The 122144-nt window shown below is 39.2% G+C and overlaps 2 protein-coding genes across 3 annotated transcripts; one reads left to right on the forward strand and one right to left on the reverse strand.

Moving 5' to 3' along the window:
* Nucleotides 1–34540: 34540 nt before the first annotated feature.
* Nucleotides 34541–64854, reverse strand: LOC124117549 (ornithine aminotransferase, mitochondrial-like). Of its 2 annotated transcripts, none has more exons than XM_046479498.2 (9): nt 64739–64854; nt 48925–49171; nt 47681–47905; nt 46755–46978; nt 44580–44752; nt 40743–40821; nt 40003–40116; nt 39261–39399; nt 34541–38290 (listed from the first exon to the last, which is right to left on the reverse strand). In XM_046479498.2, exons 2-9 carry the CDS (start codon nt 49121–49123, stop codon nt 38127–38129), a joined length of 1317 nt encoding a protein of 438 aa, XP_046335454.1. In that variant the 5' UTR covers nt 49124–49171; nt 64739–64854; the 3' UTR covers nt 34541–38126. The 2 variants fall into 2 exon arrangements, with proteins under 2 accessions (XP_046335454.1, XP_046335446.1); XM_046479490.2 differs by lacking the exon at nt 64739–64854 and adding an exon at nt 60598–60748.
* Nucleotides 64855–68988: 4134 nt separating this feature from the next.
* LOC124117567 lies at nt 68989–119086 on the forward strand. Its single transcript, XM_046479518.2, has 9 exons — nt 68989–69318; nt 90385–90488; nt 107337–107423; nt 108098–108318; nt 110947–111010; nt 112682–114348; nt 115031–115274; nt 116708–116854; nt 118636–119086. The coding sequence occupies exons 3-9, from the start codon at nt 107349–107351 to the stop codon at nt 118759–118761; spliced, it is 2544 nt and encodes an 847-aa protein (XP_046335474.1). The 5' UTR covers nt 68989–69318; nt 90385–90488; nt 107337–107348; the 3' UTR covers nt 118762–119086.
* Nucleotides 119087–122144: the final 3058 nt, after the last annotated feature.

The raw sequence follows: 122144 nt of genomic DNA on the forward strand, positions 1-122144 counted from the left end.
AAGCAGATGACAATAAAACCGAACGCACCACGGCAACGGCCATGGTAACCCGATGCACATGCAAATTGAAATGCACATGCGTTCCCACATTTCTTGCCCTATAAAAATCCACCCAGATCGGATGACATTCATTCGTTATTGAATTGCTACCACATGCCAAGATTGACAAGAAATCAGCGACACCAAGCCCTTGGATGATTGCAAGCTAGACAAACCGCCCGGCAAGTAGCCAATGCATTTCAAGTCCACGTAAGGACCATATACAGGCTCCAGCAACGATACCAAACCACCAACACCACAGATGACCGACCACGTAGTGGAAGGACAAGGGTACCCACCCGACGTCAGATCTTCAAGATCGCTTTGTTACTGCTGCGGACTCATTAGTGCGGACACCGTGCGTCGACGATTGATGAGCAGACACCTCCACTGTCACAGGCAACACCGAGGACCCATTCTGACACCACGTCATCGCCGGGACCGTCTTCAGTGGGCAACACAGCACCAGCATTGTCGCCACCAGCAGTGGAGAAAAGTCCTCTTCTCAGACGAGTGCCGTTACTGTATCTCAACAGCAGATGGCAGAGCGAGAGTCTGGCGACGCCGTGGGGAACGTTATTTGGATGCTTGTGTTGCTGAGAGAGACTCGTGGGGTGGTCCGAGCATCATGGTGTGGGGTGGAATTGATCAATGTACCGAGCTGCTGTGACACCATTGCCTCTCCCTGGACCAATGTTCTGGAAGGCCACAGGGCCGACCCTCTGTGCAAGACCAAGTCTTGAGACCACTCGCCATACCTCATTTGGCACGTCGCCGTAACCACGAGTTTCAGCATGATAACGCCCGTGCCCACACTGCGAGGGCAATAAGAGACTACCTCCAGCAGAATGGCATCAGACCCATGCAGTGGTCTGCACCCAGTCCCGATTTAAATCCCATTGAGCACCTGTCGGACGACATTCAAAAACGGCTGAATGACGTCCGACCAAGGCCAACACTTGCAGCTGAACTGCGTCAGGCATTCCTCAGAGTGTGGGCTCAAGCGCCTATGGCCTTCATCAACCGCCTCATCCATTCCATGTATCGATGTTGCACGGCAGTCATCATTGAACATGGCGGACACACGAGATACGGACTTGTGATGCCACTTTCTCAGAGACTAATGTTGTGTTTCACTTTAAGAACATTTGACACTTTAATTTCGCCCTTGATGATCAGTGTTGCCAAGTTTCATCTTTTTAATATGTCTCAAAGTATGTTTGCAGTGTTTGGACAAATAAGGTTTCTCATATATCTATCCATGGTGGCGTTTCTTTTGCGGTTCAGTATATTTGAGCTTCAAGCGATGGAGGTCAGTCCCTCATTCCCAGATCGTTGGAGTGGACTTCCCTCTCACTTAAGATCTCCAATTATATTATTCAGTGGAATAGCAGAGGACTTAACAATAATTTTAAGAATTTACAGTTACTTGTACAAGATTTTAAGCCGTCAGCATTTTGTGTACAAGAAACTTATTTTAAAGATATATAATTCATATACATATTCATATAGCCTTGGGCTACTAGAGGATCTTCAGTATTGGTGAGACAGGGTGCTATACATAATCCTGTTCCACTTATTACAGCACTTCGAGCTGTTGCTGTCCGTTTAACTCTAAACATAGTTTTAACATTAAGCGCACTTTATGTACCTCCATCTTCTACTCTTAACTAACTGATTTATATGCGCTTTGTGACCAGCTCCCCAAGCCCTGTCTCTTTATTGGCGATTTAAAAGGGCATAATCCACTTTGGGGTCGTGCTGATACAAACAGTAAAAGGAAGATATTAGAAGATTTCATTTCTAACAACGATTTATGTCCTTTAAATGATAACTCTAAAGCATATTTACATCCTGGTACATGCACATATTTATCACTTACAAACTAAGATCTGCTAAATAAATTTGAACGGTCAGTCCACGACGACCTCTGTGGAAGTGACCATATTTCGACTATTCTTCAAACAATAACTCAAACTGATGTTCCTCCATCATCAAGATGAAACTTCACTAAAGCTAACTGGCCTTTGTTCAAACTACTCTGAACGAGCAAATTAAATTTTGATCGTTTTATTAATGTTCCTGATTCAATAAAAGGCGTCTTTGATTAACTGTACAAAATAGCTGAAGAATGTATTCCAAAGTACTCAGCAAATCCACACATCCATAAAGCATGGTTTAACAATGACTGAAAACAAGCTGAAAACCATTTCTGTCGCCCTCCAATAAATGCTCGAGCCAGGCGTTCATTTAAACAAAATAAACGCCAATCTTGGCTAAATTATGTTTCAAAAATAACTTCACGTACACTCGTGTCTAAAGTATGGAACATGATTCAGAATATTAAAGGTAAGGCCTCTAAGTCCAGTACCCTTCATCTCAAAAATAGGGATGAATTATCAACAGATACCACAGAAATTTTCACTAATCTTGGTGAGACTCTTGCTTAACATTCTTCCTCGTCGAGCTACGTACCTAAATTCCAAAAATATCAAAAGCTGCAAGAAAAGAACCTGTTAATTATAATCCTGGTAATGGAGAAGATTATAATGAAATATTTTCCATCCATGAGCTGCATACTGCTCTTGGACAAGACCATGATACTGCTACTGATAATATACATCGTCAACTCCTGAAGCATTTACCAGACCCATGTATAGGAACCAGTTTGCTAATTTTTTATGAAATGTGGATATCGTGTAAGTTTCCTTCCTCATGGCATGATGCTATATTTGTTCCATTACCTAAACCAGGACGTGATTATACTGATCCTTCAACCAGATCGTGTGGGCTCTACCCTGTCCGATCGTTATAACCAGGATAAGGCAGTATTTTGTCTGTTAAATTGTTTAGTATGAATATAAATAGCCTCTCTAAGGTTTTTAACGATTCCATTTGATTTGATGAGGTCATTATAGGACGATGTCGTATTGACCACAGCAGGTATACACATGAATATTTATTGAAAGGTGAAGATCCTCTATTTTTTATCCCTTGTGATGAGGGATAAATCACAAGTGATAAATATTTCGTTTTATGGCTCCATACTAGTTTTAAATATGCCTGTGATATTCTAGTTATTTGACTGTCCTTTGCTGAGAGGTTTTCTAGAAAGATTAAACATTTTTTTCGTTTTAATGTCTAAATTGTTGTAGTCACGGTATGGCTGAAATACTGCCGATGTAACTATAAATCGTAACTCGCTCACTCACTCACTCACTCCTACCAGCAGACTGTTTCAATAGTCTGGTCTGGATAAGACTAGTGATAGCACTAGTAGTGCTGTGGCATCCTCTGTCAGAAGATGACGTATGATTCTGATGTTCCTCAAATGGTAGTAGCAACTACGACATAAGTAGTTAACATATGTCATAGACAGGCTGGAATCAAGTTGAACTCCCAAGTTTCTGACTACAGGTAAAAATGGAATGTCTGGTTTGCTGACGGAAAGATATTTGGTGTTAAGCTTGTGAAGTCTGGATGATGGTCCGATGACATTTATCTGCAACTTGTTACAAGGCATCCAAAGCTTAACATCAGATATAGAAGTTTCCATGTTCCTAACAGCAGCTTGCAGTGGTGACTCGTCGAGGGAAAAACTGTTTATCAACTGTAAATCATCAGTAAAAATGATGGAGGATACTGTGCTGATTGATAACGTCTCCTAGTGGACATGTATACAGAGTAAAACAAGACCGGCTCAAAACATACCCCTAAGGGACTCCACAAGTTAACTCGTTAAATTTAGACTGGGCGTTCCCTATCATCACACACTCATTCCTGCTTGTCAGACATGAGAAGAAACTTAACAGAGCTGTACCATGAAGTCTGAAGGCAGACTGTAAACGTCCCAGGAGCGTCTGGTGATCATCACTGTCGAATGCCGAAGAAAGGTTGAGCAATACCAACAGAGAAACATTGTCATTGTCAACAGCTATGATGATATCATTCAGAACAGTTCAATGGTTTTTCTGTTCAATGAGCAGTTCTCTGGACTGACTAGTATTTATACATGAAGTTGGTTACAACTAATTTTTTTTTAATTATTTTATTTCTGTATGGAGTACACAAACAATATGTTTACAGAATATAGTTCACATGCAATCTTAAATACATACAAGTTACAAAGTACATCTATAGATGATAACAAACAAAAACTATTCCAGTGTCATATTGCTGGATTGTGCAAGTTCGTGGTTTTAAACGAATAGGTGGTGACAGAGAGACCAAAATGTCATGAACTGTGTGTATTTACATTGTGAATACGATATTGCTGTCGATGTAATATGAATCGGTTATTTCTTGTTTGATGTGTGGGAAATTTGGTATGAAGTCGGAAATTTTTTATTTGAATATGTTTTGCTTTGTTACTGTTAGAATATGATTGAAAACATCATTTCGTTTTTGTTGATATCCTAATAAAATTGTCAATTTTGAAAATTCGAGTTCTATTCCAGTTTTGTCTTTGATCCATTTTGTAAGGTTGTTCCAGATATGTTTTACAATTTTGCACTCAAAGAACATGTGCACTACATTTTGTTTTTCTCGTTTACAAAATTTGCAAAGAAATGAATCTTTATATCCCATTTTGTACAGTAACTCGTTTGTTGGTATAATTCTATGAATAATACTGTATTGGAACCATTTTTGTTTTGAGAACACATTATATCTGTTATTAATCGTTTGCCAATCTTTTTCGTCATGTAAAGGCCACCTGCTAACCAAGAGTTCATGATGATTTTTAAACTTTTTAGTTTGTCTTTGTAATTTCCTTTCTACCGTTTCTGCCAAATTGTGAGTAAAATTAATACCGAGAAGAGTAAAAAAATGTCTTGACTAATCTAAGTTTCAAATTTTGCACATAGTTTTATCAGAGAAGCTTTGTGAGCCAATCCACAACACTTGCGTGTTGAGTTGTCATGGTGTTTTGGAGACAATTTTCAGGACCATCTAATACGAGAGATGTGTCGTCTGCGAATTGGGAAATTAGATAATCTGTCTCATCGATCTTAATTCCATTTATATTTTTATTAGTGCGTAGCATTATTGCCAAAAGTTCTGCGCATAACAAGAATATATAAGGAGATAACTGGTCACCCTGTCTACATCCTCTTGTTACATTAAAACTCAAACACTAGATTTTATATCGTGATAGAATGTTGTTATCCAGTGCTTAACTGAAGGTCCAAAATTTAAAAAAAGTCAAAGCTTCTTGGATGAAAACCCAGCCTACTGAATCGAACGCCTTTTTAAAGTCTATAAGTAACAACAACCCTGGGATTGCCATGCATTCAGTAAAGTCCATAATATCATAAATTAATCTAGTGCATTCTCCAATGTATCGTTTTGACATAAAAGCTCTTTGATCTTCGTTAATTATTGTTGGCAGAACTTTTTTATTCTATTTGCTATTGTTGCTGATGCTATCTTATAGGAAACATTTAATAGCGAAATTGGTCTCCAATTTTTTTAAGTGCTGCTTTGGTTTATCTTTTTTTGGTATGCATGTAATTAAACCCTGCTTTTGACTAACTGATAATTCTCCTGTTTTGAAACCTAGATTCAATGATCGTATCAGATATTTATGCAGATCTAGCCAGAAAAAATTGTAGAATTCTACGGTTAATCCATCAGGACCCGGACTTTTTTCATTTTTCATATTTTTCAAAGATGTTAAAACTTCCTCATATTGTAACTGACCTTGGAGGCCTAATTGTTGTGGTGTGCTTCGTTTTGGAATATTAAGATCTTTAAACATATCATCTAGGTCTACGTTTCTACATGTCTGTTTCGTGTACAACTGTTCATAATATCTGTTGGTTTCGTTGATGATATCTTTTGTTTCAGTTATGGTATGTCCATTCTTTGTTTCTTGTTTAGCTATTGCCTTATTCAGATAGGTTTTTTTCTAAGGATAAGAAGTATTCTGTTGGCTTTTCCCCCATTTCTCTCCATTCTGCCCGAGATCGCAGGATTATTCCTTCTGTTTTTATGTTATTTCTTTCTTCCAGTTCAGTGTTTGCCTCATTAAGTTTCTTTAGAATTTCGTTTTTAATTTCTATATCCTTTGAGGTGTCTAGATTGATTTGCAATGCTTCGATATGTTTTTGGAATTCGTTTTCTTTCTGTTCTCGCTTTCGTTTCCTTTCTGAGGAGTATTTTATAGTTTGACCTCTTATCATCAACATTAGTGTTTCGAAAAAAAGTTGGTTCGTCTATATTAAATATGTCATTGCCTTGTTCGTCGACACCTGTTTTATATTGTTCTATTGTATTTTTAATTGCTTCTTTAGTTTTTTCAACAAAAGTTTTGTCGTTTAGTAGGGAATTATTAAACTTCCAATAGCCTCTTCCTCTCTCGATACTATTAAGTTTTAACGAGATCAAATGTATAGAGTGATCTGATCTGATCTGATCTGTAAGCAGGGTCTATACCAACTTTTTCTACGGATTTTTCAAGGTCTCTTGACAACAATAAGTTATCTAATCTGGCTTGTTTTATGGGTTTGGTTTGTCTCCACGTATATCGTCTCTCGTCTTGGTTCATATCTCTCCAAGGGTAAAAAAGGATGGTTCATCTATGAAATCTAATATTTTTTGGGTTAATTTTGGGTTGTTTACGTTTATATAGTTATACAAATCAATATCTTGGTTTTGGATAAAATTCCAATCTCCACAGATGGAACAGTGATCCGACTCAAAGAATGCTGGTGTGTCGGTATTTGGACCGTACAGGTTGATTAAAGTAAATGTTTTTTTCTCTTAATTGCATTTTAAGAGCAAGAAAGTTACCAAATTCATTATCATGGACTTCTTTTAATATTCTAAATTCAAAGTTTTCTTCAAACATGATAGCTGCCCCTCGGGCGTTACTTTTATAACAACTAAATATACAATGTTTTGATCCCCATTCTTGTTTAATTATATTTTCTATGTTCTTAGTGAAATGGGTGTCCTGCAGGCAATATATATTTGCTTTTTGCTTTTTCAAATTTTGAAAAACATCTATACGTTTTTTGTTGATGTTCAGGCCTTGGCAGTTTGTGCTGATTATTTTTATATTGTCAACCATTATCTGATCTTGCAATTTCATAATTTTGCATGTGAACTCGATAGATAAGAGTATGTTATGTACACGGTATATTCTGTAGAAAGGAATAACAGAACAGGAAAGTAAGAAACAGATAGGACACAAAAAATACATTTACTCACAAGTGCGGAGTTGGTGTTTTTCAAGAGTCTTTGACATTTCTATTGGACACTGGGAAACAGGCGGCATAGTTGTTATAGTTAAGTGCAGGATCAGTGAGAGTGGAGTGATCAGATCCGCACGAATGCAGATCGAGAGGAAAAGGTACGGCACGTGCGTCTCGCCCAGGTAGTCCGCCGCACGGGGCGGTCTCAGATCTAGGTCAGCTTACCTTTGTCAGGGCAGTTTTGTCAAGAACTAATTTGTTGTGACAGTGTTTACAGTGAGTGAGGATTACTGTATTATTCAATACCAGTTTGACTTGACATTATTCAATAAATTATTTTTGATTATATGTTTATTTTTTAACTGTAAATATTATTTAAGAGCTTATTTTTGGGCGAAAATTTGTCGAAAGTAAATTTTTATTTTTATTATTTCAAGGGAGTTATAGTTAGAATTATTAATTTGGGATGACAGGAAAAAACAACTTTTTGCACTACGATAACCTATTATCGGATAGTAAAATAGTTATTTTTGCCTGTATTGTTTCGTTTTTGTGTGTATCTATACATCATATATATATATCGCCAATATACATATTAAAAAATGCCTTCACATATATATGTACATATTATATACATAAACATACATATATATGCATACCTCCATACACTGGTCTTGCCAATTGTAAGGGACAATAATTATGAATAACAATGTGATTAAAGTGAATTTGATATCTTACATTTTTTATGTTGTTAATGCATTATGTTTAGCTTATGTTGTTTTAATGTAAGCAGGGCTGCTATTCATCTTAATATATGTGTAAGTCATGGTGTTTTGCATGCATGTTACAATAAAAGGATTTTTACAGTAGAAATGTAAACAACATTTCATACAATATTATCCCGAAGTACCATGATTTGGTATTAAATTACATGTAATTATTCATATTATTTGTGTATATTGTTAATGAATATGTTTCATTTATTTTTGCATGCATATATTTTGGTTCTGTATGAGTATGTATGTTTAGGATATTTTGTGTGGTGTCACAACTAAATGCTCCATTAGTCTGTTTGACTGCATTTTCCAGAATTGGTTAGATGAATGTTAAATTTGATACGAAACTGGAATCCAGGTTAGACATTTTCAACAAAGGCTTGATAATACTAGTTTTTGATAAACTTTGTGATATTCTAGTTATTGTACTGTCCATCGTCGACAGGTTTTTATATTGTAGCTCTTTTGAAATGTTCTACTCACGATATGGCTGAAGTACTGACAATGTGCCTTTCAATTTCAACTCACTCACTGACCACTCCATTCTGATCAACAAAGTGTAAACATTCATGATGATTAACCAATCGACAACTGCTTCCGAGATCGTCCCGAGGTTCGTATCATCCTGTCCACATCCATACACATGATGAGTGCAGTGACGACCATAATGATGACAATCCCTGAACTCCCGATAGCCTTAGCTGAAACACGATCATCCTTGGCCGATGTCTTGGACCTTTTGTAGGAGGAGAGGTTCTTCCGGTCCAGGTGATTATCGACAGAGTTGAAAACCATCGACATCAGATGATACGGGGTCATCCACAAACACTCACACTTGCTTGAGATACTTTCACCTGAAAAAATAAGAGACAAAAGACATGTTTCTAACAACTTCAGAAAAGCACGATTCTTACTTCCTCCATTATGACCAAAATGGAATTGGAATTATATGTAAGTTTTATATACATTCAACACACAAATATCATATGCTCTGAGGGGCAGAGTGGGGGAAAAACGTTCACTCATCACACCGAAAACACGTCTATTCCACATGGGTATATAATGTGAAGCCCCTTTCTCGTGTCCTCTCCTGTGATATTGCTGGAATATAACTTAAAGTGTCGCAAAATCATAAAAATACACTTATAGCTGTAAATTGGTTGACAGTCTGAGTTGCTTCTCATCTGGAAAGGACACGGTGGGATAAGAGCCCTATTTGTTCCCCTGGAAATGTCAAAACACTGAAATATTGATATAGCTGACAACTAGCCTTTGTTCTTTCATACACTTGCAAGTTGTGGACTTCAGACATGACCCAATACATTAGTATGACTAGAACAAAACTGTCCTATTACATCGAAAAAGCTATGGTCTACGCTCAACTTGACTCTTCTTGAAAACAGTATAAAATCAGTTTAGCATTGCCTATGCATTTGCTGCTAGTCCCAAACAAGCAGCAGTTGAAATCAGTTCTCATTCAACGGAATATACATGTGAATCTTTATGATGATTTGAAAAGGTTTCCTCATTTGCTAAATATTGCAGATAGGGTGGACTAAATAAGCCCTTTAGCGTTCATCTGTACGTCCAAAATCAGACATTACCTCCTCCTGAAGCTGTGCTTGAAACACCATTGCTGTATTGGCAAGTAACACGTGTATTTGACTGTTCCAGAACATGGCTGCTGACGGGTGTGGCTGTGACAATTGTGCCTTCAAATGACGACAGAGTAGGATGGGTAGTCAAAACTGTTGCAGTGTAAGGCACGACGTTGTACATGTCACCTGCTTTAGAAGATGGACTAATTGAAGACGATTCTACGACCAATGGATTGGAGTTGATACTGTCTTGGTAATCAGTAATCAATGGTGTGGGTGTTTCCAAAGAAGTCAAAGCATATACCACTGAAGGATTGGCCCCTGCTGTGACAGTTGAACCCACTGAAGTAGTCTTCACAACAACGGAATTAGAGTTGTTATTGTCTGGGTACTGAGTATTTAATGGTGTTCCTGAAGAAGTCAAGGCATATACCACTGAAGGATTGGCCCCTGCTGTGACAGTTGAACCCACTGAAGTAGACTTCACAACAACGGAATTAGAGTTGTTATTGTCTGGGTACTGAGTATTTAATGGTGTTCCTGAAGAAGTCAAGGCATATACCACTGAAGGATTGGCCCGTGCTGTGACAGTTGAACCTACTGAAGTAGACTTCACAACAACGGAATTAGAGTTGTTATTGTCTGGGTACTGAGTATTTAATGGTGTTTCTGAAGAAGTCAAGGCATATGTCGCCGAAGGCCCAAGTAAATTGGATGTGAATTGCGGAAAACGTTCAAATGATTTCTTTGACGAAAATATAATTGATCTTGAAAGGCCTGGGAAAGCCATCAGAGTTTGTACATGTGAGCTTGAAATCGGCATCCAAAGAGGCGAGGAAACTGGCATCGCAGATCTAGAGGTTGAAGGGCAGACTGTTATCGGGTCAGTGTCTGAATTGCCTGATACCGATGGACCAGATGATTTGTAGTCACCTGAAAAACAGTTGACTTTAATCCAAAGTAACTGCTACTACAAACGGAAAATGAACTAAATTAGATCATACTAAGTAAGAAAATTGTATGTGAATATATACTGAGTCAAATTAAAATCTTCACATTTTAAAAAGTAATCCCATATATGATATACAACGGACAAATGTATCAGAGAAGGTAATTTTGAATCATTAATGTCCAAAGAAGGATTTTAATTAACGGTGGTAACCATAATTTGTTCCAAGCACCTACAGTATTCGGTAATAACGTCAACAGTTTAAATCATAAGTCCCAAGCACGAGAATCTGATGGCACACAAGTTCAGTAGCGTGTATGGCCACCATGTGCGGTGACAACTGCCACACAACGCCTCCGCATGGACCTTGTGATGCTTTGGAACACAAGATTGGGAAGACGACGCCATTGTTGCTGCAAAATGGTCCATCGTAAGTGTCGCTGTGCCCACAATTACGTTGACGTCTGTGTAATTGAGTCAGAATCGGCCCGCAGTATGGCCGTCGTGCTTGAAGGTGAGCAGTTACGAACAGTTTCCGCACTCAGTCTACCCCTAAACAGTTCATTTCTGGTTGATGTAGCCGTCAAAAATCGGTCACGGAGGTGACGTAAGACAATCTGACGATCCTCTGCATGTGACGTCACACGTGGTCGACCTGGCCGAGGACGATCAGCGGTGGTACCCGTTTGCTGTAGACGCGTCTGTAAATCCTAAACAGTCCGTCGACTACAACCAGTCGTCCTTGCGACTACAACCCATCGTCCTTGCGACTTCAGCTACGGACGTTCCCGTATGCAACATGCCAATGGCACGTTCACGTTGCACATTTGAAAGGCGTGGCATGACAAATGGCCGTAAAGACTTTTATTTTCTTGTGTTTTTCTTTTTTTGTTAATGACTGCTAACAAGTATGGCTGAAAACACGTGCGTTATTATGGCCACGTGACCAGTTGCACGTGAAAAACCACTTTTGCCACTATAGTGCTGTGCACATGATTTTGATAGATTCACCTGCACAAAAACGTGTGTTATCTGAAGACTATACGTGGCCATTACTGTTTAAATACACAATAAGGGCCAACAATGATAACTGGTCAAAATGTTAAAATTTTAGGATTGTGAAGTTTTTAATTTGGTTCAGTATATTTTAACTGATAATGCGTAATCTACCATAATGACTTCTAAAACATATGAAACTATTAAAAAATCTTCTCAATTTGAAATGAAAATTAAGTAAGAAAAGAAAAATAAATGCGTTCACACTTGCATCTTATGTAAAACAACCAATAACCTATTTATTCTACTTAATCATTATTTTATTATTTATTTGCAAAGAAGGTCCAGACAGAGAATCGTTGGCTATGCAAAGCAAAGCATTAAACCCTAAAAATAAGTCATTTGAAGTGTCCTTATAGTTGCCGCTAAAGCAAAACATCTGTCCACTTACACAATGACATAACACAATGACACCTCTTTTTCTAGAAAGCCCTGCTATAAGTAACTCGACATTGTCAAGTATCAGTGTATATATCATTCTGTTTTGTACCATATTACACAATACCTTCGATGCACCGCTTTACAAAAACAGACGCTGAAGTTGATGGTTCCATAGGTGGTTCGTTAAGGACGTACACACGTGTTCCAGTCACAAGTTTGCAATTCTCAATGATGTGATTGTCGTGGACTAGGGCGACGCACTGTTGGTCTCCGATGGAGTAATTGTGACATGCATGCTTACATTCATCGAGGTCGCCACTGAAGGGGACAAGGGTGAGTTTTTCCATGGTCATGTTTCTGAATTCCTCTAATGTACATGCATCTAAATGAAGTAAAAACATTCAGAATAGGATACATATATAGTTTACAACAAGACTTATTGGGAGGAAATGAGTTGCGAGTACATCAAGAAACTCATAGTCAATATATCACGGATCTGTATACACTAGATCCCTCTACGGACAATACATATGGCCGTTTTGGGGGTGTAGTCCCTCTTTCTATCGAAAGAATGATGCCATGGCGAGTGCTCTGACCAATGAACCCTCGGAATACATTGGTAATATCCATTGTGCAATGTGTCATAGCCTTACGGACATCTACTCTTTGCATGACTTCTATATCAAACAGGGTTCCCACAAAGGCCATGCAATGAGTGGGATTCATTTGATTTCTGTGACTATACACTCCCTGAGTTCATTCCCTCGTTCACAATTCAGTAGCTGACACCCCTATTTATTCACTGGTGATGGAGGAACGTAATGCATACAAACCCATGAAGTATTGACTTTGCATGAAACGTTTTTGGCAGAGTATCACGTGGAGGGCAATGTGTTCACGGACACCAGCTGTACTCCTCAGTATTCTGTTGATCAAATCGAAACCGGCTTCTCCATCCACACATGCCGCTGAGATACGATTATGCATAGTCTTATGGTGATTAGCAGGGCCGACAAATCAACAAATCAAGATAGTTCAATACAAGCCACGGATAGAGAAATGTGATAACACATCAGTGCACTCATCAACAAGGAATGATTGGTCAGAACTACGTTAATGCTTTTACTTTGCTATTTGTGTAGAAACGATTAAATTTATATTGATTTTACAAACTCGAAATACAAATATGGACAAAAATGAGTTATATTTAACAATTCTTTTAGCAGTATTTCAGTTGTATCTTGGCATGCCAGCTTGATGTGGGAGGAATGCAGATGGAGGTGTCATAGACTTTACAACTTGGGTGAAGCCCAGAATAATGGATATAGTGCTGACAAACCTAAGGCTGGAATATTGCTAAAAGCGGTGCAAAACCATTCTCACTCACTAGATGAACAACTGATCCGTTAAACAGGTAAATCTTTTTTAGCAATTCAAATCACTTAATGAAAAGTATTCTTTAAAAGTATAACACACCACAAGGGTGAGATTTTGTGTGCTGAAATTGATCGTACAGAAAGGATGGTAACGTTTAAGTGGAATGTAGGCGAGTAGCTAATGAAAAACAATTATCCAGGATTTCTTAGATAGGTTGCCCCTTCACCCTCACATCTTACAGGACGTCATTGTGCCCCATACTATAAAAGCTGTAAAAGATTCCCTCACTCACCTGTCAACTCTTCGCAAACAACCTGAAGGCTCATTTCACAGCTACGCGTGCGAAGAAGGTTGTTTTGTACACGAAATCGTACACATTTGTCAACGTTTAAATAGTTTGGTTCCTTGTCGTCCCAGGGAGCCCATTTGCCGATCGGGTCACAGTCATGCCATTGCAAGTTGACTTCTGATGGATGGGCGTCCATTGCTTGCAGGTGCAGCCCAGTCCACACATCAGTTCTGTAATGTAAAGTCACCTCAAACAATTATTACATATAAATTATGATTATGGTGATGAGTGTAAATACATATTATGTGGGGACTTCAATGCGAGAGTAGGACATGGAGAGGATTTTATTCGAGATGACAGTACAAATTACCTCCCTCTTCCTGAAGATTATACTAGCGACTCATTTAACCGTTCAAGGGATGTTTGTGATAAAGATGTAAATGCTTATGGAATCTGTCTACTTGAATTATGCAAGTTATTTGGTATTCATATTGTTAATGGTAGAATGAAGTCTGACATTACAAGCAATTACACGTTTGTCTCGCATCTAGGCACAAGTGTTGTAGACTATTTCCTTGTGTCAACAGACATATTCCCCAAACTAGTAGACCGCCTCCGTGGTCTAGTGGTAGAGCGTCCGCCCGGAGAGCGGAAGGTCCAGGGTTCGATCCCGGGCCGCGTCATACAAAAAGACGTTAAAAGATTGTACTTGTTGTTACCCTGTCTGGCGGTCGGCATTAAGGGGCTAAAACAAGGACTGGTCGGCTCGGAGTCAGTATACTGTGTCTGAGTGGGGTATTCATGTTAAACTGCGGCATGGTATCTCAGTGAGCTAGCACTATAAATCGGCATCAGTCCGGACTAGTACAAGCAGCCACACACACACATACACGTGCATGCACGTCGCTATATAAGTGCAATAATCTTGGACGCGACGTTAAACCCAATTTCACCTCACCCAAACTAGTAGATCTCAAAGTGTGTTCAAGAACAGAATCAGACCACATGCCTCTGATCTGTACTATATCTCACATGTTTGATAATGTGATACTAATACTGACCATATAACAACAGTATCACCCATTCCTAGATATAAATTAACCGATCAACATGCTCTGAAATATAAACAATTACTACAGTCTACTGATGTATTTGAAGAATTTTACACAGCTTTACAAACAGATGTAATATACTGCAGTCAAGACTTTGGGAGATATACTGAGCCACATTGCTTGTTCTTCTGGAGGTTTTTGTACACTATTCAACAATAAATCCAGAAATCAACCAATTTAGTTTGACCATGAATGTACTCAATTGAAAAAGGAAAAATATAGGTATCTTAATTTATTTAAGCAGTTCAAATGTAATGAAAATTTGCAAAAATATGTTGCAGCCAAAAGAAAATTCAAAATATGCTGTGGTCAGAAAAAGAAACAATTTGATGGTAAAATAGTTGAAGATTTGAAAGATGCTGCAAAACATGGTAATTGTAAAACATTTTGGAACACCCTTAAACGGGTTTTATGTAGCAAACACTCTAAATGTGCAATATCTCCTGATGCTCTTCAGTTATATTTTAAAGATTTGTTAAACTCTAACAAAACAGAAGTGAATGAAGATTTTAATGTACTTATAAATGAATTCATTGACAGTCACTCTTGCGATAATTGTGATAGCTTACCCATTACAGATGAGTTGTTATCAGATATTATTACTGATGAAGAAGTAGCTGAAGCGTTAAAAAGATTAAAACTCGGGAAATCTCCTGGTGAAGATGGAATCCCTCCAGAATTTTTTAAACTTTCAGAAACAATTCTTATTTAATACTTGAGACCTTTATTTAATAAAATATTAGATACCGGTATATTCACTGAAGCATGGAACATTGGACTTATAATACCTATACATAAATCTGGTGTTACCTCTGACCCCAACAATTATAGAGGAATATCCCTGCTAAATGCAACTGGGAAATTATTCACGTCAATACTTGAAAAAAGACTACGATCATGGATGGATATAAACGATTTAATACATGAAGCACAAGCTGGATTCAGATCCAACTATTCAGTAACAGACAACATTTTCACACTTCAGGCTCTTTGTACTAAATATTTATCAAAGCGAGGGGGGCGATTTTATTGTGCTTTCATTGATTTCAAGAAAGACTTTGACTTTGTGGAAAGGAAAAAATTAGTATATATGCTCTTACAAAAAGGTTGCCATGGCAAGTTGTATAATATCTTAGCTAGTATGTATTCTGCTGTAAAGGCTTGTGTAAAAACAGACAAAGGCAGAACAGATTTGTTTACAACTAGCTCCGGTGTAAGACAAGGCTGTATCTTAAGCCCGCTTCTGTTTATCTTCTTTATTAATGAGCTTGTAACTGACATTTATAAAACGTGCTGTCATGGTGTGTTTGTTTCAGAAAGTATTGAAGATATTATGCTACTACTTTTTGCCGACGATGTGACTATGTTCTCATATACAGTTATTGGTCTACAAAGACAATTAGATATATTAAGAAAATTTTGCATTACCTGGGGCCTAAGTGTGAATCTTGATAAAACAAAAACAATTGTTTTCCGAAACGGTGGCATTATACGAAAAAATGAAAAATGGTTCTATGGTTCTGTAAATGTAAAACTTGTCACTTACTACAAGTATCTTGGAGTATTTTTCTCCTCAAGGCTAATCTGGTCAATGGCCTGTAAAAGCCTAGCATCACAGGCTTCTAAAGCCACTAGTGCCATTTATCATGTTTTCAAAAGAAATAGCTATATAACATTCGAAACAGCTTGTACAATGTTTGATTGTAAGATTGCTCCTATATTACTTTATGGGGCTGAAATCTGGGGGGCAAAATAAAATATGAATGTATAGAAAAAGTACATACGTCCTATTTTGAAAATTATCTTTGTATCGGAAAATATGCCTCTAATAAAGCTATTCTTGGTGAAACTGGACGATTAAATATGTTCGTGTTTAGCAAAATAAGGGTACTTAAATACTGGTTGAGATTGCTACGTATGAATCAATGTCGATATCCAAAACAATGTTACAATCTACTTAAACAGTTAGATGATAATGATAAACACACCTGGGTGTCTGATGTAAGATATTTTGTTTTCTTCAGGCTTTTCATTTGTATGGATCTCTCAACATATTGGCGATGAAAATCTCTTTTTGCTCAAAATAAAACAAAGGCTGAGTGATATGTATTCTCAAGAGTGGCATGACTCTATTTCTTCATCAAAATATCTGTCACATTATGCAAATTTGAAATCACTTTTACAGCCAGAATTTTACATCAGTAATCTCACGAATAAATCACTCAGGAGAGCATATTGTAAATTCAGAATATCGCTACACGGTTTTAAGATTAACATGCTACGAAAGTCAAAACATACAAATGAAGACTTGAGTTTATATCTATGTACCCACTGTACAGGGAGGCAATTAGAGGATGAATTTCATGTTTTGTTTATATGTTCAAAATATTCTTCTGTCTTCTGTATTTGCCTTGGTTATCCAATGTCCATCATGATAATCACAGTTTATGTAATCTACTCAACTCCAAAAATATCAACATTGTAAAGGCTTTGGCCTCATACTTAAATCATGTATTTAATGTGAAATAAGACTACTTGTATTTATTTTCCTGACATCACGTGACGCTGCAATTATTGTAATTGTAATTGTACACTAGGCCACATGGCCAAAAATACTGAATAAAGAATCTTGAATCTTGAATCTTGAATTCACCTCAAACATCTGCGTGCATGGCGTGCGTTCGCGATGGTATTTGGAAGAGATTATGTCAATTCCTGTTTATCCATGGGGATGGAAAGTGCCTAATGTTTCCCCTAACGTGTCTATTCCAGCAGTATGACGGAGGTCTGTTAAGAATCGAATCGGGACTAGACAATGCATTGTCCTATTGAAGGAATGATAAGGAAACGTTACACTGGTCTGTCTGCTTTTGATACTATTATTTTCCTACATGTACTTACTGTGTAAAATAATTCACAAACTCACTTTGATTCAAGTGGGGCTAGCCTTGGCAAATTTAAACCAAGTCTTTTAAACTCTTCTTTGGCTATCTTCTAAGTGAGATTTAATGCTTTACACACGGCACTAATCACAACGTCTAGACCTAGGTTGAAAATTGTGAGGTGAGGTGAAATAGGGTTTTTATGTACTTTTCAAGATTTATGCACTTATACTCTCGCAAAAAAGATGCTTATAGAAATACAAAGAGATATCGAGTGATGGTAATGATGGATAAGAAAAAGGAGTGAGTGAGTTGGGTTTTAAGCGGCTTTGAATAGTATTTGAGTTATACAATAACATGTGTAATGTAAAGTAATGTGTAAGGAAAACCCAAAGTGATGCAGTCCTCAGACGTTTACTGAAGAAAAGGAAGAACTTGATTGGCAGTGTATTGAAATGGTGTGGTTTTTCAAAAAAATCAATGATGACTTGGTAAATAATGCGTCATGCCCTGATTATTTGGGTAAAACATTCCATACAGCGTGACAGGGTCCGAATCAATTTCGCAATGAAAAAGTTAATAGCATTTTCGTCCTATCAACTCCTCTTTCAGCGCCTGGCCCAGTTCAGCTAACGTAGCAGGAGGCCTTTGACTTCCGATCATATCCCAGACTGGGGGCAAATGTCAGGAATTATGGCTGACCAATGCATTCTGGTGATGTTTTGCTACTGGAGCTAGTCAGTTACGATACGTCGGTAGGCACGAGTGTAAACGTTTTAAAGACAAAACATAGACCCGGATGTCGCGCAAACCACACAACTTCCTTGGAAGTACTGTCCGGTGACCCTTCCATGCAATGGCATTCTAGCAGTCATAGTGATCCCGCCCCATTTTATTACCACCCCCAAATCTGTCATGTTGCCTTACGTCGACTCCACACACATCCACGCCTATTCAGAAAGTCCAAAGTGAATCTGAAAACTTTACATGAGACAAACGACGATTCCCCAAGTTTCTACATCCCAAACATCATTGGCGTCTGGCTAGAATGTGTCGGATTTGTTAACGGTGGTGTAACAGTGGTCGCTAAGCATGCGGATTAGCTTCATGCATGTGATTCTTAATCGTCAGTAACTTGGACTCTGGAGGCCTGGCGCAAGTGAACAGAGATTTGATTGGCCGTTTAGGCTCGATTTCTTAAAGCCTGCATGCTTTCTCATTAATCAATTATGGACTTGGGGAGTGTTATTGATCTGGGGAGGCCTGTGTGGGGCCGATCATTAACATTTTGTGTCTGCAGAAACCTCTTCCAAAGTCTGCAAATCACAGATTGAGACATATTGAACATATTGGCAAACTCTCGCTTAGTAAGGTCAGTTTGAAGCATATCAATAGCCCTTTGGCGCTGATCTCGTTGTTGTTTGATCTGATCACAAACACTGCACTCTACTAAGCAAGAGTAGAAAGCTACGAGTTACTGTGGATAGTGAAAATCAACAAAACTAATAGCTCAGAGCGACTCGACAACCTTTCTCTGAAGTGTTCGAATCATGAATGACCCCCTTCCCACGCCCAACAAAGAGTTGCAAGACCCAAGTGCAATGTTTCGACTGTGTTGTTTTAGGTTTTGACCCCCAAACCCTTGTATTTCTGATCTTCATATTTCAACGCGATTTTCTTTTGACGACCGATCATAACAGTACACTAGACAACGAGACAGTCGGCCGATAATGGGCTAAAGGCAATGGGGCATTGTCCCTTAAATACTTACAACTCCTTTGTCCAGGTGTTTTTCCAGGCAATGAAGTTATCATACTTGTCCTCAGTGTCCAACTTCAGCATCTGCTGGCCATGTGACTCACATACTGAACGAGCTTCGTTCCAAGTTTTAGTTGTGCCATACCTGGTATACTTTACTGCAACTGTCGAATGAGTTGATGCAATATTCCCTGCGGATAGTATTACATTCATGTTAATAAAAGCTAGATGAAAATATACTGAGTCAAATTAAAGACTTCACATTTTTAAAAGTAATCCCATATATAATATACAACGGACATATGTATCAGAGAAGATAATTTTGAATCATTAATGTGCAAAGAAGGATTTTAATTAACGGTGATAACCATAATTTGTTCCAAGCACCTACGGTATTCGGTAATAACATCAACAGCTTAAATCCAAAGCACGAGAATCTGATGGCACACAAGTTCAGTAGCGTGTATGGCCACCATGTGCGTTGACAACTGCCACACAACGCCTCCGCATGGACCTTGTGATGCTTGTAAACACATGATTGGGAAGGAAGACGCCATTGTTGCTGCAAAATGGTGCCAAAATCTTGCAAATTCTGTGGTTGGTTCTGGAGAGTACGCAGACTTCTGCCAAGAGCAGCCCAGACGTGTTCGATGGGATTGAGGTCGGGAGACCTTGACGGCCAGTCCATGACGTTGACTCCCGCATTCGGAAGGACATTCCTTGTCAAAATTGCTGTGTGGGGTCTGGCATTGTCGTGTTGGAAGATCAAACCGGGTCCATGTGCTGCCATAAAAGGCAGAAGTTCTGGTGTCAGCACCTGGTCGCGGATGACTAGAAGCCTGGAGCGTGCATTGCCACAGAAAGCACCCCACACCATGACACTTCCGCCTCGAAATCTGTCAACTTACACAACACTGGGCGTAACGTTCATGACGGCGCCTCCACACCCTCGCCCTACCATCAGCAAATCGAAGATTAAATCGGGATTCATCACTGAAAACGACTTGATTCCAATTCCGTAATTGACGTAAGACAATCTGACGATCCTCTGCAGGTGACGTCACACGTTGTCGACCTGGCCGAGGGCGATCAGCGGTGGTACCCGTTTGCTGTAGACGCGTCTGTAAATCATAAACAGTCCGTGGACTACAACCCATCGTCCTTGCGACTTCAGCTACGGATGTTCCCGTATGCAACATGCCGATGGCACGTTCACGTTGCACATTTGGAAGGCGTGGCATGACAAATGTCCGTAAAGACTTTTGTTTTCTTGTGTTCTTCTTTTTTTATTAATGACTGCTAACAAGTATGGCTGAAAACACGTGCGTTATTATGGCCACGTGACCAGTTGCACGTGAAAAACCACTTTTGCCACTATAATGCTGTGCACATGATTTTGATAAAATTCACCTGCACAAAAACGGGTGTTTTCTGAAGACCATGGCCATTACTGTTTAAATACACAATAAGGGCCGACAATGATAACTGGTCAAAATTTTAGGATTGTGAAGTTTTTAATTTGGTTGAGTATACATTTCCCTCATTATAAGAATTCTGTGTCCACAGTGTGATGCACGCAAAGAGGTGAACTTATCCTACATCCATATGAAACCCTTACTAAGGCCTAGAATACTGTAACACGGACCAAACAACATTTCAGCAAGTGTTGTGTGAGGCTTTTCGAAATCCTTATAGAATGAGCATGCTCAATTGTACCTAAAACGTTGTGAAAATGTGGACACCAAAAGCTGCTCGATTTGCTTGACATAAATGACAATTGGAAAGTCATCACAGTCTTTAGTTTGTTGTCACTCAGCTTTATGCACAGATATAAATATGAAACAGATCTGTTTCACTGGTCTCTCCTTGATTGGGTAAATCAGTGTGAGGGAATTCGCTATATGACAATTATTGAATGATATCAGATCATCCATATTCCTGAAGCTAAAGTTAAATCATGGCCACATTATATAATCTTATAGTACCCCTTGCTTTCAACTATTGCCATATGATTATCCGCTAGTGCTCCTGGTTTTGCTTTCCGCTGATTTGCAACTGTTGATAGCTGAAGCTACAATGCGCTCTTCACTATTGCAAACTTGATATACCACTTCCCATCCACTTAAGACACCACTACTCTAACCTCTGTTGTAATCTGCAATTACCACTTACCTTCAGTTTTTTTGTTTACTTGAGATACCACTTTCCTCCCACTATCGTCATCATGATATATCACTAACCTACCGCTATTATGAGCCCCATACTAATATAACCCTTCAGATACCACCAGCCTTCAACATTTGCTAAAAAATATTTGCGTTCCACTTATGCCAGGAGAAAATATCATTGTTACTTACTTATCCCTCTTCATTGTCAACATAAGGTAAAGCTTTTGCTAGATGTGGAAACTACTTACCATGATCTATTACCAGCTGCAGCCAGACAAGCAGTAGACACTGCATCGATTTCATCCTGGCGAAGACAAATTGACAAAAATGTGGAGAGAAAACTTTTCTGCGCGCCTGTAGGAAAGGTAAACAGAAGCAATATTAATCATAGAATACTTTCTTCCATCCCAAGAAGGGGGGGACCCGTGAAGATTCCAAGGTAAAATAGGTCTTCAGCAACCCATGTTTTGCCGTAAAAGGTGACTATGCTTGTCGTAAAAGGCGACTAACGGGATCGGGTGGTCAGGCTCGCTGACTTGGTTGATGCATGTCATTGTATCCCAATTGCGTTGATCGGTGCTCATGATACTAATCACTGGATTGTCTGGTCAAGACTCGATTATTTACAGACCGCCGTCATATAGCTGGAATATTGCTGAGTGCGGCAATAAACAACAAACCAAAACCAAGGGGGTGGGGGGAGAGAGAGAGAAAGAAAGGGAGGGGGGATTTTGTCTGGATATTAGATACCTTTCCAGTTACTGCTGCAAAACCAGATATTCAATTTAAACTATAAGTTTGAACACTTATTTTAAGAAAACAATGTAATGTATACCCCGAAGGCGGTGGCTCATAGGATAATCTGGCGGATCCTCTGCATCTACTACAGTATAACATTCCTATATTCCTTTGGTGTTGGCACTCCATGGTGGGCAGGGAGCAGGTTTGCAGAACAAAAGCAATACAACCATTGGTAAACAACATCCCAAAACAACAAATCGGCAACTATGAGAATCAGATTGTGAACTTGATACTTCTGATGATAAAACTGTGACAAAGTTATTATATTCTGAAAGGGATTCTTGGCCTCGGTTTCTTTTTCTTGAAGCAAAGGGTGACCACACTCTTTCATCATATTCGCCATTTCTTTTGGAAACAAGATCTACAAGGTAAAGCTGGTGAGTTGAACAAAATTAGTTAAACAAATCAGATAACATTCCAATTACCTGTTCTGTACACAAAACACTTAATTTCTCAAAAAGTCTTTTCCGGGATAGAGATCGCTGTGTCGCTGACGAATAAGTTGAGGAAATTGTGTCTGAACTCAGAAGTCAAGGTGTCATTGGGGCAAAATGATTTAACTATCGTAAAGATGGCCCCCTGTTCCCTTGGAACACATATCTTTTGAGTTTTGTTCATTATACATACCTGCTCCCTCAGCTCTTCACGTCAAGGATCTCGATAATCTTATTGATTCCTAAGCCTTTCTCGCTTTCTCGGAGCCCTAAATACGTATTCTTTCTTCTTTACTGTGATACAGATATTTAGCTATATTCATAATAAGCTTTGTGTTAGTTGTAGATAAAAGAATATTAAACTTATGGACATTTGGGTGTAGATAATATTTTGAAGGAATATAGAGATGGCGCAGGTTAGTATATACAGGGCACACTAGCAGGAAATGAAACTCGTCTTCTGTCAGGCCAAATTGACGTAGTGTGCAAAACCTTTCTTTACCAGGAATGTTAAGTTTTCTACCAGTAGCTTTTTTCCAGCCAGTGTACACTGCATCTGATCCTTGACATGCATGACCAGAATTTAAAACACGGTTACGCAATACAAATATTCTTCACACTTCAACATTAATTGAAAGATGAAAATAGAAGGACATTTTAGAACTATTACGTGAACTTCTATGCCATATTTGTTGAAATCTATCTTTCAAACGTTGAAATAAGATCGAAGTAAATACCTGTATATTACCGGGTGATTGTGATAACCAAACATGACCGAATCCGAGAGAATATAACGTTGTTCTAATATTAGTAACCCAATTCTTCTTTCCTTGACTATCGTACAAATACATCATTTCATAACACTTTTTAGGTAAGCGGGTACCTGGCATACACATTAAACGTAGCCAATATTTAAAAGCTCTCATTATTGCATTGATATGTAGAGGGAATCTGCCACATTCACCCAATGCAGACCTACTTGATGTACATTGTTTAACATTCAATATCCATTTACACACATATAAGTGAACTTTATCAACTTCTTCCATTTTATGAAATGCCCATATTTCTGACACACACAGTAACATAGGTGATATCTTGTGATCAAACAATCTGAAAAGAAATTTTGGAGAAAAAGGGTCTAAACAATTAATGCTTTTTTAATAGGTTGATTAGTACCATTTTAGCTTGAACTGCTATGTTGCTTAAAGCTTGCGTCCATGAAAGCCTGCTGCTAAAAAACAAACCTAAATAGTTATACCCTTGTGTGACTTCAACAAGTTGTCCATTCAGGACCTCTCAATCCCATTTGGTGAAGATATTTTAAAATTCCATGTTTCCAGGTCGTATCGTACGGGTTTTTTCTAAATCGAAAAATATCGATGCAGCATGTCGTTTATTTATTATAGCATTCTTCACAAATGTCTCCAATCTAACCAAATGGTCACCAGTACTTCTATTGTCCCGAAAACCACATTGAATATTAATTTTGTTATAAGATTATTTGTACCATGTTAGACTGTTATTGACCATTCTTTCCATGATCTTGTGAACACAGCTAGTTAGTGATATGGGCCTATAATTAGAAGGATCAGTAGGATCACGGCCAGGTTTTGGTATTGGAAGTATGACAGCATTCCGACATGATGAATATTACTTGTTGTCCAGATATGATCATATATATTTAATAATGTTTCTAAACAGTAATTAGGTAAATGTTTAAGTAAGTGATAGTGGATATTATCAGCACCTGTAGCAGTATCATGAGCTTGCGCTAAGGCAATATGCAGCTCATGAATGGAAAACACTTCATTTCGATCTTCACCATAATGATAATTGGGAAATGGCCACTTTCATAATGGTCATTGTGGACTGACCATGTAAATTCCCAAAGTAGGTTAGAATCAGTAAGAGACAAATCTAGAGAAAAGTAGGTTCCAGGTTTCAAGATACAGATAAGTGATTGAGTCATCATTAAATATACATAGGTCATTATTAAGGGTATAAAATCCTCATATATTTTACCTTCAGTGTAAGTGTTTGTACCACCCCAGAGTGGCTATTTAGATCACTCATGGGGAGAAAGGGTTTGGAGAGTTGATCATAGACAGCTTGAGGATCAGACAGTTGAAGAGTTGATGAAGGCGGAACATAGAGTAAAGAGGCGGAACATTGAGCATAGAGTAAAAGTAACGTTCAAGGTAAGTCGAACTGAAAAGGCTTGGAGATTAGTTTTAAGTGTGACAGGGCTATGGCCTCACAATTATTGAAGACCCTCCAGTGCCCCTATCTCCCAGGGATATGCATTGAACTGACGTAAGATCAAATATCTCTCTGGTTTCCTGGAATGCTGATTGCTTAAAATCCTGAACTGATAGATGTAATTCATTGACATTAGTTTTCACTCCAGTAGCTCTGTACAATACTATCAACAGACACTATCTCTTTGGTGGATTGACTGGAGATCTACCCCGTACTTACTTTGAGGACGACAAGCTTCGAGCACAATGTTGGGTGTTTTCAATGTCCTCGAGGGACTCAAACTTGTTTACAGTTGGATCTGGTTCTTCGATCATTTTGGGATCTGCCACTCTGATATTTGATTGAATGATCCTATTTCAGGTTTGACATTGCTTGTAACAACTTGTTTCACATTTGTTTGAGATTGAGATTTGGGGGCTAACTGAGATAGTGATTGTTCCTGAGATATAGTAGATGACTGTGAGTGAGTATAAGATTGCATCGGTGTAGTAGTAAGTAGCTCTGCAGTCTGGGTGGACTGTTCAGTTGCGAAAGCGTCAGGATGATCAGGGTTAACCCATGTCTGGTTCATTTTGTACTACAAGTATTTTGGCATCAGCTAGACTGATATTTCAGGTGAATTTAATTTTGTGGATCTCCATTTGTTCTTTCATTAGAGAAAGACGAGTGATTGCATGAATCACATTTTAAAGTTTTGTTACAATCTTCTGTTACATGTGTATTCTCACCGCAGTTAGCACATGTAATGTACAATGTGGAAGTATTAACACCATGGCCGTATTTTTGGCATTGAAACATCGCAAGGGGCCTGGGAAGTAAGTTATCTGCCTTCTAGGACTTTGGAGCAGTCGGAGAAGGAAAAATAAAGAGGTAAGTGTTGGTTGGTTGAGTTTCGTTGTTCTTGCGGGTTGTGAACTTTTTGTCATTGATGACTCCTTGATTTCTCATTTCGAAAACAATATCAATCTCAGCCGATCTCTGTCTCCCACACTACCTTTGTTGGTGTTCAGTGTTCTGTGAGCAGAGACGAAACAGGGACTCTAACAAACATATCTGTTGACAAGAGGTCAGCAGATTGCGGTTTCCTGTTACATTCTATTAGGATAGCGTCTGATCGCAATCTTTTGATGTTTTTTACCTTGCCTGCTATGCCTTGAAAACCCTTAGAAATTGCAAACGGGTTCCATTTGAGAGGAGTCCTGTCTCGAGTCTCCATAACCAGGAAACGTGGCCAGTAGTCAATGGATTTGGACGGTCTAATTTCGTTTTCATCATGATCAGTGTCAGGTGGACATGTGTCTTTTGAGGGGCTTCTCATAATCCATGTTAAGTGTTGTAAGTTCCAGCATCCGAGCTCACCACCCACCCCCCCACCCCCCCCCCCCCCCCCCCCCCCTAGAAATTGGTACGGTTTTCAAGATCTGCTCCAGAACTACCGCCCTTTTCAGCCTAAATCAAAGTCGTTGCCATGGAAACTCGAAAAATAATTTCTTTAAAAATCCCAAACTATCAAAAGGCACCTGTTCACCACTAGACCTATCTATGTGCCACGTTTGGTGAAGAAATATGGTACGGTTTTCAAGATATGCTCCGGAAACGATTGTGACGGACGCACGGAAGGATGGACGGACGGACGGACGGACGGACGGCACCCATTCCTATATCCGCCTTCCACTTCGTGACCAGGGATAATAACAAGACTTAGTGGATTTCCGACTTGCAGCACCAAGGATACCCGGATGGTATACTCAAAGTATTTTTTTCACCAGATTGGCCCAGGGAGCCACCGCCTTCTGGGCGAAATTGAAGCAATACATTTGAGATTCAAGCAAAACATCATTTGGCCTAGACAAAACAAATCATTTCAGCATTTTGACAAATGTGTGCAACACAATATTTATGTACAGTGCTTGGAATGAGCAGCCGAATGATAGGACCAGGCCCTTCCTACCACCCGTCGAGGCGAAGTAAGGGTCGAAGCGGTGTACAAATTAGGCAAAGGAACGCTATTCTGTATTCAGTGCCAGAACCACCAGACATCCGTCCTCCGCCGACAAGGGGATATTTATCATAATAGGGAATATCCGGGTGAATCGAAGATTGATCAGAAGCGGCATAAATTATTACCCACTCATCACTCAGGTGTGCAGGAAACTGTTTTACTGACCATGTAAACCACATAGGCATATTATCTCCTGGAATCCGAATTAAAACCACAACTAACGTATGTGTTTTATGCTGTTGTGGCAACTACTTCAACAGCATGATTTTTGTTGATTTAAACCTTAATGGTCTTCTGAATTTCAATTTGAAAATATTTCTGTAACCACCCAGGGCTCCACAACAAAGTTTTTTTATCGAGTCTGGACCAGACAATCCAATGACTGACGCCATGAGAATCGATTGGAATACGAAGACATGCAGAAACAAAGTTGGCCAGTCTGACCACCCGATCCAAATGGTCGCCTCTTGCAACAAGCATGGGTTGCTGAAGACCAATTCTAACTCGGATCTTCATGGGTCAGTTGAAGGAAGCGTTATGTGTTCTTATACTTTTGAAGTGAAAAGCTACCATGCCGGTGATAGGGAGTATTAATTACAGTAATGACAAAACTTGCAAAGTGCGCTTTTTCAAGAAATATCCATTTTGTTTGCGATAAACGGGATCATTGACTTTTGATCACGTGGTTACCATCCGGGGAAGGGGCGGTTGCCACCTGACTATGAGCAGATAGAATTAGCAGTGTGTGAATCTCACACGTGTGCAAACATTTTTTTCTTTCAGTTTGTGCTGGTACACTGAACACGCTGCTACAGATAGATATATCTTGAAAAGCTGCAATTTGTATCAGTAAGCTGCAATTTGTATCATTACTTTAAGGATTATTCCATGTTCGAATGACTTGTTTCATTTGTATAAAATACCAGAACACATGCATATATCTACGTTCATTAATAATCGCAATACTTCGTGATTCTATTTCAAGTGGCGACGATAGTACCTTAATCAACCAAGTTAAAAAAACCTGATCAAGGTACAAACACCTATAGACCCGTGAAGATTCCGGGGTAGAATAGGTTTTCAGCAACCCAATCTTGCCGTAAAAGGTGACTATGCTTGTCGTAAAAGGCGACTAACGGGATCGGGTGGTCAGGCTCGCTGACTTGGTTGATGCATGTCATCGATCTCAATTGCGTGGATCGGTGCTCATGATATCAATCACTGCATTGTCTTGTCCAGACTAGATTATTTAATAACCGCCATCATATAGCTGGAATATTGCTGAGTGCGGCGTTAAACAACAAACCAACCAACAAACAAACAAACACCTATATTGAAACGTCGCATTGAAAGAATACAATCAGGATTGTTCAATTTATGTCAAATCTTACTTGATTCTTCAAAGGCATTTGTCTCAAAAAGGTTAGATACACGTGCATATTACCTGCCCTTGTCTGCTTCCAGTAGCTCCAACTCCGTCAATCTTCTAGATTTAAATTCGGAAATGATATTTTGTTCCTTGGAGTTTCTATGTGTCTGAATCGTTATCTCACACACGTGTGTATTGATCACACGTATTGTAGTTACCTGATACAGTTCTCGAACTCAAACCTTAAAACGCTGAAACAATAGGTTACCACCAGGAAATCCTTATTCAGCATCAACATGTCCATAGAACATATATTCGACCGTGATGATCTCAAACGTTCACATATGACAGGTTCTAATAAAAAACACTTTTTACGAAAAAGTGAACTGTTTGAATGAACCACACTTAAATGGATTTGTAATGGTTACATTCACTCTGTCTACAAACATATTTGCTACACAAATTTCACACAATGAACAACTCGATTATTTCTGCTTACACGGCAACTGAATACGAAGGAAATTCATGTTTCTTTTAAATGGAAAACATGGTTACTCTGTGAAATGTGTAAAGACAGGCGTTCACAAACCCGAAACATTAATAAATCGATTAAAAGTTTTGAATTACTTTTTTATTTTATGGCTTTAAGTAAGCGTTGTTATTGGCTGATTGTTGTTATAACATATACTTTGACAATACACTTCGACTCGCACCTGTGAATTCACACACACGGGCGCTATACAATTTATTGCTATTTTTCACTAACGATCGTGTAAATGCATCATCGAACACTTGCCAAAATCAATATAACAAAGAATGCTAAGGAGTGGCAAACAATTAGGAATGCTTAGGTGTGGCCCACAGTTAGGAATGGACAACAGTAAGAGATGCTTATGAGCGGCCGACAGTTAGGAGTGCTTAGCAGTTGCCTACAGTTAGGAATGCTTAGGTGTGGCCTACAGTAAGGGACCCGTGAAGATCCTGGGTAGAGTAGGTCTTCAGCAACCCATGCTTGCTGTAAAAGGCGACTATGCTTGTCATAAGAGGCGACTAACGGGATCGGGAGGTCAGGATCGCTGACTTGGTTGATGCATGTCATCGATCCCTATTGCGTGGATTGATGCTCAAGGTATTAATCACAGGATTGTCTGGTCCGGACTCGATTATTAACGGACAACCAACCTACAGTTAGGAATGCAGCGGAGTGGCCTACAGTTAGGAATGCTTTGGGGTGGCCTCCCTTCCTCTTATTTGCTCAAAGAGATCATGTAAGTTGTATTTGATACACTGATTGAACATATATTTGAATATCAGAATTTGTGTAGAATCGGTTTTAGCTGGAAACTTCCATGCACGAATCGGGGAAGATTCAGAATTTATAGTTGCAAATAATGTAAAACCCAGAAATAGGTTGGTAGAATGTGCGAATGCAGCTGGATACATGTTACTGAACTTTCTTAACGACTGCAATATGTGTGTGATGAACGGGAGGGTGGGACTACACAACTGTACTCTCACGGAGGCAGAGCAGTTGTGGAGTATCATTATCCCCTCCACTACAGTCCGTTTGACTCCAAATGAGAACGATGAATTCAGAAAATCCAGAAAAGTGTATGAAACATCAATACGGTATTTGACCATGAATACCCTGTACCCAACAAAATCTGAATTTTGTTCAATTTAAGACCCATGACGGATGAAGTTCTTTAAGAAACTATCATGTAATTTTGTATAGAAATGTGTACATGACACGTAGGGGGGACCAACCGTGGAAGAAACAGCGCAAGCACGGTCTGCACCTGTGTACAGTGACCGTGTTCATTCAATGACAAGATGCGCTACTCAGCAGATGTTAAACAGTTGATGTTGAATGTGTATGATTTCTTTAGAAGTGAAGCAGAAAGAGCAAAGCCTTTATATGCAATAAATAAATTCTTGAAACGAACTTCAAAAGCTCTTGGTATGTCCCCTCAGAAACTTAAAAATGTTGTTAGTCGACGAGATACAAATGGTCAGGCCAAGGAGGTAGGGAACATGTCAAAACCACGCAAGGTTGATATATTAGACAGTTTTCAGAGGAATCAAGTCAGACGTGCAATTGTTAAACTGCACTCAGAAAATAAGTACCTGTCCCTAAGAAATTTGAAGAAACACCTTGAAACTGACCATGATTTACGTCTTACAAAGTACAAACTATGGCAGCTGTTGCATACATTTGGTTACAAATACAAAAGGTGAGGTGAGGTGAAATGGGGTTTAACGTCGCGTCCAAGATTATTGCACTTTGGTATGACACGGCCTGGGATCGAACCCCGGACCTTCCGCTCTCCGGGCGGACGCCCTACCACTTGACGACGGAGGCGGTCTACATATATAAAAAGATAACTGGAGAAAATAGGGCTGTGTTGTGTGAACGGTCTGACATTGTTCGTCTCCGAAATCGTTACCTTCGTACCGTCAAGCAGAAACGTGAAGAAGGATATGAGCCCGTCTTCTTAGATGAGACATGGGTAAATGCGTCACACACATCCAGCAGTCAGTGGGTACCCAGTGGTGACTGTAAGGAGTCTGGTAGAAAGTTACTAATAGGAAAGGGTAAAAGACTCATAGTTCTCCATGCTGGTTCTGCTAGTCAGGGTTTTCTCCCAGACTGTGACCTCGTCTTTAGAGCCAAGGCCAAAGACAACAGGGACTACCACACAGAAATGAACGGCAATGTATTTCTGGAGTGGGTGAAAGATAAATTAGTCCCTGCTTTGCCTACCAAGTCTCTCATTGTCATGGACAATGCACCGTATCATAGTGTGCAGGATCAAGAAAGCAAGACTCCAACCACTAATAACCGTAAAGGAGACATGGTTACTTGGCTGCAACGGAGGAACATTACCTTTCCTTCTCGAGCGACGAAACCACAGCTCTATGAAATCATCAAAACTATGAAACCTGACCCCGTGTATAAAGTTGACAGTTACATCAAGGGTCAGGGTCACGCTGTCTTACGACTGCCACCTTATCACTGCGACCTGAATCCAATCGAGCTGGTATGGGGCATCGTCAAGGGTGACGTTGGACGATCGAACACATCGTTCAAATTACGAGACGTTGGACAACTCGTAAAGGAATCCCTTGGTCGGGTAATAGTAGAAACCTGATGGAGGCGTTGTGTGGCCACAGTCGTTGACGAGATAGAGCCAAGTTATTAGTCACGAGATGTACTACGGCCAGCAACAGTCCAACCGACGAGGGGTGTTCATTAAAGATTTCCCCTAAACCACTTAGGGTTATCATATTTGGTTGAAATTCCACATGTGTAATGATACATGTAGCTATGGGTTATGTCTGAATTTGCAGCACCGAACTATTAATCTTACCACTTTTACAGGTGTTATGATCGAGTAGGGTGTGACAATGGAGCCAGTAGAATACCGAGAATTTTGCAATTCATCGTTCTCATTTGGAGTCAAACGGACTGCAGTCCGTTTGATTCCATTTGAGACCGATGAATTGCTCACTAACTCAAAATCTAATAATTGCAACAAAACCAAAATGTGCACAGCGACATGAATTGGACAGACCAACTCTGATGGTTTGTCTCATAATTTTGGGCACCCGAATAAAAAAATTGTTTAACAAACGATCATCATATTGTTGACATTTTCGCCATCCCATACCAGGGAGGACCAGTCGCTCATGGAACAGCCAGGTAATGAACAAGCATGTGCACCGTATATGGGGGTCATCTCAAAAGCCGTTTGGGGTGTTCAATCGGAGTCACTGTTGCAGGTTTCTGAAGCCGTGACAGTGATTTTCCCCCAAAAGCAAAAACAACAGGTTCTCTTTATACATCACCACTAGAGTGCCCGTGTGTTTCTCTGAGGAAGTCAGTTTATCTGAGAGAACACTTTTCCACATTAGATTTAGATTGGGTTTGGGGAGAAAACGATGTAGCCATTTTGTCCGATGATCTAGTCTTCATCTTGGATTTAGACTTGGACAATTTAGGGCTTTATAGAGCTTGTCAAATGTTTCCTTTGCTAAGCATCCTGATCTTGGCGTGCACGTGCACGTACTACATCTCGGGTGAGGGTCTCCGATCGCTTGATCAATTCCACACACAAGCAGACTCCCGATGACGGTAGCAACACACACAGGAAAGAAGTGATGTTTTCCCGCCTTGCGCATGCGCAGATGCAGTTTGACAAGGGATAGTGTTTACCTCAAAACTATTGGGATAATTGGCAGTGAAGAGGACGTCTGTTGAAAAATCTAAAGATTATTTTGGTGTGATTGTTGCCAAAATGGGAAGTTATGGCTATAATGTAATGGAGGTTGGATATTCGTATGTTCTAACATTATTTTTTGGAAATGGTCGCTGGGGTACAGACAATGGTCTCTGACAAATCCAGATGTCAACGCCGACGGGTATGGCGTCGCCATGGTGAACGTTATGATTGTGTTGTGCAGACTGATCGATGTGGTGGCGGGGTTCGATCCCCGCGTCATACCAACAGACATTAAAAGATAGTACTTGTTGTTACCATTTCTGGCGCTCGTCATTATAGGGCTAAAACAAGGAATGGCCGGCTCGGAGTCAGTATACTGTGTCTGATTGGGGTATTCATGTTAAACTGCATCTTCCCGAGGCTAGTGAGTTAACAGACTTTTAAAGCCCAGTTCCCACCCTTGCCGAACTAGGGTGGTATTATGGAGGTAGATTTTGGCTAGCCTAACGAGTCTATGCATAGTCGAGCAACAAAATCAAAATCGAGCAACGAAATCGAAATCCTGTTCGTAAACTATCATGCAGATTTCGTTCGATTGAAAGATTTGCAAAACATGTGTACCACCAACTCGTTGTCAACCGATATTATCTAAATCCTTTCATGTCTTTAATCAAGGTGCTCACGTGATTTGATGCACTTCGTGATGTAAGACTCATTTTATCACAATATATTTTTTTATCATTGATCAGATCGTCTTGACTGGGCGTCGCCATTTTGTTTGAAGAAATGCAAGTGATACGAGAGGTGGAATCTGATTGGTCCATAGGAGAGGCATAGAAAGGATATAGCTCGTAATAGCCAAAGGTGGCGCTGCGATCGAGGCCAGGAATTACAGCCTTGTTCGGCAAGGGTGGAAACTGTACTTTTAAAGTCGGTTAACTCTCTTGCCTTGGGAAGATGGTTAAACTGCGGCATGGTATCTCAGTTTGCTAGCACTATAAATCGGCATCAGTCCGGACTAGTACAAGCAGCCACACACACACACACACACACACGCACATGCACGTCGCTATATAAGTGCAATAATCTTGGACGCGACGTTAAACCCCATTTCACCTCACCACTTTCCAACAGGACTCCATTGAATATACAGCTCCGCGGACTTCCTAGCACAGAATAACCTACCTGTTGTCCCATGGCCAGCATTATCTCCCAATCTATCACCCATGGGGCACTTGTGGGACTTGTACATCAACCTGCAACATGAGTTGCGTAGGATACCACAAACTGTTATCCAGAGACTGATAGTGTCCATGAGAAGGCGTTGTGTGGCATGAATAGCATCCAGGGGCGGTTATACACGGTATTTGACTTGTCTTTGGACCCTGTGTGTGTTCCATTTCCTCTACATTAAAATTGTGTACTTTCCAATGAAACTTGTCATTACTAATGCGGAACTAAGTTATCGGAGTATGATTGGAGTACACATCACTTTCAGTACTGACTGCAAAACTTCAACAACGCGACCTGGAATGATCAGCTGATCTCGCCGATTGATCAGCTGATCTCCCCGATTGATCAGCTGATCAGCTGATCTCGCCGATTTGCTTCAAACGGTTAGCAAGTGGTTAACAACACAACATAAGCAGGGTGATGAAACATTGAACATCTCTTTCCGGACATGACAATAGATAGATGATTGTTTAGACGAAAAGATATACAGTGTGACCATTGAGGATAAAGGTGAATGCTATACTGGTTAACAGTCTTTAGGTGTGATAGTAACATGTACCACAAACCCTCCACTCTCCAGGAAGACGCTCAGAGGCAGTTCCGTCTGGAAGATCATTAAAAAACCAAACGCATGCTGAAAATGATATGTGGAATTTATTCATTTTGAAATGATACATATTGTAAATATGTAAATCATATGATGTTGACCATCCAAATTATCCATTGTGGATTTCTTCTGATATGGTAACCTCAAGTAAGCTAATGAATGTGATAGATCAACATAGTAAAACAAATGGATTCTTCCACTGGATTCTAAATTCTCCTTCAAAGAAATGGGGAGCGTAAATCTAAGTTATTATCGTTGATAATATTTTGAATAGATTTTCAAATATTTGGACAACCATAAAAAACCAAACATTGATAGCCAGCCCCAATTGCAGCACTAAATGCATGAGGCCAAAGTGACTAGTATCAATAAGAAAAGATAATTAACAACTAAAATACAACTATTATTATGTTATGATGTTATTTGTCTATACATAAGGTACATTGGCAAAATGATACTGATGGAAACTGATGATGGTAGACAAAAACACCAATGCTGGATCAATACTCCATATAGGATGGAGATTTTATTCTCAAGTAAAACAACTTGTTCTCAAGAAATGTGTTTCATCAGTTTTCTTCAAACGCTGTCAATAGAGATTACTCAATGTTGTCAAAAAACAAAAAAACTCCCCATTTAAAACCAATTACCAACCCCAAAATAATCCCTGGTATATTAGTATGAAGAAAAAAACATGTCCATGGTAGGCAATGAAAACAATAACAAACTTTGGCTATCCTTTGAAATATAAATATTTCAAAACAACGTGAATAAAACTGTCAATACTGTTTGCAAATGTTGGAGATTCAAAACAGTGATAGATCAAGAGCTATCCCACACAATATATTAAACATGAGGTAAGATCGATTTATTTATTTTTTCTAGTTTTACATATTTTCTTGTCAGCATGCCAAGATGCAAAAAGAAAAATTTAGGATTGTGCCCTAAAAAAATTATGTCTACATATTTGTCAATGTTCTTTAATTTTGCAAAATTTAAGGCAGCTTCATCTGCAAAAACCAGAAAAACAATTGTTCTGATCCCTTGGTCTGAAGGGAAATATACATTAACAAGAGAATACATGGAAAATAGGTCATAATAAATCAACACCAATTACTTAAAAAATGGCACGATACATGCTGAAAAAAACACAACTGAAGAGAGTGGAGACACAAAGTTGGAGTCCACGTTTGAATAAACTAAACTTTGACCTTCCAGTCATTTCACAGAACGAACAATTTAATGTTCAAAAATAGAAAATTCCTTATTGGTTCTAGAACAGTCTTTCAGTCTTGAAACACATTTTTACCCAAATAAAATAATTATTTGTTAACTTGGAAAAGAATCCAAACTTCCAAAGTTTAATCATAAAGTTATGTGAACAATATATATCTGGATGTGATATCAGGAAGGACAACCACATTCCTTCATATTGCTATAGTTTAATAACATGAAAGAATCCGGCGGTCCTTCACGTTTTTAAAAGTACACATTCGACCCTGTCCCACGAGAGCGTGTTTTACCCTTTAGTTGATAAAAGTTAATAATAATACAGGGTTGTAAGTACACTATTCAGAAAGCTGAAGCACTTTGTGATAAACAACAAATAATAATTAAGCAAAAATAAACTCTTCATGGCCTTATATGATATGCATGGATGATATACACATTGTCTTAGGCCAGGCATTTTATATTTTTCGGATTACAGACCCGCCGACTCTAATTTTTGAGAAAATGTAACAAATCCAAAAATCAGATTTCCACTTTTTTTCCCCACCGATAGCCGCTGAATTTACCATTGAAAACTAGTAAAGAGATACATAATCCATCTTTGTTGATCTCAAAGCCGAAAATGAATAGCCTCCCTTGACAATTGTCCGTGTTGTAAGTGGTAGAATTTTTATTGTTACAAGGGGCTTTATTGTCACAAATGGTGGTCTTTTGAGCACAGAATGTGTTCATAAAGTATGCCAGAGGCATTCTGGATTAAAAAAAATGCTTCTGTCTTTTTTTTCTTTTCTTTTTCCCTAATCCCTTATCCATAATCCTAAAAATAAAAAAAGCCTGGCGAAATAGTGAAGATAAAGATTCCTGTAATGGAGTGTCTTTGGTCAAGCCAAAGCAAATTAAGCTTACATAACAACTTTGTCCTACTGATATGAGTGATCTGAAGTCTTCTATTACAAGGAGTCCTGTCAATAAACAGCTGTCTCAACTGGAATGAAAGCATGCTTTATATATAAACTGACAAAAAGATCAAACACTAGTTATTACTAATTTATCAAGTCACTCAAGTATAAAACATAGATTTCACAAATAAACTCAAGCGTCACTCCCCTATTAGAAACACATTTTATCACCTATAAACACTCTTTTAACACTCCCAACACTTTTACACTGTTGCCTTTAACAAACACTCCTCAAATTCACAGTAAACAACCCTGCTTGAGAATCGGGAATGGAACCTGAATCCGATTTTTTCACATGATATTTATCCAATAATGGGTAGGTTTCTCGGCAGGATAAAGCCAACGGATAAAAACTATTTCCCTTGGGATCATACACTGATAGAGATGCAAATATCAAAGGTCAAGTAGGGACTACTTTCAGAGTTTATAAGAAACATGGCGTCGCCCGTGTCATTCGGCGATCGAGTAAGAATTAACCATCGGGAATCGGGGAAACTACTGGGATAATTGCTGTCATTATCAAAAGAATAGTCTGAAATATTGAAAATCAGTGTCCAACTGTGACATAGCTAAGGCATTTTACAACTTTTGGCAGCTTTGGAGATATAAATTGCGAAACAGTTGTGCAAGAACACTAGCTAAGCGGGTTCAGTTTCCATATCTGTGCTTGTAGACCTCTGCCAAGGCTCGCTAAATACATTGTTTATTCCTAATACAGGATATTTACCATCCCCAAACACTCTTGCATGATTACCTCTACTTATATCTTCATCAAAATATTTTCCAAATTAAATTCAACTTGTAATTTATTGTAAACGTGAATGTGTTCATTGCAGAACGGTTGTCAGGATATTTCAATTACAAATCATCTACTTACAATATCTACATTTGAATTTGAGGTTCTTGATATATCTTTCAAGTTAGCAATTCATATTAATGTTCTAATAGTAGTTGGCCATATTCATGCATATTGATATTTTCTGTAAATATAGCAAAAGCTAAAGTGAGTGATTGAGTTGGGTTTAACGCTGCTTTTAATAGCATTCAAGTTATATCACGGCATGTCAGCTTAATGTGGGAGGAAAGCCCGAAGTAATGCAGGTCTCAGACGTTTACCACACTGTAAATAACGATCACAGGTATAGTGCTGACAAACCAAGAAACATAATCGGAGCGAAACGGGATTCGAACCCACAATCATAGGTTTTTGGGGTGCCCAAGAGACGCAACTCTGCACAGCAAATCGCAGAGCCCCAAAAAGCGAAAGAAAACACCATTAAAACTGCATCCAAACATCAAACACTTCCCTACCTGCAATGTCAACACAACAGCTTCCTAAAAGCAGCAGTTGTGTCAGCTGTCTGAAATTTGAATTGAGTTATATCAACAATGTAATATACATGCTGAAACTGACTGATCAGCTGTTTATTTGAATGACAGGACTGTTTTGTTGATGATTTCAATGCACTCATGCAACTGGGATTCTGTGATCGTCAGTGGCGGAGCAAAACGGATGATGTCGCCATGCGTGGGCTTGGCCAGGAGTCCGTTATCACGAAGCTTCACGCATACATTCCAAGCATCCCATTCTGGAAGAAAACATAGAAAAAAAATTAAGAAAAATTCTTTCATTAGTTCTGATTGAGTATGGTTTGACACTTCTCTATTCCTTAAAAAATTACAGTGGGGGAACACCAAGAATGGTTTTCACACATTGTGGTTGTTAACCCCATAGCACCAAAGAGCTCCAAGCACCAAACAGGCAGCTTGGGTTGTATACTTTCCAGGGAGCTGAGAATGATTCTTGAGTGCACACTGATCCAGTGACCAGGGTAATAATAGCGCTCTGAGCATGCCCCTGTGTCGTGTGGAAATATGCGCAACATAAATGCCTGCCTATTATTATTGTTGTTGTTGTTGTACTGATTTAGTCCTTCTGATGTGGCCCCCCATGAGGATTCTGGCTTGTGAGCATGGTCACTGTACCCTGACGATGCTCATATTTTCGATCAGACTCAATTATTTACAGGCCACCATTGTATAGGTGGATTATTGCTGAGTGTGGAGTTAAACAACAAACAAACAAACAAACAAACAAACAAACTCAACCAAAAACATTCTGACAAGAACATGTCAAACATGAAAACATTTAATCTCAGCAGTTTTATATGCTTGTTTGTTTGGTTGGTAGTTTATCCTTAGCAATATTCCAGCTACATGATGGCGGTCTGTAAATAATCAAGTCTGGACCAGACAATCCAGTGATTGGCATCATGAAAATCGATCTACGCAATTTGGATACGATGACATGCATCAACCAAGTCAGCGAGTCTCACCACCCGATCTCGTTAGTCACCTCTTACGACAAGCATAGTGATCTTAAACTGCAAGCAAGGGTTGCTGAAGACCTATTTTCTACCTGAATCCCCATTGCTTTCTATTACTCTGATGATGTGTAATAAAACCCTGCTGAATTTACTAACAAGTTCCAGGAGCAGGCCACAACTCTAGATAACGCAGTGTGCCTGCTGACATGAAACTGATCTGTGGAAGACTTACTCTTGTTGATAACAATTGCATTCAGTAGACCCTTCCCTCTGACGATGCTGACGACATCTTTGGGCAGTTTGCCCAGCTCTGATCTCAGGATCTTCCCCAGCTTCTCAGCATTGTCAGCCAGCTTCTCCTCCTCCAGAACCTGCAGACAGAAATATAGTCATCATCATCATCATCATCGTCGTCATCATCATCATACCATCACCCTAACATTATCATCTTATTACCATCGTCGTCATCATCATACCATCACCCTAACATTATCATCATTATACTATCATCGTCATCATCATATCATCACCCTCATCATTTTATCATCACCCTATCATCATCATCATACTATCATTGTCATCATCATACCATCACCCTAACATCATCATCATCATCATCATCATCATCATCATCATACCATCACTCTATCATTATCACCCAATCATCATCCTACCACCATCTTCATCACCCAACCATCATTAACTACTAGCACATGAAGCATCAATTTTTGAAAGGACAGTATATGGTGTATTTCATGAAAAGGAAGAAGGGGACTCGCATACCAATTTTCTTAATTTACCTGCATTTTGGTGACATTAAATGAATGTGGGACTGGGTGTTTGGTAGTGAGGCAAGGAATTGATTATGGCAAAGAGGGATCGACTGTTCTGCCTCGGAATCACAACACTCTTCTTGTAGCAGGAGTTGAATAACACATCAGGTAACCATGGTAACGATAAAGGTACACAATTACCTGTAATGCTGCAATTGCAACTTTACATGCGAGGGGGTTGCCGCCGAATGTTGAGCCATGCTCCCCTGGTTTGATTGTCAGCATCACCTCATCATCAGCAAGGATAGCCGACACCTGCAGAAAAAACAACATTATACTTATACAAAATACAACAAGAGTAAGGAGATGACATATCCCCCCAATCTGGTGCTATTCAGAAATGAGGAGTTTGGCTACTTATACTCTAATTTTGGTTCATTGACATCCAAACCCTTCAGTTCTGTGAAAAAGATGATAATGCTGTTCAGTATTTTCCAACATCCCAAATCATCACAAGGCACCAGTTCACCACTAGACTGATCTGTATAGCAAGTTTTATCCAGAAATATTCAACGGTTTTAGAGTTATGCTCCAAAAACAAGCACTTCTTACATTTTGAGTACAATCCCACTTGTCGTTATCAGTTATTTGGTTATGAAAACATAACAAAACATAACAAATTTTAAGAAATAGATCCAAAATCATCACAAGGCAACAGTTCACCACTAGACTGATCTGTATAGCAAGTTTCATCCAGAAATATTCAATGGTTTAGTTCTTCTCTGGAAACAGAAAATGGACAGAGGACAGACGGACACATTTTTTCAAACCAGGGGATAAAAACAGAGACAAAAGCTTTGTAGTTCACCTGTATCATGAAGAAATAATATCATCCATGTTTAAAATTATTCCTAATTTTGCCAAAACACATGTTATCTTACCGGTAACACACCTCCTGAGAGGGCCTTTCCCAGGATGACAATGTCAGGGCGGACATTCTCGTGGTCGACAGCGAGACGCCTGAAACACAGAAAAGTTGGCAGTGTCAGAAATTAATTGTCAATGCTCCATAATCATACATATACACTTTGCTGTGTCGTCACTATTTTATACCAAAAATCATGGCCTTGTTTCAGCGAGAGGGAATCCAGCCTGATTGTACTAACGACACTTACCGGGTATTTCTCAATATGTGCTACAGCCTTGCCAGCACCATTTGCTCTAAACAGTGATTCAAATTCAGGCAATGCTAGGTTTGCACAAAATTCTTGCACGGAATTGGCTCATTTGACTTCCGTGAGTAATAAGTAGCCGAGTTGATTTTATTGCTATTTTGTAAATATTTTAGTAAAGTCTTATATTGCCTTGTTTCTGTTACAGCCTGTTTCTGTCTCAAGCTAGATGACTTGATCAGTAGATCCGTGATGATCTGGGGTAGAATAGGTCTTCAGCAGCCCATGCTTGCCTTAACAGGAGACTATGCTTGTCATAAGAGGCAACTAACGGGATTGGGTGGTCAGGCTCACTGCCTTTGTTGATGCATGTCATCATTGTGTAGATAGATGCTCATGATATCAATCACTGGATTGTCCTATCCAGACTTGATTAGTTACACACCCCTGTCTTATAACTTATAAGCTGAGTGTGGTGTTAAACAACCAACAAGCAAACATACTTGAGCAGTATAAAAAACAATTAAATTAACTCCAGTACTTACATAACTACTAACTTAACAAAAGCCACTTTCACTCTGATGACCTATAGTCACCAACAGCACAAGCATCTTGCTTTGTCTGCCTTTTTCAGCATCTTATTATGTAAGTCAACTTTTCTTCCGTTTCAGCTCAGTTTGCCGAATCAGTTTTTCACATACATTTGAAACCTAAGTGTTAAATAATTTAGCTAAATGTAAACTAAACGTATTGTCAAATTTAACTATAAATCATTGCTTAAATATCATCTAATTACATGTGTGAATGCAATATGTATGTAGATTAAGATGGAATGGAGACATATGAAATGGTAATTTACTATGTTCTTAGTTTTAATGGCCATTTACTGTTTCATATGCAGATATATTGTTTCAGACCTTGTATATCAATAGCTGTCTCATTGATTGCAATAAAGAACTTGTATATCCATAGAACATTGCATTGATTATAATAAAGAACTTGTGTATCTATAGAACGTCTCATTGATTGCAATAAAGACCTTGTATTTCGATAGAATGTAGAGGTGTAATGATACGGGAGGGTCGCGATACGATACGTATCTCAATACAGGGGTCGCGATACAATACGTATCACGATACAGTGTTTACTGGTACAAGCTAAGCCAAATTGATGTCTTTCTGCTTTCTAAAAGATGTGACAAGTACAGTTGAAGAAGATATAAGGTGTTTATTTACTGTTATAGCAAATTGTCAGCAATACAGTATGATTTACTGAAACAACAAACTGGCTTTGAAACTGTTAAACCTATTTCATGGGCGCACCCCACCCCCCTTTTTATTTCGAAAAAAATCTTTATTTCTGTATAAATTACCACCAAAGACAATAAATAGATCTTAATTGTGCACCCCCCTTTTAAAAAAAGCTGTATCCGCCCATGTATTTCAAGTATTTTCTTGAGTATGGTGCGCACCAATGTATAATGCGCACGCCCCTCTAGCGGATTCAATATTTTGGAAAGAAAGAAATTTGAACATTATGTGCAGAAAAAAATTACACCGTACACCTTCAGCGAACACAGCAATCAGCTGTACATGTACACACGTTTTCTTGGAATCTACCGATGATTCGGTCAAGACACACCCAATTATATAACTTTACAGTATTTTAATGCAAGGATCGGCAAAAGTTGTATCTGAAACTATTTTTTTATCAGGAATAATATATTCCAATATATTGTTAATTTAGATGCAGCTTTTACTAAACATATTTAAAATAATAATAAGCCTAAGCGAAGCAGCTGACCGCTATTGCCGGGTATTATTTTTTACATGGAACCAGTCTGACCAGTCACTGTCAAGGCTCCCGTGCACGTGATTGCGTGATCGCGAGAATTACGTGTTGACATAGAATCGTCCAACAAAAACAAATCTGACTTTTAACGAATCAAAGCATGGCATTTATGATATATGTATCCATTCTCTGTCAACTAAAATTCCTTTCAAGGCGTCAATAGCGGTAATCTGACCGTGGTTGCTGTTAATAACGGTGAGTTGTGCGATCTTCCGATCGCTTCACACACGATTTCGCCGAAATTAATTAAAACAATATTAAAAGGAATTTTGAATAAAATTAATGAAATAAGTTATCCAGATAAGACGAGTCCAGATATACAAAGAACACTTTTTTTATAGCCAGACAGTGTAATTACATGAATATTTTGCGAACTTCAGTATGGATTTGTTGACATGGTATTTCCGGTGTTACGTGCTCACGGTAATGTCTTTCCATGGGGGAAAAACATCAAAACTCATTAATTCGTGTATAATGCGCAACCCCTTCTACACAGCTGTGTTTTTTTGGAAAAAAAGTGCACACTATACTCAAGAAAATACGGTAGGTAAAACTGTGTTATGAAAATATTGTATGTATCGCGATACATGCTTTCCAAATCGATGCATCGTATCGTGGGCTGTGCATCAGGATACAATACCGTATCGCCGTATCGTTACACCACTAATAGAATGTCTCATTGATTGCAATAAAGAACTTGTATATCCATAGTATGTTGCATTGATTGCAATAAAGAACTTGTATATCAATAGAACGCTGCATTGATTGCAATAAAGACCTTGTATATCAATAGACTGTTGCATTGATTGTAATAAAGAACTTGTATATCCATAGAACATTGCATTGATTGTAATAAAGAACTTGTATATCCATAGAATGTTGCATTGATTATAATAAAGAACTTGTATATCCATAGAATGTTGCATTGATTATAATAAAGAACTTGTATATCCATAGAACATTGCATTGATTGTATTAAAGAACTTGTATATCCATAGAATGTTGCATTGATTGTAATAAAGAACTTGTATATCCATAGAATGTTGCATTGATTGTAATTAAGAACTTGTATATCCATAGAATGTTGCGTTGATTATAATAAAGAACTTGTATATCCATAGAACATTGCATTGATTGTAATAAAGAACTTGTATATCCATAGAACATTGCATTGATTATAATAAAGAACTTGTATATCCATAGAATGTTGCATTGATTGTAATAAAGAACTTGTATATCCATAGAACATTGCATTGATTGTAATAAAGAACTTGTATATCCATAGACTGTTGCATTGATTGTAATAAAGAACTTGTATATCCATAGACCGTTGCATTGATTGAAATAAAGAACTTGTATATCCATAGACCGTTGCATTGATTGAAATAAAGAACTTGTATATCCATAGACCGTCTCATTGATTGTAATAAAGAACTTGTATATCCATAGACCGTCTCATTGATTGTAATAAAGAACTTGTATATCCATAGAACATTGCATTGATTGTAATAAAGAGCTTGTATATCCATAGACCGTCTCATTGATTGCAATAAAGTTGCATATACACAGAACGTCACATTGATCGTAATAAAGAAGTTGAATAACCATAGAATGTGTTGCATTGATTGCAAATTTTACAAAATCCAAAACAAAATATCCACACTATCTCCCTTGATCATACCAACTTGTGAAGAAGTAAAGAAACTGTAAATACAAAGACAGACATAGTATGAGAAATAGGTATGCTGTTCTTACTTTCCAGTCCTGGCCAGTCCCGTCTGCACCTCGTCGGCTATCCACAGCACGTTGTACTTTGTACAGAGTTCCCGCACCTTCCTGAGGTACCCCTCCTGGGGCACGACCACGCCCGCCTCCCCCTGGATGGGCTCCATCATGTAGGCACACACATTGGGGTCCTGCAGCTCTTTCTGGGGGCAAAGTCAAAACTGGTGTGTAGTGTGATTCAACCTCTTTACAGCTTATTTCTTTTGTTAATTGTAGTTTAAGGCTGTCTATATTTTTTTCTGAGCTTCCCATCTCCTGTCCACCCTTAACTTTCATTCCAATGTGAAATATTACAATGTTTTTGTATCTCAATTTTCCCTCATGCTGTGGAAAATTATGCAACGATGTTAAAGAACAAATACTACTACTATTGCACACTCAAAAAAGACCAAGGTCAGCTGCATCTTCCCGAGGCAAGGGGTGAGGTGAAGTGAAATTGGGTTTAACGTCGTGTCCAAGATTATTGCATTTATATAGCGACGTGCATGCACGTTTGTGTGTGTGTGTGTGTGTGTGTGTGTGGCTGCTTTTACTAGTAAGGACTGATGCCGATTTATACCGGTAGTGCTAGCTCACTGAGATACCATGCCGCAGTTTAACATGAATACCCCAGACACAGTATACTGACTCCGAGCCGATCAGTCCTTGTTTTAGCCCCTTAATGCCGAGCGCCAGACAGGGTAACAACTTTTAACCATCTTTTAACGTCTTTTGGTATGACGCGGCCGGGGATCGAACCCCGGACCTTCCGCTCTCCGGGCGGACGCTCTACCACTAGACCACAGCGGCGGTCGCCGAGGCAAGGGAGTTAAATGACTTTTAAAGTCCAGTTTCCACCCTTGCCAAACTAGGCTGGTATTATGCACTTGCATTTTGGCTGGACTAACAAGTCTATTCATAGTCCAATCAAAACCGAGCACCGAAATAGAAATCCGGTTAGTAAACTGTCGTGCAGATTTCAGTCGACTGCATGATTTGCAAAGCATGTGCACCGCCAACTCGTTGTCAACAGATATTTTCCAAGTCTTTTCATGTTTTTAATCACGGTGCTCACGTGATTTGATTCACTTCGCGAGGTAAGACCTTTTTTATCACAATATAGATCTTGATTATGATCAGATCGTCTTGACTGGGCACCACCATTTTGTTTGAAACAAATGCAAGTGATGGAATCTGATTGGTCCATAGGAGAGGCTAAGAAGGGACATAACTTGTAATAACCACTGGTGGGGCTACAATCGAGCTAAGGAATTCCAGCCACCTTCGGCAAGGGTGGAAACTAGATTTTAATAGTCAGTTAACTCCCTTGCCTCAGGAGGATGGGTCAGCTTCATCTTGCTTCAGCTATGTTTATTAAAACTTGTTTCCGAAGCAAAGTGACTCAATCTACAGTAGAACATGGAACTACAAGGGATCAAATAAATCACGTTTTCTTGAAACTGCATAGGTTTAATGTGTATTTTAAAGACAAGATTAATCCAATTACATGTACAGGTAAGAATAATAAAAGCAAGTTTAACAAGGTTGAATCGTCACCACTGATTGTGTACAGCTAATTGTCATTGACTATGAGTGAGTTTTGTCAGTTCACTCTACACGTCACTTATTAGTGTAATTTCGGCTTGTCCTGGATTAGATATCAGTTCGCTATACAACGTAAGTTTGCTGTAGAGAGTTCGTTATGAACGTAAATTTTATGTGATAATATATAGGAGATAAATCAGGGATTTTGTAACAGTTTGTTGTATCCGTTTGTTCGCTCTATCTGTGTTCGTTATATCCGTGTTCTACTGTATGTTATAACTTAAGTTAAAGACTGGTACCAGTGTTTTAAATCTTAAAATGTTATAAAATAAGTTAAACAGTTAGAGAATTTTTTTTTTAATTAGGTTGGAGGCGAGAAACACATAAAAAGTATGTATGGCCTAACTGGATGGAAACTTAAAAAATATATTTTACAAAAATCCCAAACTACCAAAAGGCACCAGTTTACCACAAGACCTATCTACCTGTATGTGCCAAGTTTGGTTACGATATCTCTCCTGGTTTTTGAGTCCTGCCCCGGAAACCAAACATGACACACGGAAAGAAGGAAGGATGGACGGATAGCACCCATTCCAAAAATTACACATATTCCAACCATACCTCAAGAGCTGAAATATCGTCGTAGTTGACGATGGAGAGGCCAGGCATGTAGGGGCCGTAGCCTTTGTAGCAGTCGGGGTCGGTGGAGCTGGAGACAGCAGCAAGGGTCCGTCCCCAGAAGTTGCCTGCCGCGAAGATGATCCTAGCCTGGTTGTTGGGGACCCCCTTGACGAGGTACGCCCACTTCCGGGCCAGCTTGCAGGCTGTCTCCCCGCCTTCCACGCCTGTGAAACAGGGAGAGTAAGTGAGTCTGGCAGGCAGTTTAATGCACTCCCATTAAACTCAAGTCTCTTGCTCAAATACAATACCTCTCCTTTTAATGCGATCTCGTTAAACTCAAGTCTCTTACTGAAATACAATACCTCCCATTTTAAAGTGATCTCATTTGAATGAAGTTGTGTTACTGCGGCTTTGAACAGTATAACAACTATATCATGAAATCATATGCGAGAGAAGTTTGGTTACAGGGAGTCTAATAGAACAGGAGCGCTTAATATGATTTTTGTTTGTTTGTTGTTTAACACCGCACTCAGCAATATTCCAGCTATATGACGGCGGTCTGTTAGTGATCAAGTCTGGACCAGACAATCCAGTGATTGACATCATGAGCATCGATTCACGCATTTGGGATACAATGACATGCATCAACCAAGTCAGTCAGCCTGACTTAACCTGATCCCATTAGTCGCCTTTTACGAAGAATATGGAAAGTCGAACCCATGATCATGGATAAGTCAAATGCAGCATAATGGTTCGGGGCCCATTTCAGAAAGCGATCTCAGCACTGATTACCATAACTGACAACTCCCATACTTTAACACAGACGTTCCACAGTCGACTTACGCTAAGATCGCTTTGTGGAACGATTCAGGGTATTTGTAATACTAGAGATAGAAATAATACCCTGAACCATCAATGATTCGTACCTGTGTTCATGGGGAGGACTTTATCATACTTGAAGAGTTTGGTGATGAACTCTTCATATTCTCCCAGGCAGTCGTTGTAGAAGGCCCTGGATGACAGAGTCAAGATGTCCGCCTGGTCCTTGAGGGCCTTGACGATCCTGGGGTGACAGTGGCCCTGGTTCACGGCGCTGTATGCACTCAGGAAGTCGTAGTACTTGTTGCCCTCCACGTCCCACACAAACACACCTGAATTCATGTACAGGCAGGTAAATACTAATTTCACATTATTATTGATTTACAGAACAGTTTCATGAAATCCTTGCCATCTCAGCCAACCTGGACCAACTCCCTTAGTCATGCCTACCATCACACTTACCTACCTGAAATCCACATCCTCATCCCCATCTTCATCCACACCCATCTTACATCAACTAAGGCCCCCCTCACCTATCCCCCGACAACTCAGCCACCCTCATCATCCCTACCATTCTACCCATCCACCCCAACACTCCCCACCTCCCCCATCCACCCAATCACTCTTTCATATCAGATCCTACCTTCCCCCATCCACCCAATCACTCTTTCATCTCAGATCCTACCTTCCCCCATCCACCCAATCACTCCATCTCAGATCCTGCCTTGCCCCATCCACCCAATCACTCCATCTCAGATCCTACCTTCCTCCATCCACCCAATCACTCCTTCATCTCAGATCCTACCTTCCCCCATCCACCCAATCACTCCTTCATCTCAGATCCTACCTTCCTCCATCCACCCAATCACGCCTTCATCTCAGATCCTACCTTCCTCCATCCACCCAATCACGCCTTCATCTCAGATCCTACCTTCCTCCATCCACCCAATCACTCCTTCATCTCAGATCCTACCTTCCTCCATCCACCCAATCACGCCTTCATCTCAGATCCTACCTTCCTCCATCCACCCAATCACTCCTTCATCTCAGATCCTGCCTTCCCCCATCCACCCAATCACTCCTTCATCTCAGATCCTACCTTCCCCCATCCACCCAATCACTCCTTCATCTCAGATCCTACCTTCCTCCATCCACCCAATCACTCCTTCATCTCAGATCCTACCTTCCTCCATCCACCCAATCACTCCTTCATCTCAGAGACAACCTCCCTCCATCCACCCAATCACTCCTTCAGCTCAGAGACAACCTCCCTCCATCCACCCAATAACTCCTTCATCTCAGATCCTACCTTCCTCCATCCACCCAATCACTCCTTCATCTCAGATCCTACCTTCTCCTCTGCTGAAGGCAACAGGAAGTGGGCCGTAGTTATGGGCACCATATTTCGATTCTTTCTCAAATATAGCTTGTGACTTTGGGCCAATCTTGATCTCCTTGTTAATTGCTGGGGCAGTCTGGCTGAGCGACCTTGACCCCTTGACAAGCATCTGAGACAGCTGTGAAGCTGGGCGTCCAAGCCTGCTCAACATATCGATGTGTGGAGTATATCAGCAGCTGCAGTTGATTTTCGAAGTATTCTGGAAATCACAAGATATACAACATGAAACAAAATAATTATTTAATTCATCTGAAAAATTTAAGGTGGAAGAAAGAATAAGTGATCAAAACCATAATAGCATTTCGCTGTTTAAAGCCAGTCTGTGATTTTATCCACTAGTGAGTGAGTGAGTGAGTGAGCGAGGTTTTACACCGCTTTTAGCGGTATTCCAACAACATCACGGGGACACCAGAAATGGGCTTCACACATTGTACCCATGTCAGGAATCGAACCTGGGTCTTCGGTGTGATGAGTGAACACTTTAACCACCAGGCTACCCAACTGCCCCTTTTATCCACTATCCAAAGGATGAGTCTAATTCTGTTCAGCCTATTAAGCGCAGCTAATAAGGCAATATAATAACATCAAAATCTTCTGCAAAAACGCGGAGAGCAAAGTTTGGGTTGGTTAAGACACAGTTGTGGTTAATTTAACTCAGTTGGATAGCCAATGTATCCCTTTCAATGTTTCCAAAAGATTTGAAAAGATTTGGTTATTGCAAAGTGTTTCAAAAGACCTGCACATTTACTCCAAAAACGAAAATTGGTGCGTTTCTCAAACACACAAGGTAGAACAATGTCTTTTCCATTTGCTGACTTGGAAGTCCTTTTGCTGGAGAGGTGAAAAACACATATTTCTTAAATATTAAGCGATTTTAGTGCATGATGGCTCGTTGGAAAGCTCTCAAAATTCTGAGACGTTTGATACCAAATCCGACACACCTATAATTGGCCGTTAGGGAAATACAACTGTTTGAAGGTGTCCAAATTGACGTCAGAGGCCTCTGTTAGGGTGCTACCGCACACGCATGCGCGATACAATTGTGGTTATTTTAACTCAGTTGGATAGCCAATGTATCCCTTTCAATGTTTCCAAAAGATTTGAAAAGATTTGGTTATTGCAAAGTGTTTCAAAAGACCTGCACATTTACTCCAAATACGAAAATTGGTGCGTTTCTCAAACACACAAGGTAGAACAATGTCTTTTCCATTTGCTGACTTGGAAGTCCTTTTGCTGGAGAAGTGAAAAACACATATTTCTTTAATATCAAGCGATTTTAGTGCATGATGGCTTGTTGGAAAGCTCTCAAAATTCTGAGACGTTTGATACCAAATCCGACTTGTATTTCAGGGATCACAGGACCAATAAAGAGGGGAAATGCTGGTCTGTCTCCTAGACCCTTGAGAATTAATGAAAAAAGGAGTTCAACTCAAGTCTAGAATGATTTGGAAAGTCTAGATTGCCTCAGCTCTAGGCTACTGAAATAAGGAGTCCTGTGGGCTCCACTGGATATTATTATTTTATTTTGTAGATATATATTTGTAACTAAGATAACTTATTTCTGGGTCTAAATGTCAATATGCTTCTGTACTTAGGTTTACATCATTGCATTAAATGCAGTTCTGAATTTCAGAGAATAAAAACCTTATTTGAACGAAACAACCATTTTCCCCCGATTTGCCTGCCAGGGGATACTAGAAAAATCCCTCAAAGAATAATGATAGAAACTACATTATTTAAGACAGGAAGTGGTGGTCACCTGGAGCTACAGTTTGACAAACATGTCAGAATGACTGGCATTTGGTATGAAATGATACTATTAATGACTATACTGATAGGTGAGGTGAGGTGAAATGGGGTTTAACGTCGTGCTCAAGATTATTGCACTTATATAGCGACTTGCATGTGTGTGTCTATGTGTGTGTGGTTGCTTGTACTGGTCTGGACTTAAGCCAATTTATAGTGCCAGCCCACTGAGATACCATGCCGCAGTTTAACATGAATACCCCTCTCAGACACAGTATACTGACTCCGAGACGACCAGTCCTAGCGCCCCTTAATGCCGAGCGCCAGACAGGGTAACAACAAATACCATCTTTTAACGTCTTTTGGTATGACGCGGCCAGGGATCGAACCCCGAACCTTCCGCTCTCAAGGCAGACGCTCTACCACTAGACCACAGAGGCGGTCCCATATATACTGATAGAAATGAATTTGTAAATATACCGTATTCAACACAATCACTCTCCAATACAGCATCCACCACCCCACCAATGCAAACACCCCCCTGCCCCCCTCAGCAATGGTACTTGAATCTAGGTCAAGGTCATGTCAAGGACCCATGTGACCTCTATTGTTAATTTTGAAACTGCACTATCACATACATTTCAAACAAATGACGTAAAGAAACTTCTTTATTGACATGGTTGAGAGAGCACATACATTTCCTCCATCAGTGGTATTAATAAGTTTTGTATCCTAATGAATAATAGCTTGTTGTGAAACTTGATATCTAGTTGCTTGCCGACCTCATTATAGCAGGCACAGAACGTGTACAGTTGTATGCTATACAAGTGCTTCATGTAAGCAAGACAAGGCACACAGTGAAACATCCATTAATCAAGTGTGTCATCAAACTGTCTCCAGTTACCTTGAAACAAATACTCGGACTCCCCTTCGTATCCAGGGTGGGATTTCATTCTGTTTTACCACCTGCACCAGGTGCAACCAAGTCAATTAATCAGGTGGCACCACCAAAATATTGGCTGCACCATTTTATCATGAATTGATACACTGTATTTTCAGTAAGTTTGAATATTTTAAAAAATCAAAGAGAAAATTAACTTGAAAATGTGCTCCAGTATTTTATTTTGGAGACATCTGTATATGGCTTTTGACATCTTGATATCCAACCTTTAAAAGAAGTTTCAAAGTATCTGTCTGTTGTGACTGTCACCTCATGACTGACTGTTCTAGTGGTAGTTGTGAAGAATTAGTTCTACACCAACTGTGTATTTCACTATTTTCAAGAACTTTTGCTTGATTAGCAGCCAGTTCTAAAGGAATTCAGTTTTCCACTTTTATCAAATATAACTCAGCGTTAGAAATTGGCACTCGTCCTGTCATCCTTGCCTAAATGCCCAATAATTAAAGTATCATAATTTAGGACTAGTAGAAATGTACCATTTTTAAGGGTTTTGCTATGTGATATCATTATAAGGACTAGTTGGCTAAATAGTTCCTATCGTTGTAACTGCTGCCGCGCACTTGTGGTGGGAAATGTTACCTGCACTTGGTGTATCCTGGCAATAAAAGTTACCTGCACTTAATTGCAGTGTTTTACCTGCACTGGTGCAGCTTGGATATAGCGAAATCAATCCCTGATATCAGAATTAAACGGATTGATATGTGACCAAACCAGCCAACATTGAGTATTATAATTGAACTGAAAGGAAACACAGATTATATATATTGGAAGATTGGCTTCTATTAGGGGCATAATTTTACAGTTTCTAGGATTGTAGGTACTCTATTGTCACCGTTACATCATAGGCATTATGACGCCACAAATACTACTGTTGTGTGTCCCCTAGGACTACAATGTAAGTTAAAGTTTTCATTAACCTGAAGAGGCGTTGAACGGCAAAAGATCTTGTGTGAATAAAGGAGTTTTTACAAGCATGAATATCTGGACTCTGTTTTTTTGTATATTTAATACTTATACACCTGATGAAATCACTTGTTTATATATATTTTGTTTGTTTGTTGTTTCACGCTGCACTCAGCAATATTCCAGCTATATGACGGCGGTCTGTAAATAATCGAGTCTGGACCAGACAGTCCAGTGATTGATAGCATGAGCATCGGTCCATGCAATTGGGATATGACATGCATCAACCAAGTCAGCGAGCCTGACCACCCGATCCCGTTAGTCGCCTCTTACGACAAGCATGGGTTGCTGAAGACCTATTCTACCCTGGATCCTCATGGGTAGACGATTGATATACCGAGCACCAAGTCTTTGGAGCAGGACATCTGTTCGCTAGGGACAGATAATCTTGTATATATTAATCAATTTGTGATGTCATGAGTCATATCATATGTATTGGTGCAGTCAGTGCTCGATGTAACTATATATGATAGCTACGTGAAAAATCGCAAAGAACATCATTACACTGTGCCCCTCATGGTTTATTCTCTCTGCCGTGTTTTGTTTATGACAAACAACTCCTACTCATTGTTTATTTCTTAAATACGAAGCATGCATGAGCACAACCTGATTTTTGTGTACCCTTCTGACGCATAAAACTGGTCTACTAGCTGTCAGTCTTCCATTTTGCAAAAGCCTCATTGGTTGAGTGGGTTAGACTGCTTAAATTCAGACTTGTGCGCTGGCGATTAGGTGCCTCACTCTGGGAGCGTGGGTTCGAATCCCAGATGACCTCAACCCAAAAAGTACAAGAATTTGTTCTTTACTTAGAAAGACTGTTATCCCAAATATGAAAAATTGTTACATTTGACCTTTTTAGAAAGTGAAAAGGCACTATATATTCGTTAATTGTTTTGCAAGTTTATCTCGTCTCGCATCAAAACATGGGAATATGTACTCACGTGTCACAGTAGTACACTGATCATCGTCAGATTAAAGAGTCTGATTAATGAGTGATTTCAGCAGTCCCTTGCAAAATAGGTGTGTTCATTTAAGTCTCAGTGCAAGACTGTCGGATTAACGATCTAAATCCCACTGATTTAATCTACATGAGTATTTCAATAACAAGAATGTCTTTTGTGGTTTTATTGGGGGTCCATCTGTTACTTTCAAAAGGTGGGAGAGGGGATTGAACACCATAAACCTCCGACTGTGATGAGACCCGTGAAGATCCAGGTTAAATTAGGTATTCAGCAACCTATGCTTGCCGTAAAAGGCGACTTATGATGCTTGTCGCAAAAGGTGACTCACAGGATCGGGTGGTCAGGCTCGCTGACTTGGTTGATGCATGTCATCGATCCCAATTGTGTGGATCAATGTTCATGATGTCAATCACTGGATTGTATGGTCCAGACTCGATTATTTACAGACCGCCGTCATATAGCTGGAATATTGCTGAGTACGGCTTCAAACAACAAACAAAAGCGGTGTTGATACATATGCTTTTGTTCTTGGGCCTCGTCCGTCATGGTGTATTCTCCCTGCAGTGTTTTTATGTATGATTAACAACTCCCACTCATCGTTTATTTCTTAAATAAAAGCAGAATGGATGCTGAAGACCAACTCTGACCTGGATCGTCATGGGAACAATGGCCTGTAAGCTGACATGGACACTCATGAAGTATTCTCGTCTCTCCTACTAAATCAAGTTGAAGGGGAAAGTTTCATGCTTAATACTGTCTGACCTTGACCTTGTTGACTGCCTGGACAAGCAGAATACACCCTTATCTTGTCCAAACAATGCCTAATGGCCATTAACCGCTAGACCGGTGTAGGGTTGAAAATGTGGATGTCTTATTGAAGACGTTTCAGAAATTGCAACAAATGGCTAATTTCTGAAAAACGAGCATTGGATGAGACTCTTTTGTAATTCATTTATAAACTTCAGCCGACCCTAACAAATCAAAACTGGAAAAATAGTAATCTTTGTAGCACTAGTGAGTGAGTATGGTTATACACTGCTTTTAGCAATATTCCAGCAATATCACAGCGGGGGACACCAGAAATGGGCTTCACACATTGTACCATGTCGGGAATCGAACCCGGGTCTTCTGCAAGACAAGCAAACACTTTAACCACTAGGCTACCCTACCGCCCCTTGTAGCTTTAATGTTTTGGAAGGGAGGAATTTATACTTCAGTGTTTCAAACAAATTCTTCAGCATGCAGTATGTATCACAACTACAAGACAAGCATAAGCTACACTTATCTTTTCATTTAGTTGTTTTTGGTTTGGGGATGAGTCATGGATGTTACTGACATTGTCGACAGTAGCCAAGAAAGCAACAATCACAAAATATATTAAAAATATCAAAGTTTGTTTTATTTTCCAGACCATTGCATCATCGACAGATAAGAAGAGTGAGTGAGTGAGTATGGTTTTAGCAATATTCCAGCAATATCACGGCGGGGAACACCAGAAATGGGCTTGACACGTTGTACCCATGTCGGGAACTGAACCAGGGTCTTTGGCGTGACGAGCGAATGCTTTACCACTAGGCTACCCGACCGCCCCCTGATAAGAAGAACTATAAGATACAACTACGAACAAAAATCTCCTTTTTGCAAATCTATTGTTTTGGGTTGGTTTAATATTTGGAAGTAAACATAATTTTTTTTGAAAACATTACAAGTTGCAACTCACATCTGACACGAGACATGTTAAGATTAATACAATTTCACAGAATATGCATCTTCCCGAGGCAAGGGAGTTAAGCAAATCCAGCAAGTTGATTGGACCGAAATTTGCACAGCAATTTACGAACCGGATGTCGATTTCTTTACGTGATTTTGATTGGACTATACATAGGCTTGTTAGTCCATCCAAACTATAACTCCATGATTCCAGCCTAGTTCGGCAAGGGTAGAAGCTGGACTTTTACGGTCAGTTAACTCCCTTGCCGAGGGAGATGCAGACTACGGTAACAATCTTAACATGTATAAAGCTGAACATGTGGTACAACAACAGTGTTGATCCTGCTTTACATTGTGTTTATCAGGGGAAACAATAAGCATGGTCAATAATCAGCGTAACATAGGTGCAATATTTCTGACAACCAAAATATATTTTAAAAAATACCAAGAAACGTTTGTACAATTTCCATCTATATGATGATGGCCTGTAAATAAGCGAGTCTGGAGCAGACAATTTCAGTGACTGATATAAATGAGCAATGATCCATGCCTTCAGGGTATAACGGTCACCACCTATTACGACCAGCATAGGTGAACTATCCTTATCTGGAATTCCCACAAGTGAGATTCATGGAACATTATTGTAATTTCAAGGCATAAATGTCCAGGGCCCACTTGCACAAAATGATCTTAGCACTAAGACTATTGTAAGCCTATGCTAAAGTATGGGAGTTACGATCATCTTAGCGCTAAGATCGCTTTGTGCAAGTGGGCCCAGGTCCTTCCAAGCCAAAATCAAATTCAAGGGTTTTTCAAGCAAGCACTGTGTGAACTCTGCATAAAATTATTATTATGGAAGCATTTCAAAAGTTAAAAGGAAATAAAAAAATATAAACCAATATTACAGTACAGTTATTATGGAGCCTGGAGAAAAATGTGCAAATCAGGGCAAAATTAGCTGATTATTAATAACAAATGTCTCCTATGTACATATTTTACAAGAATTTTATATTCGTTGTAGTTCACAAAATATATGTTACTGTTCAGGAACAAGCTGGCACACATTTGCCATTACATTAAAACAAACTTAATTATGTACTGTCATATACATTATGTCTGTGACTGCCTGAGATCAAAGATCATAGGTGGTCTCTACTGTGTTGGGGATGTCACACATTGTAACAGTAAATTCCCTGAAATTAATGGATGGAACACTTACATGCTCGGTGATGCAGATGATTTTACATCTATTTCATTAAAATCTATATACTGTCGACACATTCACGACCAAATTTTTATTTGAGCCTGATTCGACCAGCACATGGCTAAAAACGCAGACATCCACACAAATTACTCTGAGTGAGTGAGTGAGTATGGTTTTACGCCGCTTTTAGCAATATTCCACCAATATTTCACCGGGGGACACCAGAAATGGGCTTCACACATTGTACCCATGTCGGGAATCAAACCCGGGTCTTTGGCGTGACGAGCCAACGCTTTAACCACTGGGCTACCCGACCGCCCCCAAATTACTCTGATGAGCAAGAGAAATTCTGTGTGAAGTAACAACACGTGCGGTCTGACGTCGATTAAAGAATAATTTGCACACTCGTATATGCAAGGGGCCGACGTATGGTTCTCAGTAGGAAGTGACAACTTGGAGACGATGGCTTGCGGTATATACAGTTTTACTTTGTAGATATATACATACAGAAGACACTATGTGTCAGGTCAGCACATAGTGTTAGTGGTTGTTGTCTAGGTGCCCCGGAGCACCCAGCCTAACCCTAGCTAGGCTAAGGGTAAGACCTTTCTTTCTTCTTTTCTTCTCAATCTCTCTGGACCAAGGCTTATATAGCCAAGGTCACCTGACATTTAGTAAGTAATAAATGTAAACAGTAATTCATCAGCAGGATGGCAGACGGTCGATGTACACAAAAATGTTGGATTAACAATTAGGATTAGCATCTTATAAATAACAGCAATTAAGTGTTTTAAGGCATATAGATGTCATGACTCTAGGGTAATGAGCCTTTGCAAATAAATGTTCTTCAGACAATGGGTGTTGTAAACTGTCACTATGACAGAAGTTTGACACTGGAGAGTTTCAAATGGCGACATCAGCTCCAAAATACTGTGCCAAATAGTTCTAGGGCATTTTAAAACTATTTTAACAAAACTGTACTAGAATCAGGGTTTAGAAAAGTGGTTAAAATCGCACTCTCTAATAGAAGGGCATATATATTAAATTCCATAATCATGGATGCAAACTAAAGGAATTAAGCTTTTTCAAACTTTTGAACTGGTCCCCGCCTCTCCAGAGAGTGGGGGGGTGGTTCCTGCAAGTCCCAGATACACTCGTGACCTGCTAGACTGTCACACATTCACTTCATGTCTGGCCAGCCTAGCACAACGTGACCGCCGTGTGAAACAGATAAGATATAAGATCTATTGCATAACTTGTTTCTGTGGTACAATCTGTCATGGCAGTAAGGCCAGGTAAAACAAATTTGTTTTTCATGACTTTTTCAAAAGCTGACTGGAAAAGGCAGGAATATCATGTTTTATTATTAGATTCTTAAGAGGGTTACAATTTGCAAATCAATTACCATATACTACGTAATAAGCGCCCCGCTCTAATAAGCGCCCACGGCGACATTTGCTAAGATATTGGCGAGTAAAAAATCCCATTTCCCAAGTATAGAGTGACCGGTTTTAGTTTGTTTGTTGTTTAACACCACACTCAGTGATATTCCAGCTATACGACGGCGCTGTGTAAATAATCCAGTGTGGGCAAGACAATCCAGTGATTGACATCATGATCATCGATCTATGCAATTTGGATACGATGACATGCATCCAAGTCAGCGAGCCTGACAACCTGATCTCGTAAGGTAAGTCGCCTCTTTCCGACTAGCATAGTCACCTTTTACGTCATGCTTAGGTTGCTGAAGAACTATTCTAACCCAGATCTTCACCACTATTAAGTGATAGGTCCAAGGTCATGATGACATCACCCCACCCCACCCCTATGACACACTATGCAGAGCGTATGTATTTTGTGAAAAATCCTTTATTTTATGCTCTTTTGACACTATTTTATAGCAACATTTTCATGTGATATGTTCTAATAATACTGAATAACAATCTAGATATTATAATGTTAATCATATTATAATGTTAATCATATTTAATGTTCATAATTATGTTCAATGTTGTGTGTTCCTTGTGCAATGCCACACTCAGGAATATTTCTGCTGCATAATAGCTGTCTGTAAATAATAAATAAATGTTTCTACCAGACAAACCAGTGATTGATATAATGACCAACGTCTCGTGCCTTCTTGGTACGATTTCGGTATATCATGATACACTTGATTACCTAGTCCTGCACCATGACCGTGGAATATATTTATTTTATGAAAAAATAATAATCTAGAAATGCATACAAAAGCAAGTCTAGCCAGCTCAAGCTAGCTCTATTCCACAGCATAGGGATTTTTTTTAATTTTTAGAGTCAAGAAGGATATTGTGTAATATAAGATTTCAGAGACTAAATGTTAGTCTATTGATTACCCAATCAATGCTTTAACTTTTACCAACAAACATAAACATTGATTGGACCTGTTCTAACCAAGAACCCCCACAAAGACATATTTAGCCCTAATTTAGCCCTCTCAAATGATGTAGATGCAAAAGTATATTTTAGATGATGTGTAAAATACTTTAAAAAAGCCACCAGTCTCCCCAACTCATTCCTCAATCTCATGATAAGATAGCAACATGTTCGTAGATGCCTATTACACAAATATTCAAACAAATGCCCTTTAATTTCCCATAAAATAAAATAGGAAACCAAAGTTGCAAATTGCCATGTAGCAGGAATATTGTATAGCACAGCAAATTGATACCTTTACTTTTTAGTGTTATTCTAATTGGAATAGAGTCATAAATATAAAATCATCTCATGCAATGTGTCATGTGTACAAATTGAACTAGTTTGGGAGTACAGGTGGAAATATTTCCGATCTTTGAGTCTGTTTGTGGCATCGCAACACAGTATACACAACAATTGCCTGTTCTCGAATTAACAGATCAGCCGACAATAAACATTTCAGGAATAGTTCACCTGACCGCGATCTTGTTGCACGAGTAGCCAGTATATGTGTAAGAATGTACGTTATGGGTTAATCTAACAACACGATATGTGGCCTTACATGTTTTTTTCACCTTCAGAAAACATATGCGCATATCGCCCAAAACACACACTGGCATGCTATGGAAATGAAACATAAAATGAAACAGGAAACCAAAGATGCAAATTGCCATGTATATTGTATAGCACAGCAAATCTATTCTAATTGGAAAAGAGTCACAAATATAAAATCATCTCATGCAATGTGTCATGTGTTCAGACTGAACAATATTTATAACTACTTGTTCATTTCAATTGTTCAATGTTGATTAACATTCATTGTTTTTACTTGATGATGAACAGTTCCAAGGGTACTGCTTTGCTCACAATCATAATAACACATGTTCAATACCATTTAGGTATGTAATACATCTGGACAATCTTGAATAAAAGGGTCATCTGTATGAACAGTTTGCTTGACTGTATAGTTTGAGATGGTATAGGCAATGATCAAACAAAATAAAAATTTAATCTGAGTGCAAACTGTAAAAAAATAACAGCTATCATACCCGAGGTTCGAGCCTGGCCAATTCCAAAAATATACACAGCTCCCAGTTCAGTATGACCCGAGAACACCCTGGGCACTAGCCATCGCCTACAGCAGGTGAGAACTCTTCCACATGGGCGATCTCTGGGGAAGTCTGCAGCCCGTATCTCCTTCCCCCCCCCTTTACATATACAAAAGGATTGAGCGGCATGGGATGAGGGGGTGGGAGGTTTGGGGGCGCGGGGGGGGGGGGGGGGGGGGGGGGGGGGCTATTTTGGGGTACAGGTGGAAATATTTCCGATCTTTGAGTCTGTTTGTGTCATCGTAACACAGTATACACAACAATTGCCTGTTCTCGAATCAACAGTTCCGACGATAAACATTTCAAGATATATAGTTAACCTGACCGCGATCTTGTTGCACGAGTAGCCAGTAGAATCTATATGTGTAAGAATGTACGTTATGGGTTATGTACACGATATGTGGCCTGCAGTACACGTGTTACATTGTAACGTGTTTTTCACCTTCAGAAAACATATGCGCATATCGCCCAAAACACACATAGGAGGCACTGGCATGCTATGGACACCAAAGTACTTACATCTGCAGTCGATCAACTGCAAGTGACAGAAATCAACGAGCTGTGTCTTTGATAATGAATTTGTTGACCGTCGTTCGAATTATGCCGATGACGAACGGTTGCGAGCCCTTGGAGGTGTGTGGGAGAGGACCAATCAATGTGCGCCTTTTCTATTTCCCAGGGTGAAGGCCGTCTTGTATGTTTTGCATCCGTGCCAAATATTCAGGTCATATAAACGATTGTGTATTGGACTTGTTGCAAAATTAACCCTTGGTTTTATATTCATAGTTATTAATATTCTGAGTACATATATGAATGCACAAGACAACATGTGTCAGCAGGTTTTCGTACTGACAATTAATACGAGTGTTTCTAGAAATAGCTGGGATATTGGTGGACCAGTATCAGAGACCATGTACCGATCGAGGGACGGGCATCGGGGTCAGTCGGTACATGGTTTCTACAAGTTTATATATTCTTGGTTTATCATTAACCAGGCTAGGTCGGGAGGGAGCCTTATCAAATGATGTCATGTTCAGTAAACATGCATATGCTACACAGTTCAAACAAACGATAACTTTTTTTTTAATTGCGCCACACAGTTACATTTGTATCCGGGTTTACGTTGGGTAGGTACACCAGTATTCTCGATTATTCTGTGTAATAAATCGCCATTATAACAAACCGGAAAATCGAGGAATGTGGTGGCATTATGACCGTGGTATAACTTTATATAATGTCCCCAACTAATCAACTATGCATATGTTATAATAAGATGTGAGGTGAGGTGAAATTGGGTTAACGTCGCGTCCAAGATTATTGCACTTATATAACCACGTGCATGTACGTGTGTGTGGCTGTTGTACTAGTTGGGACTGATGCCGATTTATAGTGCTAGCCCACTGCGATACCATGCCGCAGTTTAACATGAATACCCCACTCAGACACAGTATACTGACTCCGAGCCGACCAGTCCTTGTTTTAGCTCCTTAATGCCGAGCGCCAGACAGGGTAATAACAAGTACCATCTTTTAACGTCTTTTGGTATGACGCGGCCGGGGATCGAACCCTGGACCTTCCGCTCTCCGGGCGGACGCTCTACCACTAGACCACGGAGGCGGTTGTTATAATAAGAAGATAAATGGATGTGTTATATATAAGCTCGGAAAATGAGAGCGCCGGTACCTGTAAACGTTTGTTTGTGACGTCATCCTATATTATGTACTATTATGATGATGCGTCTGTTTGTGACGTCATCCTATATTATGTACTATTATGATGATGCTATTGGTAAATCAGTGACCTCCGTTGTGAGCTATTTTTCGATATAATCTTTTTTTATAAAGTGTCGAACGTAGTTTCATAAAAAATTTAATGTCTTTGCACATCACAATTAAAACACAAAACGATTTTCAGTCCCAGAATTTGTATGTGAAATATGATAGGTGGATGTTGCAAATCCAAAATGGCTGTTGCTGAGGGTATTAAAATAATGACAATAATGACCTTTATATGTATTCGTAGATCCTCACCGTGTTAAACTTGTAGCTACGGCTGATGGGAAGTCTGAATCCTAAATGCAACATTACGTTGCAAGACTAACCAAGTGTCACAATGGTCACAGCTGTTCCTGTGAAGTTCCATCATTAACATAATTGTTCATCACGTTTGTCTGTTTTTTTGTTTTTCATTAATTTATTTTGTGTAATCAGTAATTGGATTATTTTCATCGAAAACAAGACTTTTCATTTAACTCCCTTGTTTCGGAAAGATGCGCTATCTGGTCTTCAGCAACCCATGCTTGCCGTAAAAGGCGACTGTGTTTGTCGTAAGAGACGACTAACAGGATAGGGTGGTCAGGCTCGCTGACTTGGTTGAAGCATGTCATCGATCCCAATTCGTGGATTGAGGCTCATTATATCAATCACTGGATTGTCTGGTCCAGACTCGATTATTTACAGACCGCCGTCATATAGCTGGAATATTGCTGAGTGCGGCGTTAAACAACAAACCAACCAAAATAATCCGTAATTTCGAGTTTCGAGTAGGTTATTCTATCTATTACTCCTGTTACACGGGTGACCCAGTCGTCTAAGGCGCCGCGATTCGCTGTGCAGAGTTGCGTCCCTTGGGCACGCCAGAAACCTATGATTGTGGGTTCGAATTCCGGTTCACCCGATTATGTTTCTAGGTTTGTCAGCACCATACCCGTGCTTGTGGGTTTCACCGAAGTGGTAAACGTCTGAGACTTGCATCACTTCGGGCTTTCCTCCCACATTAAGCTGACACGCTGTCATATAACTGGAATACTGTTAAAAGTGGTGTAACCCAACTCACTCATTATCTATTTGACAGTTCAGTTCAGTTTATTCTCAGAGAAAAGTATAATATAAATTCATATATAATAATAAAATCAAGATGACAGGAGTAAATACATGTAGACATTGAACGTTTCAATGAAATATTACAAAATTAAAATGTCAGGAATCTCGCGTTTTTAACAGCTTCAACATTCTAAAGTTTAAGAGAAACTTCACTGAAGGTAGTCTATTGTTCAGATGACGTTATGTAATCGAGTTGTGACGTAATGAACAAAGGATGTCGTCATGTCGTATTTTTATCTCAACATTGTAGCACTGTGACGTATTATTGCTTCACTTAACCAAACCGCATAGATAATCGCTAAAATGTACACGTGCAAATATCGGAAAGTCATTACACGCAATTATTCTACCTCTCTGGGTAATATTTCCAAATATTACAACTGCATAACATGTGTAGCTTATACACTAACCTTGAGTCACGCAGCCACAGCTGTTCCAGTGATTTTTGATTTTTATTATCATAAACACGATTGCATATTATGTTTAAACTGTTTAACGTGGCAATGTAAATGAATTTGTTTTGTAGCTAATAAAACCGGACTTATATCTTTGAAAACTAAATATATGTTAACGCTGATTTTATATGTGGAACATAGACTTTTAAACATTTCTTTTTTTCTTTTTCTTTTTTTTTTTTTGGGGGGGGGGGGGGGGGGGGGCGTATAGACTAGGCTTGGGTAAACTAAATGCAGACACTCCGCAGACATGTTGCATGGTTGCATGCTGTATCGTTCAGCTTCGTGTATATTAAGGGTCGGTGTGGTAGCCTTGTGGTTTAAGCGTTCACTCGTCACACTGAAGACCCTGGATCGAATCTCACACAGGCACAAGTGTGAAGCCCATTTCTAGTGACCTCGCCACGATTGCTGAAATATTGCTAAAAGCGGAGTAAAACCATACTAAAACCCATGTATAGTAAATACTTTAGGCCCTACGGATTTAGGGCCATAGTCGCATAAATAAGTTTATACAAGTTAAAAGCAACACAACATTTCATGAACGTACTTATACATTCACGAATCATTGTAAGGTTCATGACGATTAAGTGTTCATGAAAACAGTGAGTATATGCATGCTTCTCAATGGTAGCAAGATCACAATCCAGTTTACATTAAGTATCACATACAGTATCAGAGATACAAATATATGTGTTTTAATCGGCCACGCCAATATTACCACGTGTCCTGTCATAGCTAACCATGATCTATATAATACATGTATTAGCATTCCTATCGTGTTTAGGTTGGATATGCGCATGCTAAACATTGGTACGGTTGGTGGACGAAGTTGGTTTGTTGTTTAACACTGCACTTAGCAATATTCCAGCTATATGGTGTCTGTAAATTATCCACATGATCGAATCTGGACCAGGCAGTAGGGATATACGACGACATGCATCAACAGAGTCAGACTAACCACCCAATCTCGTCAGTCGCCTCTTGAGACAAGCATGGGTTGATGAAGACAAATTCTAAGCCGGATTTCCACAAAGTGTATACAGCACTATAACCAACTTCTTTGATATATGTTGATAAAAATAACATGACAACCAAACACAAATTCTTTCGCGAACATATCTAACATCAAGCATATTGTTCGATGTGTATTGTATAAATACACCCCTCTTTAAACATTTATCAACACTTGTATCGCCGGTAGAGCAGGCATCAGTTTACCAGGATAGCAAGAGCTAGTATTTGATTTAATATTAGACACACTCTTGCTCGAAGAAAACACGTTAACAAAGCTCTAAGTAGTGCATGTTATTCTACACATACCTGTCTGTGAGCAATCTATCCACCAATCTTCTGACAAACGCACAAGCTGAACTGGGGAGGCTATTTCAACCCGACCTGGTGTGTTTGACTCAAATTATCATATAAAGGGACATAACTCCTACCGGTGTGTATTACATCAAATTTCATCATCATTGCACTATATGTCACTTCTTTGACGTATCACATAACATGCTTACTATGCAGTTTTTAAATACATTTTGCAAAATATGGTACTGACAGTATTAATTAATAACGATAGTCATTATTCAGAATTACTGGTTATAAAATACAGTTTTAATCTTGCAGTTATCTTGAGGGATAAACTCAATTGGGTTAAAGTGAAGTTATGTATACGAAGTTCGTTTTCCTCCTTTGAGTTAAATTCCAACACGTGTTTAAGATTCAATCGGGTCAAATATCGACCCTTCACTGCATTGAAAGGAAAATCGATATCACTTTAGTAATGTAATATCTCACGCCCATCATGTTCAAGAAAGTAATTATGTGCTCCAACGAGACTGATAATGAAACTACATGTAATCTGATACGCGCTTCGCTCTGTCATTATTTTACTGTAGTGAGTGAGTTGGGTTTAACGCCGCTTTTAACAGTATTACAGTTATATCACGGCGTGTCAGCTTAATGTGGGAGGAAAGCCCGAAGTGATGCAGGTCTCATATGTTTACCAGTTCGGTGAATCCCACGAGCACGGGTATGGTGCTGACAAAGCTAGAAACATAATCTGGTCGAACCGGGATTCGAACCCACAATCATAGGTTTCTGGCGTGCCCAAGGGACGCAACTCTGTCAATCGCGGCGCCTAAGACGACTGGGCCACCCGTGCCCCCTCTTTTACTATAGCGTACATGATACAGTCAGTGTGTAAAATGTCCGAAATTTTTGCTGAGGCAATTTACAAGACGCCAAAATATTTCAATCATTTTACACATATTTTTCGTCAGAACTAAAAGTTATAAAAAAGTAATAAATGGCTTAAAAACAGAACAATCGACTTATTATGCTAGGATAAGAACCCAATATATTTTTTTAAACATACACCGACTTTCGTATTCTTTTAATCCTATCATTTTCAGTTACATGTTTGGAATTCGTAATCATATTAATAAAATGAATGGAAATATTTTTATTAAATGACTGAAATATTTGGGTGTTTATAAATTGCCAAAGTGAAAAATTCAGTCATTTTACACGTTGACAGCGTCATATACACAGCTCCAGTATGCGGGTGTGAATACGTGTGAGGTGAATGTGCATTTTTGTTTGAAATATTTGATTTCCTACTTATTCATTGGTTATTTCTTCTCTTTAATATATCCTTTTAAACACATTGACTCATTACTTGCACATGTGGCCTGATCTACTATGAATAAATATTTTGTCATTCTTTTTGTATATTAATTGGGAGCATAGTGATTACGATCCCTCGTTAAGCCGGCGGTCCGGGTTCGAATCCACACGTACACGCGAGAACGTTATGTGAAAGCCTGCTCAATCAAACTTGCCTCATGCATGCAATTCAATATACTAACAATAGTCATAAAACGTAATAAGTAGATGCATGACAACAGCGTCGGGCAGACATAACATAAACATCTGTTCACAACCCCACCACACCCCTCGTTCCTACCCTTGCAACATACTTTCGATTTGTTAAAATAGTCGTGTGTTTGAAGTTTTGAAGTCACCTACCCAAACAACAACAACGCACACCCCCACCCCCACCCCCACCAAATTCAAATTCAAAAAGTGATATACCCCCTCCTTTTTATTCCATCCTCTGTACTGAAAACACACTTGTTGTCTTCGTGTAATGTATATTGATTATAAGGCGCTTTACATGATTATTAAGGAGAATATTTTACACCTCTTCGTAGGACTTGTCTGACATGGTCCCCTTCCTCTGCAAGAGTGAGTGAGTGAGTTGGGTTTAACGCCGCTTTTAACAGTATTCCAGTTATATCGCGGCGTGTCAGCTTAATGTGGGAGGAAAGCCCGAAGTGATGCAGGTCTTCGACGTTTACCACTTCAGTGAAACCCACGAGCACGGGTATGGTGCTGACAAACCTAGAAACATAATCGGGGCGAACCGGGATTCGAACCCACAATCATAGGTTTCTGGCGTGCCCAAGGGACGCAACTCTGCACAGCGAATCGCGGCGCCTTAGACGACTGGGCCACCCGTGCCCCCTCCTCTGCAAGATCAGATCGACAACATGAGTTGACATAACTGTCAATAACGACAACTGGCATACATCGTGAGAGCAGTACACAGATAACATTTCTAGATATGGGTATACATGTACAGTAAACTACGGTTATAACGAACTCAAAGGGACCACCCATTTTAATTCGTAATAACCGTAGTTCGTTATAAGCATATATACAGCATATAATGCAACACGTGGCCGGGGCTAACAAGTTAGTTCGTTATATCGGTCAGTTCGTTATAAGCGTGTTCGTTATAACCGTAGTTTACTGTATATCAATTGCTTGAAGTCAAGAATTAAACGTGGGCGAGGCTTAGGAAATTCGATTCAAGTTGTTTTTTTAAATACTTGCATTCAATATTTATGGGAAATCGGACTGTAGGGTAGAGACCGTCTTTAAGACGTCTGGATTCTTTTCCACCCAAACACTTGTCGATTGTGCACAGTCACGGTATAATACGATTGTGAAATCTGACTTATGAATGTAACTAAATGCAATTTGTCAACTGAACGTCAATATTCAATTGAAAAATCTGTATACGGAAGTACATTTCGACACAAAATGTAAAGCAACGCCCAATTACATAACCCGCCTTGGCTGATATCAATGAAGTGTGTAGATCCATTGATATATGATTACAATATTGTCGTAACGTATGAATGTATTCTCTCTCCTCGTCACGCGTCATCTTTCCATTGATTTTGTTTTGAGTGCTCTAAAGTTTGAGTTCCGTATGTTTATTCCTGCGGAATATACCAGCAAGTAAATTTATAGAGTGCAAATGTCCTCGATTATCCAGTATTTTATGTCTCCATCCTTATCATGATATTATGGAGCACGATAATCGAGTGTGTGGTGTGTGGTAACAAAGGTTATGCGTATGCATAGTTTCTGTATAGGCTAGTGGGTGAGTGAGTGGGTGATATAAGAGTGAGTGGGTGATATGAGAGAGAGAGAGAGAGAGAGAGAGAGAGAGAGAGAGAGAGAGAGAGAGAGAGAGAGAGAGAGAGAGAGAGAGAGAGAATCTGGCGAATGACGAATCCTGGCACGACTAAGGGACACAACTCTGTACAGACAACAAGGGGACGAGTCCCTGTGTTTAAGTGTGTATTGTCCTCTTACGTATACAATTATCTCACTCAACAATTAAAAAAAAGCATGTCACAACAAGTGTGGTGTACAATCGGCGGACAATATTGCAGTTTCCTTGAAATAAGGCAATATGCACAAGGATATCATTTCCGAAAGAAGTAGGACAAGCAATAAATTGTACAGTAGAGGAATCCCCCAATCCCCTCGCCATAGCTAATGATGACATTGGCGAAACCGTCAGGTACCTCGCTTTCACCGACTCGTGTCTCATCCTGTCTCGTGATCTGCCACTTAAACGAGGGCCGACAGTCGGGCGACTGACCATCTTCCGGAGGAGAGGGAGTTAACTGATTTTAAAATTCAGTGGAAACTGGTCTTTTACAGTCAGTTTACTCGATCCCTTGCTTCGGGAAGATGGCGACTAACGGGGTCGGGTGTTCGCTGACTTGCAATTGGTTGATGCATGTCATCGTAACCCCATTGCGTAGGTCGATTTTATCGAAAAAAAATATATTGTCCCCCGAAACGTCTTGACAAAAATAAATGTGCTTTAGAAATTGCCAGCCACAAAAATTACATTGTTGCAATGTGTTTTTGTCATAGTTATAAAAAAATATATCTGTTTTTTGACTAAATAGCGCTATGTTTCACTATTTTACTCAACAGTATAACTTGGCGTGGCGTGAAAAAACGTACTGTGGCGTTTTGACCAAATAATCTTGTCCATTTTGGCGCTGGAACGTTTTGACTGGACATCAGATTCACGATTGCTCATCACATATGCAAATGTCAATAAAAAAAATGCTTTGAAAATCTGTGGACTGAAAGGACGTGGCAGTTGAGATATTTGAAACAGACCATACTATATGAAGTCACCATTTTCCCGGAAATGAAAGAGTTATCGTTCACACAAGGGAGGTAACTCCATGTTTATAATTTTTGTCGTGACAGGAGAAGCATAATATAGAAAGAAACATCAATGCTCACTCAACCAGACGTGACTGTGGTTTGACAAGACCAGGATGTGGTCATATCCTATTTGAAAACGTAGCAACGAAAAAAATATGTGATGCTTTTCAAGGCACAAGGATATTTGTACAAATTTGAAAATGGTTGAAATAGAAATCTGACTCGCGAGCTCAATTTATCTGAGTGGACATCAGACAAGGAAGTATATTACATATCAGATCATGTCACATCAATTCTCGTGTGAAGGGTGACGCATACGACCAATACGTTCTCAAGCAAGACGATGTAAGGTACGTTTTATCGGCGAAGTTAATTCATGAGATCGTGTGTGTAAGACAATAACCTGTTGACTTTCTTTATTTTGATTCTGTGTTATTTGATATGACCAGCATAAATATTATGACCTTCGATCGCACACTCCAAACTGATTTCTTGAAAAGAGAAGAACACCCTCTTCTTTATCCTCTCTTCTCCATGTTCTTCTTCAAATATTGAGTCCTAAGCCCCAAACTCTAATTAACAATGATAAACAGACACCGTTGTGTTAGCTGTCAGCAATTATCAAGTGATTTCTTCTCACAACAAATATAAAAAGATGTACTTTTTAACAAGTTTCTGCATGGCAAAGAGTAGCAGCTGACACATGTTTCCCACATGGATGAGACCATTTCCTTTCTAATGGCCTTGAATGCCATATGCAGTTTTTGACATGATAGGTTGCTCCTCATATATATTGAGGTGAAATGGGGCTAACGTCATGCCCTGTTGAGGTGGTCGGGTAGCCTAGAGGTTAAAGCGTTTGCTCATCACGCCGAAGACCCGGGTTCATTCCCGACATGGGTACAATGTGTGAAGCCCATTTCTGGTGTCCCCCGCCGTGATATTGCTGGAATTTTGCTAAAAGCGGCATAAAACCATACTCACTCACTCACTTATATAGCGATTTGCATGCACATGTGTGTGGCTGCATGTTCTTCAGAGCCCCAGATAAGCTGCGTATCTGCGTAAAATACGCATCAGAAATGCAGAAATACGCAGGAAAATAATATCCAAGCGTATCAAATACGCAACAAACCTTACAGATACGCTACAAAAATAAAACTTGTGCGTATCATCAAAATATTGTGAAGTAACCCTGCGTATTCGATTGGCAAATCAGCAACTTATTTTAAATTATGAACGGGCATTCCGTCAACCTTGCCAAACTCCATGATGACAGTTACGTCATGATCATTTGCCATCACACTTTCTTGTGGAAGTATCGTGGTATATTTGAGTCCTATAAAGCTCTCGAACCCACACAACACCAGTTTGCAGGGACTAGATGAATAGTGTTTTTAAATATTTAACTTAAATACCCACATGTGTAAAAACTAGTGGGTAACAGAAATTTGAATACCCAGATAGAATAGCTGATACGCAGTGATTTTAAAATGCATGGGTAAAATACCCACAACACCAAAAGCTTATCTGGAGCTCTGTTCTTGTCCGGACTAATGCCGATTTTATAGTGCTATCCCTTTGAGATACCATGCCACATTGTGACGTTCTCGGGTACCATGACGTCACTTTAGAATTGGCTTTCACTTTGTGTGAGTTCATTGGAGTATGAACCTTCGGAGAGTGTGGGCCAAATTGTATGAACGTCAGGGCTTGTGTTGCATTAATTCACTGAATGATGTCACTGTTGTCTATAGATTTATGTTTGTAAATCAGTGTTTGAAATAATTTTATAACCCAACAAGACAGAAGGGCTGGTGACCCATAAGTGTTGCCTGCCCATCTTCATAGTTACCTGCCCGCATTCAGACATTATAAACATTGAAAAATTATAAGACAAATTTGCATCTTGATTTGGTTGAAATAATGCAAACCATTAACCATTACTTGAGTGTAACAAGAGTCATCAGAAGATGACAATTACCCCTGACCCCCACAATAGCAAAAGGCACCACTTCAGCCCCTGGTTGATGCATGTACCAAGTTTGGATGAAAAATCTTTAACGGTTTTCAAGTTATGCTCCGGAAGCGGAATACGGATGGACGGACAGACCAGATGATGACTAGGATAAATCTAAATAAAACTGAATACGTAAGTAGTCTTAAAATGATCTGTTCGGCAGGAGGAAAATTTCATGCAGCCCGACAGAAAAGTTACAGGCAGGCAGGCAGTTATTTCGGACACTATTGTTAGTGATCAAATAAGCAGTCTGTGAATTTATTACTGTTCACATAATTATTTATGAGAAAAGACACCGATATGTTTTTGCATTTATAGGGTTACAAATGTAAAAAAACGTTGTGTCGACTTTGCGTAAATACGCATTGTCTATTTACACAGTGTGCAAAGTAATTTTTACGCTTTCATTTCCATAAATGCAAAAAGTATTGAAGTCATTTCTTATGATATAAATAAAGTTAGCAAGACAGACTGCTCGCTTAATCATTAACACACATAAATCGTGGATTTACACAATGTGCACAGGAGTTTTTACGTTTATTCTTCCATAAATGCAAACACTGGTTATTTACGGTTTAAACTAAATATGTTAGATGAATGATTTTTTATGATAAATAGAATCTTGTGTTCCTTTGAAATGATAATATATCATAAATCATGTCGATAAAACTGATTTATTCTTGAAATAACAAACCTCCAGAGAAGTAGACTAAAATCTAGTCTCTGAAATGAACATATCGTACATAAAAAAAACAGTTGTTCAGTTATCTTAATAAAAATATAATAAAAAGGAGCCCAGTGACTCTCTTCAGTGATCTAGACTTGCCAAACATTATAGACTTGCATGGGCTGTATTTGATATATATTTGTATCAGGGTCTGTAAGACAGACTACCAGAGAGCTTCATGTCTAATAATGTCAATTACGCCAATAAATTCACCATGACCTGATTAATTTTGAGCTGCTTATGTACAATTATAAAAACACTGTGTGTGTAATTACCCAACGTGCTCTTTCAGCATGTTCAGCTTGCGTACCTGTATTTCACTGCATGTCTCTACTTACTGATCGATTGCAGTTGCTTAGTGTTACTTAAGGAGATATATCACTGAACACTACAACTTGACAGATCTTGTTCAACATGTATTGGTTTTTTTTGTTGTTGTTTACCACCGCACTCAGCAATAGTCCAGCCTTATGACAGCAGTCTGTAAATAATCAAGTCTGGACGAGACAATCCTGTGATTGACATCACAAGCATCAATCCATGCAATTGGGATATGATGACAGGCATCAACCAAGTCAGCTAGCCTGACCACCCGGTCCCGTTAGTTGCCTCTTATGACAAGCGTGGGTTGCTGAAGACCTATTCTAACCCCGGAATCTTCACGGGTGATAATATGACATGGAAAACACTTGGGGCAGAGAGTGTGACCATGGGACCATCATCCAAAAGTGTTTGTTAGTTTACCCCTAGAAAAAAATCAGAATGAAGAATAGGCTTTTTGTATCCCCTCCAAGTCTGATAATCACACTTACCAAAATAACCCACAAAACTTGAGATGTAGCCGTAACGAGTACTATTAATAATTTCACCAGTACTCCACATGAGTCGAGCAGCGTGTGTCATTGATGGAAATTTTAGTATCGAGAAGGGATTTATCTAGCCCTCCAAACTATGTGCCCTTGGCAGACAAATTGTTAAAAAATCAGGATATTGTTCAAAAGTGGAGTTTTGAAAACGTTCATATTTACATTAATTGGGACTTTTTACTCTCATTCTCTTTAATCTTGGGGCCAAGTATCGGCATCTGACCAGGTCTAGATAAATAACTGATCGATATACCAACTCAGAAGTATCACCAGTGATCACAATATATCAATTAATAATAAGATTAATTATTCTGTATATGTATAGATAACAAATACCCATAGGCCTGCAATCCATGTCACATTTTACCATATTTACAAACATGTCTGTTGAAAAATAAAGATTTTGAAAAAGAAACTTCTTTATCCTACCAACTCTATCTTTTCGCAAGAACAAAACATAAATTGAATGATCTGCCACTGTACAAAGGTTTTCAGAAAACAAGTCTGGACACCAACTAATAAAGACTAAGGGCTTAAGGAGAGTTTATGCTGGGACCAGTTGGCAGAGTTTATGTTTGGGTCAATTGGCGGTCATAGCAGTAAGAAGAAGGTCAGTTACAAGTTCAAAACCAGGGTTTGATAAACATATTTTTACCAAGTTGCCCTTGAGGATCACAGAAAAATCACAGGTCCCACAGAAAATATGCAAGAAAATATGAATTGGCAGTTTGGATGAATCTCACATGTTTTTTAATGCCATAATTGCATATGATTAACCATATTTTCCAGCAGTGCCCAGTGGCCAGACCAGCGGGTTCAGTTGGCTGTTCACAAGGCCATATTAACATGATTCATACCAGGGTCAGTCCTGCGGATCAGCATATTTCTCATATCCTGTATACCCACCCAAATGTTATGGTGGAGATGAGTCTACCAGTTATAGTAACCTAACTACACAAATGTTTCCCTTACAAATGTGACACTAATTACAAAACATACAACCGTATTGGACGTAATAAGTGCCCAGGGCGCTCTCCAGATTAGAAGTAGGGGGCTCTTATCAGAATATTATTTTGGTGAAAAAACAGAGTTGAAAGATCGTAAATTTCATGGTTTATGCTGACACCCTGAAATGTTTATATACGACAGATATGTTTTTCCAGAATTTAATTGCCAATAATTAAGGGTGCATATACACACGAGTGCATATTATACACAAATAAATAAGTCTTGTGTACATTGATCAATTGAAAGGGGTGCTAATTGGGATTGTTCACTAGCCAATGTATTAGCAAATATCACCGTGGGCGCTTATTACTTCCAATACGGTATATCAAGACCCGGACTGGAAATGGCCTCCTGTCAGTCCTGGGAACATTGTGCTTCTTTAATTAGGAAGACTGATGTGGGTTAGATCATTAAATGATACAGTTATACTTATTCAAGTTACTGGCTGTCTGAAAAATGTTCATTTGTCAAGATCCTGAGAATAGCTAACCTAATCATTAAACTTGTCATTCATTTATTATAGGCATGTAAATCAGATGTTTAGATTGTGAAAAGTTCACTTTTCCTGGAGCAAGTAATCTGTTTCATTTAAGCATAGACTTGAGGCACCAGTTGCTTAAAATTTTTTGTATGGAAAAAACAGTCAATTTTAGTGTCTTCAACATGTTCAACCAAGTGCAAGCCTTGAACATCAATGGTAATTTAGGACGAAAACACTTCTATTCATATGAATAGATGTGTCATTGATTGGAAATTTTACTATCAATATATCATCTAAAAGGTTTCATGATATTTCGATATATCAATTAATGATAAAAGTAGTTATTCTGAGTCTGCAGATAGACATTTCCTATCTCGGGCAGCAACTAATCAGCTAAATATGAACAAGGCTGATTTCCATAAAATTATGTTAAAACTGAACTTTCTGCCTTTTTAATGTCAATCTTAACATGGGGATCTTAACAGTGAATCATTGCTTTAGTGTCAATATTCTTAAATTTGTACCGATACAGTGTCAACATTAAAAAATATATCAATACATCAATATCACAATATACACTGACCTCCCGACACAAGAAGAGCAAATTTCTTAAAATCCAGGCTAAAACAGCACTTAAATGAAACAAGGAAATTATGTATGTAACTCTACGGAACATGAAGAACCCTTGTGTAAATATTTCATTTTCAAGAGCTCATAATTTAATCTCTTAATGTTCAACTCATAAAGTTCTACATATCCCCTTTTCTGACAGTCCCACATATCAGATCAGACATGTAGGAATTTAACAACACTGCAAATCTAACCAGTGTAGCCTTGTCCCTATGCATGCTTTTATTTCTTTGGTGTCCCTCTGTTTACAGATTTCTATTTACTGATGGAATGGTGAGGCATCACACATACATGAACTCTACTGTAAGGACTAGTCAGCGTTAGACATTGGCACTATAGTCCTTGCCAAACTGCCCAATAGTTAACATATCATATTAGGACTAAGAAATTTGCCCTTTATTAAGGGTTTCTCTATAATTGTTATCATTATAAGGACTGGTGGACTAAAACTGTTAGTTTCCTTCGATGAAAATACTCAAATTGTCACTCAACAGAGCATTTTAAGAAGGAATAGTTTTAAACATGTTAAAATTGGTTATTGTTGGTTTAATAATCCCAAAACTATTTTGAATACTCAAAGAAAACTATCAATACACAATGAGAATGATTATGTGAGTAAGGCCTTTTTATTTTTAGGATTACGGATTTTTCTGCCCAAAGTCCAGGGTTGGAGGAGGTAAATTTAAAAAAAAAATATGCCAGATGCCTTTTTTTAAAATGCAGAATGCCTCTGGCATACTTTATGAACATATTCTGTGCTCAAAAGACCCCCATTTGTGAGGATAAAGCCCCTTGTAACAATAAAAATGCTACCACTTACAACACGGACAATTGTCAAGAGAGGCTATTCATGTTCGGCTTCAAGATCAACAAAGATCGATTATGTATCTCTTTACTAGTTTACAACGGTAAATTCATATGTTTTTTTATTAAAAGTTGATGATAACAAATAAAATAACTGACTTTGCGGCTATCGGCGGAAAAAAAGAGGTGGAAATCTGATTTTTTTATATTTTACTTTTTCTAAAAAATTAGAGTCGGCGGGTCCGTAATCTGAAAAATATAAAACGCCTGGCCTAACTATGGTCTAACAGTGGTCTAAAAATATCTTTTAAACCTGTCAGACAAAACTTGCTAGACATCATGTACATGAAAGATACTACTAGTTTGAATTTTTGGTTGGAGTGTCTGAGTGAGTGAGTTAAAATTTAAAATTTTATTGATCACATCATCAATAATATAAGCCATAAAGTGACAAGAGCAAATCATAAAACCTTCATTAAAAATGTTAAAAGCATGTACATTAACACAGAAAAGGTCACCAGTAACCTTTCAAGAATGGAAAATAACTATAAAAAACAAACAAGCCCACAGGGCTAGTTATATAGGGATTTTATTACTCAGCCCTTCATAAAACATGAAGACTATCAAAATTTCAATGTTTAATGTACCATAAATACCTTAAGATATTAAGAAGCCCTCACAATATATAGATTGTGTGAAATTGGAATTGCTTACATGATCATGATGTCTTGCGCAGTGATTTGACAGGGGGAATTGAGAGGACGATAGATAATTTACAGCATGTGTAAAAGTACTTACAGCCTACAAGATAGTAGAATTATAATTTTGATAGCCCAAGATAATTTCTACTAGCCTCGGGCCTATGGGCAAGCGTTAATTTCTATCTCTGCCTATTATTCACCATATTAAGCACCTGCTCAATGATAAGCACCCTTTGATCAACTTCTAGACCAGTCTGTAAGTAATCTTTATAGACAGCCCCAACAAAACCGTCCTTATCTTTGTTTATTTTACGGATTTCTTTACAGAAAACAGCAGACAGAGGGGTACTTAATTGCCTTGTAACTATTATATATATCATGGTTTAGTTTCGTCAACATTTGAACTAAGTGTGGTCACTTAGCCATGTTAACTGCTCGATCTCAGAAAACAAACTTAACTTGTTGTGTTTGGTTTTAATAAACACCCCACTTTGTCAATTTTCTAAGTTTCCATGGTTCTTTTTACAGTACAGTATATATATCACATCCAGTAAACTACGGTTAGAACGAACTCAAACGGACCACTAATTATAGTTCATTATAACCGTAGTTCGTTATAAGCATATATACAACAAATGTCCGGGACCAAAATACTATTTGTTATACCCGTCAGTTCGTTATAAGCATTTATCATCCAAAACTTGTCTCACAGGAGATATCCTTGGGTGAGATCAAGCGATAGCTACACTGTAGATACCTCTGCAATGAAATTGCATCACAATGCTTTGCAGTCGCCATTGTGATGTCATTAGTTACCATGACGTCACAATCAAATGACTTCACTAATGGCTCTGCTACTAAAGCTGTTAGCAGTACTTTTTACACTTAAGACAGTGCTTTATTAATTACTGTCTACAAACTGAAAAAGTTAGAAGAATGGTGTTGGATGATAGATAAAATCTCACCCTCATATCTTTTGATATAAAAAATATCAAAACTTGTTGATAAAAGTGGAAAAACTCCTTGGCAAGCCTCGAAGTCTTTCCGCTTTTATCAACTTGTGTTGATATATTTGATATCAAAAGGCAAAAGAAATATATGGATAAAGTTAGAGATATATCGTAAGACAAACACATGGATTACTGTTTTGCTCTAGCACCAGGTCAGTGCATTGTTATTGTCAGTGGGCATGTGATGTCTTTCACTATGACAAGTGTACAAGGGGCGCTAAGCGTGCTTTGGTTCTCATGACCATGATGAGGAGAGTGCAGCATGCAGAAATGTGATCTCATAGGTCATAGGTCAGTTGAGTCATGTTGTTGAAGTATCAGTTTACAGTTCATGTTTGGGGACTTTACTGTTTAACTTTAGGGCAATGACAAGAACCCCAGACTTGCTAAATTTTAAACACTGCTTGACCACACATTTTTTATTTTTCATGTGTAGAAAAGCTGGTAAAAAGTGTGGCTTTATGGGCTCTGTAGTGTAAATGGAGTTGTGTCCCCTTTAAATGTCAGGATTCACTGATTGGAGCTCAAATGCCAAGATAAGTCCTGATAATAATCCTTGGTCTGTCAGCACTGAGGTCATCTCATAGATTTATCTAGCATTCCAAACTAAATGCCCTAGTTAGGCAAACTGGGGTAAAAGAATAATTATTTTGTTCAAAATTGGGATTTATTATAAGATGTTAAAGTTCTTATTTTCTTAAATTCAGAGGTATTTTTAGAATTGAAAGTTAACCTTGCATTCAATGTAATATAGATCAACTTGACATTAACTCCTCTTCCTCCACATTAGTCCTGTTATCAGTGAAATACAAGTCACCGATACAAAGCCATAACATTTTGTTACCGACGTAATAAGCATCCTGCTCTAATAAGCGCCCAGGACGATATTTGCTAATATATTGGCTTGTGAACAATTCCAATTAACACCCCTTCCGATTGACCAAGTACACAAGACTTATTTATTGGTGTATAATACGCACTCGTGTGCTATAAGCACCCTTAATTATGGGCAATTAAATTCTGGAAAGTATATCTGTCATGTATAATATGCACTTATAATATGACTTTTCTTTTGTATCATTTCAGGCTGTCAGCATAAACCACAAAATTTACGATCTTTCAACTCTTTTGTTTTTTTCTCACCAAAGTTGTATTCTAATAAGAGCCCCTTATTTCTAATTTTGAGAATGCCCTTGGCACTTATTACGTCGAATACAGTATATGTATTAACATGAACTGGGAAAATGTGGGAATTTCTACTGACATTTGCTGCAGACTTAGGGCTGCATATCGCCTCTGAGCTGCTGAGGTTTAGATAGATCCCTATGTCCCTAAACCAAAGTTGCCAATACATATGACCTGTCACTTTGATCATTTGCCCTAAAAAATCATCATGATAAAGCTGCCATTTTGTGATAAAACACAGATATTGCTGAAAGCTTCTTTAGGCCTGTACAAAAATATTCCAGTTTCTCAATCATGACTTTGATCACACTGTCTATAACTGGTTAGGGAAGGTGGGTTATATTGTTTTAGTTATTATATTTAGCATGTTTAGTGGGTTACCAATTTCTGCCATGTTCAATTTACTATGTCAATACTTGATTAATAATAATAACATGAGCTATTCTGTGTGTGTTTAGGTAACAAATGTCCTAAAAATTCCTGAAATTCATCAATTTGATGCTAAATATGGTCTAGGCTAATCCATTACCGTATTCCACATAATCAGTGCCTAGGGCGCTCTTAAAATTAGAAATAGGGGGCTCTTATTAGAATATTATTTTGGTGAAAGACAACAGAGTTGAGAGATCGTAAATTTCGTGGCTTATGCTGACACCCTGAAATGTTTACATACGACAGATATATTTTTCCAGAATTTAATTTTCCATAATTAAGGATGCATATAACACACGTATTATACACAAATAAATAAGTCTTGTGTACATTGATCAATTGAAAGGGGTGCTAATTGGGATTGTTCACTAGCCAATATATTAGCAAATATCGCTCTGGGCGCTTATTAGAGCAGCTAGGGCCCTTATTACATCGAATATGGTAAATGTTTAAAATTGAACTTTCTTCCTTCTCGTCAGGCTCATTGTCCATCAAAACCATGGTGATCTTAACCATTTTAACATTTAATCATTTCTGTGGCAGTGAATTTTTAATTTGCTATTGAAATGATTCATAAATTTGTATCATCTACAGCATCAACATTAAGAAGTCATAGATATCCTAGTGTATAAAATATCTATGTGATAAATCGCAAAGAACAATGAAGAACGAACATAGATTATTTCACGATAGAACATTGTTCTATTATGATGTCATTTCTGGAGATTCGAACATGCTCATGCAAGTTAATGACGTCGTAATTGGACGACGCCGTTTTTGAAAGGGAAGTGTCAAGTGAGTTGTTTCCCATGGACGTAGTAGCTTGACAACGCAGATAAATGCAATGGCCGAATGATCGCATCCAAAAGTGGGAGAGATTTGACAATCGGTTTTGGGTGAAAAGGTACAGAAAATCTACGTGAAAATTGTGAGAATATCCGGGAAATACCTAACTTAATCCCCCCTGTTTGTATGATGGACTTTTTATTAAAATACGGGTAAATATTTTTAAAGCTTGTTCATTTTGTAAAGACCCTTAAAGAGGCTGTATATAATGTTGACATATCATGTAAGAAATAAACGACTCGTGGTTATTGTTTATCATACAATAAAACACTGCAGAGGGAATAAACCACTTGGGGCTATACCCCTCATCATTATTGTCCCTGCAGTGTTTTATTGTACTATAAACAATTCCAATCCATTGTATATTTCTAAAATACAATGACATCCCTATCTATGCTAACCTAGTTAGAACATAACAGAGCACCATGCATTTTATACATGTTAGAAATCCAATCCTACTAAAAACCATAACACTTCATAACCATAACCATAACCTTTGTTGTGATGCTTTGCCTTCTAACATGTCTAAGATTGAAACATTACTTAGGAATAATGTACACGTGATATTGACAAAGCCATATTATTACTTGCCCGTGAAGAGATCACCCGTTTAATAAACATACAGCTTTATTACACATTGTGTAATACCAAAACGCGTGCTTATGTACTCTCGGAACACGTTTCACGAACAAATATTGAAAGCTCTCAACATCTCTTGGCTTATTCAACGACATTGCGTGTGGAGTTGATAGATCACTGAGAGGAGCTTATGCACACTCGATGACCCCAGCAACCTTGTTGCTAGGCTGACGTCACATGGCATTGTTTCGCCGATGGATCTTGCATCAAAATTCCACAAATTACGTCATCGGGTATTGTGACGTTATTGAAAACTGCCAGGTGCAAGGCCCGTTCCACAAGGCGATCGTATTGTAGCGCAACGACAGTCGTTGGTCTAAGTTAAAGTATGTGAGATGCGAAAGTCTTAGCCCTACGATAACTTTGTGAATTCTAAAGGTAGACCCGTTGTATGGTATGAAATTCATATGTTTCAACTTTTGACGGGTTTGAAGTATTATTCTGTTAAACTCAATTGGACTATGTCGTGGATCATGTAGGTGTCAGCCTATTCATACTCAACAGTATAATTCAAAAAACGTTATAAATTGCAAGTAATAAACAAAATACTAAACTCGCTCCCGTGTAAAACCAATTTTATGAAACTCGTGAATAGTTGTGGTATCTGACTCGCTTTCCCTCGTCAGATACCACAACTATTCACTCGTTTCATAAAATTGGTATTACACGGGAGCTCGTTTAGTATTCTATATTTCACACATTGAGGTTTTTGTGACTACCGTAATCGATGTAATAAGCGCCCCGCTCTAATAAGCACCCACAGCGATATTTGCTAATATATTGGCTAGTAAACAATCCCAATTAGCATCCGTCAGATTGATCAATGTACACAAGACTTATTTATTTGCACTCGTGTCATGTATAATACGCACAGACTTTTCTTTTGTATCATTTCAGGCTGTAAGCATAAACTACGAAATTAAGGATCTTTCAACACAAATTATATTCTAATAAGAGCCCCCTATTTCTAATTTTGAGAGCATCCTGGGTGCTTATTACGTCGAATACGGTAAGTGTTATTACAGTAGGTACATACAGAACTAATTTATGAAATCAGTAAATGGCAACACAAAATCAGTGAATAATCAAAAGATTATATTTTGAACACAAAATGTTTGGTGTAAAATATAAAAGGTAATACAATGGGTCCAATAAAGTGGGTCAATCACTGGATTGTCTGGTTCAGACTAGATTATTTACAGACTACTATCATTATAGTTGGAAATTGCTGAGTGTGGGTAAACAACAAACAAACAAACATAAACTCTCTTACAGGGATCCGGAAATATTTTTTTGCCAATCGGACATTTGCATTTGGCCACGCCCACCTCATATCTATTGTTGAATGTTCATGCATGAATAAAAAAATAAACTCAAGTGCCTCTTTCATAACATATATACATGATATACATTCAATTTATTAACAATTCAATGACACAGATCTAATATATACAATTTCAACCTATCGTGATGTTGGTTTGACTAAATTAGCTATGGAGCGGTTTCTACTGTAAAGCTGTCGGTTTCGTCCAGCCTTCCAGCGTCGCATTGTCGGTGTTGGGTCAAAATCTGTCAATTTTGGTCCACAAAGCGATATACGCATAAGTCTGTCCAGTGTCCCCGTCGTTAGTCTACATCTCAGTCGCGTCTCAATGAGATTTTGTTTAGAAAACCCCCTCTCAGTAACTTTTTGTATTGTTTAGCCGAAGGAAAAATCCTCATATCTCTAAAATCAAGACATGACTTGTCTGACAATAATTGCTTTTGTTTTGTGGATGTATGAGCCGTTTACATGTCAAGGTATATAAATATCCAAGCATTTCAGTCTTAACAGCTTAATAAAAAAAATTATGTTGCACAGTCATTTAAAAAAAATAGAATTTTTTTTATGAGATTGTACTGTATTCTGACTACATGGCTGAGTACATTGTTGTGGCCTTATGTTATGATTACCATAGATATTCAGGTAATTATTTATGAGGAAGTTTTTTGTTTTCCTTATTTCTAGTGAAACATTTACAACGAGGAAGTTCATATGAAATGGAAATGAGCAAGAGTTACTTTTTCTGAAAAAGAAAAATTGTTTATCTGGGACAGGTATTTCGGGTACCCGGGTCGGGTGGGTACTGAGTAGGACCCAGGTACCCACAGGACGACCTGGGTACCCACAGGACTACCCGGACCCGTGGTTAATTAGTCACGTGATATATTGTTTAATGACAAAAATGATCTGGAACTCTATGGTTACACTACAATGTTTGCATTTCTTTCTGACTATGCACCCATTCCTTCTGATTTTTCATATGGTTCAATAAACATGTAACTTAATTCAACTTCAGTGTATGAATGACCAGATTGTTTAATACATGTATCTTAATACGTTTTGACAGGCCTATGCTAAAAATGTTCACAATCGAACATTTTGAGACATCTCCTGAGACCTACAGTGGGTACCTGGGTAATAGGGGTGGGTACCCGGGTAGTAAATTTGGACTCGTGCCAGCCCAATTATCTGTAATCACAGATTACTGTATGTTCCTGTGGGATTCTAGGTCAGAATTGACTAAGGCCTCCTGCAACTTATGTTTGTTTGTTTGTTGTAAACACGGCACTCAGCAATATTCAAGTTATATGACAGGGGTCTGTAAATAATCAAGTCTGGACCAGACAATCCAGTGATTGATATCATGAGCATCGATCTAAGCATTTGGTTGGTTGGTTTGTTGTTTAACGCCGCACTCAATATCAATATCAAACCAACCAACCAAATGCTCACGATGCTCATGTTATCAATCACTGGATTATCTGGTCCAGACTTGATTATTTACAGACACCCATCATATAAGCATAACCATTTGGGATATGATGACATGCTTCAACCAAATCGGCGAGCTTGACCCCCTGATCCCGTTAGTCGCCACTTACAACAAGCATAGTCGCCTTTCATGGCAGGCATGGGTTGCTGAAGACCTATTCTCCCCGGATCTCTCAGCAACTTATGGTGGTCATTATATAGGAGGCAAGTTAATGGATCTGGTGGTCAGGCTTGGTGAGTTGGTCGATCAGTTCCAGACGAATTCTGCGATTCCGTGATAACGGAAAGACTTGCAGAAAATGTATCTCGCAGCAGAATTGCAGAAAATTGCCCTTATTTTCATTATTATCATTCAAGCATATCCTTTCGTGTTTTGCCCAAATGATGCAAAAACATTTAAGATCATATCACAGTTATTAAAGCATACAAAATATGAATCCTGCAATAAAACAAAATTTGAAAGAAATAATTCTCACATTTAACATTGTTTAAATGCTCTTGTGGTATTATGACTACTTGAACCTTGATGACATCTAACCGAAAATAAATATTGGTGACACTATGTTTATTTGCTTGCATAATTGTGTATCTGATCCAATGATAACTGTAAATAATGACAGTTTCGGAAATTATTTAGTTTTGGATTTGGGTTCAAGTTTTTAAAAAAATTGTTTTTCAGAAATGGTTGCTTAACCGCAGAATTATATATTTTTAACCAAAGGCTTTTGGTAATTTTAACGCAGAATAATCTAGGACCAGTTGATTAGTTGATTGCATGCCATCGTTCCCAACAGTGTGGATCTGTGCAGTTTCAAAAGGTAAAAGCTAGGTGTTGACATGGTTGACATATTTTCGTAGCAGCTAATTTAAGTAGTGAACTTGAAACCCTAATTACAATACATTTCGTGAAATTTGACTGACGAAAATGCTGGGTGTCATGGTTGACATATTTTCGTAGCGTCTATTGTTAGTAGTGAACTTGAAACCCTAATTACAATACATTTCGTGAAATTTGACTGACGAAAATGCTGGGTGTCATTTCTCGAGTAGTAAGTAATTTCTTTTAGTGTATCATCTTGTATCAATACAGAAAATAACCCTACATAATAACATAGTAATAGTATAATCAACGCCCCATCCATTTGGGTTATTAGGGAGCGCAGGTGGCCCAGTCATCTAAGGCACTGCTATTTCCTGTGCATAGTTGCATCTCTTGGGCATGCCAGAAACCTATGGTTGTGGGTTCAGATCCTGATTCTTGGCAGTCATGTTTCTTGGTTTGAGAGCACCATACACATGCTTGTGGATTTCACAATGTAGTAAACATCTGAGACCTGCAGCACATGGCCATGATACAACTGAAATACCGTATTCGACGTAATAAGCGCCCAGGGTGCTCTCAAAATTAGAAATAGGGGGTTCTTATTAGAATATCATTTTGGTGAGAAAAAGTTGAAAAAGTTTAAATTTCATAGTTTATGCTGACAGGCTGAAATGATACAAAGAAAAGTATGTGCATATATCATTCACGACAAGTATATTTTCAAGAATTTAATTGCCCATAATTAAGGGTTCATGTAACTCACAAGTACGTATTATACACAAATAAATAAGTCTTGTGTACATTGATCAATCGGAAGGGGTGCTAACTGGGATTGTTCACTAAGCCAATATATTATATTAGCAAATATCGCCATGGGCGCTTATTACATGGAATACTGTACTCATAAAAGTGGTTGACTTTTCTCTGTCAGTCTGTCAGTGACCCACCCACCCACCCACTTTTACTGGCATATGGTATTTAACATGCTTAAGGCACGGGGCTTTGGAGAATGCTTCTCACCCATATAGGGCTAACCTGCATAGTCCCAATTTGTCTGGAAGAACCTGAATGCTGGTTATGGGGTTGTCTTGTCTTTTCTCTAAAATCCCCCAGTATACACTTGATACATATTGTTTGATCACAACAAGACAACCGAAAAAAAATTAGTGAAGGAAAACTTGCCACGCTAAGGTGACAAACCAGACAAACAGTGACTTTTCTGATTTCTTTTGAAAATGTTACCAGCCATCAGCTGGTGTGCATGATTCTACATTTCCCACCATTTCCATGGAGACGTGGTAGAGCATCAACCCGGAGAGAGGAGATCAGTGGTTCAAACCCTGTCCGTTAATAGATGGTACTTTTTGTTTGGCTTTAAGGGGCTAAAACAAGCTCTGGTTGGCTTGGACTCAGTATGCTGTGTCTGAGTAGGGTATCCATGTAGGGTATAAACTGTGGCATGTTATCTCAGTGGGCTAGGACTGTCAAACTGGCATAAGTGCAGACAGACAGACAGACAGAGACACACAGTCACAGACACACACACACACACACACACACACACACACACACACACACACACACACACACATTTTAGGATGATATTCTGTCAAACTGGCATAAGTCCAGACAGACACACAGACAGACACACACACACACAACACACACACATTTTATGATGATATTCTGTCAAACTGCCATTAGTCCAGACAGACACACAGACAGACACACACACAACACACACAACACACACACATTTTATGATATTCACCCTGCCCAGATTTGCAACCATAGCTTCAATTTGAGTCCTGTTTGAATGAAACAATGTTGGAAGTATCCGCCGGTCAAACAGTCAGTGATGTAACAAGCACTTGAGCATGTTGAGTTGCTTGTGAATGTCTCAAATACAACTGGGAATGCCTGATAACATATGGACTTCCGTCTCCGCATCTTGATACGCAGGAAAATATCTTTTCCGGCTGAAAATTCTGTGTGTAACAGTCTTTTGCTTCTATTAAGATTTTGAGGGCTTGCACATACGAAGCAACAATTTTGAATGTGGATCAATGCTGAACTCTTGTTCGTAAGGATCATATTGATTGGTTGTATACTAAGGGCAACAAAAGGTAATGTGCATGATGCATATTCGATCATATATGTGCAGTTTCTTTTTGTGTGTCCTGTGTATATCACTAAAGGCACCAAAAGAAATGTACGTATTCCATGATATGTGAAGTTTCTTTTTGTGCCTTAGCACATGTAGTATATACATCACGAATTCACCAAACGAAAATGTGCAAATGATAAAATTCTTTTGTTTCCTTATAGATTCTGTGCTCGGCATAACTCCAAATTTAAGCTTTGATGGATCAAAGCGATCTTAGCGCTATGACTATCGTATGCCTATGTGGAGTTATGATCACCTTAGCGCTAAGATCGCTTTGTGGAATGGGTGCCAGGGCTCATTCCACAAAGCGATCTTAGCATGCTTGTCGTAAGTTTATGTTAAAATATGGGAGTTACTATCGTCTTAGGGGGTGGTCGGGTAGCCTAGTGGTAAAAGCGTTCGCTCGTCATGCCGAAGACCCAGGTTCGATTCCCGACATGGGTACAGTGTGTGAAGCCTATTTCTGGTGTCCCCCTGCCATGATATTGCGTGAATATTGCTAAAAGCGGCATAAAACCATACTCAATCACAATACTATCGTCTTAGCACTTAGATTGCTTTGTTGAATAGGGCCCTGCATATTTATGATAATAATAATAATAATAATAATAATAATAAGATACCCTGGATGATTGAGGATGTTTGAGGATGGTTATTTGATACAAACGCACACCATCTTATTGACAAGGCTACAGGATACATCTCAACACATCCTTGTTGTTGCCTTCAGGAGATTGGGGACCTAAGTGCGTGACCTGACATTATTCAGCTTACCATTGAGTCTCCCACACACCAGAGCTAAGTCTACCCATGATATTCAAAGCACACAATAAGGATTTAAATTTGGTAGATGGAGCATACAGAGGTAGGCATGTTACGTGACGCCATGAAAAAGGTATACCAGATTTACCTGTGTCTTATTTCTAGTCCACCTGGGGACAATGGGGGACAATGGGGGACATGTATCTAAATAGTTTTTGCCAGGGCAGCGGTAAAACAATTACCATTCGGACATTTTGTACCCAACTCTTGAGACCTATAGCGCGTATCCGGGTAGGGCCGGGTAATAGGGTGTCAGGTACCCGGGTAGTAAATGTGGACTCGTCCCAGCCCTAACGTACTGATGTCATGTTATCCCACATGCTCGAAAGCCTTAAGCCAATTATAGATGCAGATTTCATTGGTTGAAGAAAACCTAACCATTTACGTTATGAATTTTTCGTCGTGTATTTCTTACAGAATAGAATGTTGGTTTAATAATATATACATGTGACATGTTAGTTTTTTTGCACCCACTCTCAATTTGTACGCTTATAGGATGTAATATTTTGCATCAAGTAAAACCCTGTCTGTATTGTGAAATATCTTCATGGTGAAGGACAAAAGCATTGGGTGTTTGTTGATGAACAAAACAGGTATGGCTGTTTGAATCATAACTAAGGCCACACTTTTTTAATTTTTTGTTTCACGGATTTATTCCAGCTTTTCCACACACGTTCGGTCAAAATAAAAATAAAAAGCTATGTCAATAATTTATTTGTTTGTTTGTTTGTCATTCGGTCAAGTTAAAACTGCAGCTAGCTTCTTGAATAACGCTGATGTAGACATGGAATTTATATACAACATCTTTTATTATATATGAGGGCCTTTTTTCTAGCGGGAAACATAATAAAAATAAATATGTTTTATGTTTAATTTATTTTTTTGCCTGGCTGCTTTTCAGTTGGGGGCGGGCCTGTGAAACAAAAAATAAAAAATGCATGGCCTAAATCAAACTAGGCCCCCCATGGCCATGGGCCCCGAACATGTATTACTGAGTCGCCTGAATTCATGGATAAGATAGACATAGGTAAATCCCTCTATGGAGTGTTGAAATATGATCTTCTTAAATTACACGAAGGTCAATATTTTGAACTTGGTGAAGGACTTTTCAAAATTGTCCTTTTGTGTTGTTTTCTATGCATATATGCCTGTGCTATTCTATAAAAAAAATGAAATGACATGCACTCTACAATGCATTGCAAAATGTGTCACTTGGTCACAATGTCTCTTCGCTAAGCAGACATACTCAAAGGGTATTATTATTATTATTGTTATTATTATTATTATTATTATTATTATTACCATGAGTATTGTCATGATGTTTTTTGTATTGGGGATAGATCAAAGACATCACAAGTATCTTGACAAACCATCACTCTATGATAAACATCACTGATGCAGACACCAGCCTATTGCTTCTAAAGCTTGAGTTCACTGACGCGGAATAGCTTAAGGTGTTCAACATTAGATACTTAACTACCATTACACCATCGTCAATCTCTATCACGTCTGGTAGTTTCTACCCAAATACTTTCTTAAAATATCTCCTCCTCGGAATGGTTTCTCCATCTCTGCAATCTTATATGTTCCCCTGCTGTTACGGAGTGCATGGATGTAGATATGTAACAGCCCCTCTGTCCATCAGTCTCCTGCACGCTGGCTCTCCAGCCTCCGTACCTCCATGTTTTACATGTCTTAGAACTGAAGGGAGCCTCTTACTTCTTGATGCAAGAATTATTGGTTGCCATGGTTATGGTAAATGATTGGAATATTGAGAAGGTAAGTGGTTAGACTTTGAACTGTCTCCTTGATTATGTCATTGTGTGCTGGTGTTGGAATGTGTGAATCTGTGGTCTGTGATCCTCAGTCTCACACATTTCTTTTCACTCACTCAACTGCCTCAAGTCTCTCCAAGTTGCAACCATTAGGTCTGGTAAGCAAACCTTCCTTCGCAGTTTCCTCAGTTTATTTCTTAGAAATAGCCATGATTATGTTTCTAGGGTTGTCAGCACCATACCCGTGCTCGTGGGTTTCACCGAAGTGGTAAAAGTCTAAGACCTGCATCACTTGGGGCTTTCCTCCCACATAAAGCTCAATCACTCACTCACTCTTAGAAATTGAATCAGATGAAGGTCAACAGATACAATTATTGTTTGTTTGTTTGGTGTTTAACACTGCACTCAGCAATATTCCAGCTATATGACGGCGGTCTGTAAATAATCGAGTCTGGGCCAGACAAGCCATTGATTGATATTATGAGCATCGATCCACGCAATTGGGATAGATGACATGCATCAACCAAGTCAGCAAGTCTGACCACCCGATCCCGTTAGTTGCCTCTTACGATAAGCATATTCCCACCTTACAGCAAGCATGGGTTAGGTATAGTTACATACATAAAGTTACATACATAAAGTTAGACACAGGATGTGTCCCCAACATGATAAATATCCTGTTTAATCCTTTAATCTAGTTAATCCCACAATCAACGCCCAACTGTGGAAACCAGTAAAAACCTGTGATATCTCAAATTGTAAAATGTTGTAATTTCCTAATGATAGTTGTGAAAATAGTTTCTTCGGATCTTCACGGGTTACAGATACATTTTAAAACAAAGAAATGTATTTGCCTGCCTTCTTACAGTGACTCGTATCCATTACACACCTTTCCTACAATCTTTGAAGTCTAAATTACATCACAGAACTGTATAGATTAGTATGTATTTTGAATTATATTTTTTATCTTTTCCATCATGTAGTGCTATGAACAACCACTTGGTGTATGGAATTTGACACTTTAAAAATGGACTTATTTTTATTAAGGCACATACAAAAAAATCTTGCTTCTCGCCACAAATAATTATTAAAATATGTTTTATTTTATTATTTTTTCCTCCACTCCAACCTAAGATCTCAGGTGTACAAAATGAATTGCCTTGACATTGTGTGTAGTGGGAATGATATTGCGGATCAGTGCATTGTTTTTGCATGAGACCCAGGGCCTCATTTGTTTTATTATTTGTATCACGGGCCCACCTCTCCTACTGAAAAGTCCAGAAAAAGATTAAACATAAAATATCTAATTTTGTTATGTCTACCACTAGAAATATAGACTCTCTTATACAATAAAACGTGTCATGTATAAATTCCATGTCTACATCACTATTGGTGATTCAAGAGGCCACCTGCAGTTTTAACACCACAGCAGAATGAATTTCATGTCAATAAATAAATAAATGATTGCCAATGCTGTTAAATTTTAGTTTTATTTCCACTGATCTTTTGTGGAAAAGCTGGAATAAATCAGTGAAACAAAATTTTAAAAATGTGGTCTTATGCGTAACCATGGAAACAAAACTACTTTTTGGGGTGGACATTAGTAGCATCAATCACTGACACCTTAACAATAACAGTGCTACTGACACCATGCATCTGTTTCAGCCCCAGTATGACCTAGGGGAAACAAGGGGACTGACAGCTATGGACAACTTGATTGACAGCTTGTCGGCTCATCTAGCACCACTGTCAAGCTAACTCACACCAAGGTAAGGTTCCACCATTGAGTTGCTCAATTGTCCTGGTTACAGGTCATCTTGGTGGTTACAGATCATCTTGGTGGCTACAGGTCAATGTGGTGCTCAGTTTAGTCACATGACCAATTCATCGCCGCTACCCCCCCCCCAGACTGTATCTATATATAGTCTACATGTCGAAGTCAACTGGGTCATTTCATGTGTGTGAGATCGTGATTGTTGTGGACAGATTTAAACTGTGACATTGTTTATGGCTATTTCTCGTGATTGTTGTTGTGGTGAGATATATACTCATTGTTTATGTCCATTTGACATGACTGGTGTGAATAGAGAGAGACATTGTTTAGCTGTGTTTCCTAATCTTCCCTATTTACTGATGGTTGGCTGTCTTAAACACCCTTCTGGACCAATCTGTAAGTAATCTTTAAATACGTCCCTACAAAGACTGAAAATTTACATGACAGTCCATATTTCCTTGTATATATTACAGTCTTTACAGAAGAGAGGAAGAGATAAATATTTGCAAAGTGGCTATTATTGAGAAAGTTTAATCAATGTTGAACTAGTTTTGTCCACTTCCGCTTGATCTCTGAAAACAGATTTAAGTCGTTGAGTATGGTTTTAACACCCCCTTTTCAACCCCAAAACTTGAACCAGAGAATTGGGGGGTGCACATAATACATGTCAATGTTATGCACTATAAAAATATATCAGTTGGTGATAAAATATAAGATTTTGAAAGAAAACTGAAGTTTCTCTACTTTCTGCACATTCTGTAATCAGGTTATTGAGCCATACAAATCAGCAATTTCTTGCTGACAAATTTAATTGTTTTCAGGTGTTTAAATTAAAGCTAAACTATTTTCACAACTATCATCAGGTAAGTACAGCATTTTACAATTTGAGATATTACAGGTTATTAATGGTTTCAACAGTTGGGATTAACTAGATAAAGGATTAAATGGGAGATTTATCATGTTGGGGACACATCCTGTGTCTAACTTAACGTATGTAATTTTACGTAACCCATACTTGCTGTAAGGGGCGACTGTGCTTGTCATAAGAGGCGACTAACAGCATCGGGTGGTCAGACTTGCTGACTTGGTTGATGTATGTCATCTATCCCAATTACGTAGATCGATGCTCATGATGTCGATTATTTACCGACCGCCATCATATAAATCAAATTGTTTGATAGGAATTACTTAGAAGTTGATGGATGGTTTGTGGATAATAACTTCTTTAATTACCGTATAGGCGACGTTTTGGTATAGATCCTTATACCGTTGTCAAGCAAGCCTTGCTTGACAACAGTATAAGGATCTATACCGTAACGTCGGCTTTACAGTAATTACAGAAGTTGATATCCACAAATTATGTCTACTTTGGCGTCATATAGCTGGAATATTGCTGAGTGCGGAGTTATGCAACAAACAAACAAACACTCCCACCATAAGTCAATCCTGTCTTCATTAACATCACACATGGATACGTGTAAATGAAAGGTGTTTAAATGAAAGCAAAACTATTTTCAGAACTAACATCAGCAAAATAAAACATTTTACAATTTGAGATATCACAGATTGTTACTGGTTTCAACAGTTGGGCGTTGATTGTGGGATTAACTAGATTAAAGGATTAAACAGAATATTTATCATGTTGGAGACACATCCTGTGTCTAACTTTAGGTATGCAACTTTACGTAACCCTTACTTGTGGTAAGGGGCGATTATGCTTGTCGAAAGAGGCGACTAACTTGGTTGATGCATGTCATCGTATCCCAATTATGTAGATCGATGCTCAAGATGTCAATCACTGGATTGTGTGGTCCAGACTCGGTTATTTACAAACCGATGTCACATAGATTGAATATAGCTGAGTGCGGCATTAAACAACAAACAAACAAACACTCTCACCATAAGTCAATCCTATCTCCATTAACATCGCACATGGATACGTGACACAGTCCACTTATTTCATTCATGAAGATATAATGTCAACTTGTGGCCGACCAGGTCCTGATTGATCAGGAACAGCAGTACCCTTCACAGTGTGTCATCGTACACTCCGCCACAGCGAACCTTCATACTAATTTATGCATACAATCTGTATGAATCATTATAGTGATCATGTTATTAACGTGTAGGCTTGTTTTGATAATTGTCGTCAAAGGTAGTTTTCGGTAATTTTCTCAATTAGCATGCTTGAGTCATATGGCTTTGATTCACATCATCGTACCAGGAATGCAAATGTCGTTGTGGGAAAGTTAGGAGCTTGAAATATGTTCTCGCAATTTGAGTGATATTGACGCTTGTTCATTGGATAGTTATTGGACTTAATGTCAAGGGTGGTGTGTTTATGTTCCATCTGGTGCTCCTCGACTGCCCTTGTCTCACATACGGTGTGACAGCCTCTTGAAACAGCTGTCTGAAATGTACAACACATGTCATGTGGAAGAGATGAAATTGACAATGGATGATTAATCTTTTTACTTTCCTGAGAATGTTGCTGTTGTTTTCTATCATGAAAACGATAACAAGATGTTGTGTTTTGAGAATTTCACGAGAGTGAGATTAGTAGTGCTTGGTGAAACTGACGAAATAATCTGAAATGAATACGGGCCTATCACTACCGACAAGGGCAGAAATGGCACATGTGTTACGAGGATGTGAGGTGGGGACTCAGTCGAACATTATACAGGCGAGCCATGAACAGATGAGACATGAACAGGTGAGACATGAACAGGTGAGACATGAATAGGTGAGTCATAAACAGGTGAACAGGTGAGATGTGAACAGTTGAGACAGGAAAAGGTGAGTCATGAACAGGTGAGACATGAACGGGTTAACAGATGAGACATGAACAGGTGAGATGTGAATAGGTGAGTAATGAAAAGGTGAACATGTGAGACATGAACAGATGAGACATGTACAGGTGAGATGTGAATAGTTTAGACGTGAATAGGTAAGCCATGAACAAGTGAGACATGAGCAGGTGAACAGATGAGGCATGAATAGGTGAGACGTGAATAGGTGAGTCATGAACAGGTGAACAGGTGAGGCATGAACAGGTGAACAGATGAGACATGAACAGGTGAGATGTGAAGAGGTAAGACATGAATAATTGAGGCATGAACAGGTGACCAGGTGAGACATGAACAGGTGAACAGATGAGACATGAACAGGTGAACAGATGAGACATGAATAGATGAACAGGTGAGACATGAACAGGTGAACAGGTGAGACTTGAATAGATGAACAGGTGAAACATGAACAGGTGGTTTGTAAACAGGCGAGACATGAACAGGTGAGTCATGAACAGGTGAACAGGTGACACTTAAACAGATGAGATATGAACAGATGAGACATGAATAGGTGAACAGGTGACACATGAACAGATGAGACATGAACAGGTGACACATGAACAGATGAGACATGAATAGGTGAACAGGTGAGACATGGACAGGTGACACATGAACAGATGAGACATGAATAGGTGAACAGGTGAGACATAAACAGGTGACACATGAACAGATGAGATATGAATAGGTGAACAGGTGAGACATGGACAGGTGACACATGAACAGATGAGACATAAACAAGTGACACATGAACAGATGAGACATGAATAGGTGACATATGAACAGATGAGACTTGAACAGGTGAACAGGTGAGACATAAACAGGTGACACATGAACAGATGAGACATGAACAGGTGACAAATGAACAGATGAGACATGAATAGGTGAACAGGTGACACATGAACAGATGAGACATGAACAGATGAGACATGAATAGGTGAACAGATGAGACATAAACAGGTGACACATGAACAGACGAGACATGAATAGATGAACAGGTGAGACATGAACAGATGAGACACGAACAAGTGACACATGAACAGATGAGACATGAATAGGAGAACAGGTGAGACATGAATAGGTGAACAGATGACACATGAACAGATGACACATAACCAGATGAGACATTAATAGGTGAACAGATGAGACATAAACAGGTGACACATAAACAGATGAGACATGAACAGATGAGACATAAACAAGTGACACACAAACAGATGAGACATGAATAGAGAACAGGTGAGACATGAACAGGTGACACATGAACAGGTGACACATGAACAGATGAGATATGAACAGGTGACACATGAACAGGTGAGACATGAACAGGTGACACATGAACAGATGAGAGATGAACAGGTGACACATGAACACATGAGAGATGAACAGGTGACACATGATCAGATGAGACATGAACAGGTGACACATGAACACATGAACAGGTGACACATAAACAGATGAGACATGAATAGGTGAACAGGTGAAACATGAACAGATGAGACATGAACAGGTGAAACATGAACAGATGAGACATGAACAGGTGACACATGAACAGATGAGAGATGAACAGTTGACACATGACCAGATGAGACATGAATTGGTGAACAGGTGAGACATGAACAGGTGAGACATGAACAGGTGACACATGAACAGATGAGAGATGAACAGGTGACACATGAACACATGAGAGATGAACAGGTGACACATGATCAGATGAGACATGAACAGGTGACACATGAACACATGAACAGGTGACACATGAACAGATGAGAGATGAACAGGTGACACATGAACAGATGAAACTGAATAGGTGAGTCATGAACAGGTGAGACATGAATAGGTGAGTCATGAACAGGTGACACATGAACAGGTGAACAGTGAGACATGAATAGGTGAGACATGAATAGGTGAGACATGAATAGGTGAACAGTGAGACATGAACAGGTGAGACATGAACAGGTGACACATGAACAGGTGAACAGTGAGACATGAACAGGTGAGACATGAATAGGTGAACAGTGATACATGAACAGGTGAGACATGAATAGGTGAACAGTGAGACATGAACAGGTGAGACATGAATAGGTGAGTCATGAACAGGTGAGACATGAACAGGTGGTTCGTGAGCAGGTGAACCAAGACCAGGTGTTCCATCAACGAGTAAGACTTAAACGGGTGAGACTTGAACGGGTGTCATGAACAGGTAGGTAAGGAAAGTAAGAAGTAACAAGAATACATTACATGACTCAAAATGTAATTAATATTTCACTGCACAGCAAAAACCCAGCCTTTATCCCTTCCCGAGTCCCACCGATATCTCACTCTGTAGTAAGAATACATTACATGACTCAAAATGTAATTTATATTTCACTGCACAGCAAAAACCCAGCCTTTATCCCTTCCCGAGTCCCACCGATATCTCACTGTGTCTAAGTGCGTTCCATTGGGAGCTTGGAAGTTATTCAAAGGGCACGTAACTCTATTTGGCCATCGATCATAGATTTAATGTGTGTCCATCTGTCCATTACACACAATATATTCATCTAAACATCTATCTTACTGTCCATGTACTCAAATTTGCCACTGTAGTTAGCTCAGTTTTTCTCAGCCATATCATCATAGTGTCAATATGGTAATCATCCATTTCTTGTTGTTGGGCAGTGTTAATTCTGAAGTATGTATGTGATAAATATGCTTAAAAATATCAACAGATTTAGCCATTGTATATGTTTGAATACTTTAAATATTGGAAATGAACAAAACTAAAGGATAGAACATTAATTCTTTATTTATTAAGTGTATGAAAGTTAATTTGTTTCAACCAACCCGTGCTTGCCGTAAAAGGCGACTTTGCATGTCATAAGATGCGACTAACGGGATCAGGTGGTCAGGCTTGCTGACTTGGTTGATGCATGTCATTGTATCCCAATTGCATGGATCGATGCTCATGATGTCAATCACTGTATTGTCTGATCCAGACTTGATTATTTACAGACCGTCGTTATATATCTGGAATATTGCTGAGTGTGGCGTTAAACAACAAAAAAACACACAAAAAACCAATTTGTTTCATATAACATTGTGTGGGATGTAACTGGGATCCCACTGATGACAAAAATGACATTTCCTCTAGAGATAGCTAGAGTACCATAAGGCCAACCAAAGACATTTTGCGTTAACAATTATGGATACAAAATAAGCAAAATGTCCAGAAAAAGCACACAACAGATTAGGAAATAAACATACTGTGTTTTCAATGTAAAGCTAGGTTACCTGTAGATTTAACCATGCTAAATGGAATTTGGAGCAGAACATGCAGCTACTCAAGACAAGTTAAGGAACACCCACAGTTGGAAGGCTGTGTCTTGCAATACCAGAGTAACCAGCCCTGACAGTATAAGACCGCCTCCGTGGTCTAAGGGTAGAGTGTCCGCCCGGAGAGCGGAAGGTCCGGGTTTCGATCCCCAGCCGCTTCATACCAAAAGACGTTAAAAGATGGTACTTGTTGTTACCCTGTCTGGCACTTGGCATTAAGGGGCTAAAACAAGGACTGGTCGGCTCTGAGTCAGTATACTGTGTCTGAGTGGGGTATTCATGTTAAACTGCGGCATGGTATCTCAGTGTGCTTGCACTATAAATCGGCATCAGTCCGCACTAGTACAAGCAGCCACACACACACATACACGTGCAAGCACGTCGCTATATAAGTGCAATAATCTTGGGCGCGACGTTCAACACCATTTCACCTCACCTCACCTGACAGTATAGCCAATTAAAAAATCAGTGTTCTTTAACTTCTTTGAGAGGTGTGTATGAAAAAATAAAGTGCCTCTTTAAATTACAGATGTATCATTGCATGTTTTTAATGTTAAATTGAAGAAAACCGACCATTGATATTCAGGACTTTTAGTCTCTTTCTTACTGGAATAGAAATGTCAGTGATATGTAACATTCATCAACCAAGTCAGCGAGCCTGACCACCCGATCCCGTAAGTCGCCTCTTACGACAAGCATAGTCACCTTTTACAGCAAGTTTATTCTATTCTAACCCAGATCTTTACAGGTAAACAAATAATGAATTACAAATGGATAATGCATTGACAAATGACTGTCAGTATTTTCAGCCACACCCACAATTGGAAGGCTGTCTCTGGCAGTACCTAAGTCACCAGTCCTGAAGTATAGCCAATTCAAAAATTGGTGTTCTTTAACTTCTTTGAGTGGTGTCTATGAAAAAATAAGGTGCCTCTTGTTTTGCATTTTTTGAGTTTGAGTTAAAAATCTAATAACTAATTTATTGTTGCCTAAAAATGTTTTCCTAGGAGGAGGTCCGGTCTGACAGAGAAGGTTGAGTTGCCTGGAATATGATACTTGCACTGAGTGGGTTCTGATAATATACACTCAGCTTTCACGAGACTGTCTCTGTTTCGTATTTATTTGAGACAGAATTACACTTCCTGGTCATCTATCTTTTTCCTTTAGGCCCCCTCCAATTGAATGTCGACCACAGATGAAAACTGATATAACATGTGCCTAGGTCAGAAAAGGGTTTGAATAGAAGTTAAATCATTGATAAAATAATGAAAATGTAATATATATAAAGCAAATTTTTACATACACCATTATTATTATTTTTATGTTGAATTTGTGTATGAAGTAAGATCTTGTTTACGCAAAAACAGCCTAGGGTATCGCAGTGTGTATCGATGGATGAGGTAGGCGGATAGTGACAGCACTAATCTTGACATACTCTTGAATGCTCAAATATTTACATTTTCAACCAATCCAGGGAGGAGTGTGTTAACTAACTTAGGAGTGGTCGGGTGGCCTAGTGGTTAAAGCATTTGCTTGTCACGCCGAAGACCCGGGTTCGATTCCCGACATGGGTACAATGTGTGAAGCCTATTTCTGGTGTCCCCCTGCCATGATAATGCTGGAATATTGCTAAAATCGGCGTAAAACCATACTCACTCACTCACTAAAATGACTTCGATGATAGCGGATGAAAGAAAGACCATGTGCAGCATGCAGAAAACTGAAGTCAGTGGCATGTTAGATTGAACACCTACCACGTAAGCTCAGTGGGAAAAGTGTGGGTTACAATACTAAACATGATATGTGGGGTTACCGAGGTTTGATTTACCCAGTCAAAAATCAACATGAGATGCATATTAAAATGATGTCTATACATCTATGATGATGACCAGTCTGGGCATGGATTCTAGCAACCTTTAGAGTGAGTGAGTGAGTGAGTTGGGTTTAACGCCGCTTTTAACAGTATTCCAGCTATATCACGGCGTGTCAGCTTAATGTGGGAGGAAAGCCTGAAGTGATGCAGGTCTCAGACGTTTACCACTTCGGTGAAACCCACGAGCAGGGTTATGGTGCTGACAAACCTAGAAACATAATCGGGGCGAACCGGGATTCGAACCCACAATCATAGGTTTCTGGCGTGCCCAAGGGACACAACTCTGCACAGCGAATCGTGGCGCCTTAGACGACTGGGCCACCCGTGCCCCCAGCAACCTTTAGAACAAAAGGATGACGTCACTAAGATTTATAAGAGGATTTCTTCTGTGGGAACACTCCGTGTCCTGCTGCATTGACATGTGGTAGATGAATGAGTGATAGGAGTCATATTTATGTTTCCTCATCCTTGTTTCACTTTTACATATCCTTGTCACAATTCAACACATCTGTGAGATCTGGATTAGATTTGGACTTCAGCAACCCATGCTTGCTGTAAAAGGTGACCATGCTTGTCGTAAAAGGCGTTTAACAGGATCGGCCGGTCAGGCTCGCTGACTTTGTTGATGCATGTCATTGTATCCCAGTTGCGTGGATGGATGCTCATGATGTCAATCACAAGATTGTCTGGTCTAGACTTGATTATTTACAGACCGCCTTCATATAGCTGGAATATTTACAGACCACTGCTTGAATGTTGCTGAGTGCGGTGTTAAACAACAAACAAACAAACATAGCCTGTGATTTAAAAGACAAATAGTCAAAGAATTAATAAGAACTCTTTACATCGCTCTGGACAGGTTAAATTTACATCTCAAGTAGAATCAGTCATTATGGTGTGGGTCAAAGGTCACATGAGTGTGACAGTACGTATTGGTCTACGGAGGATATCTTCACCAGAAATTGCGAATGTTGGCGCTTTCAACCCTAAACAATTGATATCAAAGGTCACATGACCTGTGGTAGCCCTGGCAATGTATTGGTTTTGGATGATAATGTGTATAGATATATAGATGGAATTTTTATCAAGTAGTTGAAAACAGGTCAAGGTTGATGTGGAAAGTCAGCCAGATTTATCAATTGTAGGGTTAAAGACTGCATCCTTGACTCATGATTTGGGAATGTATTAAGTCCATGCAGACAATAAACTTTAATAAGAGGTGGATTTTGATTTCATTATTCAGTTGATAGATAGTTAGAGATGGATAGAAACACCACACAGTCATTCTATCTGTTTTCTAGCCGGTAGAGCGTCTGCCCAGAGAGCAGAAGCTCGGTGCTTCAAGACCCTGCTCTGTCATACCAAAAGACATTAAGAGATGGTACTTGTTGTTACCCTGTCTAGTGCTTGGCATTAAGGGGAACAAGATGTTAAAATTCACCTCAGTAATACATGTTTAAGTATCAAGGAATGAGGTGCTGAGGCTTGTGATGAGTGGCACATTTCATGTGATTTCCCAAACATTAGAGATGTATCATTGCATGTTTTTAATGTTAAATTGAAGAAAACCGACCATTGATATTCAGGACTTTTAGTCTCTTTCTTACTGGAATAGAAATGTCAGTGAAACGTAACATTCATCAACCAAGTCAGCCAGCCTGACCACCCGATCCCATAAGTCGCCTCTTACAACAACCATAGTTGGCTTGTACAGCAAGCTTATTCTATTCTAACCCAGATCTTTACGGGGAAACAAATATTGAATTTCAAATAGATTATGCATTGACAAATGACTGTCAGTATTTTCAGCAACTGTTTGTATTGTCCAAAGAATGATTTTGTTGGCGATCTTGCAGATTTAGACTTACACGGATTACCACTGTCACCGTGTGCTCGTCCAAATTAGGAATGACAATTATGTTGATTATCATGAATGGACTATATTATAGTAAATATTAAATATTTAATACAGATAAAAGTTATGTGATTAGATAGGTATCTTTAACTTATAGTCATAAATACATGACCTTCGATAGTGTCACCCAAAACCACATTCCAATAATGATCAATAGACATGAGAGGAATGGAATGGTCCAGTATTAACAAAGAAAGAGTGAGTGAGTGAGTATGGTTTTACGCCACTTTAAGCAATATCATGGCGTGGGACACCAGAAAAGGGCTTCACACATTGTACCCATGTCAGGAATCGAACACTGGTCATCGGCATGACGAGCAAACACTTTAACCACTAGGCTACCCAACCGGGGTAGAATAGGTCTTCAGTAACCCATGCTTGCCATACAAAGTGACAATGCTTGTCGTAAGAGGCGACTAACAGGATCGGGTGGTCAGGCTCGCTGACTTAGTTAATGCATGTCATCATATCCCAATTGCGTAGATCGATGCTCATGATGTCAATCACTGGATTGTCTGGTCCAGACTTGATTATTTACAGACCGCTGTCATAAGGCTGGAATATTGCTGAGTGCGGTGTGAAACTACAAAACAAACAAACATATGGACCCAGATATTTGTGATGTCATTGATTAATGTCTTCCATTTGCAATCAGTTGATTGCAGTATGAGTCAAAAGACTGAAAAGAGTTGTAATAGTGTATCCCAGTAGATTAATCAATAATAACAGTCAATCCTTATAAAAGAATTGAGTAATAAGTGCGACTATATTTTCGTTGACATTTGTCAATGTCTGATTTCACTATTCTTTTAATGGAAGAAGCAAGACAGTTTTGACTGTTTTCTTTCCAACTAAAGCTCTACAACTGTGTAATTTCCTGTCTCATGTCACGAGGACGTTAACTGTCATCACATGCAGACTACCATTTTGTTCTGTACCCTTGGAATTTACCTGACTATATTCCGCTTTCCTTTTTTTCCTTTTATTTGATTTGATTGGTCGTTATATTCCGTTTTTCTTACAAGAGTGAGTGAGTGAGTGAGTATGGTTTAACGCCGCTTTTAGCAATATTCCAGCAATATCCCTGCGGGGGACACCAGAAATGGGCCTCACACATTGTACCCATGTCGGGAATCGAACCCAGGTCTTCGGCGTGACGAGCCAACGCTTTAACCACTAGGCTACCTGACTGCCCCTTTTCTTACAAGAATTAATATGTATGTAAATAAATGACAAAGAGGGATTTGATTGGCTGACGTGTTGTACTGAGAGCCAGGATTACCGATCTGTAGTATACGTAAACAAGATGTAAACAATTGGGCTGTTACGATTCACTCACATATTTGGTGAATCGAACTGTATCCATTCTTGAATTGAATTCGTTACTCGTGGTCACTAGACTCGATTATTTATGAACATGCATTCACATACACTGACCCTTAAAATATCCATAAGATCATATTATATGCATAGATTTCTTCAAAGACAACACGTTCATATTTAATTTGACAGTATTTGAGTCACTTCATGGTCATCGTCGCATTTGAGCAGATACTAGTACCTGGATAAGTGCAGTGTATAAATGTATATTAAATTAATAATTTACAAACCTTGTCAAATAATTTATTTTGTTATTGTTTCACCGAATATCATGAAAAATACATCAACTGCTGACTTGTTATTGTATTCCTGAATAAATATTCGTATTCATTACATTATATTCGTATTCGTTACCCTATTATCATGATACGAATTGTATTTGCCTAATAGTGTATTCATTGCAGCCCTTGTTTACTAAACATGAATCTTGTGTACAATATATTTGCCTGTTGGTAAAATATTTAACCGAGTGCAATCAGTGCATTCTTTTAACCAGCACCAGTGCCCTGTGTCATTGGGAAATCGCACCCTGCAGTACAATGTACAATTTGACCTACCAACTTCCATAGCAGTATACAATGTACAAGGGAGGGCTTCACATCTAATGAATTGTCCATGTTCCCCCACATGACACTGACAGATCATGGTGACACACACACAGTGTACTTTTTCCTGTTTGACCCTGGTTTCAAGTTCTTAACCCAGTCCTGAATCACAATTCTATGTGGTTATTTACAGTGACCAAATGTGTGAAGAGGGAAAGTCAAGATGTGGGAAACGTGGATGCACTGAGGACAATGCATACAGTACAATGATTACAAACTACCATATTCGACGTAATAAGCGCCCAGGGCGCTCTCAAAATTAGAAATAGCGGGCTCTTATTAGAAATTTATTTTGGTGAGTTGAAAGATAAATTTCGTGGTTTATGCTGACAGCCTGAAATGTTTATATATGACAGATATATTTTCCCAGAATTTAATTGCCCATAATTAAGGGTGCATATAACACATGAGTGCGTATTATATGCGAATAAATAAGTCTTTTGTACATTGATCAATCGAAAGGGGTGCTAATTGGGATTGTTCACGAGCCAATATATAAGCAAATATCGCTTATAAAGTCGAATAGGGTAGTACAAGACATTTAGGCCTCGCTTCTTTAATTTAATGTTTCGTGGATTTATTCCAGCTTTTCCACACAAGGTCGGTTGAAATAGAAATGAATTTCTATCTATCTATCTTATGATTTGGGAGATTCAGTCCATGCAGACAGTAAACTTTAGTAAGAGGTGATTTTGATTTCAATGTCCAGGTAATAGATACTTATAGATGGCTAGAAACACCACACAGTCTTTCTATCTGTTTTCTAGCCGTTAGAGTGTCTGCCCAGAGAGCAGAAGGTCGGTTCGTCAATCCCCTGCTCCGTCATACCAAAAGATGTAAAAGATGGTCCTTGCTTAGCATTAAGGGGATGCAGTAAGCTTGAACAGGATGTTTCACCTCACCTCAGTAGTGTAAGATTCAAGGCATTGGGGGCCAAGGCTGGTGATTTGTGGCACATTTAAAAAAAACTGTTCAGTAAACTATGGTTATAAGGAACTCAAAGCCACCACTAATGTTAGTTCTTAATAACCGTAGTTCATAACCGTATCATTGCACTTTTTAAGTGTTAGATTCAAGAAAACCAACCATTGACACTCAGACCTTTGAGTATCTTTCTTATCAGAATAGAGTGAGTGAGTGAGTTGGGTTTAACGCCACTTTTAACAGTATTCCAGTTTTATCACGGCGTGTCTGCTTAATGTGGGAGGAAAGCCCGAAGTGATGCAGGTCTCAGACGTTTACCACTTCGGTGAAACCCACGAGCAGGGGTATGGTGCTGACAAACCTAGAAACATAATTGGGGCGAACCGGGATTCGAACCCACAATCATAGGTTTCTGGCGTGCCCAAGGGACACAACTCTGCACAGCGAATCGCGGCGCTTTAGACGACTGGGCCACCCGTGCCCCCTTATCAGAAGAGAAATGTCAGTGATATGTAACATTCCAGCTATATGATGGCTGTCTGTTAATGATTGAGTCTGGAGCAGACAGCCGAGTGAATTATTATTTTTTTTATTTTTTTTTTGAATCTATTTCTTGACTCTTCAGTAGGGGTGGTGGGCCTGTGAAATGAAAAATAAAATAAATGTCTGGCCTAATCTGTGTTATTGGCCATTTGTCTGATTTAAATACCCTATATAGTATGTGTAAAACGTGTTTGATTGTACAAGTTCTATTGATATATCATAATGTCACTCAGCATATGATACACACACGGAAGAATGTATAGCTCATGTTTGGTTTTATATTTAAATAACAAGGAAATTGAAGTATTTGTATCTAATACAAGTGTGTGGGAGTAATGAACTTCATGTTTTTATCAGCTGTGTGGTCACTGATTAGGAAGTCTCTCAGTTGTCATCTTCCTGAGTCAAGGGAGTTTACTGACTAAAAATCCAGTTTCCACTGTTGCCGAACCAGGCTGGAATTTCAGAGCTCGATCGTATCGCCAACGGTGGTTATTACGAGTTATGTCCTTTCTGTGACGCTCCTATTGACCAATAGGTCGCTTGCATTTGGTTCAAACAAAATGGTGACGCCCAGTCAAGACAATCTGATCGATGATCAAGATATATATTGTGACAAAATGTGTCTTGCCTCGTGAAGTGCATCAAATCACGTGAGCATCTTAAATAAAAACATGAAAATATTTGAACAATATCTGTCGACACCCCTGTCGACGTCCTTTGTAAAATCCTGCAGTCGACCGAAACTGCATGTTGAAATCCATGTTGTTTACGAACCGGATGTTGATTTCGTTATGCAGTTTTGATTGGACTTTGCATAGACTTGTTAGACTGAGGCCTTTAATAACTACATTATTCCAGCCTAGTTCGGCAAGGGTGGTAACTGGACTTTTACAATCAGTTAACTCCCTTGCGTTGGGAAGATGCTCATATCTGCAGTTTACCCAAGCACATATATCAACTGATAATAACACCTGTCACAGTGGTTTTTATCAAAATACTACATGCAAGGACATATACATGTAGATTTGTGCAAGTCAGATATTCATGTCCAAAAGAGTATTTAAAGGCAACATTATTACAGCAGAAATATTTTTAAAATCTATTCATTTATCGAACGTTACCTGTCCTTTAATTAGATTTAAGCCTGATTTAGCCAGATTTAATTAGGGAGTATTGCCATGGGCTGCCATGCGATAACGGAATGATCGTCCCATAAAATTCCTAATTAGGGTCATAAATTAAAAGACCGCCTCCGTGGTCTAGTGGTAGAGCATCCGCCCGGAGAGCGGAAGGTCAGGAGTTCGATCCCCGGCCGCGTCATACCAAAAGACGTTAAAAGATGGTACTTGTTGTTACCCTGTCTGGCGCTCGGCATTAAGGGGCTTAAACAAGGACTGGTCGGCTCTGAGTCAGTATACTGTGTCTGAGTGGGGTATTCATGTTAAACTGCGGCATGGTATCTCAGTGTGCTAGCACTATAAATTGGCATCAGTCCGCACTAGTACAAGCAGCCACACAAACACACACACGTACATGCATGTCGCTATATAAGTGCAATAATCTTGGACGCGACAGATTAAACACAGTTTTACTGCAGTACACGATAACAAAGTTTTCTGTTTTGTGTAATTATACCCTGAAATGGCAATACACTCTGCAGCCAGATTATGTCTCAACATAAACTAAGTTCAAGATGAAGTTCTGAAGTAATGATACATGATTCTTCATAATGCAATAATTCAAAATGTAAAATGATGTGTTTAATGAAACACAGTTACTTTCACATTGGGGTATTCAGTCTTGTAGAACGGAGTATCGGAAGGAATGGTCACGATTCACCAGTACATCGGTGCATCGCAAATATTGTTAGTCTTTACTATAGGGGATACACCCTCATCTGTATCGATTCATATTTTAATCTTGTATCGTTTCACACATTTAGAACAGCATGACATTCACTGAAATACAGTGACAAAGGTGCATTTGAATTGCGTATTGTTCTGGCAACTTTATTTGGGCAAGTCTATTTTAAGCATTTTTAACATGATTATGCCCTATGAAATGTAACTAATGTCATGAAACTGCCTCAAATGAAATAACATGATACGCAATGTGCTGTTGACATGGTATCAGGATATTTATCTTATCAGGAGATGGTCGTATCGTATTGGGAGATGGTTGAATCTTGACATCCCTAGGTATTAGGGTTGTAGGGTATTAAGGTTGTAGGGTTTTTTAGGGTTGTGGTAAGATTTTAAGTTTTATGTACATTTCACTGTTGACAGGCGACATGTCATGTAGGTGAGGCCATTCACCAGGTTCACGGCATGTCGATAACAGTTTCACTTTCCATGTATATATTATACCTGTTGATACCATGCCTTGATTTGCTCAGGTAATTAATGATAATCGTGAAAAATTATCTGTATCAATACATGAATGAAGGAAGGACTGAACATGATGTGTTATCCCGATTATACTTCAATGACGTTTACCACACAGTTTGATATGTGAGTCAGCTATCAAATCAGAGTCTTTTTCCTGTTTCACTCAGGTAGTTACATTCGCCATTCATACGTGTACATGGACTCAGTTTAGTCATTGTGTCATTGTGTCGTTGAAGAAAGAATAACCCACTGAGATTATCACTTAGAAAACTATCACATTCAAGAGCTGTTCTGATGTACTTCATAGGTGAGGAGTGATGTTTGGTTGGTTGTTGGTTGGTTGGTTTGTTGTTTAACGCCGCACTCAGCAATATTCCAGCTATATGACGGCGGTCTGTAAATAATCGAGTCTTGACCAGACAATCCAGTGATTGATATCATGAGCATCAATCCTGTTAGTCGCCTCTTACGACAAGCATAGTCACCTTTTACGGCAAGCATGGGTTGCTGAAGACCTATTCTACCTCGGAATCTTCACGGGTCTGATGTACATATTGTTTCGTATTGCTTCAGCTGACCAATCGTGGGTGGTGGAGTCATTAGCCCACTGCCTCATGGTCAACACGTTCGCTTGTCATGTCGAGGGGTGAGTGAGTGAGTGAGTTCAGTTTTATGCCGCTTTTAGCAATATTCCAGCAATATCACAATGGGGGGATACCAGAAAATGGGCTTCACACATTGTACCCATGTGGGGAATCGAACCCTGGTCTTCGACATGACGAGTGAACACTTTAACCACTAAGCTACCCAACCGCCCTGTCATGACGATGGGTACAATGAGTGAAGCCCATTTTCTGGTATCCCCCCCCGTGGTGATATTGCTGGAGTATTGCTAAAAGAGGCGTAAAATCACAACCGTTCAACTGACCCAACAGCTTTAGGATCTGCTAAAATGTACATGTGAAATCATCATAAAGTATTTGGCTGAAAGGTTTAACCTTCTTATATTATTCAATGCGTAACATCTTCACTTACCCAATTTTGGTCAATTTCAGGTGTATGACAAGATGGATAACGTGATCAAACAGGGATATCTACGGAAGGCCTTCTCGTCAGAGAGGGGACTCTCCAACCTGCTTGATGTAAGTCTCCCAAAGAATATGTTCAGTTGTTATAATCAGGGCCCTCAGCCCTGTTCCACAAAGCGATCTTTGCACTAAGATGATCATCACTCCCATAGTTTAACATTGACTTATGATAGTCATAGCGCTAAAACCTTTTGGGAAACGGATCCCAGTCTATTATTGAAGATCTTTGTGAAGCAGAAGCGAGCATATAAGATCTGGTTTTACTGAGATTGTTCTGATAAATAGTGAGTGAGTGAGTGAGTTGGGTTTAACGCCGCTTTTAACAGTATTCCAGTTATATCGCGGCCTGATAAATAGTGACCACACTTACGGTAATATATAACTCATGGGATGTCCGTTTGACTTATTTCAAATTTGGGATTGACATCAAAATTGTAATTTCATGAGGAACAAAGATAATTCATGAAAAGTAATCCTGAAGATCCAAAAAGTCTAAAATGTTTCTGGGACCCAGTCCCATCTGACAACATATTTCAATCCGTTTCCATTTCCACTTTCATTCATTTTACCATGACCTGGGGCAACTTGTGGTACTGCTTGTGTCATGACTTTGACAAACCCAGGAATTTATCATGTTTAAGACTCTGATTATTGTACAAAAACTACATGAACATTTAGGGGATTACGTATGTTGTGTGCTTGTATGTTTTACATTTTTCTATTCACAGAAAATTGACCCCAACAAGTGGTTTGTTTTTCTTGTGCGGCAGGGAAAGCCGATCTTGGAATATTATGATAAGGAGACTGATGTTTTCTCTGCGGAACCAATCAACACATTTGACCTCTCAACCTGTAAGCAAGTGACCTTCACCTTTCTGCGCAATGCTCGGATTCACACTTTCAACATCATACTTGGTGACAGGGTCATTGAACTTGCTACAACCTCCAGGTAATTATAGCAACAACCTCCAGGTAATTATAGCTACAACCTCCAGGTAATTATAGCTACAACCTCCTGGTAATTATAGCTACAACCTCCAGGTAATTATAGCTACAACCTCCTGGTAATTATAGCTACAACCTCCAGGTAATTATAGCTACAACCTCCAGGTAATTATAGCTACAACCTCCAGGTAATTATAGCTACAACCTCCTGGTAATTATAGCTACAACCTCCAGGTAATTATAGCTACAACCTCCAGGTAATTATAGCTACAACCTCCAGGTAATTATAGCTACAACCTCCAGGTAATTATACAGAAACAATTCAATAACACACAAGACAAGTATCGTGTACAAAGCGACTTACGGGATTGGGTCGCAGGCTCACTGACTTGGGTGATGCATGTCATCGTATCCCAATTGTGTAGATCGATGCTCATGATGTCAATCACTGGATTGTCTGATTATTTACAGGCCGCTATCATATAGCTGGAATATTTCTCTGAGTGTGGCGTTAAACAACAAACAAACAAAGATGAACAAACTGACCTCTGACAATCCATGACTAGAGGCGACAACGGATCAGGTTGTCAGATGCAATGACTTCTGTTAAAAAAAACAACTGCGTGTCATCATACCGCCACAGGATTTATCATTAAGGGACTGATAATATTAATCAGTGAATTGTCCAAACTTGATTATTGACAGGCGGCTGTCACATTGCTTGAATGTTGCAGAGTGCGGCATTAAACAAACAAACAAACAGTGGTTGTCAGTGAAAGTTTCTGCCACTTCTCATAATAACATACCGTATTCAACGTAATAAGCGCCCCGCTCTAATAAGCGCCCACAGCAATATTTGCTAATATATTGGCTAGTGAACAATCCCAATTAGCACCCCTTCAGATTGATCAGTATACACAAGACTTATTTATTCGTGTGTATAATACGTGTGTTGTATGCATCTTTAATTATGTGAAATTAAATTCTGGAAAAATATATCTGTCGTATGTAAACAATTCAGGCTGTCAGAATGAACCACGCAATTTACGATCTTTCAACTCTGTTGTTTTTCTCCAAAATAGTATTCTAATAAGAGCCCCCTATTTCTAGTTTTGAGAGCGCCTTGGGCGCTTATTATGTCGAATACGGTATGTCACATTTTTGTAGTATGTTTTGTTGTGATGAAATATGTGCCCTGGTCATGATTGTCAGGACATTTGTTTTGAACAATAGTGTAGCTGCAGTCTGGAACATGTAGTGATCTTCCCTGGTCACATCATGGTAGAGTTTAATTGTTACACGTTATCATGATTTCGATTATCTCATCCTGATTAGTGTTCTCAGGTCACATGATCATGGTCGAGATTGTCAGTATTTTCCTTACTTCCTGTCCTAGAAATAATGTCCCTATGATGTTATGATGTATGTTTAAAAAAAATATTGTTTGCCTTTGAATAAGACTCTTTTATCATATCACATCCTTAACATTTATAAAGAAACATTATATTTCCTTGTTTTCGGCTGATATTGTCATCACCATCAGGGTCATGGGTAATTTGTTCATGCATCCATCCGTCCATCAATTTATCCGACTATCCTTCCTTCCATCTATGACCGCCTCTGTAGTCTAGTGGTAGGGCATCATCATCCATTCACCCATCCATTAATGATCATTCAAGTTCTTCTTAAGCTTTCTCCTGAACTACAGAAAACCTGAATGTTGCATCCTATAACATTTGCTGTTCAGACATTTCTTTTCAGTATTCATGGTGTCCATGGAAACAAATTTGCTATCCTTTGATGTGGGGATGTTTGTAATCTGCATCAGATCTAAACAAGAAGGCTATTTGTGGGGATGTTTGTAATCTGCATCAAATCTAAACAAGTAGGCTATTTGTGGGGATGTTTGTAATCTGCATCAGATCTAAACAAGAAGGCTATTTGTAGGGATATTTGTAATCTGCATCAGATCTCAACAAGAGGCCTATTTGTGGGGATGTTTGTAATCTGCATCAGATCTAAACAAGAAGGCTATTTGTGGGGATGTTTGTAATCAGCATCAGATCTAAACAAGAAGGCTATTTGTGGGGATGTTTGTAATCTAGCTACATCAGATCTAAGCAAGAAGGCTATTTGTGGGGATGTTTGTAATCTGCATCAGATCTAAACAAGAAGGCTACTTGTGGGGATGTTTGTAATCTGCAGCAGATCTAAACAAGAAAGCTATTTGCAATGATTTGTGGGGATGTTTGTAATCTGCATCAGATCTAAACAAGAAGGCTATTTGTGGGGATGTTTGTAATCTGCATCAGATCTAAACAAGAAGGCTATTTGTGGGGATGTTTGTAATCTGCATCAGATCTAAACAAGAAGGCTATTTGTGGGGATGTTTGTAATCTGCATCAGATCTAAACAAGAAGGCTATTTGTGGGGATGTTTGTAATCTGCATCAGATCTAAACAAGAAGGCTACTTGTGGGGATGTTTGTAATCTGCATCAGATCTAAACAAGAAGGCTATTTGTGGGGATGTTTGTAATCTGCATCAGATCTAAACAAGAAGGCTATTTGCGGGGATGTTTGTAATCTGCAGCAGATCTAAACAAGGAAGCTAATTTTCTATCTCTGTTGCAGGGAGATGATGATATCGTGGTGTGACTGTCTGGAAAGTACACTACAACGACTTGGAATTCTGAGGGTATGGTATCTTCTCTTATTAATGCTGTAATACATGTATGATAGATTTGATTACCCTTATAGTCTCCGTAGGGATTTCCGTGCAGAATAGGACCCATCACCACATGTGTCTTGTATACTACCATGCTTGTCATCCACCAGTTAATCTGTGTGACTTGGATGAATGTGAGTTGCTAGCCCCAACGGCGTGAATTCTTCCTCAAACAGTCAGCCTCTGGTTTGACTGACCAAGACTTAATTTTTTACAGGCCACCATAATATAGCTGGCTACTGATGGCACAAAACAACATGCATTCATTCACTTATAATCCCATCATAGTGTCATTTGTTCATCACAATGTTTATCTTGTACTTGTTTATAGCCATAAATACCCCATCAGGATCATACTTGTTTATAGCCATAAATACCCCATCAGGATCATACTTGTTTATAGCTATAAATACCCCATCAGGATCATACTCGTTTATAGCTATAAATACCCCATAGGATCATACTTGTTTATGGCTACACATACCCCATAGGATCATACTTGTTTATGGCTATAAATACCCCATCAGGATCATACTTGTTTATGGCTATAAATACCCCATCAGGATCATACTTGTTTATGGCTATAAATACCCCATTGGGATTCCAGGTAACAATATGTCTCATATATAGGCCCTGGTCTAAGTGACAAAATGGTCGGGTGGTCAGATGGTGGTCTTACTCTGACGACTTGGATCATTACTCCAATCACTGGTTTGTCTGGTCCAGACTTGATTTATATGCAGACCGCATATTGCGTCCTATTGCTGGAATATTGACGAGTGTGATGTTATAAAGAAATAAAACATATTTTTCAATTACAGTTACCAATATTTAATGCTTTCTAATTAAAACATGTCCCATTTTCATGGCCATTTTGTGTTGAAGACTGGGACTTCCCTCATAATGTCAATCACTGGTTTGTCTGGTCCTGTCTCCATTATTTACTTCTGTTGACTTCTGTTGCATTATTAATATAGTGCTGCGTTTGACAACAAACGAACAACGATCAAACGAAATATGTACAAATGCACAAGTAAAATTTCTTGTCCCTTTCCTATAAAGCTGGTTTATGTCTTTGAGTGTTTTGTGAACATATGTGTGCTGACGATTAGGTGCCTCACTCTGGCAGTGTGGGTTCGAATCCCGGATGGGATTCAACCCCAAAAAGTACGAGAATCTGTACTTTGCTGAGAAAGTGTTATCCCAAATAGAGTGAGTGAGTGAGTGAGTTGTGTTTAACGCCGTTTTTAACAGTACTCCAGTTATATCACGGCGTGTCAGCTTAATGTGGGAGGAAAGCCCGAAGTGATGCAGGTCTCAGACGTTTACCACTTCGGTGAAACCAACGAGCAGGGGTATGGTGCTGACAAACCTAGAAACATAATTGGGGCGAACCAGGATTCGAACCCACAATCATAGGTTTCTGGCGTGCCCAAGGGACGCAACTCTGTACAGCGAATCGCGGCGCCTTAGACGATTGGGCCACCCGTGCCCCTATCCCAAATAGAACATCTGTTACATTGCGACTACTTTGTAAATAGCATTGTGTGTTCATGGCATAGCTAGGTCCACTAATTTAGTAGGTTCCGTTCACACTTTTCATGAAAACAGCACTCTGACATACTCTCCCTATTCTTTCAGAAAGAAGATCATGAGCATGTTTACTCGTTCTGTCCGGCTGTGGTCAACAAGATTGGACATGCAAACAAAGATGAGCAGGAGGAGGATTCAAAAGAAGAGGAAGGGGCAACAGCAAACTATTCTGTACCTGACGAAGACATTTTCGGGACAGTTAGAGCAATGCAACAGGTGGAAGAAACGGAAAAAGAAAAGACAGAGAGAGACTTTACTGACGAACTCATTCGTAAAGTTAGCAATGCTAGTCTTGCTAGTGAAGAAGACACATCTGACTATTCCGGGGACTTCGTTGGCAGGGAATTCTTCCAAAAGCATCGGATTACATTGAAAGAAAAGAAAGGAGATTCTTTGGGGAGGTCAGTTGTGGTTAAATCGGACAAGATGGCTGTGGCAAACATTCAAAATCAACCTAAGACTGTGGAGGATTCAAATAACAATACCAATAGTTTTGGCAGTGAGGGCAAATGTATAGATGATTTGGATGATGGGTATTCAGAACTTACAAACTGGCTTGTGAAAGATTCAAAATTTGGGGAAGTTGGACAAAATGGAATGGATGTCTACAAAAATGTGTCACCTCCAAATCAAAAGACCACCGTTTTATCACATATCAAAAATCAGGGTTCACTCTCAGATGGTATATCAAAGGAAAAGCTTGTTGTGGACTTACCTAAGGAAGCCTCTTGTAGCAATGACTCTGGTTGTCGACATTCGGGAGGGGATGCATTTTCTGCAGCTGCTGCTCAAGATTCAGGATTAAGAGGTGGTGGTGCTCGTAATTCTGATCTTGTCTCAAATACAAACCAACGATCTGAAAATCTCTATAGTGCTTTCCCTGGTGCTGAAGAACCGGAGTTTTCTGAAACATTCACATCACCTGCTGAAACTTCTTTAAAAAGTGTTGATCCTCTTCCCAGGTGTGTTGCTCCAAGTAATAAACCAATACCAAGGAGACGCACACATGTTCCCCATTCTAAAAGTGTTGATCATGGAAGCACAAAATTGTTTAAGAACTGGGAGACTTTTGAATCAGATGTCCCTCCACCCATATGCTCAGTTCCCCCTTCCCAACGAGCTCCTGCAGCAAAAGACCTAGTGAGCAATGGCACAGCCTGCATCCCACCATTGCCACCAAGATTTGACTCTTTGCCCTCATGGTGTTCCGAGTCCACTGATGACACCATGGTCAAACACATCCAGGACCGCCCAATGCCCAGAGTTCCATCTCCAGTCTTTAGCCACATGACCCAGTCTTACACAGGACCTTCAAGCCAGGATGTTCCCCCAATTCCACCAAGACGGGATTCCCGGGGAGGCAGGGCAGCGAGCACATCAGACATTCCTCCACCCCTCCCGGCAAGAAGAAGTCAGAGCTTTCGAATCCAACGACCAATAACATCTCCTCCTAACTTGAGTGGGGATGGGACATTTTCGGATCATCCACCACCAACACCACAAGACATCGATGATGCTGTTGTCCGGAGGCCAGATCGCCAGTTGTCAATAAGGATGAGGATGGCGAGGGGACAGAGTGCTCATACTGTGATATCACTGAAACACAATCAGATAGACATTCTTCAAGGGGAGATGTTTTCTGCTGGTGTTGCTCTGGAGCTTACTCCAAAGTCTTGTCAGGGGATTGCCTTGGTGGATATCAACAAGAAGGTTTGGTGAGTTATATTTCGTGATCCATATATTGACAAGGTCCTGTCAAGGGATTGTACTGGTGGATGTCCACAGGAAAGTTTGGTGGTAAATTTATGTGTTTTTTCTCAATCCACAAAGTCTTGTTAAGGGACTCATCAGTGAGGAATGGTGAGTAGTTACAATGTGACACATTTTGCTGTCTGCTTTAAAACACTTCCGATTCCCTAGACATTTTGTTATGTGTCATCAAACATTATTAAATTATTAGCAGAGATTTCTAATGTGGATTTTGTTGCTTTTTATTATTTTGATATGGGTTCTGCCAGTAGAGCAGGACATGCATACCAGTTTCACAAACAACCATTGTCATCAGTGTCTGGTACTTATGGAGGGCGGTTGGGTAGCCTAGTGGTTAAAGCGTTCGCTCGTCACGCCGAAGACCCGGGTTCGATTGCTGACATGGGTACAATGTGTGAAGCCCGCTACTGGTGTCCCCCACCGTGATATTGCTGGAATATTGCAAAAGAGGCGTAAAACCTCACTCACTCACTGTTACTTATGGTTCAGTGATATTTCAGTGAGAATCCTTGAATTTCTTTGTTCCATTTAGTGAATATCCCCAAAACCTTAACATGATTACCATGGTTCAAAATAAGAATTTTAACAAAAATATTTCTTTTAAATGGTTCTGGGAAATGGTTTTAGGATTGGAGGCTGGAATTGGAAGGACTTCCCGCGCCTCCACAGCAAGTTCCATGTTGGTGACGAGATACTGAGCATCAACAGCCAACCTGTGGAAAACGCCCATATGGCCATGAAGACCTTGAAGCATGCATCGAAACAGATGGAGGTCGTGGTCCGCCGCATCCCCAATGCCAGAGTTTTCGAGATCAGGAGGTCAGCGGAGGGCCAGAGTCTTGGCATCAGAAGAGAAGGAGGAACGGGCGAGGTATGAAGGGAACTTTTTTTTGCAGGAAACATGGGAATTTCTGAAAACATGGGAATTTCTGAAAACATGGGAATTTTAGAGTTCATTATTTTGACTGTATCTGACTGGAAATGAATCTAGGATTCAAATCAATAGCAAAAGAATCCTGGTTGGTATGCATGAGGGATGCAATGCCTCCGAAATATGGATTTCATGATGGCATTGTTGCTTTAAACAGTATTCCAGTTCAATTCCTTCGTGTCAGAAACTTTGGAACGCAACATGCTGACACTTTCTTCATTGCCGAAGTGTCTTGGATAATGTTATGTACTCTCTCCTGGGAAATGCCTACTGAACTAGCAATTTGACGCTCAGTCATTCGCTGGTCCGTCATCATGATAATGCGTTTTCTTATGATCATTTCTGATGCTGCTGACGTCTCAGGCCTTCTAGGAAGGGGGCCATATTCAAGGCTCTCCCTGCCACGCTTAAACTATGAGGCCCACATTCTTTGTGTGGCATAGGATGGGGCATCCTTTCCTAGTGTTGTTATCATATTTTTTTAAAAGCCCTTTTTCTGGAAATGTTTGATCAATACACGTTCCTTATGTTTGTCCATTTTTCCAAAGGTGTCAGACACCTGCTGATTTCTGACTCGTCAGAGCCAAACAGTTTGCTCAAATGACTCAATTTTTGTGTGGAGATACCTCTATGACATCATGTAAAGTTCACAGTATGCAATTTCACTAGTATGCAGGGGGCATGGGTGGCCCAGTCATCTAAGGCGCCGCGATTCGCTGTGCAGAGTTACGTCCCTTGGGCATGCCAGAATTGTGTGTTCGAATCTCGGTTCGCCCTGATTATGTTTCTAGGTTTGTCAGCACCATACCCATGCTTGTGGATTTCACCGAAGAGACCAGCATCACTTCAGGCTTTCCTCCCACATTAAGCTGACAAGTTGCGATATAACCGGAATACTGTTAAAAGCGGCGTTAAACCCAACTCACTCACTCACTCACTCACTCACTAGTATGCAGTTCCTTCTATGAGTGAGTGAGTTAGGTTATAACACCACTTTGGACAGTATTCCAGTTATATCATGGCTGGATCACATAATGTGGGAGGTCTCAGGCGTTAACCACTTTGGTATAACCCACGGCCATTGGTATGGGGCTAACAACCCTCGAAACATCACGGGGATTCAAACCAAGATTTGAATCCACAATCATAGGTTTCATAGGTGCCCAAAGGATGCAACTCTGCACAGCAAATTGCAGCGCCTTAGACTGGCCACCTGTGTCCCCCAAGATGCAAGTTCCCATAGTCTGCCCAAATATCAGAAACTTGCAGAATACAGATGTGATGTATCTGACTGCATCATGTATCCAAGATGAAATTTGAAAACAGTTTTAGAAAAGGATTTTCAGTTGTTAATTTTGGTGTTTGTGTTTCAGATTCTGTATGTTGACCCAAATGGTCTGGCAGCAAAACATGGCCTACTGTCCAAGGGGGAGTGTGTGCTGAACCCAGGTCACCTCTGTTCCTGGTACATCACCGAGATCAACAGCAGACCTGTCAGCCTCTATTTCAAGGATCTTGAGGTGTGTTACTGTTGTATGGTCCCCAGGGAGCTGAGAATGGAAATTGAATACACACTGATGTTTTGACCAGAATAACTATTTCGTATTCTTTAATGTAGATGATTCAGAGTGTGTCCTCTCATTGTGATATCCTTGTTTCAGATTGAAATCTTGTGATATCCTTGTTTCAGATTTAAACCTTGTTGTATATCCATCTTTCAAATTGAAACCTCACTGTGATATCCTTGTTTTAGAACGTAACCTTTCACTAATATACTTGTTTCAGAGTGCAACTTTGTTTAGATATCCTTGTTTCAAATTAAAACCTTGTGATGTCCTTGTTTCAGTTTGAAACCTTGCTGTGATATCCTTGTTTAAGATTGAAATCTTGTGATATCTTTGTTTCAAATTGAAAACTCACTGTGATATCCTCGTTTCAGATTGAACCTCACTGTGATATCCTTGTTTCAGATTGTACCTCATTGTGATATCCTTGTTTCAGATTGTACCTCATTGTGATATCCTTGTTTCAGATTGTACCTCATTGTGATATCCTTGTTTCAGATTGTACCTCATTGTGATATCCTTGTTTAAGATTGAAATCTTGTGATATCTTTGTTTCAAATTGAAAACTCACTGTGATATCCTCGTTTCAGATTGAACCTCACTGTGATATCCTTGTTTCAGATTGTACCTCATTGTGATATCCTTGTTTCAGATTGTACCTCATTGTGATATCCTTGTTTAAGATTGAAATCTTGTGATATCTTTGTTTCAAATTGAAAACTCACTGTGATATCCTCGTTTCAGATTGAACCTCACTGTGATATCCTCGTTTCAGATTGAACATCACTGTGATATCTTTGTTTCAGATTGAACCTCACTTTGATATCTTTGTTTCAGATTGAACCTCACTGTGATATCCTTGTTTCAGATTGAACATCACTGTGATATCTTTGTTTCAGATTGAACATCATTGTGATATCCTTGTTTCAAAATGAACCTCACTGTGATATCCTTGTTTCAGATTGAACATCACTGTGATATCTTTGTTTCAGATTGAACATCACTGTGATATCCTTATTTCAGATTGTACCTCACTGTGATATCCTTGTTTCAGATTGTACCTCATTGTGATATCCTCGTTTCAGATTCAACATTACTGTGATATCTTTGTTTCAGATTGAACATCACTGTGATATCTTTGTTTCAGATTGAACCTCACTGTGATATCTTTGTTTCAGATTGAACATCACTGTGATATCCTCGTTTCAGATTGAACATCACTGTGATATCCTTATTTCAGATTGAACCTCACTGTGATATCCTTCTTTCAGATTGTACCTCATTGTGATATCCTCGTTTCAGATTGAACCTCACTGTGATATCCTTATTTCAGATTGAACCTCACTGTGATATCCTTATTTCAGATTGAACCTCATTTTGATATCTTTGTTTCATATTGAACCTCACTGTGATATCCTTGTTTCAGATTGAACATCACTGTGATATCCTTATTTCAGATTGAACCTAACTGTGATATCCTTGTTTCAGATTGTACCTCATTGTGATATCCTCGTTTCAGATTGAACATCACTGTGATATCCTTATTTCAGATTGAACCTCACTGTGATATCCTCATTTCAGATTGAACCTCATTTTGATATCTTTGTTTCAGATTGAACCTCACTGTGATATCCTTGTTTCAGATTGAACCTCATTGTGATATCCTCATTTCAGACTGAACCTCACTGTGATATCCTTGTTTCAGATTGAACCTCACTGTGATATCCTTGTTTCAGATTGAGCACAGACTGAATGCCGTTGGCCTTGAGATATCATTTGTGGTCCAGCCATCAGACTATATCACTGAGATAAAGAAACAGATAAAGAAGATGAAGAACTACAAGAGCTACATCCCACAGTGATCAGTCTTGAAAGCTTCGCAGGAATTTATGCATTCATTTGCTTGTGATATACGTGTAGCTGTTTAATCCTATGTGCTTTCAAAATGTTTAAGCTTGTTATTATTGTCTATTTATTTGACCCAAAGTCTTCATTAGCTTCAACATAGAAACAGATTCTTTCTGACAGCGCTATCTGATCCCACTACTCATCTGTCAGATGTGGGGGCACGGGTGGCCAAGTTGTCTGAGGCGCCGCGATTAGCTGTGCAGAGTTGCGTCCCCTGGGCATGCCAGAAAGCTATGATTGTGGGTACGAATCCCAGTTCGCCCTGATTATGTTTCTAGGTTTGTCAGCACCATACCCCTGCTCGTGGGTTTCACCGAAGTGGTAAACGTCTGAGACCTGCATCACTTCGGCCTTTCCTCCCACATTAAGCTGACACGCCGCGATATAACTGGAATACTGTTAAAAGTGGCGTTAAACCCAACTCACTCACTCTGTCAGATGTGTTTATCATTTTAGAATTTTTTTCTCCCAGAATTGATTTGCCAAACTGTGTGGAAACAAGTTTGGTTGGACTACAGATCAGCATGTCATATTCTTAGACAGTGACGGAATTAAATATAGAGAATCAGACTGACCCAATCTCATGAAAATCAGATCTTAGTTCTCACTACCGCTAAACAAAGATCAGGGGACATCCCATTAGTGGTCACGCCAGAACGACCTATTATCCGACCAATCAGAGCGTCGCCTACCAGATCATGAAAGTGACAGTTGGAATGTGATTTCTAATCATGCAACCTCGAAAACTTTAACACGGGGTATTCCGAAAGATAGTTATGGGCTAAATTCCTGAATCCATACAATCTAGACCATCTATTAGCCATTCCAGAATGTTCTTTCGTTCAGGTTTCAAATTTGTAGTCGAGGATTTGTCAAAATATGTTTCGAAGTGTAGTCGTCAATTTGAAATTAGTGTTGTAAAGCACAAGAAAGCTGCCTTCTGATTGGCTAATGTCAATTTCTTGTCAGTCATTCTATTTTCAATCAAAGATAGCACAAGGTCGGTCTGACGTGACCCATAATGGGGTGATCCCAGCAGTAGCGAGAACTAAGATCCGATTTTAATGATATTGCAGACTGACCATTTGATATTCAGCAGTGAGGGCAGGGTTGTTGTTTTTTTCCAAAAATATAATTTGTTCCAGAATTTGCTGAAAAATAATTTGGCCTCTGGCTTTTCAAAAAGGACAGGAAATTATTCATTGGGTACGCTTGTTGTTAACTGGGTAAACTTGTTCACTGGGTAAACTTAACTTGTTGTTCACTGGGTATGCTTGTTCACATCACTAAAAACATGTATTCTGATCCTTTTTCAGAAAAACAAAATCAGTCTTGAAGCAGTGATCCCAAACATATTCTCACCCTTCTCAATTCTCCCTTAAAAATATCATGGTTGGTCCCATAGAAGATTGAAAACATGTTCAGCATTGAAAAATTCTTGCTCAATGAATTTTCCAATAGAGAACTAGTTGTGTAAAACTGTATTATTTGATGCTTTTGCATTTGATAAACAACGAGATCATATTCCATTGTAATTATCACTCAAGGTTCTTGTGCATTAAGATCACCTCATTTATTTAGAAAAAAAGAAAACGTTTCCTGTTGATTCATTTTTTTGTATAGTTTAGTACTTTGATGGACATGTCTGATTGTCTTATACATAGTGGGGCGGCAATGAACATCACTTATAAATACAAACTTAAATACATCTTTCAATATCCAAAGTACCTCATCTCCATTCTCTATTTATGAATATCCAGGACCCATTCACAACCAAATCAAACTCCACTGTTCTATCATCATTGAAACAAGCAACAGTATCACTACCGGTCAACCTGCCCTCTTGTTTTCCGTCTCACGTACACCTAGAAACACCTTGTGGTTACAGGAGCTCACTGCCCCAATCTCGCTTCTCATAGAAACAACTTTTATGCCTCAGTCACATTTGCTCAACGGCTAGGATATGGCAGCCGTAGCCCCCGAAATCGGGAGATACCTGTTGGGGCCACAGAGGATCTGCGGTGGTCTCACGGTCGCCCTAGGGCGTATGCCTATCTTTTACAGGCCGTAAGGGTCGCCATGGGATTATAGCGTGGAGTTATAACTTTTTAGTTTCTAGGTTTGCCGTAGCAATCAGACATGCCATTGCCATGCTGTAGAGTGGTTCCACGGCGACCATATGAAGGACGAAGGTGGCCTTGCGTTTGCCTGCGGCCACCTTGCAGCAACCATGCGGCTACCTTGCGTCTGCCTTGGTATTCGTCCAAAACTTATGGCCTCCGCAGGGACGCACTGAGGCAGCTGTGCATCATCACTTTAAAGGCCGTACGGCAGCCGCAGGTTTTCTGTCTCCACAAATTGAACCCTAACATATGTGACTGCTACAGTATGTGACCGTGGGAATGCTGCGGTGGCCCTATAATTGCTTTTGGCCGTAGATATTTTAGACCCCACGGCCGTCGCGGCAAATGTGACTTAGGCATTATGCAAAACTAGTTATGACGGTCTTTGGTCCGGCTACATATACTAATCAAAGAAGTTAAAGAACACCCAATTCTTTCATAGCACTATAGTAAATGAACTATATTCATATGAAATAATCAGGTGTTCGTTAACTTCTTTTGATTAACTATAGTGATTTGAAATAATCAGGTCTTCTTTAACTTTTTTGGAGTAGTATCTATCAAGGAATCACTTGTAGATCTTTGCTAAACTTGCGTTTAGAAGAGGCATATTGGTTGGTTACTCAAGTTTGTGAGAGAAATCTGTGTTTGTAATTGGGGAGATGGAGGTTTGATGTCGCATACAAACGTGATGAATGGGTACATGGTATATGTTACAATAACATGGAGATACGATACACTGGATAATTGAGGCGGATTAATAATGACCATTTCTACAGAAGATCCGGGGTAGAATAGGTCTTCAGCAACCCATGCTGTAAAAGGCAACTATTGTTGTCGTAAGAGGCGACTAATGGGATCGGGTGGTATAGCTCGCTGACTTGGTTGATGCATGTCATCGATCCCAATTGCATGGATCGATGCTTATGATGTCAATCACTGGATTGTCTGGTCCAGACTTGATTATTTACAGACCGCCATCATATAGCTGGAATAGCTGGGAGTGCGGCATTAAACAACAAACCAACTAACCAACCATTTCTAGAGATGGCTCTCAGTGGATGTCTGTTTCTTATTTTGTTTTCTCAAGCCAAATATTCTTGACATCACTAGTTCGCAGTTGTTTCCAGTCAGTGATATACAGTCTTAGAGATATATAGGGCAGAAGGTATGATGAATATTTTGCAAGTCACTGGAAATCTATTACAAAAATC

This window comes from Haliotis rufescens, unplaced genomic scaffold, assembly GCF_023055435.1.
Source record: "Haliotis rufescens isolate VD_foot unplaced genomic scaffold, xgHalRufe1.0.p SCAF_12, whole genome shotgun sequence".
Lineage (NCBI taxonomy): Eukaryota > Metazoa > Mollusca > Gastropoda > Lepetellida > Haliotidae > Haliotis > Haliotis rufescens.

Coding starts and splice junctions, on each gene's coding strand:
- LOC124117567 (XM_046479518.2), top strand. CDS start 107,349: ATGGATAACGTGATCAAACAGGGATATCTACGGAAGGCCTTCTCGTCA. Junction 111,011..112,681: donor AACGACTTGGAATTCTGAGG/GTATGGTATCTT, acceptor CTATTCTTTCAG/AAAGAAGATCATGAGCATGT. Junction 116,855..118,635: donor TCTATTTCAAGGATCTTGAG/GTGTGTTACTGT, acceptor TCCTTGTTTCAG/ATTGAGCACAGACTGAATGC.
- LOC124117549 (XM_046479498.2), bottom strand. CDS start 49,123: ATGTTGAGCAGGCTTGGACGCCCAGCTTCACAGCTGTCTCAGATGCTT. Junction 44,753..46,754: donor ACGATATTTCAGCTCTTGAG/GTATGGTTGGAA, acceptor CTTTGCCCCCAG/AAAGAGCTGCAGGACCCCAA. Junction 40,117..40,742: donor TCTCAGGAGGTGTGTTACCG/GTAAGATAACAT, acceptor TTTTTTCTGCAG/GTGTCGGCTATCCTTGCTGA.